General features: G+C 36.8%; 4 protein-coding genes, 1 long non-coding RNA gene, 1 other non-coding gene and 1 pseudogene across 9 annotated transcripts; 4 read left to right on the top strand and 3 right to left on the bottom strand.

The window, feature by feature from the left end:
- Positions 1-5,407: 5,407 nt before the first annotated feature.
- LOC146935854 (adenylate isopentenyltransferase 5, chloroplastic pseudogene) lies at positions 5,408-6,294 on the bottom strand (annotated as a pseudogene).
- An 11,366-nt stretch (positions 6,295-17,660) lies between these two features.
- LOC146935853 (auxin-binding protein ABP19b-like) lies at positions 17,661-18,479 on the bottom strand. Its single transcript, XM_085757650.1, has one exon. It carries the CDS (start codon positions 18,427-18,429, stop codon positions 17,800-17,802), a length of 630 nt encoding a protein of 209 aa, XP_085613776.1. The 5' UTR covers positions 18,430-18,479; the 3' UTR covers positions 17,661-17,799.
- A 16,718-nt stretch (positions 18,480-35,197) lies between these two features.
- On the bottom strand, positions 35,198-90,299 carry LOC146935851 (uncharacterized). 4 transcript variants are annotated; one of them, XR_015030370.1, is made up of 4 exons: positions 59,803-59,921; positions 37,807-40,224; positions 37,005-37,708; positions 36,758-36,816 (listed from the first exon to the last, which is right to left on the bottom strand). XR_015030370.1 is itself a non-coding variant. In XM_085750930.1 (3 exons), the coding sequence occupies exons 2-3, from the start codon at positions 40,208-40,210 to the stop codon at positions 35,466-35,468; spliced, it is 2,247 nt and encodes a 748-aa protein (XP_085607056.1). In that variant the 5' UTR covers positions 40,211-40,224; positions 59,803-59,921; the 3' UTR covers positions 35,198-35,465. The 4 variants fall into 4 exon arrangements, 1 of the variants encoding a protein (XP_085607056.1); XR_015030371.1 differs by lacking the exons at positions 36,758-36,816; positions 37,005-37,708; positions 37,807-40,224; positions 59,803-59,921 and adding exons at positions 35,198-35,493; positions 35,805-36,004; positions 89,964-90,212; XM_085750930.1 differs by lacking the exons at positions 36,758-36,816; positions 37,005-37,708 and adding an exon at positions 35,198-35,493 and having other exon boundaries at positions 37,992-40,224.
- LOC146935852 (small nucleolar RNA R71) lies at positions 87,213-87,319 on the top strand. Its single transcript, XR_015033687.1, has one exon. It is a non-coding gene; the product is annotated as a small nucleolar RNA R71 (small nucleolar RNA).
- A 2,247-nt stretch (positions 90,300-92,546) lies between the features above and the next one.
- On the top strand, positions 92,547-96,038 carry LOC146935850 (uncharacterized). The gene is made up of 5 exons (XR_015030369.1): positions 92,547-92,860; positions 93,397-93,587; positions 94,188-94,351; positions 94,755-94,876; positions 95,645-96,038. It is a non-coding gene; the product is annotated as an uncharacterized LOC146935850 (long non-coding RNA).
- Positions 96,039-96,649: 611 nt separating this feature from the next.
- LOC146935849 (G-type lectin S-receptor-like serine/threonine-protein kinase At4g27290) lies at positions 96,650-100,589 on the top strand. The gene is made up of 7 exons (XM_085750929.1): positions 96,650-97,962; positions 98,276-98,389; positions 98,536-98,693; positions 98,780-98,990; positions 99,085-99,322; positions 99,695-99,845; positions 100,008-100,589. The coding sequence occupies exons 1-7, from the start codon at positions 96,684-96,686 to the stop codon at positions 100,323-100,325; spliced, it is 2,469 nt and encodes an 822-aa protein (XP_085607055.1). The 5' UTR covers positions 96,650-96,683; the 3' UTR covers positions 100,326-100,589.
- A 9,328-nt stretch (positions 100,590-109,917) lies between these two features.
- Positions 109,918-110,954, top strand: LOC146935848 (autophagy-related protein 16-like). The gene is made up of 3 exons (XM_085757649.1): positions 109,918-110,194; positions 110,290-110,452; positions 110,760-110,954. Exons 1-3 carry the CDS (start codon positions 110,034-110,036, stop codon positions 110,895-110,897), a joined length of 462 nt encoding a protein of 153 aa, XP_085613775.1. The 5' UTR covers positions 109,918-110,033; the 3' UTR covers positions 110,898-110,954.
- The last annotated feature ends 13,535 nt before the right edge of the window (positions 110,955-124,489 follow it).

Raw genomic sequence — 124,489 nt, 5'->3', positions numbered from 1 at the left:
TCATTTGGACTAGTCTTGATTATAAATGGACATAGAATTATTGTTTTCAAAAGAGGCATTTGTATATTATTCAAAGTGCACTATTGTTCTGCTAGCTAACATTCGTTTTCTAGAGGTGCTGAAGCATTTGCACTTGCATCCTTTGTTTCATATGACTTTATTCTTCATTATATAGGCATACGTTATTCTGGTCCTATTTTTTTTCCCCTTTGCATTATATTAGTTTTCATTTTTCAAGTCTATGCATATAGTGAATGATCATAAAAATAAAACTCGGTTGATTAGTATATTTGGATTAATTAATCACCTTTATTCTTAAAAATCTGATGGACATTTTATTTCAGATTGGATCAGGCATAGATAGTATGCTATCTAAGAAGCTAGTTTATTTAACATTGTCATTGATAAATGAATGATCTTTTATTGTAGCACAAAGAAATGAATGATCTTTTATTGTAGCACATAGAAATGATTGAAATTAAGGTAAGAAACAAATCCATCAAAAGATAGTAAAATTATAGAAGGTAGAAGTTATGAATTTTTTTCATTCAATATGTAGTTAACTTTTTCGCTTTTTCTACTTTTATGCTGGAAAATCATGTCAATTATGGTGTTAATATTGAAAATATTTATGTGATCAAGATTAACTTGTGATTTCCACTCCATTTCACAATTTTTCTTTGCATCTCAGTTAGAGTGATGGAGAAGGCATGAATAAAATTATTTTTATGGCATACAATTTTGAACTCTGAGTAGAATAACTAATTTAGAAATTCACAATCTTGCTACAATCCCAAGTCTATGTTCTGATTATAAATGAGCCTCACTATCCAACCAGGTTCTATTGATTATGTCCCCCCCCGGGCGTCTTTGGCTTTACGAGATAATCCAGAACCTCAACAACATGTCTCAAATCTCATAAATACATCTACAACAGAGTTCTCAGCATAATCCAAAAGTAAATAAAAATAAAAACTCCCGACACGTCCTAATCAGAGCATAATTCTAGACTCCACGCAATAAGGAAAACCAGGAAGCGCCAAGCTAAAGTTTGGGTACTCACGTTGTCTCGAGCGTCCTGATCCTACAAGTCTACGCCATTTTTCAATGGCGAGGCGTTCAACCAGGCAACCACTTGGGGGGGGGGGGGGGGGGGGGTTAAGATAACATCCACAAAAATAGATACAAGCACAAATATATCGTTCTAGGATTTCAAGGGTTAAGATAATTGAATGATTCGGATTTATTTTACCAAATTATTCCCCACCATATGTATCCCACCACTTACACAACTTGACTATATAATTTACGTAATATTATCAAATTATTTTACCAAATTATTCACAACACATCATTATATAATTTACACCATTATATAATATATCCCCTCATTAACCCACCATTTGCATCATCAAGTAATTACATTCATACATCAACAATTCATCATCATCAAACAATCATCATCTTCAAGTATCCCGCCACTTACACAACATGACTATGAATGCATGAACTTCAAGTAAAGACTTGACAATGAATAGTTCACAACTCATCATCAAGTAATTACATCCATACATCAACAATTCATCATCATCAAACAATCATCTTCACCAAATTCATTATCAAGCATTTATCACATCAAGAAGCAACAATCGTTCGTTTAGCACAATTTGCAATTAAAGACGATTAAGCACTTTCACCTAGCAAATATACATTTCAAGAATACTTTTCATAACCAAGCTAACCATCATTCATCTTCACAACAATAGTACATAATCATTCTTAAGTTATCATGGCATAATTCATTAGTTCTAAAGTCCGTCTATTTCTTAAAATGTCCAAGTTCGTCTATTTTCACAATTTTACACCACACAATTCAATTCCAATCTAAAACATGTTAAATCAAGTTTAGGTACTTAATTATACATCATTTAACTAGGATTAGGTGTTCGGGATCCAATGGTATGCTTAAAACATCCAAAAACGACAAAAAATCGGACTTCACGTCCACAGAACAGACCACACTGTCGTGCCACAGGGGCGCACGGTCGTGCTGGCTAATGACGAATGCTCCCCCAGGCGCATGGTCCGTTCAACCAGGCAACCACTTGGGGGGGGGGGGGGGGGGGGGGTTAAGATAACATCCACAAAAATAGATACAAGCACAAATATATCGTTCTAGGATTTCAAGGGTTAAGATAATTGAATGATTCGGATTTATTTTACCAAATTATTCCCCACCATATGTATCCCACCACTTACACAACTTGACTATATAATTTACGTAATATTATCAAATTATTTTACCAAATTATTCACAACACATCATTATATAATTTACACCATTATATAATATATCCCCTCATTAACCCACCATTTGCATCATCAAGTAATTACATTCATACATCAACAATTCATCATCATCAAACAATCATCATCTTCAAGTATCCCGCCACTTACACAACATGACTATGAATGCATGAACTTCAAGTAAAGACTTGACAATGAATAGTTCACAACTCATCATCAAGTAATTACATCCATACATCAACAATTCATCATCATCAAACAATCATCTTCACCAAATTCATTATCAAGCATTTATCACATCAAGAAGCAACAATCGTTCGTTTAGCACAATTTGCAATTAAAGACGATTAAGCACTTTCACCTAGCAAATATACATTTCAAGAATACTTTTCATAACCAAGCTAACCATCATTCATCTTCACAACAATAGTACATAATCATTCTTAAGTTATCATGGCATAATTCATTAGTTCTAAAGTCCGTCTATTTCTTAAAATGTCCAAGTTCGTCTATTTTCACAATTTTACACCACACAATTCAATTCCAATCTAAAACATGTTAAATCAAGTTTAGGTACTTAATTATACATCATTTAACTAGGATTAGGTGTTCGGGATCCAATGGTATGCTTAAAACATCCAAAAACGACAAAAAATCGGACTTCACGTCCACAGAACAGACCACACTGTCGTGCCACAGGGGCGCACGGTCGTGCTGGCTAATGACGAATGCTCCCCCAGGCGCATGGTCCGTTCAACCAGGCAACCACTTGGGGGGGGGGGGGGGGGGGGTTAAGATAACATCCACAAAAATAGATACAAGCACAAATATATCGTTCTAGGATTTCAAGGGTTAAGATAATTGAATGATTCGGATTTATTTTACCAAATTATTCCCCACCATATGTATCCCACCACTTACACAACTTGACTATATAATTTACGTAATATTATCAAATTATTTTACCAAATTATTCACAACACATCATTATATAATTTACACCATTATATAATATATCCCCTCATTAACCCACCATTTGCATCATCAAGTAATTACATTCATACATCAACAATTCATCATCATCAAACAATCATCATCTTCAAGTATCCCGCCACTTACACAACATGACTATGAATGCATGAACTTCAAGTAAAGACTTGACAATGAATAGTTCACAACTCATCATCAAGTAATTACATCCATACATCAACAATTCATCATCATCAAACAATCATCTTCACCAAATTCATTATCAAGCATTTATCACATCAAGAAGCAACAATCGTTCGTTTAGCACAATTTGCAATTAAAGACGATTAAGCACTTTCACCTAGCAAATATACATTTCAAGAATACTTTTCATAACCAAGCTAACCATCATTCATCTTCACAACAATAGTACATAATCATTCTTAAGTTATCATGGCATAATTCATTAGTTCTAAAGTCCGTCTATTTCTTAAAATGTCCAAGTTCGTCTATTTTCACAATTTTACACCACACAATTCAATTCCAATCTAAAACATGTTAAATCAAGTTTAGGTACTTAATTATACATCATTTAACTAGGATTAGGTGTTCGGGATCCAATGGTATGCTTAAAACATCCAAAAACGACAAAAAATCGGACTTCACGTCCACAGAACAGACCACACTGTCGTGCCACAGGGGCGCACGGTCGTGCTGGCTAATGACGAATGCTCCCCCAGGCGCATGGTCCGTGCTCCCTTGACAACACAGAATTTCTGCATTTTTCCTTTTTTTTCTACACGCGCGACTCTGTTTTCAAAACCATTTTCAACCTCGATCGCGTTAAAACAATCTCAATCACTTAAACCATTTAAACCCTACTATGTAACCTCATTTTTACTTGAAAGCATTTCAATTCAACTTATTTTATATTTTGTAACTTTCATTGTAATAAAATACTTTATATTATAAAAAAGTTATTTTTATCATAGAATTTAATGATATTTTTGTCATTTTATTAATACACATTTCTTTTCTGTTACTAATATATTCTTTACACTTTCTGTTATTGCCTTTGTCTTACTTTTATCAACCAAACCTAGAATAACAAAGATTAACTTGCCTAGATTTATTTATCTAAAGAACTAAAGATTGCTTTTAGTTTTTTGGTATCTAAATTTCATTAAAATAAATTGGCCATTTTTTTTTTATTTTATCATGAGATATACAGTTTAATAAATAAACATGTGCATTGTGGGGTTGGGTAGACTATGTGTAGTTTTTTTTTTTTTTTTTACACTTAAAAGTTACTACATATTAATCTTTTTTTTTTTGTTAGAAAAATATATTATTTTTTTAATGTAAAATGTAGCAAGTTTTGTTTTTTTTGTCAAGTATTTAGAAATTCACCTTCTTGAGGCCCCGGCCTCTACATGTATTTTACAATGTCCCTGCCGTTTGAACTAAGCTCATAGACGTATTCAGATTTTACGTCTTGATGTTTGAATTAATTGATGCTAGTTCAATTTTATAATATTATTATTCAAAAACTACTAAGTAAAAAAGAAAAAAGAAAAAAAAAGAATTCACACTTAGCTTGCCCAAAAATCAGAAATAAATCTAGGCAAGTTTAATGTCTTAATGATAATGGACCAGATAATATACTAAACAATCAGAAATTGATGCCTTGGAAATAAATTGTTTAATGTCCTTCACACCTCCACCTCCATCTGAAATTCACTCTCCGGCTCTTGTTCTAGTTAGTGAAGTTTCTCACATGGACGGGCATTAAGCTTTTAAGTCTTACTGTTTAAATTAATTGACGCAAGTTCAATTTTATAATATTATTATTCAAAAAACTACAGTTAATTAGAAGACGAAAAATTACATACGCAAGTATAATTTGATTCTTGCCAACAACTCTTAATTTTGTGTCAAAAAACAAGATACTAATTTTGCATAATTTTTTTGGTTAATTTTATGCATTACTTATTACAAAGATGACGAAATCCGAAAAACTCACCCACCTGGAATTTATTCCCAGAGAAAAATAAGACAACAAAGATCATGAATTTCTTATACCCAAATTAAAATAACTAAGGGAAAAAAATGTAACTTTTGTCCCAATGTTTCAAACACCATTCGGTGTGTGTTTCCCATTTCCATTTGAATATTTTGCATTTCTGAATCCATGGCTTGGCCCCTCTAGGAATCTCTTCACTATTTTCATGCTTGGCTTAATCACAATCTCTTGATGCAAATGTTGATAATCTTCACCCCTTAAAATGGCTTCAAAGACTTCTGTAGAATCAAATTTGTTTATCATCGATCCAAGCTTATCAGCCATATTTTGGATCTTTGACAATTGATTTTGAGCCAATATGCAGGTGTTTTGTTTGGTTTTTCTAATCGATTCCTTTAATATCTTTTCCTTTTGAGCATCATCTACACCTTTTTTCTAATTCCTCTTGTGTTATCTGCTCCAGGTACAAAAAAGTCTCTTATCTCATCTACCATCCCTGCCGCAACCATTTCATCAACTCTTTTGTCCAAATATGGAAACAGAATAGGCAAAGACACATCTACCCAAATAAAACAGCAATCATATTTTGAATGAAATGCAATAGTTGGGTCCTCGAGTAATTTTTTAAGGTAAGAATTTGACCCTCCTACAATAATAGGCAGGTGTCCATTTTGAGTTATGAGATCTAAAGCTTCAAGCGCTTGCTTGCAAAAATCATCCATAGTGAAATCATATTCAGGATCATCAATGATGCCTAATATATGATGGGGAATTGAACAACGTTCAGATTCCTGTACCTTATTGGTGACAATGTCAAGGCCTTTGTAGACTTGAATTTTGTCTGAATTAATGATCTCAGATGGGAATTGAGTTCCTAAGTTGATGGAAAGTTTAGTCTTCCCAGTTCCTGTTGCACCCAATATAAACAAAACCTTCTTCTTTTCTGTTAAGGATAAGGTAGACAAAGCCATGAGATTTTTTAGATGTAAAATAAGAAAAAACAACACATAAAACGTAATTAAAATCAGTAAATTTAAAATAAACTTAAACTATTGAATCATAATGCATTATTTCTATGAATCTACTTAGTAAGGAAGTGAGTTATACCAAGAAGAGGTTTGATATATAATATGTGAGAAAAATTGCTCTCAGTATTTTTTGTTGTTGTGATGAATGAAGTGAACTCAACTATGCTATATAATGCTCCTGAGGAATAACTATTATTTAATAAAAATTATAAGATAGGAAAAATTTTAAGGAAATATTTGTTATATAGTAACAATTAAATATTAATTGATATTGCAGTCAAAAGGATTCAAAAATAATATTATTATTTTGGTCTGGAAGAAATAACATTATTTACCTGCTATAAATGTGATTATAAGCTTATATTTAATTAGGTATACCACCTTTATATATATAATTTGATATCCTTCCTTTAAAAAAAAAAATTTGTGTTAAATTCAGTCAATGGTCCTACAAAAACAATAAAATGTTGTCTATTTTGCGATGCATGATATCTTTTTTTAAGATGTTTGAATGTTTTTATCAAATGTTACATAAAAAAATTCCTCTTTCTACGAGTAAAAAAAAATAATTTTATATATGAGTAAAAAACAAAGTCATTTTTAATTAAGGAAGACCAATTGTAGCCGAAAATTTTATTGTCAATCGAATACATATATTTCATAATTTAATATATTAAATAAATTATGAAAAACGGAAATATCATTATGTTAATTTATTTAAGGAAAACAAGTTTTGACTTGACCTATGTAATATATGTATATACAGGACAGGTCCTTTGAATTTGAATGGTTGGGGTAAATCCAGAGAATTGTTCCCCTAAAAAGATGACAATGCTTTTAAAATAATTTTAATGTAATCCTTTTTCCATTTTTATTATTAATAATTTATTCTTAATCGAAGGTTTATTAAAATAATTCAATTGAAATCAAAACAAGGCTATATAATTTCACAACAACAAAATATGTTGTTTTTGTTGGTTAAAAAGATGTTTTACGACAATTCTAACAATCGCGATTGGGCATTTGCCACGGTTCGGTAATCTTCGAGGATATACGTGTCGCTGAATCAATATCATCGTTACAACTATCATTAAAGACATTGTGACTGTTTGTAACGGTCACGAAGTGTGATTTTTGTTTTTGTTTGAAGGGATCTTATAAGCATTTGCGACGGTTAATTCAAACTGGCTCAAACATATGTTAAATTATATAAGGAAAACAAGTTTTGACTTGACCTATCTAATATATGTATATGCTTGAGGGGTCCCTTGAATTTGGATGTTTGGGGTAAATCCAGAGAATTGTGCCCCCTAAAAAAATGACAATGCGTTTAAATTATTTTAATATATTCCTTTTTGCATTAATAGAAGTTTTTTTTTAAAAAAATTCAATTGAAATCAAAACAAGGCAATATAATTTCACAACAACAAAATATGTTGTTTGTGCCGGTTCAAAAGATGTTTTTTGACAATTCTAACGCTCGTGATTGGGCATTTGCGGCGGTTAGGTAAACTTCGAGGATATACGTGCCGCTAAGTCATTTTATGACGGTTCGAGTAACCATCGCTATCATAAAAAATATTGTGATTGTTTGTACCTGTCACGAAGTGTTTATTGTTTTTGGTTGAAAGGATCTTATAAGCATTTGCAACGGTTCAAACTATCTCAAATATCTGTTTTTGATTTGGTTTTTTTTACATTTATAACTAAATTAAATTTGATAGTTTATTAAATAACTATCAATATTAAATTTAAATAACTATCAATCTTAAATTTAAATGAAAAATATTGATAAATACTTAAAAAGCAAAAAATACAAAATAATACAAAACTAAAATTTATAAAAACTATAGGTTAACAGTTAGAGAATGTAACATCCCAAACTGCTTTCTTAGAGAATGTAACATCCCAGACTGCTTTCAGGATTGCCGACTAACCCCACAAACCAACACGAGTCTTTTCAGCATGCTTTGTCCTCACTCACATGCTTACCGGGAAACTTCCCGATAGGTCACCCATCCTAGTACTACTCCAAGCCAAGCACGCTTAACTGTGGAGTTTTATGGAATGGACTACCGAAAAGAAGATGCATCTTGTTGATATGGGTAGTACCTAACAATTCTTATAAGCCTTCCTTCAACCATGTAGTCCCATACCTACACGGCCTCCGGATCCCTCTCATTTCGATGTGATTCGGTTCCTCTTATTAACGTGGGGTCATCCTTACGGATAGTGCCCGTTCCAACTGGCGGGAACCTTTCGTATCCAACTGGAGGGATATCGAAAGCCACGTTGTGGGTGTTACATGCCCACCAGCTTCCGCTTGGTTCGTCCCCGAACCACACCGTACTGGGAGAGGTCTGCTCTGATACCATTTGTAACATCCCAGACTGCTTTCAGGATTGCCGACTAACCCCACAAACCAACACGGGTCTTTTCAGCATGCTTTGTCCTCACTCACATGCTTACCGGGAAACTTCCCGGTAGGTCACCCATCCTAGTACTACTCCAAGCCAAGCACGCTTAACTGTGGAGTTCTTATGGAATGGGCTACCGAAAAGAAGATGCATCTTGTTGATATGGGTAGTACCTAACAATTCTTATAAGTCTTCCTTCAACCATGTAGTCCCATACCTACACGGCCTCCGGATCCCTCTCATTCCGATGTGATTCGGTTCCTCTTATTAACGTGGGGTCATCCTTATGGATAGTGCCCATTCCAACTGGCGGGAACCTTTCGTATCAAACTGGCAAGATATCGAGAGCCACGTTATGGGTGTTACAGAGAATGAATGTTTGTCTCTTCGTTTATGAGTCATCTTTGGGCTCTAAAATGGTTTCTGCATCTGTGTGGTTCTTCAAGTACCAAATGCCCCTTCAAGAAGCTGCACCAACATTAACATGACTAAAACAATTGTAGGGAGCATATGATGAGATTTTCATTTTTTGGGTCTTAATCATATAGTTTTCGGTAGAAAGGAATCCTGGTAATCTAGAGTACCATGTTTTACGTTTGTTATGCAATCATCAAATTCAAATGCGACGCTCGCTCATATGAAAGAGAAATTTTCTAAATTCAATTTTGTATCAATTTTATAATATTCCAGTATTCGTGGTGAGGATGAATTTCTCATTGCGCATTGTACCCATAGCTTAGAGTGGAACTAGTCGAAAAAATTTCATAATCTCCGTACGGATATAGGATCCAAAATAAGCAGCAAGAAACCTCCTCATGGACAGTGGGACAATTTCTATTGTTGGCGGTCACACACTCAAGATGATAATTTTACTCTCAAATATGCTTATCATTTACTTTCTCATCATTTGATGAATCGTAGCTCTCAACGTGACCTTCTCTTTTCTGCTTTGTTCAAGTGCCATGATCTACAAAATTTAGGGAATTCCTTTGGAAGGCTTTCCCGGGTAAGCTCGTGTCAACAAGCAAGAGGCATTACAGGAAGCTCGTGTCAACAAGCAAGAGGCGTTACAAAAAGATGACTTCTAACGCTAATTGCACCTGTAGCAACCAACAAGATGAACTCATGATGAATGTTATTCCTGGCTTTGACTTAATTAGAGGTTATTGGGATGATCTCATTGTACCTAACCATGGAAGTAATTTATTGGAGCATTACTACCAATGATGTTGGTATTTCCAGCTCTCCTTGGCATGATAGATAAGATTTTGAAGTTTCTAGTCATTTGGACTAGTCTTGATCATGAATGGACATTGATTTATTGTTTGCACAAGAGGAATTTTTATAATACTAGACCATCGACCGGTGCTCCGCACGGGTCCTACCAACTAAATCATACGCAAATAAGTTACACATTGTATACTGTTAATATAAATAAATCAATTTGTTACACTTTAATAACAATGTACTTGATGGTTCATATGATGTGAAATACTTTATATTAATCGCATCATGGTTACTTTAGGTACATCATTAGTTGCTATTAGTTACAATACATCAATATAAAAGTGTTGATCATATATTTAACACAAACTATACGACATTACGAAATACTTCTCTATATACCACATTAGAAGTCACGTCGGTGTCTTCTTAATCTTCATCGGTAATAAGTATCTTCAACCCATTTTTGAAAGTAACTCTCGAAATTGCAACATAAAGCTGACCATGTGAAAACACAACACTTGGCAAATTAAAAGGAGAGATATCCCACCTAGAAAAAAATCCTTTGAGGATTCAATCTAGATCACCGACCCGTGCACATACGTGAACAAGTTACGTAGTATCTACTATGTTTTATATGAATAAGTCAATTGATTAGATTGAATCAATGTAGGTCATAGTTCATATGATGAGAAATATGATAAATTAGTCGCAACATCGTGACATTATGCCATCATTAAAACTCAGTACATTACAATTATATATCCTACAAAGCATATATCTAACACAAACTATTCTACGTTACGAAATACTTCTCTATATACGACATTTGAAGTCACATTGGTATCTTGACCATCTTCATTTGTTATAAACATCTTCAATCCATCTTTATAAGTAACTCTTGAAAGCCACATCTAATTAACTATGTGAAAACACAACACTTGACAAATATATCCCAATATTGTTTAAAGACTGTTCGTTGAAAGTTGAAAGGAATCATGACGTCATAAGTTTTAATAAATAATCTCGAAGAATGGCCTGAGTACCACCCTGCTCAATTGGAAGACCAATATGAAAACGAAGACAAGTCGGAGCGGGAATAAATGGTTAAGATATCTAAAGCTCATCTGGAAGGAATTGTAGGCAATATAGAAGCAGCTAATGCTCTAACTAAACAAAGAAATTGCAAAGCAAATGAGTATACGGATGAAAAAGAGAGTTTGGACTCTCAGAACATCATCACAAATGCTATGGAGCTTAGAAGTAAAGTAGTTCCCACGTTAGTGAGTTCTAAAAGCACAAAGAAGAAGGTGTTTGAAGTAGTTGAAATAGAAGTATTTGAGGAGGAAGTCAAAAGTGAGTGTAGAGTTGAGAAAAAAGAGGAGAAACCAAGAGTCTACCATATCCATCTTCGACAGCGAAGGACAGAAAAATAAATTAAGAATGTGATGAAAAAGGGATTCATCTCACAAAAATAAAAGGGCAAAATACGCAAATGAAAAAAATCTGAAAAGGCTTCGCCTTCTACCGAACATCCATTCCCATCTAAAGGTAAAAGAAAGCGCGTATGTCCTGGCCAAAATATAACTCACTCCGCAAATTGTATGATAATTAGGGGACCCTTTTTACACAAAGTTCATAGAAGAATTTCTCAAAAAGAAATTCAAACTGCAAGGATATGAGGTTGTTATGCCTAACACAAGTTGCAGGGTTGTTCAAAAGCTTCCACAAAAGAAAGAAACTCTTGGAAGCACCTACACCGAAAGTGAAGTTGAAAAGGGAAACAAGGAAGGTCCAAAGGAAGTAGATAAGGAGAGTAATACGAGGTTTGAAGCACTCGTTGACATGAGTTCCATTCATAGGAACCCAAATGTCCACTCTTACCAGGAAGTGCAAAGCCTCGAGTCATTCCCATCCATGTCAATCTACCATACACCTATCTCAAAAGGAAAAAGGAGAAGAAAACAATTAGGAAAATGAAGGTGGTGCAAACGTCTATGACAACATTTAAAGCACCTCAAAAGAAAAATAAGCTCAATTCTGATTACAAGTAGAAATATCCAACTTGAATTGGATGGTGGTAGGTCAAGCTCGAGACGCTAAACAAGCGCTGAACGGAAGGCAACCCGTACATTTATTTTCAGTAATTTTCAATTAAGTCATTTTACATAGCATTCCATCTAACAATTTCTTTCTTTTACTGTTTTCTAACTCGCGACTAGGTGTGTTGTTTTTACATGAATTTCATAGCATTTCCTTTTCCAAAAATCTCAACAAAAAAAATTGTCTCAGAGAATTTTTCCAACCATTAAAAACATAGGGCTAGCTTACTTCTGAAGTTCAAGAGCACAATAACTTTTGGGGCTTTCTGCATAAGATACTCTTAAATATTCACCGTTACAATTCTGTATAGCATAATCGTTGAGATTTTAAACCAAATATATATTGCACTCTTCCTAATCAAATTCTTTCTATATGTGTGCTCCATGTGGATTGTTATTTTTGCTCAAAATTGCGGTTGTTATTTACGGAGAATTGGTTGTATTATTATACACATGAGACACTTGTTTTGGTACCTTGAGCCTTTCAAGCCACCCATTCTTATTATTGTTTTATCCTTTGTGCAACCATTTTGACCCTCCATGCAAATTTTCTTTCTTTCTTTAATACATTTGTTTGATTTGTTTTGGAGTTACATAGATTAAAATATTTGTCATGGTTTGAAATTAAGTTTGGGGTTGCTCTTTGAAATTAGCAACATCTTAAGTTTGGGGTGGTGTACTAGTAGAACTTGGTTATCAAAAGAAAAATGCAGATAAAATATAAAATAATAGATGGTCTACACAAAATAAAAGTAGAAAATCAAGAGCTAACAAAGGTTTGGGCTCTTCAAAAAAAAAAAAATTCTACTTGTACCCATTTTTCTTGAAATAAAAACTAATACCTCATGAACATTGGTTGTGATAGAGTTTGAATCAAAAGTTACAGGATAGATGAAAATTATTTCAAATAAGGAATCCTTAGAAAACAAACTTCAAAAGATTTACTCCCTCCGGTCCTATTTATAAGAGAAAGTTAGGTCAACAAAAGTGAATGTATTTGAACTTAATTTTTAACTAGATACATCAACTTTTGTTGACCCAAGTTTCTCTTATAAATAGGACCGGAGGGAGTATTAGCCAACTTTCCCAATTATAGCTCACCTTTAACCTAAGCCACGTTATAACCTTGAAAAGACCTCTATTTGTGTGTGTGTGTTAATAAATTCCATGAATGTATGTTTAGAATTGCTTCAATCTAATAGCAAGGTACAAATACATGACGACTGAAATGTGACAAATTCATTGATTATGCCCACTGACTTTAGGAGGTACATATGTGTATCATGGAATTGTAAGTTGTTGAATGTAGGAGTAAATTCATTAAACCTGTCCCATTTGCCTGAAAGTGGTAAGTTAGTAAAGTCAAGTCAGGAAGTTGGAAGAATGACAATCTAAGCACAATATCAAAAAAGGTATGTTACATCATCAAATTAATGTAAATTCTAACTTCTTGCCATTTTGTTGCTTAGGGACAACCAACGGTTTAAGTTTGGGGTTGTGATGATGGAATAACATATGATGTTTTTAACTTTGTTTTTAGTGTATTTCTTTGCACTTAGGAAATTTTTGTGTTATTTTCATTCGATTCGTTGTAGTTCACTTTTATATTGAATCATGCAACTACATAAATATTTTGAGTGTTTGGTAGTGAGAAATCATGTAAATAGACAAACCAAGACATCACGTGAAGAATTGATGATATAAAGATTGAATACAATGGTTCTTATTATAAGGTATTTGAAGACAATACAAAGTGAGGAAAATTCATTTCAAAGTCCAAGGCATTGCAAGATAGAAGAACGGGAAAAAATGGTCAAAACTATTGAATTTGTATAGATGGGGGCATACTCATGCGCCCCTTTCCGCCAAACCATGTTCCCCGCGCATGGACATGGCCAGAAAGTGTTGTTTTCGTGTTTTAAGTCATTTTTGGGGGAAAAGACCCTTTTTTTTTTCATTCAGAGCTTAGAATATAGTGGTATAAGGCAAAGGGTTAAAGCATCAGGAGCTTCAAGTCAGCAGATCTGCATCCTTCTCTTTTCTCTCCAGGTTATGTTTTCTATTGTTTTGTAATAATGTCGGTTTCCATGAGAAACTAAAATTCTTTGATTAGGGTTCCACGATAAACTCTTTCTTATTTGTTGGATTCCATTAATAAAGTTTTTTTATTTAGTTTATAATCTAAAGTCTGATTTAATTTGTATATGTCTGCTTTTATTAAAATCATAGATGGAGCAAAATTTGGATTAACATCCCTCCCATCCATTCAAATAAGACTCTAATGAATTTCTTAGTTTCTAATATAATTGAATCGAAGTAAGAATTTAGGGCTATAAATCATCTTTAGGAACCCTCGTAATTTGAGAGGGGGAATTGCAGCGATTAAAATAAAACGTATGCTGGTTCATCATGAGGTTATGTTATACTTTTTTAATCCAACATAAGACAAGTTATAATTGAATTATTTCTTACTTTAATTTCCAACAAAAACGAAGGGGGATTCAAGGATTCCCAAATCGCCTCTAAACATCTGAATCAACCAAACCTACTTTCGCACTGGGAAGGACAATTAAAGCCCTGCAACCACTTTAAATCTTCTATCTTTTATTTACTTTTCTAAATAGATTCCACTACTTACTGATTTTAACAACAATCTTTTGGGGATGATTAAGTTACTACTTCATTACTTGGTACGATTTGGTACACTTGCCTATTTCACGTAAATCACCATCGCGAACACACTCAAAAGGTCATGAAGGGCCACCAACAACTACCTGGAAATAAGGAACCACACCGAAAGAACAGCTTGCAAGTAACAAAAAGATGAGTCTCAATCTCAACAACTAGACGATAGAAAGCACAAAAAGTGGAGTTAAGACACACAACCATCCGACTTCTACACCGATTCTGACTAAAGGTGATTCAATCCCAAAGGAGTTTCCAAGATAAACTTACAGTTCCCTGTAGTCCAAATACACACATAAGAGAAGATTGTGTGCGAAATTGACTAAATACACACCAGGGGGGTCATTTTCTAGGACCAAGAATTTGGCTTCTCGAAGAGTGTCACTTAATTAATTAAACTTAAAAGACTAGATGAAGGTTATATGCTCCCCAATTAACAAAACCCCTTTCCACCAAAGGTCCCACACACACACATTTTCAACCAAGATCCCCATTTTACACCCTCTAATGAGACATCGAAGAGATCCTCGGCAAACGGATATGAAGGATAATCTTCCATGCAAGGGCTCCTCGTAAAAGGAAGAAAATAGACCATTACAAATAACCTTAGAGATGACATTTCAGAAACAATTAAAAAGCAAATTCGATTGTGCTCCCTAAACGCGAAACATCCTTCCACCTCCGGGACTCTCACCTAATTCTCTTAGTGCAACCTCCGTAATGAGACAGGGGCTCTAGTACTATATCCAACACTAAGGATATTCTTCCACAAACCACTACCCAAGATTATCATCCCACCACAAAATAATATTTAACAAGTCTCTCACCATGAGATCTCCTTCCTCTTTGGGCTTACACACACACTCCAAACTCACACACGAGATTTTCTTATCCTCTTTTGACACACGCCATATGAAATACCGTTAGTGACTTACAATCCTTTTCTAGAGGTTTAACCCAAAATTTCATGAAAGACGAAAATTAAATGGGGTTGGAATGGAGAACATAGTTGAGGAGAATCACCCACCCACCAAAACTAAAAAACTTATGGCAACAACACCCTAGACTATTGCAAATAAGATCGATGAAATGTTTCCAAGTTTGTTGCAGACAAGGTTTGCACCCATATAACAATACTCTTTGAGATATTGACCTTAAGACTAGATACGAGCTCAACATTTTAAAATAGACGTCTTCAGAGTCAAAGGTTTAGAACCAAGGAATCTCCAATAAATAGGGTATTATCATCATATTAAAAGTGGCATACTGATAAACTAAAAGCCCCAACCTTAAACCGTGAGAATTCATGAATTGCCTCCGCCTTCCTAATCAACCCACTAAGACCCTCCAACCAGATGAAAGAGGAAACGTCTTATAAGGTTTCCTTGCTTGATCCCTCTCTAGGTGTTGGTATCTTCGGTGACATTATGTCATATCATGGTTTTAGTGACCTTTAGGAGTTACTTTGTAATTGTTCTTGAAAATATTCATATGTTTTAGTTAATCTCTATAATAAATCAAAGGAAGGATTAATTATGGAGTATTGGCACATTCTTTATAGCATTGTATTTTTACATTTCGAGTAGGTGACAAAATGGATGGATTGAATGGATATGGATTTGGACCATAATATGGATAATATTGTATCTATCCGATCCATCTAATAAAATACGTTACTTTTTTTATATGTTTTACATAATTATTTTGTTAATAAGTTAGTGCAAAAAGTAAAAATATACAACCCACTATCTATTTATGTCTAATACACATTTTTTTAATCCAAATGCTTAATTTTTGTCTAGGCCCAAAACAAACTTTTTTATGAAGCCCAAAATAGTTTTAAATACTAAATAATTAAATATACATAAAATTAAATATGTATATTAATAGGTGGTGGTGCACCACCGTTGACCGTCGGCCTCCACCGTTGACCATGGCGGTGATTCGACGAGTCACGGCACCGCTCAGTCGAAAATTAGGCGAGATTCATGACGGCATACAGTGGCATACAACGGAGTTCCGACATTGACCGGTGGTGATCCAACGTTTACACCCTCAATATTAAAATAATATCAAATATTAATAATATATTAAATTTGTCCCATAACTTATTTGGACCAAATCGAAAACAACAAATAAGTTAAGGGACCATTTAAGTAATTAAGCCTTAAATTTATAATATTATAATATTAAAAAATAATTTTTTTTTGCTTTTTTCTCTCAGGCCTTTTTGTTCAGTTCTTTCAATTTTTTTTATAAAATTATTTTTGTATAAAATTATTTTTATTTTATCAAACTAATGTGTTTTTATTATTTAAAGTGATCGAATGAATTTATTTTTCTAAAGAGATGATCAATTGGATTTTAAAATAAGGTCGATGGATCCAAACCAATCCATCAACAATTTTTTTGTTTAGAAGATGGATTGGGTGAATTTTAAGTGGATTGAGATGCATTTGATGGATCAAGTTGCCACCTCTAATAAAGATATTGAGAACGACTTCTAATATATTTTTTATAACTAGGCTTCCTGTAGGAAAAATGCAGAGAGAGACCAAAATAAACAGAATACAAAACGCCCTGCACATAGACAAGGCACACCAAAAGCTTACATAGCAACAAAACTAAGAACAATCAAACCCCCACGGAAGCATAACATCAACAGTGTCCCATTGTGACAGCTACAACACCAAAAAAACCCTTGCTCACGTGTAAAATGACCTGCTACGTGTATTTTTCATTTTTTGCAAAGTAAATGTTTATTATAAAGGAGAGAGATATAGAGGTCTTGCTCATTTGACCACCAATTTAATTTTAATGCAGAGGTCTTCCTCATTATTCATTACAAGAAAAATAAAACTAAAAGTGGAAAAGGAGAGAGATAAGAAAGCAAGAAATGTATGAATCAAATTATTATTATTATTATTATTATTATTATTATCTTTTGAGAGAGTATGACTCAAATTATTATTTGATTCCTAATTCATGGAACCCTATAGTATCTTAAAATAAGGATAAAAATATAAAAATATATTCTTATATTCCTACCCACTTCCACCAAAACGAGCCTTTAACTTCTTCACTTGATCAAGATCAAGAAGGGTAGTTTTTGCAACTAAATCAGAAGGAAGCTTATTGGCAAACAAAAGAGAATCAAGTGTATGAATTGTAGGATTTTCACTGCTAAAACTAACATAACCAATAGCTTTTCCCTTGCCAGAATTAATTGCAAAATGTAACATCCCTTTTGGAACAACAAAAACATCACCCGGTTTCAACACCTTGGAATAAAATGAAGTAGGTGTCAAAAATCCAGCAGTAAATTCACCTTGAACCACAATCCCTAATTCGGTAGCATCGGGATGAGTGTGCATTGGAGACAATCCTCCTTCGTCCATGTCTACACGCATCGCAGATATTCCAAGTCCATTAAGGGCAGGAAAATTGGTGACAGTTGCTGAGGTGACTCCAATTTTGAACGAGTTGCTGGTATTTGCAGCTACAAGGCCATGAAAGACGAAATCGTCTGATGTGATGCTCGCCACAGGTTTGCAAGGATAGCCTGAATTGGTGTTTGGAGCCTTTAAATCTGCAACACAGAAATCGTTTACAGAAGCATAGGAAGTTATGAATGAGAAAAATGCAAAAAGGAAAAGTATTTGAAAAATCTTCATCTTAGGTTGCTTAATAATATTATTTGATTTGGTATGAGGTAATGTTGGTATTGGCCAACTATTTATAGGGAGGTGGGAAGGTGTGAAAACAAGCAAGATGGAACTTTGTCATCATTCAAATTTATTCTAATTTCAATATTTCGTATTCCTTATTTCCTTACATGGTTCTCCTCATATTGACCAACATTTTTCCATTTTTAAATACACAATAACCCCAATTAAAGCATATTTTCAAAGTTTTTTCAACTGTTCTTTTGTAAAAAAAAGAAAAACTTTTGATATTGATTGATTTATAATAAAACCAAAGACCAATTTACTTATATAATAATACTTTTGCCAAGTGTAGATTATATCGGTCCAATTATTTTATTTGATTAAAGTTTTTTTTTTCTTTTTTACTTTTTTTTACAGATATTCTTTTGACTTTTTTCAAAAAAAAATAATATTCTTTTGACTAAAGATTATCAGCACTGTTGTACAATAAATATATAGATTTTATTTTGCTGATATAATATACTTTTATGATTTGTATGAGACAAAATATATATAAATCCATAGATTACATAAAAAGCAGAGTATAAACGTGAGCTTAACTTACTTGGTAAAGGATAATGCATATTGTATGCAGAGATCCGAGTTTGAACCTCAAACATTCCATTTATTCATCTTTAAAGTGAATTTTTATAGACGTTAAGCTACTTGAAAAAAAAAAAAAACCAATATATAGAACAAACATGTGTAGAAAGAGAATTTTCTCCGGTACCCACATTTAATACCTAATATACCTCTAATGAGTTTACCTCCGGAAAAGAAAATCAATAAAAGATAAAACGATATAGAGTAAACTAGTATCGACACCCGTGTCATGTACATGATAGAATTGTCACAACGTATCGTATATTTTGTATAAGAATATTGTATTTTATATAATATAATTGAACCAAATTTCTCTTGTTTGTTTGGGTTGAAGATGCAATCCGGTTCCCGTGTCAATTCTTGTCTAACATACTACACCGTAAAAGATATATATTGACCATAATTCAAACTTTAATTCAAACTCAGTGAAACAATAAGACATTACACTAAGCAGCCACATAAGCCGGAAGTTTTTTGAATCGGCAAATATTATTAAACGTCATTCTCGCAAGACGCAAGGTATGGATGAAACAAGATACAAATGGTGCCGCATATCAACGGTACACCATAACCACAAATTAAAACCAAAATAAAAACCTCCTCAAAACACCGAAAACCTAAGGCAGTAGCTAATAAACATCACCACCTAAAACAGATTCCTTCACTAAACAACCACTGAAAAACGATATCCATAACCAGCATCGCCACTACTCCTCCTGAAAAACCCCTCTAAATGAAACACCTTGTCCTCATCACCAAAGCTAAGCCACTATTCTAAAGATCAATCAGCCTCCACCACCTCTAAACCTCCGGTCCACCGAAAGAACACCAAAAAAGCCCAAAACCAAAACTTGAACCAAAGAACTGACTCCCAATCTCGAATCAAAAGCGATCGGCCCACCAGACTACAGGACCAAATCAGAAAGGCACCCCAAACCCTCGGTCAACCAGATAAAAACCATTGCCAGCCAAACAAGATTGTAGCTAGACGCCAACTCCCGATCTCGAATCAAAAGTAACTGGCCCAACAGAATCCAAAACACAAAATTGAGACAGAAGACATGTTTTGCGATGGTGTAAAAATCAATAAAAAAAGGAACAAAATATCAGCTCAAAGGACACACACCTTAATTAACAACCCAAACTCAAACGATAGCTAGCGACAACAAAAATGGACCCGAAAGACAGAAATTGCCTCCCAAAGAAATCTCCCACAACAACCACATCAATTGATACACCACCACGACCACACAACAACAACAACACCATCACCACCACCACCACAATTGAAACACCAACACCACCACCAGCAATGCATTACGACTAGTGAGAACAAGAGCAAGACAACAAAGGTGGAAGACTCCAAAGAAAGCAGCATCATCATTGAGGCATTCCGAAGAAGCAGCCACATTGAATATACCCACAAACCAGCGATAGAGATAGAACAATGCCGCATAACCGCCTCACCATGAAAACAGGCAGCAACACAAACACAGATCTAGTGGAAGACGAAACCCAACAAAAGAACACGGGCAACGACGCAGGTGTGAAGCGGAAAACAAAACCTAGATCGTAAATATGCGGCCACCGGTGACAAGGAGAAGACGTCTGTCGCCAGAGTAAAAAACAACCAAGCCAAAAAGAAAGAAGAACCCACCAGCACGAAGATTTAGATTCAGACCCTTTCGGGTTTCAAGAACCAAAAAGGCACACACCCTTTCAGGTTTTTTGAAACAAAACCACAACAAAACAGGGATATATACAAAACCACCAAAACACAACAGACAATAACACAAAAGTGAAGATGATGTTGCTTTAGTTATAGGTTTGTGTTTTGATGATGTCTAAATAGCTAGGTTTATTTGATGATGTTTTTATGTTGATTAGCTTTAGCACCTAAAAAACCATGTTTCATTGTGTCATGTTATTCCTTGATATCTTGTGTGTTGTCATGTATATGAAAATCCTTCCGCAAATTGCTCGATTCAATTCATGATTCATTGATTCATATCAAGCATTCCTTCTGTCCATTTTCCTTGTGTCACTCATTTTTGATCGAGTCAAATTTTCATGAATAGCATCATAGTAAATCTATTCACAGTTTTACTGAATAGCATCACAGTGAATCTATTCACAGTTTTCCTGAATAGTATCATAGTGAATCGTCCATTCAGAAAAACTGTGAATCGATTCAAATGTTGGCAACATCAGTTTTTCCTTCTTCCCTTCTTGAATGGATTCAAATTTCAGTGAATTGTATCATAAAACTCTCTAACTTCGATTGAATCGATTCATAAGAGTTTGAATCGTATCAATCTTCATCCTGGGATATTTGAATCGATTCAAAAAGTATCTGATGCGTATCAATCTTCATAGTTCATCTGGCTTGTCATTTAGTTGTCTGAATCGATTCACACATTAAGTGAATCGATTCACTCTGTTGTTTTTTGCCAAAATTTTGCACTTGCCACCCTTTTCTATATATACACACTTCCTCATAACACTCAAATCATTGAATCTTTTGCAACTATTCTCTCTAGGTCTCAAAAACTCATTGCACATAAATTCTTCAAGATTAAACACTTTTTCTTAGAATCACTTTGTACATTTAGTCACATTGATTTTCTAGGGTGCTAATAGGGATTGTAAGTTGGTTCTTTCAAGGAAATTGATTGGGCTTAATCAAGGTTCTAAAGTGATGTGAATAATCTCATTCCACCTCCAAAGGACACGGGAGTCCTTCTAACCGTTCTTGAAGTCGAAGGGGATTCGCTTATCGGATGTAGGCTCGAGTGAAGAGTTTAAAGGGGTGCACGGGTAATCAAGGATTCGAATATTCAAGGAGCACCAAATTCAAAGGTTATTTGAAGTTTGGGGGAGTGTTTGCATAGGGGTCAAAAAATTAGGTTTAATTTCAAGGAACTCTTGTAAACACATTGTATTCAGCATTTTTTAGTTCGTGGATGATCTTGGTGAAGGCGTACTTCATCAAGAAGAGTAGAAGTAGCTTTAGCGAGGATGAGAAAGAGCGAACTACTATAAAAATATAAGTGTTATCTCTCTTCCCTATCCTCTTTACTTTTTACTATTGCATGTGATTAATTGAATAATTGTTAGGATAATTGCTAGTGTTGATCTAAGTAGTTTTCATCAAAAGGTAATCTAATTCATTGAATTAGGTTTCAAATAATTTGCTTAGATCAATTGATTGCAAAATCTATTCAATTCTTCAATTTCATATGCATTGTGTTTTCAATTGGTAGTTTGATATTATTGTTCATATATGTTTGGTTTGAAATTGTCTAGAGTTTTGTAAATTGTTCATGGCACATTAAAGTTTGATTCTACATTGAATCTTATTGCACATAGGTTTATCTTTTTGCTTAATGTTGTGATTGTTTGTGCATGATTCCAATAGTCAATTTCCTTAAAATCAATTTTTATTAAACTCCAGAAAAACTTTGCAAAAAGCTATTCACCCCTAGCTTGCAATCTTATAGGCCATATAGACCAACAAAAAGCACAGAAACACAAAAAACCAGAGTCTCACAAAACACAATGAAACATGCAGCCATGAACAGAACCGGCGGCAACTGAGGAAAGAAACCGACGGCACAAACACCCTACAAAAGGGAAAGAACAACAAACAACAACACAAAATAAAAAAAGAGAAGAGTAGGCAAAACAAAACCAGACATTACAAAGACTCAAACTGACTACAAAAGAGAAAACAAAAAACTCAACAACAACAAAAATAGAAAATCAATGGAGACCAGTAACAAAAAAACACCCAAGCAGCAGAGTTCCAGCCTCGAAAGGGGAAATGGCACCACACACCAACACCAGTAGAAACAGAATGACATCGGACCAGAACGAAACATATCAGAGAAACAAAATCGAAACCTCAACGATGACGAGAAAAAGCAGCAGAAACAGAACGGTAATGATACGAGATCGTTGAGATCTAGAGACGAGGCCGCCACTAGTCGAGATCAGGAGATGAGACCGTCAACGACTACAGAGAAATGACAACGGAGAAGTAAAAGTGCGGTGGCGCGCCGGATGTCGGAAGTAGAACCACCAACTTTAACGGGAAGGAAAGATGGTGAGGAGGAAGGAGCTCCTCGTCGCACCACCCTGCTTGCTGACTACATCTTGGGAGGGATAGGATTTGGATAAGAAGGGAAGGAAACTGCAATGTCTAGAGAGAAGGCAGAGAGAAGAGTTTTAGAGAGACACACAAGCCGGTAGTTAAATTCTAACATACGAATATATTTTTTCCTGTTATGAATCTAGCATTTGAAATGCTATAAGATATAAACATCACAATATTTAGTTGAGCCTCAACTTAGTACTGAATACATTATAATTACAACATAAATTCCTTGTTGGAATAGATACATCATAATCAAGTCTCGTATAATAATAAAATAAATATTGAATGACGAGTACATCCATATAATCATGATTGAATACATCAACACTAACTAATGAGTATGCAGTACATAAATGAGAAATACAACATCATATACGAGATAAGTGAATGTAAATCATCATGCTTCCTTCTGATTACTCTTCTCTCGAGCAAAATGTGTATTTGAAATAAAATAAATGGATTGAGATGAGACATAAGGTCTCGGAGAGTTCCACCTATCCTAAAGTAACGGTATATGGGGATACTAATATCACAGTCGGTATGCTATATCATAATTCATATCACATTTCATGCTTAATAATGTTAGCGTGTATCACACAATATTATCCTAGTTGATTTTATGGGAGGGTCGGGCGGAGTAGTCTCGACACATCCCTCTAAATATCCGACTTAATTACCTATAAAACACACTAAAGTTTTGGTACTCCTATTGTCGCCATGCCGGATTTCCATTCTGACAAATACTTTTCCAATACTGATGCGGAACCACGAAGTCCAGTACTCACGCGAAACTTCGACTGACACGACTTAATTACATATAAATAATTTTGAATTCATAATCGATTTGTATTGTTAATAGTTCCTGATATATGCATTTAGTTGCATAACCCATACCTAAATATCCTAACCAGTTTTTAATTTAATCTCTCATGTCAACGTAATACTCATTAGGATCGCTTTTGTATGGAAAATTGTTAGGTTTGTAGACTGTAATTGGCCGTATTTTGTTAAAACAAGTGTTCTAGCAAGATGTCGGACAAGATGTCTTGACATGTTGGTACGACATCACAACATGCCTTGTTTCGCTTTCTTGGAAGATGGTCGGACAAGATGTCCTGAACCAGCAAGCTCTTCAGGAGGACCTCCACAAAAGAAAAGAGCACCGGCTAAGAATCATGGCATCGTCTTCAAGGATAACAACCAAAAGGAAAGATATAAAGCTCTTATCTCTAAACCTTTGCATCCTTGTAGGTACCCTGACTCTCATACTTTGAATGTCTTAGAGCTTAGGGACAATGCTTTTGAACTGTTGAATAGATTAGGATGGGGTGAGATGCTTAGACCTATGAGGGGGTATGAAAATTTCACTTATGAGTTTTTAAGTTCCATACAATTCAAGAAAGATAAGTTGAATTTAGATGACCCCGATCATAGAGTCTCCTTCTGGCTTTTGAATATTGATTACGAGATGTCTCTTGAAAATTTTTGCAATGAAATGGGCTTCGCAAATGCGGGGTTCATCCATGACTCTTGGAATCAAGCTCTAAAGCTGGAAGACTATGACCCTGCTAGCTTTTGGAAACGCATCACCGGTTTAAATCAATATGTTTCACGTTCCAACAAGGCTAGTAACATTCATAACCCAGTGCTTAGGTACCTCCAAAGAGTGATGGCTTGTACCATTTGGGGTAGGAAAGAAGTAGAAACTTGTAGGACGGATGAACTCTTCATGCTTTGGGCTATGCTTAATAATAATCCCGTCAATACTTGTTTTTACATGCTTGATTACCTTGCCTCCATAGGAACTAAACCTAATTATGTAGCTGATATAGTGGTGGGTGGTGTTATAACATTCATTGCTAGGAAGTTTGGAGTGAGTGAGGAGGAGGGGATAAATCAAATTGAGGGCAACAATAGGCTTAACATAGACACACTAATCTCTATGAAATTCATTAAGCATCGTCCACCTTTGCAATATGCCCTTAAACTCAATGTAGCTATTCTATTTTTGCTTCCTAACCCATCTCGGACTAACACCGAGGTGGAAGAAAATTTGTTGTATGTTGATACTAAACAGGTATATGAGCACCATGATGAAGGAGAAGGTGCTAACTTGCACCATGAGGGAGAGCACCATGACCAAGAAGCCGAAGAGCTCCATAACAATGAAAGATGGGCATGGATGTGAACCGAGGTTGAGAGGATAAACACCGAGCAACAAAGGCAAGGTGTTGAACTAACGGGGCTAAGAAATGATGTCCAAAGGGGCAACTGCTTGTTGGAAGAAAATAATGAGATGCTCCGGAGGATGATGCACCACTTCCATCTCCAAGGTCCTCCCTATGGACCTCAATGAACAATTGTGAGCTTTCCTCTTCCTCTCTTCCCTTATCCCTTCTCTCCTTCTTTCTCTTTCTCATACTCTTTCTTCTACTCCTTCTTCTTCTTCTTCTTCTTCTTCTTCTTCTTCTTCTTCTTCTTCTTCTTCTTCTTCTTCTTCTTCTTCTTCTTCTTCTTCTTCTTCTTCTTCTTCTTTTAATTTCGCTTTTCTTTTGAATCATTGAGGACAATGCTTCCCCTAATTGTGGGGGGGGGGGGGGGGGTGGCTAATAAAGTGTCTAGAGTCGTAGTGTTTCCAAACTCCCTTGAACTTCATTCTTTTGTTTTGTTTTCATAGCGAAAGGCATGATTAAGTACCTTGTTTTTAATGGAAATTGTGGCATAAAATTTATTGTTTGTCTTCTCTTAAAAGGTTGTTTCTTGTACATGAAAGTGATTTCTGGTGTTTTTAGTGTTCTTGCTATACCCACATCTTGTTTTATTGTGAAAAATTCTCCAATGAGAAAAGCACTCAGTTGCAATCTTTGAGTAAATGTATAAGTAGGTATTTTGAGGAACACGTTCTAGCTTTAATGTTAACATAGACCCTTAAAAGTCTTTAAAAGTAAAAGTAGTATAAGTTTGTTTGGGAAATAAAGTGCTTTATTGTTAAATTTATAATGTGTTGAACTAAAATGGGGTGGGAGGATGGCACCAACATGTTGAGGAAAACACCCTCTCTCTGACTTCCTAAATATGGTGGTGACTCCCTAATTGAGCTTAAATTCCAAATCCCTCAAATGAGGAAATAAATTCATCAAAGCTAGGGGGAAAGGACACCCTCTCCAAAAAGACTTCCTACGCGGAGATGAATAAAAATTTTGCATCACTACTTAGGGTTATTTTGAATCTAGGGGGAAACTCCAAAAAGACTTCACACAACAATTTCAGCACTATTTCGTCACTGTTCATCATCACTACTGGCAATTTTCGGACTCATTCTCTACCACAAAGACAAGGCCGATTTCGGCCATAGCAAGGAGGAGGGCAGCCGCGTTTTTTTCCGGATTTCTGTAGATCCAAGTCATTTTCTCAACACTTTGAGGTAATATTCCATGTTTGTCTTTGTATTTGTGCTTAGATCTAAAATTTTGTGAGGTTTTTGTTTCAAAAATTTTCAAAACTTTAAAGCTAGATCTACACTTCATCTCTCATCTCTTATGAGGATAGATAGCCCCTAAGCAATCTGCAGCCCCTTGTGCTTAGATTGTTAATTAATTCTAAATAATTTTCCATCTCTCTTATATGAAATGAAGAAAAGACTTTTCTCGGTTACATTAGCATTAATGATAGAACCTGTTCCTCATAATATCTGTCTTATACAAGAGCAAGAAAAGGGTTAGACTGCACACACACACACTTACTTAAGACTTGTTGTTGGGTTGAATAGGTTCACAAGGAATACTTGAGATTGTGATTAGTGTACTTTGAAATAAAACCTTAAGAGATACATTGGTTTTCAATTGTGTTGCCATATGATATATCTTTTTTGTTGCTACTTTGTCTATTGCCTTTTGCTTGAGGACAAGCAAGGAATCAAGTGTGGGGGAGTTTGATGAGTCTTTATTTAGTCTATTTTTATATATTATTTAGTATCGTTTTATTTAGATTTAGTTTTATTTTATTTTAATTTTATTTCCTTTTTGAATCTTTTTACTTCAAATTGCATATTTTATATTTCAGGAACGAATATATGATGGGAGGATCCTTGGAGCAAATTCGGAGCAAAAATACGAAGATACGGAGACAAAAATATGTCTCCCACAAGTCAGAAGCTTGGCACGGCCCGTGCCAACATGTGGCAAGGTCGTGCCACCCTCCAGGATGCCTTTTGCTGCTTTTTCTTCAGGCCCAAGCTACGATGTTTTAGTTTTACCGAAAATCCCTTGTAATTGCTTAGATTTTAAGTCGATTGTAAGCTATAAATAGAGTAGCCTCCCATCACAAAATATTCATCTTTATTTCTGGGAATTCAATAGTGACAATTGTTTTTCTTAATAAAGTTCACCTTTTTATTTCTTCTTTACTTTCTTGTTATTTATTTTATGCTTTCTCTCTTCTTCCCCATGTCTACGATGAACATGAGTGAGTAGACTTCTTTGTCTTGGGATTGTTGGATAAGTCTAATGACGTAATCCGGATCAAGCCAAGCCTTAAACCTTAATTTTATGTAACCCTAATTTCTAATCTAAATTCACCGCTTTAACATGAATTAACCATTATCAAACTGTGGAAGCGAACGTGGAGAGTTTGATAATTGTTAATTCATTATCTCAAATATCAATTCATAAAGCGAACGCGGAGCTTTGATATTCGAACAAGTGAATTTAGACAAGGATTGCGAAACATGAGAATAGTCTAGCAAACCTTGAGACATATAAAGTTTCGATCTTCAAGGGTTCGAAAGACAATCACCCATGAGAATAGGTGTGGTTGTTGGAGGAATACACTCACTGACTTCGAGAGAAGCTTTGATACGCTTAAGAGAAACTTGTCTTTAGAAATTAGGACTAACGTAAGGTTATAAGTTTAAGGGTCTGTTAGTAAAGGATTCGTCGTTATGATGAACCAATAATCCCAAGGCTTCTTTTTATTATTGTTATTTACTTTCAACCAACTGAACCTCCTCTTTTATAAACTCTCTTCTCCTCTAATCATTCTTTTAAAAGTTAGTTAAATTGAACAACTCCCTAGCGGAACGATACTCTCTTTTACTACTATTACTTCGATAGACCGTGCACTTGTGGTTTGGCTCTATCAAAGGACTTGGCTTATATACCCATAATAGAAAACCAATAACCCTCATTTAGCTTGTAATTCCACAATTGTCAATTTATTCTCAAATCGTCAAGTAAATAGCACTGCATTCTGCCATTTTAAGAAAATTTCGTTCTCAAAATTTAGAATTCAAATAAGAAGGATTTAAGATAGCTCTTCATCACTTCCGACTCTAGTACCCAAATAGTTTCGCCATTAAATTGTCCTTTCATTCAATCCTGACTATTGGGATTCCCTGTCTGACATATTACTCACTGGAACTCCATGTATCTTAAAAATATTTGAAATGAATAGTTCCACATACTGTGACACATTATAATTGGATTTAACTAATAGGAATGAGGGGATTTGGTTAAATGTTCCATAATCATCTAATTCGAACCATGTCCTTCATGATTACGAGGTTAACCACCTACAAGGTCCATGCATATTTTCTCCCACTTCCACTATGGAATTTTCTAAAGGTTCAAGTAACCCTGCCGGTCTCTGGTGCTCAATCTTAATTTGCTTACATATAATGCATCTCGCAATGAACTCTACAATTTTTGTTTTCACACTAGGCCACCAATTGTCTTTTTTTCAAATCTTGGTATACCTTGGTCACACTGAGATGCATAAAAAAACTATTCTTATGAGCTTTCTAGAATTAATATCTTCAATCCTGCATTATTTGGAACGCATATCCTACGCTCATAACATAGTTCCATCTGGTGCGTGGTAAAGTAAACTCGGGTTGTCCCATTCTCCTTTTAAGGTCCATATCCATATCTTGAGCATGTGGAATTTAGTTCGTAAGTCAAAGGTGATTTCTAACTTGTGCAGCAAAGATCCACTTTCCACCTCTGTGACATCAAGGTTAAGGTTAATTACACGTATGGATCCGTTTAGCATTACAAAGCTTGTCTTATGACTATGAGATTCTTACAAGAATATGGTATGGATTATGAAGAACCATTTGTTCATGTGATAAATATGACTACTATTTGTATTATTATTATTATTGTTGTTTCATCTGTTCGTCCACGAAATATTACTCAAATGGATGTTAAAAATACTTTTCTAAATGGTGACCTTCAAGAAAAGGAGTTTCAAAGTCTAAGGAAAAATTAACTTTTTAAAAAGGTTTTTATCCAATTCGACTGAAAAATAGAAAGCATGATCACCTATGGGGAGTGAAGAAACGTTAGGCTTCTGACTAGATTAATCAAGCTTTATCTAATCCTTCAGTTCTTACACCGTCAGTACCATGTAATTATTTAAGATATATATTGCTACAAAAGATGAATCAATCAGGAGCTTATTAGAACAGGATACCAATGACGGAATAGAAAATATAGTATTATTTATTACAAGGTTCTGGTTATATGTAAGATTGACGTAGTTACATATTTTCTCAATAAGCATGTATTGCATGGTTGGATGATGAAACAAGAAATCAAACTTAACGTCATTCCGCAAAAGTATGTGCCGTTCCAAAAAATTAAGGCTTTGTTTGGGAGTTTGGAGGGGAGGGGAGGGGAGGGTTTTGGAAAAAAGGAAGGAGCAAGTGGAAGAAATAGAAGACATTGGAAGGAGAGGGCTTTGGAGGTTAATTTTTTACTCATAATAAAAAATCCCCCTCATTTGGGGGAACTCAAAAATTGTATTGGGGGAGGGTTTTGGGGGGTTATGGAGGGTTTATATGAATTTTTCAAATTCAATATATGTTGTTATAATATTCTTAAAATTAAAAGTATATTAATCATAAATATTAGTTTATCGTCATTCTATAAAAAACTGTTCTTTCAAAAAATATGAATTTTTTGTCCATTTTTCTATATATTTCCAACCCCCCAAAGCCCTCCCCTCCCTTCCCCTCTGAACTCCCAAACAAAGCCTAAGGGTCTTGCTCTGGCATACTTTTTAGCAAAACATCGATGTTTGGAAGTTCAAAACTAATTAGTCAAGCCAAAAGTGGAGGTTAACGTTAAACCCTAGGTTTTCATGGTTCTGATGAACCTGTGACCAAAAAGGAAACTGGAGCGGGAGTGATCATCATTAATCCTTAGGGAAGGGTTTGGAAATTCAAATGTCACCTAGATCTAAGTTATTTAACACCCAATTCAAATATGAAGCGATAATTAGGAGATTTAAGATACTTGTAATTATGGTTTATGAGTATGATCATATCCAAGTCATGGCAGACTCCCAACTCACGGTTAAACAAATCATTGACGATTACATATGGGGTAATATAAAGGGCATTTGCCTTTTAGATGATTGAGAGGAGCGTCAACAAAGTCAAGCACATCCCCACCATAACAGAATATTCCTCAAGTGTCCAAATTTGTGAGGCACTGCAAAACTGCAAATTGCTTTCTTTCAAATTCAACTTTAAAAAAATTATATAGAAATCATACAATTTTAACAGCCAAACCACATATACCATCAAACACATAATCATGATCACTTGTTAGCAAACTGCAAAATGCTTTCTTTCTTGAAGCAACATATCCACCGTTCTCAATTATGTAACAAACACAGATGGGCTACATATTTGATCGGAAAGATATACATTCCTTCCTCTAAAATACACAAGTTCATTATCGTGACAATCGACTACTTCTCCAAGTAGAACGAGGCTTGTCTATGATAAATGTGGGGATGGATGATATCATTAAATGTATCCTGCACCAAATCATATATAGGTTTGGACTTCCAGAGACCATCAAAACCGACTAGGGAACAATGTTCACTTGAGCAAAGGTGGTTGCCTTCACACAAAAGTACAAAAAAGGCTCCCCCTTACTATTTCCGGGCCAATGAGTTATTTGTGGAAACCAACTAAATCTTCATTGACATAATTACGAAAAATGTCGAGATAAGCTGGGAAGAATAAGTAAAAGGAACACATAATGAGAGACATAGTTTCTTCATCAATGTATGTCATTGGAAAATATAAGATTATAGTTGAGGAAACCAATCGATACCTCGACTGAATTCAAGCTCCATCAAGAACAACTTATAATACATTTAAGTACAATTACTTTTATAAAATTGTTTTATTAATTTAATTTAGTTCTTTGAATAAATTTATGTTTAATAAATATTTTAATTGTTTTATTAATTAATTTTGTTCTGTTGAATAAATTTATGTTTAATCTAGCAAATCTTTTTCTTTTCTATTTTGGTTGTGATGGTATTTATACAAAGTTTCCACCACCATATAGTAGCATTTAATCTCGGCCGGGAACCTGTGAACCATAGAAGGTGAGTTTTCTACTTCCAACCAAACTTTTTCCATACATATGGGTCAGGAATGGAACCTTTGCCCACATGGAATCAAATCCCTTTCCACTTGAACAAATCGATATTAGTTTTGTTTTAGTTTCTATTCTAATCATTTGACCAAATATTTACACATTAAATACAAATATGTCATTCTTATCAAGTATTTTTTACGAGCATTCTTTTCAAGTCTTTAATTATAGTAATGAAACAAAATAATTAACTTGATATAAACTAAAAGATTGATGCTATATCATGCCAAATATATTTTCACGAGATCCCACGATGGTTTACTGTTGTTAAAGAAGACTCAAAGCAATAAAAACTTGTTCCTATTTTATTTCCGATTTTAGAAATAAGAGAAATCTAGGGTTAATATAGTAAAGTCACGCGAAAAAATTAGGTTAAATCTAGGGTTAATACTACGTCTCGGGTTAACATTTAGAAATAAGAGAAAACTAGGGTTAATATAGTAAAGTCACGTGAAAAAATTAGGTTAAATCTAGGGTTAATACTGCGTCACGGGTTAACTTTTAGAAATAAAAATTCTTTTCAAGTCTTTAATTATAGTAATGAAACAAAATAATTAACTTGATATAAACTAAAAGATTGATGCTATATCATGCCAAATATATTTTCACGAGATCCCACGATGGTTTACTGTTGTTAAAGAAGACTCAAAGCAATAAAAACTTGTTCCTATTTTATTTCCCATTTTAGAAATAAGAGAAATCTAGGGTTAATATAGTAAAGTCACGCGAAAAAATTAGGTTAAATCTAGGGTTAATACTACGTCTCGGGTTAACATTTAGAAATAAGAGAAAACTAGGGTTAATATAGTAAAGTCACGTGAAAAATTAGGTTAAATCTAGGGTTAATACTGCGTCACGGGTTAACTTTTAGAAATAAAAATAAATTTAAATCCTTTGTGAATCCTCTGTCTTCTCTCTGGTTCTCCACCGCCACTAATTCCGGCGACGACAACAAAATCGGCCGTACTCCTTTCTCCTCCGCCCTTCTCTCCTCGTTCTGTCTCCCTCATCTTTGTCATCTTTTTTCCACGACCTCTGTTGCCACCACCACCGTCCTCGTATCAGATCTACCCACCAACCTCCATCCACATTCAACATCGTCTCACGCCGTAAACAGATATGCCGGCAGTCAAACCTTCGTCCTCACTGTTATCTCGCTGTCACCACTACCATTCTCGGCCGCCATCTCATTTTCTCACCACCGCGACCTCAGAACCTAAAAATCAGATGAAGAACAGGAAAACGGATCTGAGATAAAGGGGGAGTGAGTGGCCGCCTCGTTCGCCAACGAAGCTTTTGTTGGACGATGGCGATGGCCGTGACCGTCGAAGTTCGGACGGAGAGGAAAAAAAAGACATGGTGAACAGAGAGGAAAAGAGGGGGAAAAAGTAAGGCGTGGAGAGAGAATCTTGTCTATTGATTTTTTTGTTTTTGTTTTTAGGGTAATGATAACCAGTGTCCCCGGAGCACTAGTTAAGGAATCCAAAAGTGAAAATTTTAAGTCAAAAAAAAACACTTTTTAAACTTTTAATGTAGGATACTACTATATTTGACTCCTTAACCAGTGCCCGCGGGGCACCGGTTAACATTTCCCTTGTTTTTATTATTGCTTTTGTTGGACCAATAAAAAATTTGCCAAATCAGAGTGGTGGGGAGGGTGTACAAACAAAAGTGTGTCTACCTATATTTTTCAGCTCTGTCTACAGTGCATGATGTGAATGGGTCATGCATCCGTGAGAGATGTAATGCTAGTTTTTTTTTTTTTTTTAAGCAATGCTAGCTGTTGGATATATTATAAAGTAATGAACGGTTATAAATGAAATCAAGAGTTATCTACTAAACTGGTATTGTTAAGTAAGTCTCCTTGTTTATTACTACCTCCGTTCCTTTTTAATTGTCACATTTTGACATTTTACACATACCAAGACAATAAATAAATGTTACTGCTTTTGATACAATAATTTATACTTTTACCATAATGACCTTATTCATTTAATATCTTCTTTCATATACTTCTCTCTCCACAATAAATAACTAAGGGTAATAATGGTAAAACAACATTTAATGTTGCATTGAACTTTGAAAGTGACAGTTAAATTGGAACAAAATTTTTCTCCAAAAGTGACACTTAAAAAGTGACACTTAAAAAAATCTGACCTTTTTTTAAAATTTCTATCCAGATTTTTAAAAAAATCTGACCTTTTTTTAAAATTTTGAAAATTTACTTTTTTTGTATTTTGAAAATTAAATTCCAGAATTTTTTTAAAAAAAAATATGATTATATTTTCTGATTTTTTAAATTTTTTTCGATTTTTTAAAATTTTTGGAAAAAAACTGAATATTTTTATGATTTTTTGGGGTGCAAAATCAGAAAGGGGGAAAACTATGGGGTGCAAAATCGCTCGTTTGAAACAATGGGGTGCAAAATCGCACAATTGGCAAAATATAGGGTGCAAAATCGCTCGTTTGAAATAATGGGGTGCAAAATCGCACAATTGGCAAAATATAGGGGGCAAAAGTGCAATTAAGCCTACATAATATGTGCTTTATAAAAAGATTTTTTTTTTTTTTGTATTATCATATCACTATTGCAGTTACTGCAACAAAAAAAAAAATTTACCCCCTTAGTAACATTTTAAGTATAAGAATGAATGAATATTTTCTATTAACTAGTAAATCAAATAATTCAGGTGAAATTAATTAAGGTACATATATATAAATAAACAAGGAGAATTACCGAACAATACTACTTTAACAGGTAACTCTTAATTTCAATCATAATCGTTTATTATTTTATAATATATCCAACAGCTAGCATTGTTTCAAAAAAAAAAAAAAAAACCTAGTATTACATCTCTCACGGGTGCATGACCCATTCACATCATGCACCGTAGACGGAGCCATATTTTTCCTAATCTTTATCTTTGTCAATCCCACTACTAGAAACTCTCGATTTTCCTGCGGAATCAAGTGAAAAATCCGCAGGAAACAGGTTTCCTGCCGATTTTGCCAAGGCTTTGCACTCCCAGGTAATACCTTCGTGGGTAATAGTTTCCTGAGGATTTTTGAAACCGCAGGAAATTTTCCTACGGAAATTTCCTCAGGAAAAGCCAATAATATCTGCATGAAATGTTTGGTCAGAGTGGGAGAGATTAATGTTTCCTGCTAATGTTCCGCATGAAATTCCGCAGCAAATTTCTCAGGTAATGCCGCAGCAAAGCTATTTCCGCAGGTAATTCCTCAGGAAACTGAACAAATCCACAGAAAAATCCGCAGGAAATTTAATGGTTCATCAGAAGAATTTATTTCATCGATACAATTTTTTGATTATTTTCTATTAATGAAAGCCAACAGCCATATTAAAAGTCATTTTTAATTATTTGTTTGATAATAGAAGTTTATTTATTTTTTAAGATGATATAGAAGTCATTTTTAATTATTTTCTATTAGAAACTATCTCGAGTCAAATTTGGCACATAGCATATGCGTTTTTTTAAAAACATGTACAGAGGTAAAAAAATGGCAATAAAAACTTGTTCTTTGTAACAAAAACACTAGTCATAAAATACATCAAGTCTCCATCATTATGAAGCTGCAAAATATGCATAATAAACATTTCAACAAACTATAATATGACAAAATTCTCTTGCAAGACCTAAAAACATTTCACTTGTATTAAAACTGCCACAAAAGGGCATTGGAACTACTTGCAATCTTGAAACAGAATCAACACTCATACAATGGCATTGGCAGCACTTGCAATCCTAGGCCAAAGATCAACACACTCCTTACCAATTGGACCTGTGATAGCAGAACCTACAATGGTCAACATGACATATATGTTAAAACCCAAATCAAATACCAGCAATGAATCAATCAGACAAAACAGTCAAAAGGTAAAACAATGTAGCAAACTAACAAAAAGACAGGTGGTATGTCATACTCTACCATTTGAATACTTTTAGAGAGGCTGAGATCTTCTAAAGTTCATGCCTAGAACAATAAGTACAATTCATAACAATACTACTAATAATACACATATTTTCAACAGTGGAGCAAATTACTTCATATGCTATAATATGTGAAAAAAGGCAACTGTACACAAAGAGTCCAATAAAGAAACATACCATAATTTCAGACTCCAAGTTACTAGTTATCAATATGATAACTACTGTTATCTTCATCAACATCTTCAGCAAAATCATGGTCATCTTCATCGACATTGTTGTCCTCTTCATCAACATCTTCAGCAAAATCATGGTTATCTTCATCAACATCTTCAGCAAAATCATTGTTGTCCTCTTTATCAATGTGCTCATTTGATTCACTGTTGGGGTTTGAAACATGGGAAGAATATCCAACAAATCCCAAATGTTTCATAATGGCAGCAAATTTTTTATTAGTTTTGCTCATCTCTTTTTCTTGCCGTTGCATTTGTTGCCTCATCTGCAACTTCTCTTGTTCTTGTCTTTGCAATGATGCATTTAAAGCATGCACTTTTCTCAAAAATTCAACCTCTTCTGAATTAGCATGTGTATTTGTTTGTTGATTTGAAGATGGAATCAAGGTTTTTGAATAAGATCCAAGACCAAATATCCTCCCTTTTTTTCTACCAACAAAATCTACCCATATATCCAAATCAGTTGGCATTTCATACGTTGGTTGACTGTCAACTTCATCCTCTCCTAGACCAAATGTGGTATTCTGAGTAGATAAGTCCATCTTTTTTTGTTCAAATTTGTCCTAAAAGAAAATAAAAGAAGTCCAATGTATAAAAAATAAAAACTGAACAGTTTTACAAAAAACAGAAGAAACAAAAAAGAATGTGGACAAAATAACTTCAATTATCATATGATCTATAGCCAAATCTTCCTTTGAGCCAAATCTTCCTTTGTTGTTCTTCTTGTTTGTCGTTTTGGGTGACAGCACCTTGTTCTTGTTCTTGTTCGTGTTTGTCGTTTTGGGTGACAGGACCTTGTTCTTCTTGTTTGTCGTTTTGGGTGATAGCACCTGGTTCTTGTTCTTGTTCTTGTTCTTGTTTGTCATTTTGGGTGACAGCACCTTGTTCTTGTTCTTGTTCTTTTTGGGTGGCTCCATTGTTAGATGTTATCAAGTTTTCTGAAATCAGAAATGTAAATCCTGAAAAGAATGCAAAACAGGAAAATAAGAAGACATGCAAAAGTACTTTTCAATTAGAAAATGAAGACTTACACATTTGAATTTGAAGCATACAAGGCATATGAAAAGTAATCACAAAAAAGGAAGCACTGTAAACTGAAAAAAACAGAGGCAGAAAATAAACACTGAACTATTATTGGCAAATTAACCTCTCCACCATCATTTTCATCATCTCCCATCATAGGCAAAGTAAACTCTTCATTTTCCTCTTGATTTTCACCATTTTCATCTTCTTCCATTATAGGCAAACTAACCTCTTCACCATCATGTTCATCATCTTGTAGGTGATCAATTGGGTCATCTTCAATTGCTGCTTTAGCTTGTGACTCTTGCTCTTGAAAAGCAACTTCCAGTGTATGTCTATCGTCAACAACCCCTCTTGGCTTTGTCTTCATAACTACCAACCAATCAATCTTATTCTTTTGGCGCCCAGGATAAGGTGAATAATACACTTGAGTCGCAGCCTTTGGGAAAATGAAAGGATCAAACTTACTATATTTTCTCCCTTTTTGTACTTCTACAATTTTGTACTAATTGTGTATCCTCGTGCCATTGCTTGAAGGGTCGAACCAGTCACAATAGAATAAAACTAGTTTTCTGGTTGCTTGACTTGGCCACTCAAATTCTAGAATTTCTGTAATAACACCATACAAATCATTTGAGGTTTCATCATGTCCAATTCCACTTACACATACTCCACTATTATATGTTGTTCTTCTTCACCCCATGAACTTGTATGGAATTTGAATCCATTTGCAAAATATATAGGCCATGATTTTGCTAGTCTCAAAGGTCCCCTTGCCAAGTCATACAAGTCAGAATTTTGTTTCCTAAGTTTATGATTCTTTGTCACCTAGTTACATAAAGAGATTTGTACATCTTAGTTTAAAAGATAATTGGTATATATTTTTACTAACCCAAATACAATTGAGTAATTTAAAGCATACTTACGTATTCTCTAAACCACCGCGAGAAGTCAGCTTCTAATTGTTTATCAATAAAATCATCATTGAGATCTCCATACAAACTTTTCAAACATTGTAGATACATACTACACAATATATTGTTAAATAAAAGTTGGATACGATTGTTGCTAGTGGAATTAACATAGAAAATATTTAATGCTTAATACTTACTCAATGAATGGCTTAACCTCGTTACAATTCAAGAGAATGTATGATTGGGCAGCCGCAAGTTCTTTATCCTCGAGCCACCTTTTATGGTATTTTCCAGCTGTTTGGCCATGTGAATTTTTGAAGATAGACAAAATTGGTTGGATGTGGTCTTGATATATCCTTTTATTTAGGCCAATGGCAGTTGAGTATTGATCAGGAGGAACAGAATAATGGGAATCGCAATACAATATCTCTTGCAACAAATATGCTTCACTAATACACCCTTCCACACTACCTTTGTTTTTGACAGTTTTTTTAATTCTATTCAGAAACCTTTCAAATGGATACATCCAACGATATTGAACTGGTCCACCTAACTTAGCTTCTTCAGGCAAGTGAATCGGTAAGTGCTCCATAGAGTCAAAGAATGCGGGTGGAAATATACGCTCTAACTTACATAATATCAAAGCAATGGCTTGTTCCATTTGTAGCAAGTGATCTTCCCGCAAAACTGTTGAACACAAGTCTCTAAAGAATTGACTGAGCTCGGTTAAAGACTTCCATATTGGTTCAGGAAGAGCACTAAAAGCTATTGGCAGTAGACATTCCATTAAAATATGGCAATCATGGCTGTTCATCCCAACAAGCCTTTTATTTTTTGTATCTACACATCTACCAAGATTGGAAGCATAACCATAAGGCATCTTCAGCCCTTTCACCCTTTCGCACACATCATTCTTTTGTTCATTTGTTAAACAAAATTTGGCCTTGGGTTTTATATAGTTCCCATTAGGATTTTTTTTCAATAACAGCTCCTTTCTGTAACAATACTTTGCCAAATCCAATCGTGCCTTTTCATTGTCCTTACTTTTCTCTTTGTTGTCCATAACAGTATGAAACACATTTTCAAAGACATTCCTCTCAATATGCATAACGTCAAGATTGTGCCTCAATAGGTTGTGTCTCCAATAAGGCAAATCCCAAAATATGCTTCTTTTGGTCCAGTTATGCCGAATTCCACCGCCAGGAACATTGCATTGCCCTGAATGAGTTATCTTGGGAAATCCAAGAACCTTTTCCCACACTTGTTCGCCACTTAACCTTCGAGGAGGTTCATTCATATCAATTGTATTTTTGTAGAAGTTGACCTTGTTTCGTCTAAAAGGATGATCATAAGGTAAAAATTTCCTGCTGCAATCAAACCATGATTGTTTCCCTCCGTTATCCAATCTGAAAGATTCTGTTTGTTCCATGCAAACTGGGCATGCAAATGTTCCTGCTGTACTCCACCCTGACAACATCCCGTAGGCTGGAAAATCATTTATTGTCCACATTAATGAAGCTCTCAATCGAAAATTTTGCCTCTTAGATGCATCATACGTTACTACACCATGTGTCCACAATTGTTGCAATTCATATATCAGCGGCTGCAAATATACATCAATTTTACCTTTTGGACAATCTGGACCAGGAATAATTAAGGACAAGAACATATAAGGAGGCATCATACACAACTCCGGAGGTAGGTTATATGGTGTAACAATCACTGGCCAACAAGAATATGGTCTTGCGGATTGACCGAAAGGGGTGAAGCCATCAGCACACAGACCAAGTCTGACATTTCTAGGTTCTGAGGCAAATTCAGGATATACATTGTCAAAGTGTTTCCACACTTCCCCATCTGAAGGATGACACAACACACCATTCTCCCTTTTATTTTCATAGTGCCAACTCATGTGCTTTGCAGATTTTGGTGATGCGTATAATATCTGAAGGCGAGCGATAAGAGGAAAATAATGCATTCTCTTACGAGGAACATCTTTACCTTGTGTTTTATATCGAGGATCGCTACAGAACTTGCACTCTTTCAAATTTATGTCCTCCTTGTAATACAACATACACCCACTAACACAACAATCTATCTTTAACTTTGATAAATTGAGACCAGCTGCAATTTTCTTCGTTTCTCTAAAGTTAGGCGGAATTACATTTTCAGGATGACTCGACTTTTTCATAAATTCCATAACATCATTGAAACAAGATTGTGACATGTTGTGTTTAGATTTTATTCCCAACATCTTAAGAGAAGCAGATAACTCTGTTGTATTTTTACATCCCGGCCACAATGGTTGTTGAGTTGAAGTCAACATGTTATAAAAGTTTGGCGGGAAGTTGGGAGTTTCCTCTTCATTTTGTATGAAATACCGCTCACGATCAAACCCAGCAGCATTAAAGACCATGTCTTGGTATATATTGTTATACCCTAATTTTGGACCTAAAAATACTAGTCAATTTTTCTTTTCTTGCATTATAAGTCATTTGAACTGTCTCTGATCAATTGCATCTTTCTCTGCATTTTATTTCAATGTTATTTGCAAAATTCACATGCAAGGGTATTTTAGTCATTTCCTATGTCAAAATTTCTTTCAGTCTTTTAAAAAAATTTGTTTGAGTCTTTTCATTTGGTTAGAATAAGTATCTGTTTCATTCTACGTCCAAATCCATTGCAAAAATTGCATTTGAAGTCATTTTGGGTCAGTTTTGCCCCTAGGGGCATTTTAGTCTTTTCACGTGTTAAAACTCTGTTTAAATTCTAAAAAAATTGTCTCTGAGTCTTTTAATTTTGCTTGTATGAGTCTTTGATTCAATTTCTGTTAAAAATCCATTTTTCAGTTGCCTCTGAGTCATTTTTAGTCGTTTTCAGCCCCAGGGGCATTTTGGTCATTTCACACGAAATTTCGGCAGAGAGGTACTTTAAAGTACCTCATTTAGGCCATTGGTTCGTTTTAGTCCGTTTTGTCAATTTTAATCGTTTCACTTTACGTTATTTTCCAATTACCAATTTTAATTCATTTTATTTTTTATTTTTATTTTTAGTCCTAAAATTCCTAAAAAAAATTGCATTTTAGTCCTTTTGTCCAAGTCATCAAGTCTGTACACATGTCAGTTTCTCATTTGTCCATTTGTCCAGGAGTTTGTTACAAAGTTATGCCACATGTCATTTTTCTATTTGTCCAGATTGCACAAGTCATCACTTATAAAAGGCCAACTCATCACAGAAGCAATGATTGGATTCCAACTCATCACAAACAAATTTCCCATTTCTCTCTCTTCCATTCACCAGATCAAAGAACGAAAATCTGTAACAAACTCTCAAGAACAAGATGAAGATTCATCTTCATCTTCATCCGTAAACCAAAACAATTCTCCAGAAAAATCAACAACACAATACCAAACTGTTCCAACTGATACATGGCAATTCTCAGAGATTCGTCATAGAACCTTCATCATCGAATCCATCTCTTCGCAATTCAAGCGCAGGTCCGCCACAAATCGTGACGAGCTCAACACGATCATGAAGCTGCAACTGAGAAGAAGAAGGATCGAAGCTAAAAAGTGACGAATCCAGCAAATCCACAAAGAGCAAGATACGAAAGAGAAGAAGAAGGTGAAACCGATTCATCTCAGATTCCGAATCAAAAACGGTTCAAACTGCAACGTGACAACAATTACAGAAGGAGTGGAAAGGAAGATAGATCGCAGCACAAGAAGAAAACGAAGGTGAAGTTCGATTTCGAAGACGCGTGAAGCTCTTTCCTCTCAGTCCATCGTTTCTATCCATCACTGAGGTACCGCACCTTCCTTTCCTTTTTTCTTCGTTTGTTTTTGATTTCGAAATCAAAAGAAATGTAGATCTAGGTTTCGCCGCTCTTCTTTTTCACAAAACAGAGGCCGGATTCGTCTTTAGGACGATAAAAGCTTTAAAAAGATGTAAAAATCTTTGAGATCGGACGGTTGTGAAACTCGTCGGAATCCACGCTTCTCGCCGGAGAAGATGAAGATTCCGGCGAGAATCTAAACTTTCCGGTGAACAAATCCAGAATCCGGCCACCGTTTTGTTGAAAGAAGAGAGAACTTCTCTCTCTAACTTACCCTAGAGAGAGAAACGAGCATGATTTGTGTTGTTTCCCTCATACATTTTGCTTTTATACCTGCCTCCAATCCCATGCGCGCTCGCCTACGGTATCCTGGTGCTCCTTCGTGTGCTGTAGCCTTTGGATCTTGGATCTGATCCATGTGGATCAATCCAACGATCCTCAGGCATTCTGATGATCCGTTCCCTGTAGTGTGCGGGCTTGGGCCTAATTTTTGTGTTTGAGTTTCATTTTGCTGGATTTTCCTGCTGTTTACACTACTACCTGATGCTGTTTACACCCCTGTTATGCTTAAAATCTTTGTAAAAAAATCTAAAAATAATTCATACATGTTCTTGGTGATTTTGTGATAATTTTGTGATATTTTTGCACGTGAAAATTGACAAAAAATATGCATAGCATTTTTTCTTATTTTTACTAAGAATTAGCAATTTTCTTGTAATTTTTAGCTTAAAAAACCTTTAAAAATTTCCAAAAAAATTCATATAGGTTTCTTGATAGTTTTGTAGCATTTTGTGATAATTTTCACATGTTAAAAATGGTTAAAAAAAATAAGGTGTTAATTTTCTTGCTATTTTTGTCATATTTTGTGCTAAAAATGAGTGGAACTTTGTTTGATTTCAATCCAAATTGCTTGATGAATTTTGGTGACCTATGCCACTTGATTCCATAGAAGTTTAGCCACTGTTTGTGCTTGATATTGATGCATGAGTATGAATCTTGATTGATTACTTAGCTTACAAGTTAGTTGAGTAGTTAATAATGCAAATATGCTTAAAATTTGTTTTAAAATGCCAAGTAAATCATGTTGCCTTAATTCCCATTCCAAGACTTGTTTCTAAACCTCTAAAAATATATTGGAATGTGAGAATTATAGGTCACATGGTTCTTGCATTCTATGAGCAAACTTTAGCCATGTTTGCACTCATTTTCTATCCTTTATGTTCTAGTATTTCTCTTGCTTTATTTCCTTTGATATTATCTTGTGCTACTAACTCCTTTCATTTCATGTTTCATCATTTCATAAGCATCTCCATTTCATCCCATATTCATCTCTATTTCTTCCTTGCAATTTAATTTGTACCAAAGTTAGAATGTAATACTTAGGAGTTTTTTTTGTAATATTTTACTTTCATGCTTTTAATTTCTTGGCAAAGAGGCCATAGAATGTATCTAGGGTATGATGTAAAGGACAATGGACTCTAATGATGTACACCGACACAAGCACTGACACATGCACACACATCACTTTAGGTATATGGCTAGAATATGCATGTTTAGATGTATGCTTAGGATTGTATGTTTAGATGAATGCCTAGGATTTATACTTAGAAAAATCATTTTCCAAAAAATATGAACAAGCATCATTCAAAATATTTTCCTAATAAACCTTGGGATCAAAATCCCATTGTACTTTCCTTTTCTTTTTCTTAATCAAATTTCAATGAACTTTAATCATGTTTAGACCATATTTTGCAAATAACTAATTCAACCTCACTATTTCCTAATCTCATGCCCTTGAGGCCTCTTTCTATTCTTCAAAATCCTATTTTCAAACTTAAAATCAACCAACAAAAACAAAAACATTTTTTGGAAGAGAACTACGGTGGATTTGATCCCTTAATCGGGTACGTAGGCAAGGAACAAAATTCCTTCAATTCAAATAAAATAAAAATTCAAACACATTCTCCTCCCTCCAATTCTTCATCTAGTAAACTTTTAGGTGTAAATAACATTTTCAAGTAGCATTTAAAAATAAAGCGCGCGCGTAAAAATTAAAGACGGTTCCTATAGGTTACTATAGTCGTTATGGGTGCCTAACACCTTCCCGTAGCGAAAACAACTCCCGGACCTCGATTCTCAAGGGTTTTGCTTACTTTTCCCCTTCCCAAGAAAAAATAAGATATCACCGGTTTAAAAGGTTCAAACGTAATCAATGTTTGACACCCGAAAACCAAGATAAAACAGCTGGCGACTTCACTGGGGAGATTCGAGAGTTACGCCTAGTCTTTATTTCCACGCTTGCGCTTGTATTTTTATTTGTTTCTTTTACTTGCTTCCCTATGTGAATAAATGTTTAATTTCTTGCAAACGTGTGGGGTGAGAATATCAAAAGTCCTGCACCCGGGCTGAGTGAACTTAGGATTTAGGAGGGATATAATCGACAATTCATTCCGAGGGTTGCCTCGTGTTTTGGATTATGCGATCAATCCCACATAGCTGAGGCATTTTGGAGGTGATGTTGTCGGCGCGTGTTGTCGCGTTTAGGCACTTTGCTTCTAATTGTTCTATGACGCTATGAACCGTAGATAACCAAACCCATCCATGGCCATTTTCTAGGATGTAGTGCGGAGGCTAAACCGAGTGTTGTCTCGAGTTTTAGTCGTCACGCGATACTACACTCAAGTTAGACCTTCCACGTATAATCATGGAGCGAGTGTTGTCTCGTGACACCGTGATATACGTCGGAGAGGTTGCAACTTGGGAACCTTTTTAGAACCCGGTTACTATTATCCTAAAGCCTTAGATTCACCGGACACCGTGTCCACCCATGACTCCTTGACTTTGAACTTCAACCCACCATATTTTCTCCGAACTTGAACATAATCATGCATTCATGCATCCATGCATACATGCATAAACTTTTTGTCATGCATTGTTATCGAAGGGCTTAGACAAGTTGAATTTGTAAACATTGTAGGGATGAAGATGACTAAGTCCTACAAGTTCAAGGAAGTGGATTTGGCTAGTTTGAGAGATTTGGCACTCGAGATTGAGGATCCGACTGGTTTCCGACGTCGTTACGGGTCTTTACTTCCTATTCTCCATACTAATGTGGATGAGAAGCTTGTGCACACTCTAGTGCAATTCTATGATCCGGGGTATCGGTGCTTCACTTTCCCAGACTTTCAGTTGGTGCCTACTCTAGAGGCTTATTCTTCCTTGATGGGTTTATCTATTGCTAAGGGGATACCTTTCTCAGGACCTGAAAATCCTCCTCCTCCATTGGTTATTGCTAAAGATCTCTGTCTCAAGACCACCGATGTCTCCAAGAATCTTATCACTAAGGCACGCATCCGAGGGTTCACTTCAGAGTATCTTCTTTGGAAAGCCAACCTCAATACTACTTGTCAGGACACTCTCGAGGCTATTCTTGCACTCCTCATCTATGGGCTTATTCTCTTTCCGAATCTTGATGGCTTCGTGGACATGAATGCTATTATGATCTTCCACTCCAAGAATCCGGTTCCTACTTTGCTAGCTGACACATACCATGCTATTCACGATCGTTCCGACAAAGGTCGTGGACACATTCTTTGTTGTGTGCCTCTCCTCTATAGGTGGTTTATTTCGCACCTTCCGAAGTCTTTCCACGACAATCCGAGGAATTGGTCTATTTCACAGAGGATTATGGCTCTCACTCCTAATGAAGTAGTTTGGCTCACTCCCGCTTCAAGAGTTAAGGAAATCATCTTTGGTGGTGGGAAATTTCTTAATGTACCTCTTCTTGGTACCCGGGGTGGAATCAACTACAACCCGGAGCTTGCTTTGCGACAATTTGGTTTCCCGATGAAAGATAAACCCATCAATCTTGCTACAGCTCCTTACTTCTTTCATTACTCCAATGCTCCCACAGGAATTAGAGAGGATTTCATGGAAGCTTGGACTAAGCTTCGGAAGAAAGAGGTGAAACATATGGGTGTAAGGTCCGGTATTGCTCATGAGGCCTATACACAGTGGGTGATAAACCAAGCTGAGGAGATTGGTATGCCTTACCCCTCTATGAGATATGTGTCCGCATCTGTCCCTACCATGCCTTTGCCTCTACTCCCACCTACCCAGGAGATGTACCAGGAGCATCTAGCTATGGAGAGTCGGGAGAAGCATCAGTGGAGGGCTAGATACTATGAGGCTGAGAACTTGATCATGACTCTGGATGGAAAGGGTGAGCAGCAGACTCATGAGGTCTTGACACTGAAGAAAGAGTTAGCTAAGGCTAAGAGAGAGATTGAAGAGAAAGATAGGATGCTTATGAGGGACTCCAAGAGGGCTAGGGGTGCCCGTGACTTCTACGCACGATACTGCAGCTATGAGTCCGACTCTGAGGACGACGCTTCCACTTCCTATGCTTGAGGATTTCCATTTCCTGTTGTTATTTCCATTTGTTTATGTTGAAATTGTCTTGTAAAACTATATGTTGGTTGTTTGTTTCCCGTTTGTGTTAATTGTTGTTTAGTAATGTTTACGAGTTTATAATTTGTCTAAAACCCTTCGATAACCTAAAATGAGTCTTTTTTGCATATGCATTAACACATTTCATGCATCATATGCACTCATCGGTCACAAAAAAAAAAAACTTCTCTCGTGCTCATTGCCTCCTGGTTTTGTCCGCCGCAGTCTGAAAAGTGGCTCGTGTTCGCAAGGTCTACCAACCAGACAGAATTCATCAAACAAGATTTCACAAGAGAAGGATGATGGCTAATTTTGAAGAAGAAAATGCTCAGCTCCGTGCCGAATTGGCTGCTATGAAAGAAGACTTGGCTAAGGCTCATGACGCTATGTCCGCTATGATGGCTTCACAAGAACAGCCAGCCACTTCTATTCCAGTCACTGCTGAGGTGATTCCCTCTATCCCACTATCTACTGGGGCTACTGATACTCGTTTTGTTATGCCCGACGGCCGCCCCTATGGCCTCTCAGCTTACTATTCTCCTAATACTGCTGCTGGTGTCTCTGGTTTTGCTGGTCAAGGACAGATTCCTGTGTCTACTGCTATGCCTCAAGTAACCACTGTTGTTACCGACCCTATTGTGCATACTGTGCAACAGGTGATTGATGTTGATACTCCGCGTGGACAAGATCCCGCAATGGAAGCTATGAAGAGACAGTTAAGGGAGTTGGCTAGAGAACTCCGTGAGGTCAAGGCTAGCCGGGGAAACAATGGTGCTCCTGCTAAAGCTCGTGATCTATGCTTGGTATCCCGATTTGAGGTTCCTAAGAAATTCAAAGAGCCAGAATTTGACAAGTATAATGGGACTTCTTGCCCACATAACCATGTTATCCGGTATGTCCGAAAGATGGCTAACTATGCCGACAATGATGCACTGATGATCCACTGCTTTCAGAGTAGCTTGACAGATGATGCAGCAGATTGGTACACTAGTCTGAGCAAAGATAACATCCATACCTTTGAGGAACTCGCTGCTGCTTTCGAAGGTCAATATGAGTTCAACACCCGTCTGAGGCCAAACAGGGACTCTCTCAAAGCCCTATCTCAGAAATCAGATGAAACATTCCGTGAATACGCTCAGAGGTGGAGAAGGGCAGCTGCCCGTGTTTCTCCTCGACTTGATGAGGAAGAATTAACGCAGACATTCCTGAAGACTCTGAAGAAAGAATATAAGGAGAGAATGATAGTCTCTGCTCCAAACAACTTCTCTGATATGGTTACAATGGGAACTCGTCTAGAGGAGGCTGTCCGAGATGGTATTATTGTTCTTGAGAAAGGTGAATCGTCAAACAGTGCACCGAAGAAGTACGGTAACGGTCATCATAAGAGGAAAGAATCTGATGTAGGGATGGTGCCTGGTAACCCGTCTGCCGCTGCTACACAACTACCTCTGCCCTATCACTACATGCAATACTCTCAACATCCTTTCTTCCCACCATTCTACCAGCAATATCCTCTACCACCGGGTCAACCACCAATGCCCGTCAATGCCATTCCTCAGCAAGTACAACAACAGCCTCCTGCTCAACAGCAACGGCAGCAACAACAGGGTCCCCGACCCAAACCTTCTTTTCCACAAATACCAATGCGGTATGGTGAGCTGCTCCCAACTCTACTTGCTAAGGGACACTGCGTCACCAGGCCAGGCAAGCCTCCGCCTAATCCATTGCCTCCCAGGTTCCGTCAGGACCTAACATGTGAATTCCATCAGGGTGCCCAAGGCCACGATGTTGAAGGTTGCTTTGCTCTGAAATATATTATGAAGGATCTGATAGAAAAGGGATGGTTGACTTTTGAGAATAGTGTTCCTCATGTCCTCGACAATCCGCTGCCAAACCATGCTGCTGTCAATATGATTGAGGCCTTTGAAAGGGTTCCTGTTCCTCAAGAGGATCCCAGGTTGGATGTCCGCAATGTCGTTACTCCCTTGGTGCCATTACATGTCAAACTTTGCTAGGCTTCTCTGTTCAAACATGATCATGATTCTTGTTCAAAATGTCTACAGAATCCTATGGGCTGTTGTGTGGTGCAAAATGATATCCAGAGCCTGATGGATGACAAGTACTTGATTGCCAGTGATGTATGTGTGATTGTGCCAGTGTTCCATGACTCTCCTGTTGAAAGTGTATCTCAGGCAAAGAATGTTGAGCCTTTGGTGATCAGGCTACCTGGTCCGGTATCTTATACCTCTACCAAAGCAATTCCCTACAAATACAATGCAACCATGGTTGAAAACGGGGTGGAGGTGCCTCTGGTATCCCCAGCTACAGTTGACAATGTTGCCGGTGAAATTACAACTCTGAGAAGTGGAAAAGTCCGTCCACCCTTGTTTCAAAAGAAGGTGGTGACACCTATTGCCACGGTAACTCCACCAGTTGCTCCTCCTGTTGACAAGAACACTGGCCCAGCAGGCCAATCTATTGAAGAGTCCAATCTGGACGAAATCCTGAGGCTTATCAAGAAAAGTGACTATAAGATTGTTGACCAGCTGCTACAAACCCCATCAAAGATATCCATCTTGTCTCTACTTATGAGCTCAGAAGCTCACAGGAAGGTGTTAATGAAGATACTGAAGCAAGCTTATGTTGACCACGAAGTCTCTGTGGATCAATTTGATGGGATAGTGAGTAATATTACTTCCTGCAACAACTTGGGGTTCGGTGACGATGAGCTCCCCGAAGCAGGGAAACGCCACAACTTGGCTCTACATATCTTGGTGCACTGTGGGTCTGATATGATATCCAACGTATTGGTGGACACTGGATCGTCTCTGAATGTAATGCCTGAATCCACACTAAGGCAATTGAGCCATCATGGAATTTCCCTGAGGGGTAGCAGCTATCTGGTTAAAGCTTTTGATGGATCCCGCAAGGATGTTCTCGGGGAAGTGGACTTGCCAATTACCGTTGGTCCCGAGACATTTCAGATTACCTTCCAAGTCATGGATATCAATGCCTCTTACAGCTGTCTCCTCGGAAGACCGTGGATCCACGACGCTGGAGCAGTCACTTCCACTTTGCATCAGAAGCTCAAGTTCATGAGGAACGGTAAGATCGTCACTGTGCATGGTGAGGAAGCATATCTAGTTAGCCAAGTATCATCGTTCTCTTGTGTTGAAGCAGGGTCCGCTGAAGGGACGTCGTTTCAAGGCTTGACTGTTGAGGGAGTGGAGCCCCGGAGGGCTGGTGCTAGCATGGCCTCACTGAAAGACGCCCAGAAGGCTGTTCAAGCAGGGCAAGCTGCTGGCTGGGGCAAAGTGATTCAGATTCTGGAAAACAAGCGTAAAGAAGGCCTTGGATTCTCCCCGACATCTGCTGTTTCAACTGGGACGTTCTATAGTGCTGGGTTTATTAATGCTATTACTGAAGATGCTGCTGAAAGTAGTTACGTGCCTACATTTGTTATACCAGGAGGCACCGTGAGAAATTGGGAAGCCATTGATATTCCTTTAGTCATGCATACTCCCATGTAATGTGTCTTGTTGCTCATGTTTTTTGTTTTCAAAATAACAGTCCTTTCGCTCTGCCCAAGGCGAAAGTGATATCATTGTAAGGGCGTGTTTGTTTCGGCATTGCCGTTATCAATAAAAAGTTGTCGTCTTTCTCACGGCTCTTTGTTTTTTGCTTTTTAGTGCCTTTTTCTTGGAAATAATGGTAATGCCAGAAAAAACCAAAATATCTATATTTTTCTTATTAATTTCAAAAATCTGCATAGAAAACATTTTTCTAAAATCATCCCAATCATATTATGCAGATTGAACCATAATAAACCCGTTGAACACAGTGACCCTATGGTTCCTCCAAATTTTGAATTCCCTGTATATGAAGCTGAAGATGAGAATGATGATGATGAAGGGATACCGTATGAGATCACTCGACTGCTTGAGCAAGAAAAAAGAGCCATTCAGCCTCACCAGGAAGAGATTGAACTCATCAACCTGGGTACTGAAGAGAACAAGCGAGAGATCAAGATTGGTGCTGCACTTGAGCCAGAGGTGAAAAAGAAGATCACTCAGCTGCTCCATGATTATCCAGATGTCTTTGCACGGTCCTATGAAGATATGCCGGGTCTAGATCCCAAGATTGTGGAACATCGGATACCGACAAGACCTGAATGTCCTCCTGTCAAACAGAAATTGAGAAGGTCTCGTCCAGACATGGCTCTTAAGATCAAGGCTGAAGTACAGAAGCAAATTGATGCGGGTTTCCTCATGACAGCTGAATATCCCGAGTGGATTGCTAACATTGTACCAGTGCCAAAGAAAGATGGGAAAGTTCGAATGTGTGTTGATTACAGAGATCTGAACAAAGCCAGTCCGAAAGATAACTTCCCATTGCCTCATATTGATGTGCTTGTTGACAGTACTGCTCAATCCAAAGTGTTCTCCTTCATGGATGGTTTCTCTGGTTATAATCAGATACGAATGTCTCCTGAAGATAGAGAAAAGACGTCCTTCATCACTCCGTGGGGAACATTCTGTTATAAAGTGATGCCGTTTGGCTTGATAAATGCTGGTGCTACCTATCAAAGGGGTATGACCACTCTGTTTCATGATATGATTCACAAAGAGATTGAAGTATATGTTGATGATATGATTGTGAAATCAAGTGATGAAGAGCAGCATATTGTGTATTTGAAAAAGATGTTTGAAAGACTGAGAAAGTACAAGCTGCGGTTGAATCCTAACAAATGCACATTCGGTGTACGATCTGGAAAGTTGCTTGGCTTCATTGTCAGTCAAAGAGGCATTGAAGTTGATCCTGACAAAGTCCGAGCCATCAGAGAGATGCCAGCTCCTCAAACTGAAAAGCAAGTCAGAGGTTTCCTCGGACGTCTGAACTATATTTCAAGATTCATATCTCATATGACTACTACCTGCGGACCAATTTTCAAATTACTCAGAAAGAACCAGCCTGTTGTATGGAATGATGAATGTCAGGAAGCTTTTGATAGCATTAAAGAATACCTGTTGGAGCCACCTATCCTCGTCCCGCCAGTGGAAGGAAGGCCTTTGATTATGTATCTGTCAGTGTTAGATGATTCAGTGGGTTGTGTTCTCGGTCAACAAGATGAGACTGGTAAGAAAGAGCATGCTATTTACTACCTGAGCAAGAAGTTCACCGACTGCGAGACTCGGTATACAATGCTTGAAAAGACATGTTGTGCTTTAGCCTGGGCTGCCAAACGCCTGCGTCATTATATGGTGAATCATACAACTTGGTTGATATCCCGAATGGATCCAATCAAGTACATCTTTGAGAAACCTGCTGTTACTGGAAAGATTGCGCGTTGGCAAATGTTGTTGTCTGAATATGATATTGTGTACAAAGCTCAGAAAGCAATCAAAGGAAGGGTCCTTGCTGAGCATCTTGCTTGTCAACCTCTTGATGACTACCAGTCAATTAAGTTTGATTTCCCTGATGAAGAGATTATGTATCTGAAAGCAAAAGACTGTGAAGAGCCACTGATCAATGACGGGCCGGACCCCAATAGCAAATGGGGATTGGTGTTCGATGGTGCTGTTAATGCTTATGGTAAAGGAATTGGAGCCATCATTGTAACTCCGCAGGGGCACCACATTCCTTTCACCGCTCGAATAACTTTTGAATGCACAAACAACATAGCTGAATATGAAGCATGCATATTGGGCATCGAAGAAGCCCTCGATCTGAGAATTAAGCACCTTGACATCTATGGAGATTCTGCACTTATTATTAATCATATAAAGGGTGAATGGGAGACTCATCATGAGAAGCTGATCCCATACCGTGACTATGCAAGACGTCTGTTGACATACTTCACAAAGGTTGAGCTGCACCACATACCTCGGGATGAAAATCAGATGGCTGATGCTCTCGCTACTTTGTCTTCCATGTTTCGTGTCAACCACTGGAATGACGTGCCTGTAATCAAAGTACAACGTCTTGATAGACCCGCTCATGTGTTTACTATTGAAAATATACCAGATCAGGCTGATGAAGATGTGAATGATAAAAAGCCTTGGTATTACAACATCAAGCAATTCTTGCAGAATCGTGAATATCCACCTGGTGCTTCCAACAGGGATAAAAAGACTTTGAGACGATGGGCTAGCAGGTTCCTTCTGGACGGAGAAATCCTATACAAGAGGAACTATGACATGGTCTTGTTGAGATGTGTTGACAAACAAGAAGCTGAGAAATTGATGCATGATGTACATGATGGTACTTTTGGGACCCATGCTTCGGGTCACACTATGTCAAGGAAGCTGTTAAGAGCCGGCTATTATTGGATAACTATGGAGCGTGACTGCAACAAACATGCTAAGAGATGCCACAAGTGTCAAATTTATGCTGACAAGATTCATGTGCCTCCACACGCCCTCAATGTTATATCTTCCCCATGGCCTTTCTCTATGTGGGGCATTGACATGATCGGAAGAATTGAACCAAAGGCTTCCAATGGACATCGTTTCATTCTAGTGGCAATTGACTATTTCACCAAGTGGGTTGAAGCTGCTTCCTATGCAAATGTGACCAAGCAAGTGATTGTCAAGTTTATCAAGAATAACATCATCTGTCGATATGGTGTTCCCAACAAGATTATCACTGACAATGGTTCCAATCTGAACAACAGCATGATGCAAGCCTTATGTGAGGAATTCAAAATTGAACATCACAACTCTTCTCCTTATAGACCTCAGATGAATGGTGCAGTTGAGGCCGCTAACAAGAACATTAAGAAGATTGTTCAGAAGATGGTCACTACTTACAAAGACTGGCATGAGATGCTACCATTTGCCTTGCATGGTTACCGTACTACAGTGCGTAGTTCAACCGGGGCAACTCCTTTCTCTCTTGTATATGGTATGGAAGCAGTTCTCCCTCTGGAAGTGGAGATTCCATCTCTTCGAGTAATCATGGAAGCCAAATTAACTGAGGCTGAATGGTGTCAAAGTCGGTACGATCAATTGAAGCTGATTGAAGAGAAACGTATGGATGCTATGACTCATGGACAGTTGTATCAAGTGCGAATGAAGAATGCTTTTGACAAGAAAGTCCGACCTCGAGAATTCAAGGAAGGCGAACTTGTGTTGAAAAGAAGAATAAATCAGCAACCCGACCCAAGGGGCAAGTGGACACCTAACTATGAAGGTCCTTATGTCGTCAAGAAGGCTTTCTCTGGTGGTGCTTTGATTCTTACACACATGGATGGTGTTGAACTTCCAAATCCTGTTAATGCCGATATAGTCAAGAAATACTTTGTCTAGAAAGAAAAGAACAGCGTGGTAGGTCGAAAACCCGAAAGGGCGGCCTAGGCAAAAATGCGCTTCCCGGTGGATCGAAAACCCGAAAGGGCGATCCAGGCAAAAGTTAGGGACAAAAAAAATGAATATGAAAAAGCTCGCTGAGATTGTACGCAACTCAGGCAAGAATGAGCGCCTCGATGAGCCGAAAACCCGAAAGGGCGGTTCATGCAAAAATGAGGTCAATAAAAGACAAGTAACTATATCTGGCAAATCACCATCACCCCTTGGGACATCTGCAACTGTCAATGATCATCTTCATCAGAGGCTTCTGTACTTGTGAATTCAAAATTTCTATGAAATGTAGCGGTCATCGTGTTCAATGTATCACCAACCAATAAAATTACCATTTTCCAAGCTTTGTAAATCCGTGAAGTCATGCCTTTGGCTGACTATCACTCTTATACATCAGTTTGAGCCTGTGCTATTATTTGAAACCCTATTTTTCTGTCTACTTTCAATGCTATATACAAAACATTTTCTTTCTATTTGATAATGTCAATGTCTGAAACAAACATCTTTGAAAATTGAAAAATCTTTTTCCTGTCTATTTTGAAAGCAAACCTGAGCAATAAGGTACATTTCAACGAAACATGCATGAACAAATGAGTGTCAATGTCTATTTCAATACATGTTACAAGCAGGTTACTCCCCAGGATGATCTGTGGTCAATGGCAAGAATGAAAAAACAGAATGAAAATGAAAAATAAAAAAAAATGAAAATGAAAAGCTCGCTAAGTTGAAAACCCGAAAGGGCGGCTTAGGCAAAATGAGCACCCCGCTGATTGACAACCTATGAAGGCAATTCAGGCAAAAATGGGGCAATGAAAAGAATCTTTACTCCCCGGTGAATCGAAAACCCGAAAGGGCGGTTCAGGCAAAAATGGGGTTTGAAAATGAAAAATGGAAAGAATGAAATATTGAAAAAGCATTGACCACAGATGCGAACATCCAATGTTTACTCAGCGCTGACACGCCTAGCAGCGGCGACCTGTATCTAAGGATCTTTCCAAGGGTCCCTCCTTTACAAGTTTTAATTGCCCTCAGCCATGGTTTTGATACGTCTCTCAAACGACGGACTCTCCAAAGAGGTTTTTCCCCTGTGAATATGTTGCAGCACGAGCCACTACGTGCCCAACCATCCAACGTTTTGTCTGCCTTTGTGAATCTTCTCTGTCAAATTACAAGCCAATCATGCATTTCAAGCATTCATACATGCATAATCATGCATTTTATGTGCCCATACATCCAATAATCTTGCTATACCATACATACATGTTGCATATCCAACTGTCAACTGTCAGATTCAATTTCAATTTCAATTCCAATTCCAATGTCAAATTCAATTCAATTTCAACTGTCAAATTCGATGCAATCTCAACTTTCCAATCTCAATTTCAAACCATGTCAAATGTCAAATTCGAAGCAATCTCAATTTCAATTCAATGTCAAATTCGAAGCAATTTCCAATCTCCAATTTCAATTCCAATTTCAATGTCAATCTCCAATGTCAATCTCCAATGACAATCTCCAATGTCAATATCCAATGTCAATTTCAATGTCAATTTCAATGTCAATGCCAATGTCAATGTCAATTTCAATTTCCAAGTCAAGGTCAATATCCAATACCAATGTCAATGTCAATGTCAATTTTTCGATTCAATTCCAATCCAATGTCAATGTCAATGTCAATTTTCAATTCAATTCCAATGTCAATTGCAACTCTCCAATCCAATGTCTATGTCTATGTCTATGTCTATGTCTCTGTTCAATCTCAACTTTCAATCCCTCTTCCAATGTCAATCTTCAACTCAAATCAATGTCAATTTACTCTCAATTTACTCTTGGGCCAACCAAAATGGTCATGTCTATTCTCAAATCAAGTCAACAACAATTTACCCCCAATGGGTATCCTGTTAAACCAGACTTTCAATTTATATTCCGTTACTGGTCAAGTGCCAGGTTCAATCCAAAAAGAACCACTTGTACCTGCTTATATACCTATGCTTCCGGACAAACGACAAGTTCGATCTGAAAAGAACAGTTTGTACCCAGCTCATGCTTTGTTATCGGTCAGACGGCAAGTTCAATCTGAAGAACAGTTTGTACCCAGCTTATGCTTTGTTATCGGTCAAACGACAAGTTCGATCTAAGAGAACAGTCTGCACCTTCCCACATGACGTGGTGATAATCCAACAAGCAAGTTCGATCCAAAGAAACAGCTTGTATCAACTCTTTTGTCTATGTCTCCAGCCAAACGGCCAATTCAATCCAAAGAACAGTTTGTGTCTGCCTATCTGTTTGTATCTTCAACCAAGTGTCAAGTTCGATCCAAAGAACAGTTCGTATCTGCCTATGTGTCTATGTTTCCGGTCAAGTGCCAAGTTCAATCCCAAGAACAGCTTGCACCTATCTCTTATTTTGTATTCCTTGGTCAAGTGACTAGTTCGACCCAAAGAACAGCTTGTACCTTATTCTCTATCCCTGGTTTGTCTACCCTGTCAATGTCTATCTGAATCCCCAGTGACATGATAGGTTCCATAGACTCCAATTGTTTGTCTTGCATTCATAATCAAAGTATTGCATAACATTCATATCTTTGAAACTCTGAAAGCGTATTTTTATGTCCAAAAGCAGTGCAAATGTTAATATTTAAGTATCTTCGTCCCGTCAACTCTAAGACTTCGTCTCTTGACTCTCCGGACAAAGAAACTTAAATAGGGGCAGCTGTTATACCCTAATTTTGGACCTAAAAATACTAGTCAATTTTTCTTTTCTTGCATTATAAGTCATTTGAACTGTCTCTGATCAATTGCATCTTTCTCTGCATTTTATTTCAATGTTATTTGCAAAATTCACATGCAAGGGTATTTTAGTCATTTCCTATGTCAAAATTTCTTTCAGTCTTTTAAAAAAATTTGTTTGAGTCTTTTCATTTGGTTAGAATAAGTATCTGTTTCATTCTACGTCCAAATCCATTGCAAAAATTGCATTTGAAGTCATTTTGGGTCAGTTTTGCCCCTAGGGGCATTTTAGTCTTTTCACGTGTTAAAACTCTGTTTAAATTCTAAAAAAATTGTCTCTGAGTCTTTTAATTTTGCTTGTATGAGTCTTTGATTCAATTTCTGTTAAAAATCCATTTTTCAGTTGCTTCTGAGTCATTTTTAGTCGTTTTCAGCCCCAGGGGCATTTTGGTCATTTCACACGAAATTTCGGCAGAGAGGTACTTTAAAGTACCTCATTTAGGCCATTGGTTCGTTTTAGTCCGTTTTGTCAATTTTAATCGTTTCACTTTACGTTATTTTCCAATTACCAATTTTAATTCATTTTATTTTTTATTTTTATTTTTAGTCCTAAAATTCCTAAAAAAAATTGCATTTTAGTCCTTTTGTCCAAGTCATCAAGTCTGTACACATGTCAGTTTCTCATTTGTCCATTTGTCCAGGAGTTTGTTACAAAGTTATGCCACATGTCATTTTTCTATTTGTCCAGATTGCACAAGTCATCACTTATAAAAGGCCAACTCATCACAGAAGCAATGATTGGATTCCAACTCATCACAAACAAATTTCCCATTTCTCTCTCTTCCATTCACCAGATCAAAGAACGAAAATCTGTAACAAACTCTCAAGAACAAGATGAAGATTCATCTTCATCTTCATCCGTAAACCAAAACAATTCTCCAGAAAAATCAACAACACAATACCAAACCGTTCCAACTGATACATGGCAATTCTCAGAGATTCGTCATAGAACCTTCATCATCGAATCCATCTCTTCGCAATTCAAGCGCAGGTCCGCCACAAATCGTGACGAGCTCAACACGATCACGAAGCTGCAACTGAGAAGAAGAAGGATCGAAGCTAAAAAGTGACGAATCCAGCAAATCCACAAAGAGCAAGATACGAAAGAGAAGAAGAAGGTGAAACCGATTCATCTCAGATTCCGAATCAAAAACGGTTCAAACTGCAACGTGACAACAATTACAGAAGGAGTGGAAAGGAAGATAGATCGCAGCACAAGAAGAAAACGAAGGTGAAGTTCGATTTCGAAGACGCGTGAAGCTCTTTCCTCTCAGTCCATCGTTTCTATCCATCACTGAGGTACCGCACCTTCCTTTCCTTTTTTCTCCGTTTGTTTTTGATTTCGAAATCAAAAGAAATGTAGATCTAGGTTTCGCCGCTCTTCTTTTTCACAAAACAGAGGCCGGATTCGTCTTTAGGACGATAAAAGCTTTAAAAACATGTAAAAATCTTTGAGATCGGACGGTTGTGAAACTCGTCGGAATCCACGCTTCTCGCCGGAGAAGATGAAGATTCCGGCGAGAATCTAAACTTTCCGGTGAACAAATCCAGAATCCGGCCACCGTTTTGTTGAAAGAAGAGAGAACTTCTCTCTCTAACTTACCCTAGAGAGAGAAACGAGCATGATTTGTGTTGTTTCCCTCATACATTTTGCTTTTATACCTGCCTCCAATCCCATGCGCGCTCGCCTACGGTATCCTGGTGCTCCTTCGTGTGCTGTAGCCTTTGGATCTTGGATCTGATCCATGTGGATCAATCCAACGATCCTCAGGCATTCTGATGATCCGTTCCCTGTAGTGTGCGGGCTTGGGCCTAATTTTTGTGTTTGAGTTTCATTTTGCTGGATTTTCCTGCTGTTTACACTACTACCTGATGCTGTTTACACCCCTGTTATGCTTAAAATCTTTGTAAAAAAATCTAAAAATAATTCATACATGTTCTTGGTGATTTTGTGATAATTTTGTGATATTTTTGCACGTGAAAATTGACAAAAAATATGCATAGCATTTTTTCTTATTTTTACTAAGAATTAGCAATTTTCTTGTAATTTTTAGCTTAAAAAACCTTTAAAAATTTCCAAAAAAATTCATATAGGTTTCTTGATAGTTTTGTAGCATTTTGTGATAATTTTCACATGTTAAAAATGGTTAAAAAAAATAAGGTGTTAATTTTCTTGCTATTTTTGTCATATTTTGTGCTAAAAATGAGTGGAACTTTGTTTGATTTCAATCCAAATTGCTTGATGAATTTTGGTGACCTATGCCACTTGATTCCATAGAAGTTTAGCCACTGTTTGTGCTTGATATTGATGCATGAGTATGAATCTTGATTGATTACTTAGCTTACAAGTTAGTTGAGTAGTTAATAATGCAAATATGCTTAAAATTTGTTTTAAAATGCCAAGTAAATCATGTTGCCTTAATTCCCATTCCAAGACTTGTTTCTAAACCTCTAAAAATATATTGGAATGTGAGAATTATAGGTCACATGGTTCTTGCATTCTATGAGCAAACTTTAGCCATGTTTGCACTCATTTTCTATCCTTTATGTTCTAGTATTTCTCTTGCTTTATTTCCTTTGATATTATCTTGTGCTACTAACTCCTTTCATTTCATGTTTCATCATTTCATAAGCATCTCCATTTCATCCCATATTCATCTCTATTTCTTCCTTGCAATTTAATTTGTACCAAAGTTAGAATGTAATACTTAGGAGTTTTTTTTGTAATATTTTACTTTCATGCTTTTAATTTCTTGGCAAAGAGGCCATAGAATGTATCTAGGGTATGATGTAAAGGACAATGGACTCTAATGATGTACACCGACACAAGCACTGACACATGCACACACATCACTTTAGGTATATGGCTAGAATATGCATGTTTAGATGTATGCTTAGGATTGTATGTTTAGATGAATGCCTAGGATTTATACTTAGAAAAATCATTTTCCAAAAAATATGAACAAGCATCATTCAAAATATTTTCCTAATAAACCTTGGGATCAAAATCCCATTGTACTTTCCTTTTCTTTTTCTTAATCAAATTTCAATGAACTTTAATCATGTTTAGACCATATTTTGCAAATAACTAATTCAACCTCACTATTTCCTAATCTCATGCCCTTGAGGCCTCTTTCTATTCTTCAAAATCCTATTTTCAAACTTAAAATCAACCAACAAAAACAAAAACATTTTTTGGAAGAGAACTACGGTGGATTTGATCCCTTAATCGGGTACGTAGGCAAGGAACAAAATTCCTTCAATTCAAATAAAATAAAAATTCAAACACATTCTCCTCCCTCCAATTCTTCATCTAGTAAACTTTTAGGTGTAAATAACATTTTCAAGTAGCATTTAAAAATAAAGCGCGCGCGTAGAAATCAAAGACGGTTCCTATAGGTTACTATAGTCGTTATGGGTGCCTAACACCTTCCCGTAGCGAAAACAACTCCCGGACCTCGATTCTCAAGGGTTTTGCTTACTTTTCCCCTTCCCAAGAAAAAATAAGATATCACCGGTTTAAAAGGTTCAAACGTAATCAATGTTTGACACCCGAAAACCAAGATAAAACATATATCAACTTGTTCATGACGCTACTGCTGACTATTACTACTACCAGGAGCATCCATATCTATAGCATCTTCGCCGTCATTGATATGGGAGACTCTCTCTCCATGGCATGTCCAAATCCAATATGTTGGAACAAGATGTGTTTAACAATGAACCTCAAAGAGTTTTGATGATAACAAGGTATTAAAAATTGTAAATTGGACTAGCTAATATTTGTTCAAGTGTACAGGACCACAGTTAAAAAGTTACATCATTAATTGGTTCTGAATGAGCAAATATAGAGCAAAAGAAAATGAAGCTTAGACGATTCTGAAGGCAATACGCTCCTGAAAGTGGAAAGCGCTCCTGAAGTCAAGCAGCTCCTGAAGATAGTAAAAGCGCTCCTGAAGAAATAGTGCTCCTGAAGACAAGAGGTCCAGAAGCCACATTATCAGAAGCTGCATCATCAGAAGCTGCAGAAGCTGCATCATCAGAAGCTGCCTCATCAGAAGTCATTTCACCAGAAGCTGAAGATCAACTGGATTTGCAAAAGATTCAGAGATTGAAGAATCTACATTGCAAAAGCTGTCTATTGAATTCGAAATCATAGCAGAAAACTAGTGGAACATTGCAACGGTCACTTCAAAGGTGTTTGAAGGCATGTGCTTGCAATTTTGGACGAAAGCGTTGACATTGTACCTCTGTACGAACTGTACAACCACCTTCTCCACTACTCTGTTTTGTGTCCACGCTACAAGACAAGAAAACAGCTTCAGAATACGGCTTCGCCTGCAAAGATGTTCCTTTGGATAAGGAATGGATTTCAAATTTGTTCTTCATAGGACAACAACCAAATCAGGCAAAATATCATTGGTGAAAGATCAAGCTTCAACAATGACTCTTTGGTGTGCTGGCAATTTCACAACGTCTCTTTCAGACCTCTATATAAAGGAGTGAAGACTTAGAGTTTTGGTAATGCAAGAACGCTGAACGAAAGACTCACAACATTTTTACAAGTGCCAAACCTCTGCTGAAATTGTTCTGCATTCACTTAGAATTTCTGTGTCTCAAAGTCATATCTTAGAAATTCTTAGGTCCATTGAGTCTGTATCTGATTTATATTGTGAGCACCTCTGATTGTATATCAAGTGTTCAACCTTAAACAATTTTCTGTGTAATTTTGTTTAGTTAGGAAGTCTCTTGCAGTTGTGCTTGAGCAGGAAGTCTCTTGATTGTGTTCTTGAGCAAAGGAAGTCTCTAGCTTGTGTGCTTGAGCAAAGGAAGTCCCTTGCTTGTGTGCTTGAGCAATTGTAATCAGATATTACTCTTAGTGAAATCTCCTTGGAAGTGCAAGGGGGACTGGACTACTTCCGGATTGTGGAAGGAACCAGTATAATTGCTTTGTGTCGTTCTTCTTCTCTCTCTCTGTTTTATTCCGCTGCATTTAGATTCTGATCATCACTTCAGAAGCTGTCTCACTTAGCTTCTGATCAGTGTGTTCAGTTTTTAGGAGAAACGAAGAATTTTTCAAAACACAATTCAACCCCCCTTCTTGTGTTTTTCTCACCTTCAATTGGTATCTAGAGCCTTGGTCTGTTGTGAAACACTTAACCGTGCAACAGTCAAAGATCTGAGAAAAACATGTCTACTCCTCCTCCTACTGGTTCTGGTGATACTAGCTATAAAAATGTCTCACATGATTATAGTGATAATAAGAAATCCAGTGTTGGAAAGATTCCAAAATTCAATGGAGATGCTGAAGAATTCTCTTGGTGGAAGACCAACTTTTACAGTTACATCATGAGCCTAGATGAAGAATTATGGGATATTCTGGAAGATGGTGTTGGTGATTTAGTCCTTGATGAAGAAGGAGCTGCTGTGGATAGAAAGAAACATACTCCAGAACTGAGGAAACTCTACAAGAAGCATCATATTATCAGAGGAGCCCTTGTCACTGGCATACCCAAAGCAGAATACATGAAGATGAGTGACAAATCCACTGCTAAAGCTATGTTTGCTTCTCTCTGTTCAAACTATGAAGGGAGCAAGAAGGTCAAAGAAGCAAAGGCTCTCCTGCTTGTACATCAGTATGAGTTATTCAAGATGAAGGATGATGAAACTATTGAGGAGATGTACTCAAGGTTTGAAACCTTAGTTTCTGGGCTACAGATTCTAAAGAAGAGCTATGTTGCTTCTGATCATGTAAGCAAGATACTCAGAAGCTTACCTGCCAGATGGAGACCAAAGGTGACTGCCATTGAGGAAGCTAAAGATTTAAACACTTTAAGTGTCGAAGATCTTGTTAGTTCTCTCAAAGTTCATGAGTTAAGTCTTAATGAACATGAGTCTACTAAGAAGAGTAAATCAATAGCTCTTCCATCCAAAGGCAAGTCATCAAAAGCTCTCAAAGTGGTTGAATCTGAAGAGGAAGAACAGTCAAGTTCATATTCTGAACCAGATGCTGCTGAAATGGCCATGCTCTCAAACAGACTTCAGTATCTGGCCAAGAAGAACAGAAAGTTTCTCGCCAGAAGGGGTAACTCCAGAAGTTCAAGGAAAGAAGATCAGAAGGGATGCTTCAACTGTAAGAAGCCGAGACACTTCATTGCTGAATGCCCTGATCTTCAAAGAGAAAAGTCAAAGGACAAGTCAAAGAGGTCTACATTCAAACCAAGCAAATTCAAGAAGCAGATTAAGCAGAGTTTAATGGCAACCTGGGATGATTTGGGTAGTGAATCTGGATCTGATAAAGAGGAAGCTGATGAAGATGCAAAGGTAGCTGTTGGGTTGGTAGCAACATCAACTTCAGAAGCTGGATCAGATTCAAACTCAGAAGATGAAAACGAGGTATACTCCAAAATTCCCAGAGATGAACTTGTTGAGTCACTTAAAGAACTTCTTACACATTTTGAAGTAAGAACCAATGAGTTGAAGGATTTAAAAGAAAAATATGCTGATTTGGTACAACAGCAAAAATCAACTCTATTGGATCTGAAAGCTTCTAAACAAGGACTTAGGGGCTTTGACTTCATGTGTAAAACATATGAAGATCAGCTCAGGTTCTTATGTCAGAAGCTACAAGAAAAGTGTAATGAAAAACCTTTAAGTAACCATGAAATTGCTCTTGAAGATTTTATTATATCTGGCATTGACAGAAGCAGAGTAGCTTCTATGATTTATAGCATTTACAAGAACAATGGCAGAGGAATTGGTTTTCCAGAAGTCAAACTTGAGAAAACCAACCTAAAATCTTGTTGTGAATGCATCAATGAAGGTCTGAAAACCTTCTTTGTACCAGAAGGGGCTGAGTTGGAAACTGTTGTTCAATCAGAACCTGAAGCTTCTAGTTCTAAGGCTAAGATTACTTCAAAGCCAAAGAACTCTAAGTCAAAGGCTATGATCAAATCTGATTCCAAGACTTCAAAGGTTAGGATCCTGAAAAGATCAGAACCTATTCCTGAAAGTTTGGTGAAACCAAAATCTGAGGCTCTGAAATCTAAGTTTCAGAAGAAGACGGTTACTGCTTCTGAAGTACCAAAACCTAAGGTGATGGTTAATCAGAAGCAACACAACTCACAGCACAAGGTACAAGAAGTGAAGAGTAAAGCCTTAAGTACTAACCTTCCAGGACCCATAGGACAATGGGTACCTAAATCTAAAAATGTCAATGATGCAGGTATGTCTAAGACCAGTGCCAAAGCAAAGATCATGGTACCTAGATAGCGGTTGCTCAAGACACATGACAGGAGACAAGTCCATGTTCCTCAGCCTAACAATGAAAGAGGGAGGAAATGTGAAGTTTGGAGGAAACCAGACAGGCAAGATCATAGGTACAGGAACTATTGGTAATTCCTCTACCTCAATTAATAATGTATGGTTGGTAGATGGTCTTGAACATAACCTTTTGAGCATTAGTCAATTTTGTGATAATGGTTATGATGTGCTTTTTGAAAAACCCAACTGTACAGTAATCAACAAGGAAGACAAATCCATTGTGTTCAAGGGAAAGAGAGTTGACAATGTCTATAAAATCAATTTTTCCGAACTGACTGATCAGAAGGTTATTTGCCTACTATCAGTGAATGATAAGAAATGGATGTGGCACAGAAGGTTCGGACATGCTAACTGGAGGTTAATCTCTAAGCTTAGTAAGTTACAACTTGTGAAAGGTGATGACATGCTGTCATTACGTAATTTTTAGGACTTATTTTGACATTTTGATAGAGTTCTAAGCAACATTAAGTGCCCAGGAGATGATAAAAGCAACAAATTTGGAAGATATGGAAGCTGCCAATCGTATTGCGATTTTCAGCATCGCAATACGATTTCTTGAAGTCAGAGAGCATGTTTTTGAAGGTGCTGGATCGCAATACGATCCAGACAATCGTGATACGATTTCAAGAAGGGCTGAAAAGGAAATTAGGGTTTAAAGTACCAATCGTGGTACGATTTGTGCCATCGTGGTACGATTTTGGGCGATCAGAACTTGCCTATTTAAGCTGAAGTCAGTCTCAAACAAAGGGGATTACGATTTTGGAGAGCTAAAGTGCGATTTTAACACCCAGAAGGCTGCAGCGGAGAGGATTTCATCATCTCTAACCCAGTTTATGTATGTTTAAATTCTTTCATTGATTATGCTATTTGTAAACTCAATTATGAGTAGCTAAATCTCTTAGAGATTAGGTCGGAGATGAACCTATGTAACCCTAATTGATATTATGTTGCTGTGAAACTCTATTGTTTATTAATGAATTTCTAGTATTTATTCAATTCAATTGTTCTTAATGCTTTTTATATCCTGATCAAATATAAACATGATTTTGTGAGATCGAATGACTACTGACCATAGCTTTCGACTTAGACCTAATTGAATTGTTCTGATAAACATGGTTAGTCTAGGAATAGATAATCGTTTGTCAGTGATATTAGGTTAACGTTCATAAAACCTTCAAGGATTATTAGACCACCTAAGGAATTAGGGGCTGTAGTTTAAGAAGAGGGTCCTAACTCAAGGGATTGATTAGGGCTAATTTGTTAACTATCGTGAAACTAGAAAATCATTGGTAATAATAGGTGCAGTAACCAATTAGGGGAAACATAGAGGATTCGAAGACCTGATCTCATCTCTCTCATATTTTCTTAATCAAATCTTATTCTTTTATTTGATTTCATAAAATCAAACCCAATCTACTGCCTAGTGGCAAACAAAAATAAACTTTTATACATCCTATTTTTATAACGCGATTGAATTATTGAAGTTAAAAACAGTCCTCGTGGGAACGATATTTTTACTACTTCGATAGTATTTGGTGCACTTGCCAGAGATCTATCAAGTTTTTGGCGCCGTTGCCGGGGACTGTTGATTTATTTCAACAAGGCAATTACGTTATAATTTAGGTTTTTTTTTGCAATTTAATTTTCTGTTTTTAATTTTTATTTTTCTGTTTTCATATTCACTTTAATTTTTATTTTTCTGTTTTCATATTCACTTGATTACTTTGCGTTGTGCAGTGCTACTAAGGTATTTTGCTGTTTATGCGTGGTAAACAGAGCTCAGACGACTTAGAGTACGATCCAGAAATTGAAAGGACTGCTAGAGCACTTCGAAAGCTGTCCGGTCACAAAGGTTAGCTCAGTCCGTTCCACCGGGTGTTCGAGAACAAATACCGGAACAACTCTCAAGTGAATCTGAAACAGTCTCTTCTCCTAAATCTGCAACTATGGAAGGAGAAGGAGTTGTACCACCGAGACCTAAGCTAGGAGACTACGGGTTAGCCACTCATCGCGGTCAACTGACCCACACTTTTCAACCAGCTAACCCCGTAGCTTTCGACATCAAGACAACTGTCCTCAACGGTTTGAGGGACAAGCAATTCGATGGGACTGAAGCTATGAGTCCTCATGAACACTTGAGCCGTTTTGCTGAAACTTGTGAGTTTTGTGTGCAACCAGCCACCGTGACTGAAGCACAAAAGAAGCTAAGGCTGTTTCCTTTCACTTTGACGGGAAGAGCGAAAGATTGGTTGCTAACAATTCCAAACGGGACTGTCCAAACATGGGAAGAGTTAGAGCTGAAGTTCTTGGAGAAATATTTCCCTATGTCTAAATATTGGGAAAAGAAGATGGAGATCTCTAACTTCAAGCAAGGAGAAGGTGAATCATTGTATGATGCTTGGGAGCGATTTAACTTACTTCTTAAGAGATGCCCGAATCATGAGTTCACCGAGAAGCAATACCTCCAAATCTTCACTGAGGGGGTAACACCAAACACTAGAATGTTCTTAGATGCTTCCGCGGGAGGTAGTCTCAAGAGCAAAACTGACCATGAAGTTCAAGCTCTAATTGAAAACATGGCTGGCAATGAGTATCGTGATCAAGCTAAAAAGAAAGAAAGAGGAGTGTTTGGGGTGAGTGAACAAACTGCTATCCTTGCTAACCAAGCAGCTATGAACAAACAAATTGAAGCTCTAACTAAGGAGTTTCAAGGCTTCACCTTGGCTCATAAGCAACAACAAGTGGCTGCAATCAAGTGTGACTTATGTGGTGAAGAACATCCCAATGGTGAATGTGTTCTGGAAGGATCAAGTGAAGAAGCTAACTTCATAGGAGGTTATCAAAGGCAGAATCAATACTACAATTCAGGCATTAATAAGCATCCAAATCTAAGCTACTCAAACAACAATGCTTTGAACTCTCAGATGCTCACTCCTCCTCAACAACAACAAAGGAAGCCATCAGCTCTTGAGGAAACTATGATGAATTTTATGAAGATGACTCAAGGCAACTTTGAGGAGATGAAGAAAAGTCAATAAGCTGAAAGAAAGAACAATGAAGCTTCTAGGAAGATGCTTGAAACTCAACTGGGGCAATTAGCTAAGCAATTGGCTGAACAAAGTAAAGGCGGATTCTCAGGTAACACTAAAGATAACCCTAAGAATGAGTCTTGTAATGCTATTGAATTGAGGAGCAAAAAGGTTTTGACACCTTTAGTTCCAAAAGCTCCAAAGAAGGTTGATGCAGTAGTTGAGGTAGAGGAGGGCGTAGATGAAAAAGAAAATGATCAGGGAGTAGTTGAAAATGAAAGGAAGAAAAAAATAGAGGGAGAAAAAAGTGAGAAGTTAATTGATGAAGATTCAATCTTGAGGAAGTCGAAGAGTCAAATTTTGAAGGATGGAGACAAACCACAAGTTGTTCCATCATATGTGAAGCTTCCATACCCTCACCTTTCAAAGAAGAAAGAAAAGGATGAAGGGCAGTTCAAGAAGTTCATGCAACTTTTCTCACAACTACAGGTGAACATTCCTTTCGGTGAAGCTCTTGATCAAATGCCGTTGTATGCTAAGTTCATGAAAGACTTGTTAACCAAACGAAGGAAGCCTAAGGATGATGAGAACATAGCACTTTCTGAAAATTGTAGTGCTATTCTTCAAAAGAAGCTGCCACCTAAGTTGAAGGATCCTGGTGCCTTTACTATCCCTTGCTCAATTGGACCGGTAGACATTGGAAGAGCTTTATGTGACTTGGGAGCAAGTATAAATCTGATGCCACTTTCAATGATGAAGAAGCTTAAGTGTGGGGAACCAAAACCAACAAGAATGACCATTACTTTAGCTGATCGGTCAATCTCTTATCCTTTCGGTATACTTGAAGATGTGCTAGTCAAGGTTAATGACTTGGTGTTCCCAGCAGATTTTGTGATCTTAGATATGGCTGAAGATCAAGATATGCCACTCATTCTAGGAAGACCTTTCCTTGCAACTGGCCGTGCTTTGATTGACATTGAGAAAGGAGAGCTAATGTTGAGATTCCATAAGGAGCAAGTAGTGTTTAATATATTTGAGGCCATGAAGCACAAAGATGAAAATCCCAAGTGTTACCGGATTGACATTGTTGAAGAAATAGTTAAAGATGACTCTTGTGAACATCAACCAACACACCCTCTTGAACGAGCAATTGTGAATTCTATAGCAAAAGGTGAAGATGATGAAGATCTTGAAGTAAGTGATTGTGTGAAGCAACTAGCAGCAAGCAAGCAAGAGTTGGGTCCGGTAAAAATAGAAGAATTAATGGGTAAGCACTCTATGGATGCTCATATTTTGAGTGGAGAAGGAGAGAAAAATCCAGAATTAAAAGAACTCCCTTCTCACTTGAAATATGTTTTTCTCACTAAGGATGCCTCTAAACCAGTAATCATCAGCAATACCTTGACACCTTTGGAAGAAGAAAAATTAATGAGGGTGTTAAGAAACAATCAAGGAGCTTTAGGGTGGAACATTTCTGATTTGAAGGGTATTAGTCCAGCGTATTGCATGCATAAAATACACATGGAGGCTGAATACAAACCGGTGGTTCAACCTCAAAGGAGACTTAACCCAACAATGAAGGAAGTGGTAAAGAAAGAGGTACTGAAGTTACTAGATGCAGGTATGATCTACCCTATCTCAGATAGCTCATGGGTAAGTCCAGTTCATGTGGTACCCAAGAAAGGAGGAATGACGGTGGTAGCAAATGGAAAAAATGAATTGATACCTACCCGCACCGTCACTGGTTGGAGAATGTGTATAGACTACCGGAGGTTGAATACTGCAACAAGAAAGGACCACTTTCCATTACCATTCATGGATCAAATGATTGAGAGATTGGCTGGCCAAGCCTTCTATTGCTTCTTGGATGGGTATTCAGGGTATAATCAAATTGCAGTAGCTCCGGAGGATCAAGAAAAGACTGCCTTCACTTGTCCATTTGGAGTGTTTGCTTATCGGAGGATGCCCTTTGGGCTGTGTAATGCGCCGGCAACCTTTCAAAGGTGGATGCTTTCCATCTTCTCTGATATGATAGAGAAGAACATTGAGGTATTTATGGACGACTTTTCTGTTTTTGGTAAGTCTTTTGATCAATGCTTGTTCCATTTAAATGCTGTACTTAAAAGATGCACCGAAACTAACCTTGTTTTGAATTGGGAAAAATGTCATTTTATGGTAACTGAAGGTATAGTTTTGGGACATAAAATAAGTGCTAAAGGCATTGAGGTGGACCAAGCCAAAATAGAGGTTATAGAGAAACTTCCTCCACCTGTTAATGTTAAAGGAGTAAGGAGTTTCTTGGGGCATGCCGGTTTCTATCGGCGGTTCATAAAAGACTTTTCTAAAATTTCCAAACCCCTCTAACCTCTTGGTCAAAGAAAACGAGTTTAATTTTGATTCTGAATGTCTAAATGCTTTTTCTTTGATTAAAAACAAGTTGGTAACTGCACCAATAATCATTGCACCCGATTGGGATTTACCTTTTGAACTTATGTGTGATGCAAGTGATTATGCTGTTGGTGCAGTCCTAGGCCAACGCAAGAACAAATTTTTTCATGCAATTTACTATGCAAGCAAGGTTTTAAATGAAAATCAAGTTAACTATTCCACAACTGAAAAGGAACTGCTTGCGGTAATCTTTGCATTGGAAAAATTTCGTTCTTATCTAATAGGCTCCAAAGTTATTGTTTTTACAGATCATGCAGCTCTCAAATATCTCTTAACTAAAGGGGATTCAAAGCCTCGACTGTTGAGGTGGATCCTATTATTGCAAGAATTTGATCTTGAAATTCGTGACAAGAAGGGAGTCGAGAACGTGGTAGCTGACCACCTCTCAAGGCTGGAAAATGATGAGGTAACAAAGAAGGAGAAGGCCATCAAGGCCGAGTTCCCTGATGAACAGCTGTTTGCTATTGGAGAAAGACCTTGGTTTGCTGACATGGCAAACTTTAAGGCCGGCAACATAGTTCCTGATGATATGACCTATCCTCAGAGGAAAAAGTTCTTCAAAGATGCGAACCACTACTTGTGGGATGACCCATATCTGTTTAAGGTAGGTACTGACGGTTTGATTAGACGTTGTGTTGCAGGTGAGGAAGCACATAGTATCATGTGGCACTGCCATAGCTCAGCTTATGGAGGCCACCACAGTGGAGAAAGAACAGCTGCAAAAATTTTGCAAAGTGGATTCTGGTGGCCCACCCTTTTCAAAGATTGCCACGACTTTGTCACAAGATGTGACAGATGCCAAAGGACAGGTAACATATCAAAGAGGAATGAAATGCCCCTAAAAGGAATCATTGAAGTTGAACCATTTGATTGTTGGGGTATTGATTTTATGGGACCATTCCCTTCCTCTTACTCTTATCTCCATATTCTAGTCTGTGTTGATTATGTCACAAAGTGGGTTGAAGCGATACCATGTGTTGCTAATGATGCCAAAACGGTTGTCAACTTCCTTCAAAAGAATATTTTCACTAGGTTTGGAACCCCTAGAGTATTGATTAGTGATGGGGGGAAGCATTTTTGCAATAATTTTCTTGAAAATGTGCTCAAAAAGTATAACATTAAGCACAAAGTTGCAACTCCCTATCACCCACAAACTAGTGGTCAAGCAGAGGTTTCAAACCGACAGTTGAAACAGATTCTGGAGAAGACAGTTGCGTCAAATAGAAAAGATTGGTCTAGGAAATTAGATGACGCACTGTGGGCATATAGGACAGCCTTTAAGACCCATCTTGGGTTCTCACCCTATCAGTTAGTCTATGGGAAGGCATGTCATCTTCCAGTCGAGCTAGAACATAAAGCTTATTGGGCCATTAAGGCCTTAAATTTTGATCAAATAGCCGCTGGTAAGAAAAGAATTTTGAAACTTAATGAACTTGAGGAGATGAGGCTTAGAGCGTATGAAAATGCGCTCATCTATAAAGCCAGGACAAAAAGGTATCATGACAAAAACTTAGTGTCTAGGGATATTAACTGTGGACAACTAGTTTTGTTGTATAATTCCAGGTTGAAGCTGTTTCCTGGGAAGCTCAAGTCAAAATGGTCTGGACCATTCTTGGTCAAAAGTGTGTCACCATATGGAGCTGTTGAACTAGTGACACCTGAAGGAGATCGAAGTTTCAAAGTGCATGGACAAAGAGTTAAACCATACCTAGGTGGCGACCTACCAAAAGGAAGGGTGGCACTCATTCTGAAGGACCTCTCAGGATCCTTAGCAGTCAAGCTAGTGACGATAAAGAAGGGCTGAGTGGGAGGCAACCCACTAGATTTACTTTGTTTTCAATCTATTTTCTTTATTTTCTTTTTAATGTCGAAGTCCATTGAACTTATTTCCCTATTGTAATTGCTCCTGCACTTGTTTATTATTAACGAATTTGTTTGTTATGTGACCTATTCCAGTTTAGTAACAGTTGTTTGATGAAACGGTATTCTAAAAGTTCTAAAGGAAGGGTGACTTGATTCAAAGGCGAAGTGTACGGCGTTGCTAGGTAGTCACATACTCCCACAAATCTCAGCCATAAGGTTCATTGCCAAATCTTGTTTTTCAATTTACTTATATTTAGATTAGTTTTCCATGCAACTACATTTCTAGAACTTGCATTGTTTCTCTATTATTGATTGGTCTTTGTCAATTACACACTGAGGCAAAAGTGCTTGGTCCTGTGAGCCTTTTTGAAGCCTACCCTGTTTTAATTTGATGAATTTATCCTTTCTTAACCAATTGTGAGCCGGTAGGATTAGAACTTTTTGTTCGGTGACAAACTACATTACAAGCCTAGAGACTTTTAGGACTTGTCCCTTAATGTATTTTCTGAGTTAAGGCATTGTAGAATGTTGCTAAAGATTAAGTTTGGGGTTGCTATTGGAATTTGCAACCAACTAAGTTTGGGGTGGGGGTACTAGAGAATAAGAGAACAAAAATGAAAGAAATATAAAATTGTCATGCAAAATACACACAAAAATGGTGTATCAAAAAAAAAAAAAAAGAAATTGAATGATGAAAAAGGGACAAAACATTGAAAATCCGAGTAACTTCAAACTCGAGTGTCCCTAAATGTTAAAAATGTTCTCTAGTACCTTTGCATTGATTGTATTTCCACAAGGTGAATGAATGAAGGAATGAATTTTGTGCTTTAAACTTCCGTAGGAATGCCTAACTCAAATTTTGTGTAGCCTACTTATCCAAATATATCCCACCTTTCACCTAAGCCCCGTTATAACCCTTAAGACCTCAAAAGTGTGTAATGATATTGACTTTGATTGATATTTAGAAACTTTTCAAGCGTATGGTAATATGTAGACCTGCATGTCGACTGGTAGAACCCTATTTCATATTGATGCGTGGAGTTGTGAATTGGTGGATGCGAACAAGTCAAACTAGCTCATCTTTAGCTAGAAGGAGAATGAACTTTTGGGTACTATCGTTTTGTCAGGTAACTGTTATTTTACTGTCATTTGTCACTGTTGCAAGCAAATTCCTTGAGGACAAGGAATGGTTTAAGTTTGGGGTTGTGATGACATGCTGTCATTACGTAATTTTTAGGACTTATTTTGACATTTTGATAGAGTTCTAAGCAACATTAAGTGCCCAGGAGATGATAAAAGCAACAAATTTGGAAGATCTGGAAGCTGCCAATCGTATTGCGATTTTCAGCATCGCAATACGATTTCTTGAAGTCAGAGAGCATGTTTTTGAAGGTGCTGGATCGCAATACGATCCAGACAATCGTGATACGATTTCAAGAAGGGCTGAAAAGGAAATTAGGGTTTAAAGTACCAATCGTGGTACGATTTGTGCCATCGTGGTACGATTTTGGGCGATCAGAACTTGCCTATTTAAGCTGAAGTCAGTCTCAAACAAAGGGGATTACGATTTTGGAGAGCTAAAGTGCGATTTTAACACCCAGAAGGCTGCAGCGGAGAGGATTTCATCATCTCTAACCCAGTTTATGTATGTTTAAATTCTTTCATTGATTATGCTATTTGTAAATTCAATTATGAGTAGCTAAATCTCTTAGAGATTAGGTCGGAGATGAACCTATGTAACCCTAATTGATATTATGTTGCTGTGAAACTCTATTGTTTATTAATGAATTTCTAGTCTTTATTCAATTCAATTGTTCTTAATGCTTTTTATATCCTGATCAAATATAAACATGATTTTGTGAGATCGAATGACTACTGACCATAGCTTTCGACTTAGACCTAATTGAATTGTTCTGATAAACATGGTTAGTCTAGGAATAGATAATCGTTTGTCAGTGATATTAGGTTAACGTTCATAAAACCTTCAAGGATTATTAGACCACCTAAGGAATTAGGGGCTGTAGTTTAAGAAGAGGGTCCTAACTCAAGGGATTGATTAGGGCTAATTTGTTAACTATCGTGAAACTAGAAAATCATTGGTAATAATAGGTGCAGTAACCAATTAGGGGAAACATAGAGGATTCGAAGACCTGATCTCATCTCTCTCATATTTTCTTAATCAAATCTTATTCTTTTATTTGATTTCATAAAATCAAACCCAATCTACTGCCTAGTGGCAAACAAAAATAAACTTTTATACATCCTATTTTTATAACGCGATTGAATTATTGAAGTTAAAAACAGTCCTCGTGGGAACGATATTTTTACTACTTCGATAGTATTTGGTGCACTTGCCAGAGATCTATCAAAAGGGCTACTAGACATTGACTATCATTCAGATGCACTCTGTGGTGCATGTCAGAGAGGGAAAATTGTGAAATCATCTTTTAAAACCAAAGACATTGTTTCAACCTCAAGACCTTTAGAATTACTCCATATTGATTTATTTGGACCAGTAAGTACTGCATCCATATATGGAAGTAAATATGGATTAGTCATTGTTGATGATTACAGCAGATGGACTTGGGTGAAATTCCTGAAAAGTAAGGATTATGCATATGAGGTATTCAGTAACTTCTGCACACAAATTCAAACTGAAAAAGAGTCAAAAATTTTGAAAATCAGAAGTGATCATGGTGGAGAATTTGAAAATGAGCCATTTGAAGCTTTTTGTGAAAAACATGGAATCATTCATGAATTCTCTTCTCCTAGAACTCCACAACAAAATGGGGTTGTAGAGAGAAAGAATAGAACTTTACAAGAAATGGCCAGAACCATGATCCATGAAAACAATTTGGCTAAACATTTTTGGGCAGAAGCAGTGAATACAGCATGTTATGTTCAAAACAGGATTTATATTAGACCTATTTTGGAGAAAACAGCATATGAACTTTTTAAAGGAAGAAAACCCAATATCTCTTACTTTCATCAATTTGGATGTACATGTTACATTCTGAACAACAAGCTCTACCTAAAGAAATTTGATGCCAAGGCCCAAAGAGGAATCTTCTTAGGTTACTCTGAAAGGTCAAAGGCATACAGAGTGTATAATTCAGAGACACTCTGTGTTGAAGAATCTATGCACGTTAGATTTGATGACAAAGAGCTTGAAGATAAAACTTCAAAGCAAGGTGAAAGTTTTGCAGAGATACAGGTTCCTGAAGTTACTCCAGAACCTGATCAGATAGCTGAATCTGAAAATAGTCCAGAAGCTGAACCCACATCAGAAGCGCAAGATGAAACTGTTTCGGATGAAGCACAAGATGGCTCACATCAAGCAGATCCTCCCAGAAACACATTCAAACACAAGTCTTCACATCCTGAGGAGCTAATCATTGGAAACAAAGATAGTCCAAGAAGAACAAGATCATATTTAAGACAAATAGAGTCAATGATTGGACTAATCTCAATGATTGAACCTACAACAGTTGATGAAGCACTTTCAGATGATGGATGGATCCTAGCTATGCAAGAAGAGTTGAATCAATTCCAAAGAAATGATGTGTGGGATCTGGTACCCAAACCTTAGCACAAGAACATTATTGGAACAAAATGGGTATTCAGAAACAAGCTGAATGAGCAAGGTGAAGTAACAAGAAACAAAGCCAGGCTTGTTGCACAAGGGTATAGTCAACAAGAAGGCATTGATTACACTGAAACGTTTGCTCCAGTTGCAAGATTGGAAGCAATCAGGTTACTTCTTTCCTATGCAGTTAATCATGGCATAATATTATATCAAATGGATGTCAAGAGTGCATTTCTAAATGGTGTCATAGAAGAAGAAGTGTATGTCAAGAAACCTCCTGGATTTGAGGATATTAAATATCCTGACCATGTTTTGAAACTAAAGAAATCACTATATGGCTTGAAACAAGCTCCCAGACCTTGGTATGATAGACTAAGTAATTTCTTAATCAAGAATGATTTTATAAGAGGACAGGTTGATACTACACTCTTCAGAAGGACCCCTTGGGAAAGATATTCTTGTTGTGCAAATATATGTTGATGATATAATATTTGGTTCTACTAATGCATCTCTTTGCAAGGAAGTTTCTGAGTTAATACAGGATGAATTTGAAATGAGCATGATGGGAGAGCTGAAGTTCTTCCTGGGCATTCAAATTAATCAATGCAAAGATGGAGTCTATGTTCATCAGTCTAAGTATACAAAGGAGCTTCTGAAGAAGTTCAAGCTTGAAGATTGTAAAGTGATGAACACTCCAATGCACCCTACGTGCACCTTAAGCAAAGAAGTTGAAGGATCTAAAGTTGACCAGAAGCTGTATAGAGGTATGATTGGTTCTTTGTTATACCTCACTGCATCTAGGCCAGATATTTTATTCAGTGTATGCTTGTGTGCAAGATTCCAATCAGATCCTAGAGAATCTCATATGACTGCTGTCAAGAGAATCTTCAGGTATTTGAAAGGAACAACTAATTGGATTCTGTGATGCTGATTATGCTGGTGATAGGATTGAAAGAAAGTCAACCAGTGGCAATTGTCAATTTCTGGGTGATAATCTTATATCCTGGGCTAGCAAAAGACAAACAACTATTGCTATGTCTACAGCAGAAGCAGAATACATTTCAGCTGCAAGTTGTTGTACACAACTACTTTGGATGAAACATCAGTTGGAAGACTATCAGATAATTGCTAACAGTATTCCCATTTATTGTGATAATACTGCTGCTATTTGTTTGTCTAAAAATCCAATTTTTCATTCAAGAGCCAAGCACATTGAAATCAAACACCATTTTATCAGAGATTATGTTCAAAAAGGAATTTTAGATATAAAATTCATTGATACTGAAAATCAATGGGCTGATATATTTACTAAGCCTTTAACTGTTGAAAGATTTGATTTTATAAAGAAAAATTTGAACATGCAGTACGTGTCTGATTAAAGTTTGCTTGCTCCTGAATAGGATTTTAGGTTCTGAAGTTAGTTCAGAAGCAGGAGTCCATCAGAAGCTCTGTATTGAGGTTCTGAGGAAAACTCGCTTCTGATGATGACGTCAGCATCTGAAGTCCAGAAGCTGGATTTATTGCTTCTGAATAGTTGAATTAGTGGAAACGTTGGGAGTTGCTTTTTAAAAGTAACTTCTGGCCCACTAACTTGGTAGTTACTCTGTGAACTTCTTACGTGGCCTGTATGTATTTGTGTATAACTAAAAGGGCAATGATGATTTAATAGCTTTGAAAGTACTTTTCACGCGCCCCCAATTTGTCATTAATGTTATGTTTGTTTATCTCTTTTGAATTGCAAACAATTTTACTCTTAAACACTTTTTCAATTCACACACTACTCACTCACAACAAACACAATTTGCTCTCAAACCTCTTGCAAAGTAAGGGCAAAAACCTTAGAACCCTATATTCTCTAAATCTTCTTCAATCATCATCAAATGGCATCATCAAGCTCAAAAGTTTCAGAATCTATGTCAAGCAAGCAAGGCGCATCAGGATCTGGGTCAGTCTACAAAGAAAAGACTATGGATATTCCATGGAAATCCGTAATTGTCCAAGTAGAATCGCCAGTGGACTTCGCTTCACTTAAGAAGTACGAGGTGGACATGGAAGGTTATGTAGAAACTCAGAAGCTGTCCGGATACTTCAAGATGCTTAATGGGCCAACTTATGTGAACTTGGTCAAAGATTTCTAGTTGAGAGCTGAAATCGTCAATGGAAAGCCTGTGAAGGTAGCAGGGAAACAAGCTGGGTCGAAGAATAAAAAGATGGAGATAGAGCTGAATCCCACTTCCTTCAGTAGCCTTGAGATAAGGTCTGAAGTGATGGGTATTCCTGTAACCATCACAGAGGAGATTATCGCTAAAGCATGCAGAGTGGATGCAGAAGGAAGATTCCAAGAAATAGTAAAGGCGGAAAATATCCTTCTGAAAAGCTACTGCAACTTGCTCTTGGGTGGGAATTCAAAAGCCAAGACATCAGAGATGGAGATTCACCACAGAATGTTGGTGAATTTCTGCACTGATTGTTTCTTTCAGAGAGGAGGAGGATCTGATCAACCAAATTTCCAACAGAAACTAGCTATCTACTTCATGGCAATTCAGAACAAGATCAACTTCCCAAGATATGTCATGGATCATCTCTGTTGGGCAATCAATGAAGGCACTATCAAAGGAAGAAAGCAAGTACCCTATGGAAGATTATTGTCAGAAATCTTCCACCAAGGAGGAGTACTGAAGGTTCTAAAGAAATCAAGGGATGCATCTGACAAATGCTTCAAGGCCTCTACTGCTGAGAAGATTATCAGTAGCAGGACCATGCATTCCATGCATTATTTTAAGACAGCCCCTAAAGATGAAAAGTGGTTGGAAATGACTACAGCTGAATCTGAGATTATCAGGGACTTTCCTTCCATCATTAAGGAAAGCAATCCTGAGATCTTAGCTAAATCAGCAGCTGAGTATGTCTTGGAGGAAGAGGAAAGTCCTCAGGAGGAGGCTGCTCCTACTAAAGGAAAGAGGGCCAGAACCAGTACTGAGTCAGAAGCTGCTGTTGCTAAAACCAAAAAGCAAAAAGTTGCTAAGTCTGAAGCTGAATCTGTTTCTGCCAAGGATAAAGGAAAGAGGCAGAAGTTTGGTGCTGCTTCTATTCCTCAGAAAAGAAGAAAGGGTAAGGCAGATCTGGTAATCACCGAAGAGCAGCTGGAGGAAGCTCTTGAAGAAATAGAAAAAGAAGAAGCAGAGCCTAAGCTGAAAAGAAAGAAGGCTCCACTTGACAAGAAAAGCTCCATGGTTCAAGTGACTCTAGCCATGAAGAAAATGGCTAAGGAACATTCTGATGACTTTTTAGCAAATAGGCGAGAAGTGAAAGCCATGAAAGAACTTGAAAGAGAACATGAAGGAGAAAGAATACTAATCGTGGATGAAGCTGATGATGAAAATGTAGAGCAAGTTTAGAATCTTGGAACTTCAGAAGCAGTAGATAACTCAGTAATGTTATCTAAGGTACCTCAAGTTTCTCACACATCTTGTACCACATCCTATATTCCTTCTGAAGACACTTCTTTTTTAGATCACCTAGAAAGTCATTATCTAGGTGAACTACCCCAATCTAGCTTTAACTCAACCTCAGAAAAAGCCTCTGAGACAACTCCAGAAGCATCCGCTTCTGATAACGTTGTTTCAGAAGACCCCCCTCAACAAAAACCTTCACCAGAAAAAGCCTTTTCACCCCCTTAATCTGCACCTACAACTTCATCACCCCCACAACAACAACCAATTGTTCCTGAACCATCTGTTCCTGAGCAACCAATTCCGCAAAAGACCGTTCCTGAACATACCGTTCCTGAACAACCAGTTACTAAACCCACTCCTGAACCTGAATCCATACCAGAACCTGCATCTGAAACTGCCGCTCCTGAACACATTGTTCTTGAGCCAACTCATGCTTCCATATCTTCTTCACCAGTACAAGTCATCAAGATCATCCACCATACTGGTGTATGTGATATGGACACAGACTCTGAGGATGATCAAAATGATCATGCCTCCGATATGGTAGTTGACCCCACTCCTGACCAACCATCAACTAGCCAATCCTTAACTACAAATGACCAATCATCATCAAACCTACCCATTGTACACTTAGCCCCTCCAAAACCCTCTAAACAACCTTCACCTCCCACCATTTACCTGGACTCTCAAGTACTACAAGATGTGTGGGAAGATATTGCTTCTGAAGTTCTCAGACTGATAGTGGGAAGAAATGACTTGGGTCATCAAGTTAGCTATCATAAGCTATGGAGAAGGATAAAAGAAAGGGTCGTCAACCTGATTTCAGCTTTGCATGATTCCTGCATTGAGGCTCAAGAGCAAGCCAAGAAGAAGCTGGAAGATTGGTTGAATGGAATAGAAGAGAATACTGGAGATGTTGAAGTTCTTGGTACTTGGGTGAAGAATCCACTCAGTATCAGAGGCAGAGAACCTGATGAATTCCTGCCTAAGGATCTGCATCTGATTATTCCTTCTGAGATCCTGGAGAAGATTGATGCACCTAACCTGGCTCTAGCTCAGGAGAACAAGGTGCTCAAAGAAGAAAATGACAAGCTTGAAACAGAGCTACTAGAGCAGAAGCTGAAGATATCAAAATTGGAAGCTGATATGCAAGAAGCCAAGATCAGAGAAGACAACTACAGAAAAGATATGGACAAGAAGTATGCTGATGTTCAAGAGCTTCTGAAGAAGATTTTAGAGAAATAAGCCAAACCCATAGTTGCACACTTTTAGCTTATTTTTTTTTGTGTCTCTTTAGGCTTTTAATATTCTTTGATCATCTCTGCTTCTGATTTAGTTCTTTTCGCTTCTGATATTATAAGCTTCCGAATTCTTCTTGCTTCTGAAAATCTTTAACTGTTTATACCTTGTGTGTTATTATTTGCTTTGATAATAATGCTTGCTATGCTTGTTTATTTAATCTTTGAAGATGGTTAATATGCTTTAAAATGATTTGAATTATGCTCTGAACCTTTAATCTTATGTTTTTATCATCTCTTCTTTTTGTTTATGTCTTTTTGCTAATGACAAAAGGGGGAGTATATGTGATAGTATTTAAAGGCTCTGAGCCCCATTAATTAATATTTGAAAATTTTGAAAATTTCTATCCTTTTTTGTTTTTAACCTTAAAACGGTGTATCAAAAAGGGGGAGTATCAAATTTCAAATAAAAATTAATTGAACCATTCTTCTTATCTATAAGTCAATTCTTTTAATTTTTTAAGCTCTGATATTATTGTGCGAAAAATGAATTTAATTAACTTGGATAGAACATAGGGGGAGCTTACAAACCTCACCTTAAAGACTATCAGACTCAGGGGGAGTTAGAGCTTACAAACCTCAGACTCTGAGCTTACAAACCTCAGAAACCCCAAAGTCAACTCGTTAATTAGATTAACAACAATTGACCAATTTTAAATACTATTGTTTGTCATCATCAAAAAGGGGGAGATTGTTGGAACAAAATGTGTTTAACAATGAACCTCAAAGAGTTTTGATGATAACAAGGTATTAAAAATTGTAAATTGGACTAGCTAATATTTGTTCAAGTGTACAGGACCACAGTTAAAAAGTTACATCATTAATTGGTTCTGAATGAGCAAATATAGAGCAAAAGAAAATGAAGCTTAGATGATTCTGAAGGCAATACGCTCCTGAAAGTGGAAAGCGCTCCTGAAGTCAAGCTGCTCCTGAAGATAGTAAAAGCGCTCCTGAAGAAATAGTGCTCCTGAAGACAAGAGGTCCAGAAGCCACATTATCAGAAGCTGCATCATCAGAAGCTGCAGAAGCTGCATCATCAGAAGCTGCCTCATCAGAAGTCATTTCACCAGAAGCTGAAGATCAACTGGATTTGCAAAAGATTCAGAGATTGAAGAATCTACATTGCAAAAGCGGTCTATTGGATTCGAAAACATAGCAGAAAACTAGTGGAACATTGCAACGGTCACTTCAAAGGTGTTTGAAGGCATGTGCTTGCAATTTTGGACGAAAGCGTTGACATTGTACCTCTGTACGAACTGTACAACCACCTTCTCCACTACTCTGTTTTGTGTCCACGCTACAAGACAAGAAAACAGCTTCAGAATACGGCTTCGCCTGCAAAGATGTTTCTTTGGATAAGGAATGGATTTCAAATTTGTTCTTCATAGGACAACAACCAAATCAGGCAAAATATCATTGGTGAAAGATCAAGCTTCAACAACGACTCTTTGGTGTGCTGGCAATTTCACAACGTCTCTTTCAGACCTCTATATAAAGGAGTGAAGACTTAGAGTTTTGGTAATACAAGAACGCTGAACGAAAGACTCACAACATTTTTACAAGTGCCAAACCTCTGCTGAAATTGTTCTGCATTCACTTAGAATTTCTGTGTCTCAAAGTCATATCTTAGAAATTCTTAAGTCCATTGAGCCTGTATCTGATTTATATTGTGAGCACCTCTGATTGTATATCAAGTGTTCAACCTTAAACAATTTTCTGTGTAATTTTGTTTAGTTAGGAAGTCTCTTGCAGTTGTGCTTGAGCAGGAAGTCTCTTGATTGTGTTCTTGAGCAAAGGAAGTCTCTAGCTTGTGTGCTTGAGAAAAGGAAGTCTCTTGCTTGTGTGCTTGAGCAATTGTAATCAGATATTACTCTTAGTGAAATCTCCTTGGAAGTGCAAGGGGGACTGGACTACTTCCGGATTGTGGAAGGAACCAGTATAATTGCTTTGTGTCGTTCTTCTTCTCTCTCTCTGTTTTATTCCGCTGCATTTAGATTCTGATCATCACTTCAGAAGCTGTCTCACTTAGCTTCTGATCAGTGTGTTTAGTTTTTAGGAGAAACGAAGAATTTTTCAAAACACAATTCAACCCCCCTTCTTGTGTTTTTCTCACCTTCACAATATCCGGGTGTAAATCCTTGGTGAAGAATGTGACTGTTTGCTTCATCTGGAATGAGGTGCTTTTCATTTTTGCACAGCTTACATGGACATCTTATTACAACCTCATTCAAATATTTTTTCTGCTGACAAGCAAATTCAATAAACTCATTGACGCCGTTTAAAAACTCAGATACATGTCCTTTTCGTCCAGGATGAAGCCTATTATACATCCATGTCCGATGAGGGGGAACTTCCATCTCCATTGTAGCTCCAAGAATATTTTGGTAGTCTATAAAACATTAAATTATGAAAATACATTCAGAAACATGTTAATGTTCAAGGGTGGAGGGTGACAGGAGGTTGTCGACGTAGTGGACGTCGATATTGTTGGTTGTGGTGGCGGAGTAAAGAGGAAAGGATAGGTGGGAACATTGATAGGTTAAATCGCAAGTGCACGATTCTATCGAAGTAATAAGAAGAGTATCGATCCACAGGGAGTTGGTTAAATTCTGACTAACTTCTATGAATGATTAGCTAAAAAGATTAGAGTTTGAAAGAGGGTTTATAATAACATTGATAATAATAATAATAATAATAATAACAATAGTAATAATATAAAACGTACCTTGGGATCGTTGGTTCGTCGAACGGCTAACCCTACAACCTAATCCTAATCCTTGGTTTATGCTAGACCTAATTTCTAAGGACGAATCTCTCTAAAGCCTATCCCCTTCTTCGTTCGATATCCGGGGAGTGTGTCTCTCAAGGTGTTAGACCTATTCTCATGGCTAACTCCTATATTAAGATCCTTGATTGTACGAGATTCTATAAGTCCCAAGGTTCACTAGGCTATTCTCATGCTTCGCAATCCTTGTCTAAATTCACTTGTTCGGTTATTAAGACTTCTTCGTTTGATTCATCACCTTAATAACTAGGGTAACGAATTAACAAGTACTAACCCTCCGCGTTCGCATCCAAAGTTTGGTACTTGTTAATATCGTTATGAAGAACGGTGAATTTAGATAAGAGAATTAGGGTTACATAAACTAGGATTAGAGATTAGGATTGATGGATCAAGCCATAAGACTCACCCAACAATCCTAAGACTAGAAGAAGAACATAGAATATAAACGATAACTTTTATTGAGAAAATAGTATTCTGTCACAATACTAATTCAGAATTAAAGATGATAAAACAAGGAGAACAAGCTCTCTATTTATAGCCTACTAATGACTTAAGCCCTAAGAAATAACTGAAGGAATATTCTCTGAAGATCCATGGGCTTTATCGTCAAAGCAGGCTGCGTAGAAAACCGCTGTTCGGAGCAAAAAGCAGCTAAAAGGGATGCTGGCAATCGCGCACGGCCGCTGTTCGGAGCGAATTCTGATTTCTTCAAGTGCATATTTCGGTCCCAAATCTTGGAAATATCCTATTTTTGTGCTCCAAATCCCTTTTCTTTAGCTCCAAGCCTTGCAAATCATATATTTGATCCTGAAATATAATATTGGATTCTTTGAAGTAAAAAGCTCTTAAATATAAATAAAAACACATAGAATCTAATTAAATCTAAATAGAATTAAACTAAATAACTTAATTAAAATACGTAATAAATCTACTTATCAAACTCCCCCACACTTGAATCTTTGCTTGTCCTCAAGCAAAAGGCAGCAAACATAGCAGCAACAAAAGATTTGATTATGGCAATATTAAGAACAAATGTCTCAAATGAAAGGCTTTGCCTCAAGTACACTAATTACAATTTCAAATACTTCTCATGAACCTATTCTACCCAACATCAAGTCTCAAGTGAGTGTGTGTGTGCAGTCCAACCCTTTTCTTGCTCCTGTATAAGACAGATATTAAGAGGAATAGGTTATATCCTTAGTGCTAAAGTAACCGAGAAAAGTCCTTTCTTCATTTCATATAAGAGTGATGGGAATTTGAGTTAAAATTAAATTAGATTTAACAATTAAGCACAAGGGGCTGCAGATGCTTAGGGGCTATCTATCCTCGTAGGGAGTCTTCTCGGATGTAATTGTCCTTTCCCCCTAGATTCAAAATCACCCTAAGCAGTGCTGCAAAATTAATATTTGTTTCATCTCCGCGTAGGAAGTCTTTTTGGATGTAATTGTCCTTTCCCCCTAGCATTGATGAATTAGTTTCATTTAAGTTCAAATTAAGGAGTCACCACCACAATTAGGAAGTTAGGGATTGTCCTTCCCCCCACATGTTGGTGCCATTCTCCCGCCCCATTTAACATTAACAAATTAAAAAGAATATAACAATTAAGAACAATTTGATTAATTTTCCCACACAAACTTATACTACTTTTACTCTTAAGACTTTAAAGGGTCTAAGTTAACACTAAAGCTAGAACGTGCTCCTTAAAATACCTATTCATACATTTACTCAAAGATTGCAACTGGGTGCTTTTCTCATTGGAGAATTTTCACATTAAAACAAGATATGGGTATAGCAAGAACATAAGAAACATAAGAAACTACTTTCATGTACAAGAAGCAACCTAAAGAAGAGACATAACAAAAAATTTTCATGCCATTTTTACATTAAAAACAAGCTACTTAGTCATGCCTCTTGCTATAAAAACAAAACAAAAGAATAAAGTTCAAGGGAGTTTGGGAACACTACGACTCTTACTACCTAGACACTTTATTGGCTCCCCCCCACACTTGGGAGAAGCATTGTCCTCAATGCATAAAGAAAACAAGAAATTAAAAGGAAGAGAGGAAGAAAAGAGAGGAGAAAGGAAGAGGAAAGCTCACATTTTTAATTGTTGCCCGGAGGGGGACCGTTAAGGCCAAACCTTTGCATCATTTGAGTGACAAGGCGTTGGCTTTCTTCCGCCACTCTATTTCCATGTTGGATGTCAGCTCGCATTCCAATCATCTCATTGTGCATTTGATTTTGCTTTGTATGCACTTTTTGGAATTCGGCTTGCACCCAAGCCCACCGGTCATATTCAAATTGGGGGCCGGCATGCAGCACCGGTTCCTCTTGCTCATGTTGAGCTTCCTCCTCATCACCACCATCATTAACTTGCACCTCGGGTACCTGCAAATCATCATAAAGCAAATTTTCTGCCTCCCATGTGTTAGTTCTAGCCGGGTTAGGCAAAAATAAACCAGTTGTGGCTCCATCAATTTTCCACTGATAGGTACCGTTCTTGAGGTCAACAAAGAAGGTCATAAAAGCTAGTTTTTCAATGTTCAACAAAGGGTTCCCCTCAATCCTATTGGTCCCTAAATCCTCCCCCACACCAAACTTTTCAGCTATGAAGGTAATGATACCTCCAACTATGATCTCACCGGACCTTTTAGTGGTTAAAGAGGCCAAGTGATCAAGCATGTAATAACCTGTGTTAACGGGGCGGTTGTTCAACATTGCCCACAACAAAAATAACTCATCGGTCCTAGCGGAACTAGGCTCTCTCCTTCCAAAGATAGTAAACCCCATTACCCTCTGAATGTACCTAAGCACTGGGTTGTGTATCCTACTAGCCTTGTTAGCTTGTGAGTTACACTCATCGAGCCCGGAGATATTTTTCCAAAAAGTTTGGACATTGTAGTCTTCCGGTTTCAATTGTGTGCACTCATGGATGTATCCCTCGGAGGGAAAACCCATGTCTTCATTAAACTTCTCTAAGGACATGTTATAGTCTTGTCCTAAAAGCCGAAAGGCTACGGTATGCTTGGGGATGTTTTTCTTGGTTTTGTCTTTGGAAAAGACAAGTGACCTAAGAAACTCATAGGTAAAATTCTCATAACCCCATCGGGGTCGCATTAGGTCACTCCATCCTATGGTTTCAAAAAGCCTAACCACATTCTCTCTAATCCCTAAACTAATCATCGTATGATCATTAGCATATTTGCAATTATGAATAGGTTTAGAGATGAGAAGATTATACCTATCTTTTTGGTCGGAGCCTTTGAGGTTAATGCCGTGGTATTTTGATGGCTTCTTTCTTCCTCCCGCGCCTCCGGTGGTGTCAATTTCCTTGCCCTTCCTTTTTCCGGTCATTTTGACTTAGTTTGAAAAAAAAAATTTGACTTTTATGGATTTTAGGTTTGTGGGAAAAAGTGGGTTTTTGATGAAGGTTTTGTGTGGGAAGTGAAGGTTTGGTGTTGGGTATGTGGTGGAAGTGAAGTTTTTGAGTAGTTTGTTGGGTTTGGGTGAAAAATTGGTGGTTTTTGTGTGGGATAATGAAGGAATACGAAAATTGGGTGTTTTGGATTGAGTGGATGAAATTTGGTTTTGTTAGGATGTTTATGTTGGAAATTGGATTTGGAATGGTTTGGGTAAAAGATTGGAGTGGATTGGTTGAGTTTTGATGGAGATATGTGAGGTTGAAGGTTGAAGAAAAATGGAGGTTTAGAGATTGGTTGAAGATGGAGGTTTAGAGAGAGAAGTAGGATGAGAGAGGTTTGTGTGGTTTAAAATGGGGAAGAAGAAGAAATTTTTTTTTTTTTTGTGATATGAGGTATGTGTGTCGCGCACGGCCGTGCGCCTTGGAGGCGTGGGCCGTGCGGACACTTCTGTCCTATGGGTCAATATTTTCAAAAAATTCGCGCACGACCACGCGCAATGAGGCGTGGGCAGTGCGCCTGTTTATGGTTCTCTTGGGTCAAAATTTTTGAAATTTTCTTCACATCTTTGGACATGTACCTACAAAACAACTTAAAGCAAAACAAAACAAAACAAAAACAAAGCGATAAAAATGTGTGGGTTGCCTCCCACGAAGCGCTCTTTTCGTGTCATTAGCTTGACGATAAAGTGGGTTCTCTATCCTATACCCAATCTCTCAAAAAGGGACAAAGACATCAAACTAACACTATCCCCTAGGTCACACATGTCTTTCTTGATGGGTTCACTTCCAATCATACAAGGGATGGAAAAACTACAGGGACCTATGAGGTTAGGCTTAGGAAGCCTTTGTGGGTAAGGAAGTTTTGTCTTATGAGGCGATGAAACAATTGGCTTATCTCTCTCTCCTATGGCATTCTCACTTTGTGGTTTGCTACTCAACTTCTTGCTCTTAATAACTTTGGTGGTCACAACGGGGGCTTCTAACTGGTTACCATCCCTAGGAATAATAGCATTTATATGGGTCTTGGGGTTGGTTTCAGGTTGACTAGGAAAAATTCCAGGGGTCTTAGAGAAAGAAGCTATTTGTTGGGCTACCTGGGCTACCTGAAGTTCAAGCATAGTGTTATTAGTAGCAATACCATCCACTTTTATAGTGAGCTTATCAAGAGAGTCTTTTAGAGCTTCAGTTTGTGTTTTAAAATCTATGTTTTGCTGGGTTTGAGTAAGAATGCAATTTTCCAGCATAAGCTCTAAATTAGACTTCAGAAAAGTTCTTTGATTGCTTGTGTAATCAGGTTGTGCTTCTTGTCCCAAGGGATTTTGAGGAGTTTTATTGAAAAAATTTTGAGTGGGCCTCATCCCTTGGTTATATTGAGCGTAATTCAACTGCTCAAGACTTTCAGCACTACCTAATTGACACTCAGCACCAGTATGATCAATTATACCACGAATTTCAGAAGGAGGCATAACAGGAGCGGGTGTGTAAGCACTTACATTAAGTTTATCTATTTTGTGAAAAAGTGCGTCCACCTTAGCAGTTAGATGATTAGAGGAAGAAACTTCGTACATACCTGCCCCCTTTTTGGAGGGTGAAGGAGCGACAGCAGAGATAACTCTCTCACTCGTCCACTGATAGTAGTTTTGAACCATATCCTCGATCAAAGCATATGCGGCTGTGTAAGTTTTATTCATCAAAGCTCCACCTGCAGCTGCATCAACATAAATTCTAGTGGAATACAAGAGACCATTATAAAAAGCGTGGATGATAAACCATTTCTCTAAACCATGATGGGGGCAAAGCCTAAGCATTTCTTTGAAACGCTCCCACGCATGATAAAGGGATTCCCCATCCTTTTGAGTGAATCTTATGATTTGATTCCTTAATTGCACAGTTTTACTATGGGGAAAGAATCGAGAGAGGAAAGTTTGCCTCATTTGGTTCCACGATGTTATAGAACCAACTTCCAATGAATTAAACCAAGCACTAGCTCTATCCCCTAAGGAAAAAGGAAAGAGGTGCAGCCTTACGGCCTCTTGGTTTGCATTTAAGGTTCCACTGAGTCTTAAAAAATTTGACACATGAAGATTCGGATCCTCAGTGGGTGATCCGAAAAATTGATTTTGTTGCACTAAGTAGATAAGTGCAGGTTTTATTTCAAAATTTTCATCAACTAACGGGTACACAATAGCATCGTATGACTCATCCGAAGATTGGATTGTATACTCTTTGAGAGCACGTTCCTTAGCCATGTTATTACTATGTGCGTTTTCAACTTTAAACCCAAAAGTTTACGAAAAAGATGAAAAGAAATTAGAAAGAAGAAGAAAAGAATAGAAAGATTTTTTTTTTCTTTTTTTTTTTTTTTTAGGAAAATATTTTTTTTTGAAAAATATATATATATATATTTTTTTTATTTTTTTTTTATGGAAAAAAAAGATAGAGATATATTTTTTTTTTCTTCAAGCTAATCAATACCAAAAAAAAGTTAATCAAAATTAGGTTAACTTCCCCGGCAACGGCGCCAAAAACTTGATAGGTTAAATCGCAAGTGCACGATTCTATCGAAGTAATAAGAAGAGTATCGATCCACAGGGAGTTGGTTAAATTCTGACTAACTTCTATGAATGATTAGCTAAAAAGATTAGAGTTTGAAAGAGGGTTTATAATAACAATGATAATAAAAATAATAATAATAATAACAATAGTAATAATATAAAACGTACCTTGGGATCGTTGGTTCGTCGAACGGCTAACCCTACAACCTAATCCTAATCCTTGGTTTATGCTAGACCTAATTTCTAAGGACGAATCTCTCTAAAGCCTATCCCCTTCTTCGTTCGATATCCGGGGAGTGTGTCTCTCAAGGTGTTAGACCTATTCTCATGGCTAACTCCTATATTAAGATCCTTGATTGTATGAGATTCTATAAGTCCCAAGGTTCACTAGGCTATTCTCATGCTTCGCAATCCTTGTCTAAATTCACTTGTTCGGTTATTAAGACTTCTTCGTTCGATTCATCACCTTAATAACTAGGGTAACGAATTAACAAGTACTAACCCTCCGCGTTCGCATCCAAAGTTTGGTACTTGTTAATATCGTTATGAAGAACGGTGAATTTAGATAAGAGAATTAGGGTTACATAAACTAGGATTAGAGATTAGGATTGATGGATCAAGCCATAAGACTCACCCAACAATCCTAAGACTAGAAGAAGAACATAGAATATAAACGATAACTTTTATTGAGAAAATAGTATTCTGTCACAATACTAATTCAGAATTAAAGATGATAAAACAAGGAGAACAAGCTCTCTATTTATAGCCTACTAATGACTTAAGCCCTAAGAAATAACTGAAGGAATATTCTCTGAAGATCCATGGGCTTTATCGTCAAAGCAGGCTGCGTAGAAAACCGCTGTTCGGAGCAAAAAGCAGCTAAAAGGGATGCTGGCAATCGCGCACGGCCGTGCGCCTTGCAGGCGTGGGCCGTGCGCCCTTCACGGACTTGGGGGAGCGAATTCTGATTTCTTCAAGTGCATATTTCGGTCCCAAATCTTGGAAATCTCCTATTTTTGTGCTCCAAATCCCTTTTCTTTAGCTCCAAGCCTTGCAAATCATATATTTGATCCTGAAATATAATATTGGATTCTTTGAAGTAAAAAGCTCTTAAATATAAATAAAAACACATAGAATCTAATTAAATCTAAATAGAATTAAACTAAATAACTTAATTAAAATACGTAATAAATCTACTTATCAAACATATATGGTAGTTACATGCACTAATACAAGCTATAGAAATAGCTTATATTAGTGATAAGCACTTACATCATAAGCTGCAATTAAGTTTTCTAAACAGGGGGCATAGTGCAATGTATTAGTCAAACTTATGACAACTTATGATTAATGACGTAAACTGTTTTCATAAGTTCTCTAAAAATAGCCAAACAGGCCCTGAGATAAATAAAATAAGTCAATTATTCAACTACCAAACTTATTCCACTACATAAAGTCAAATAAGTCAATTATTCCAGTAAATAAGTTCAAATAAGTAAACTGAAACAGTCCAAACAGGCCCTGAGATACCAAACTCATAGTAGTTTGTAATGTAAAAGTGATATACACTACCACCAAGTCAAATATACATATCACTATCCTATAAGCCCCAATCATAGCAGACAAAGTAAACAAATTCCTCACAATCATTTCATCGAACACTTTATGTGCCTTCTCTAAAATTCAATTTTCAGTAAGTAATGAATGAAAGTGCTGAAACATAAAGTCAAGTATTCCACTAAATAAGTTCAAATAAGTCCAAACAGAAACAATCCAAACAGTCCCTGAGATAGCAATATCAGATAATTTGAAATGTGATATCAACATAACTAGAAAATCTAATGAATGCATGATACGAAAACAGAATTTGGAATTAATCAAACAAATTTAGCAAAAGTTATGACAATTGAATATAGAATCCTTAGGGTTTGAGAGTATAAACCCTAATCAAGAGTTTTCGAAGTAATCGAAATACCTTATGAGAGAGAAAACGACTACGTTGCAGAGAAGAGAGCTTCAATCGGAGCTTTCGATAAAATTTGTGAAGATGAAACTTGCGAAGTGAAAACGGCTACGTTGCAGAGAAGAGAGCTTCAACGAGCTTCAATGGAGCTTCAACGAGCTTCAATGGAACTTCAATTGCCACTTTCGAGCTTCAACGGAATCCATCGTTCTTCCTTCAGATCAGAAAAATCGTGTTTGGACTTATATGTCTGAAAGGAGATTAAAGTGAATTGCTCTTCTCACACCATTTTTTCTCATTCCCAACACAAAATACTATTTTGTTGAGATTTAATGGGCTTATTTTTTTTGTATAAGTTATAAATATACACTACTCATTTTTAAATATAAAAATACACTATTCTTTTTTAAAAAGAACATACAAAATTATTAATTTACTTTTCAACAAAATTTATTAATTTACTTACAGCAAAAAAATATGTCAAAATAATATTATTTTTCAAAATATATTAACATTGAATATTTATGAAAAAATAATCACAATAGACAAAAATAGTTTGATATTTTATTTGAACTTAAATTTAAAATTATAGCGTCCATGTTCACTATGTAAAGAGAAAAAAATAATATACTCAAAATCTTTCAATGTTTAAAGTTTCATAAAGAAATTCTGTCAAAAATAAAATTCATGAAGAAATTAAAAAAAAAATAAAAAGAAAAATTCCGCAGGAAATTCCGCATGAAATACCGCAGGAAGTTCCCAGGAAGTTCCGCAGGAAAGGTGACCAATAACTTCCGCAGCAAAATCCTCAGCAAAAGTTAGCGTTACCTGCAGAAGTTAATACGGTTACTGGATCCGCAGGAAATGTCCTCATTGAATCGAAAACAGCAGGAAATTCCGCAAGTATTCCTGCGGATTATATTCCGCAGGAAAATCCGCAGGAAAATCGATAAATTCTAGTAGTGGATCCCATCCTTATCATGATCAACTTGGCCTGCATCTTCTCCACGGTTTCATTCCTATACCCGGCATTATAATCTCCATGTCACCCACTGTTGTGTTCACCTCGTCACTCAAAGTCATGTTGTTGGCAAATGTCTTTGTGATATCACCATAATCATCTTGATTGAGAATAAGTAACATTTAGCTTGATATCCAAAACTTATTAACACACCAAATCTCACTACCAAAATTAAACTGAAATAAAATTTGAAATGTAAGAAATAATAATTAAAAGAAAGGAATGAAATATACTACCTACAGACGGTGCATGATAACATCACTCATCAAACAGCTCACGTATCTTATCCACCGTGAGAGACTTGATTCACTCATCTACCCTAGCATGTAGCATCCATCTAAGAATAAACAAAGTCTTCACTGGTCCATCCTTTACTTAAAGTTGAATAAGAATATAACTTGTACATCATTCGCATCTTTTCTGTCTTTGGAATAATCATTGGTATCTGGTTGTTGCTTGGATCTTACTTACATCATTTTCAAAGAAGCAAACGTGGTAGACTATACCTTAATAAAAGTTGAAAGTTGTTGTGGATTATGGCGGCGAGATAAAAATCCGCCTAACACAAACAGTTTATACATCAAATGTGGATGACTTCATGGCCTATGCGGAAGCATGACGGGCAAGTCAAACAAAACACTCAGAGAATAAAGTTTTATCCTGGCAGCACATCACAACCATTCATTCCTGTGACTTTTTTTTTTTTTGACAAATTCATTCCTGTGACTTGTTATTGGAAAAGTGAATTAAATTAAATAATCCAATAACAATTATGATAATGTAACATTTTTTTTTTTTGAAAGAAATGATAATGTGATATTCTAAATTCCAAAATAAATATTACTAGTATAGTAATATTTATAAAACATCAATTAAATATGAATTTTAATGTTTTTGATGCTAAAAGATTCATGCTTTGTTAAAAAATTCTAATTTTTTCCGAAAATATTTTCATAATTTTCTACCTATTTCTGGAAAATTTAATTAAAAAATATGAAGATTAGACATTAGTTGGCTAAAAAGTAGAGACGAAAAGCCTAAAAATTGGGAAACTAAAATCGATTGTCGATGAATTTCGAAGGACCATTTACTTATTTAACCCTAAAAATAATTTTTACATCAGATTTTTACCAAACAACATTAAATCCTTTATTTAAAATAATTTCTTTTACATCGGAGATAATGTTTTACTTATATAGCAACTAGGTGCTGATGCTTAATCGTCAAAACAAAAAAAGTAAATTAAAAAAATAGGAAGACTTGGACTAAGCCGTGTCAACTGAATTGTAATCCTTTATATCTAATCCTAGCAAACATGCTTACCCTAATTTCCAACCCCTAACCCTACTTTTTTGGCTCCAATCAATTTCAGCCGTTGATCTTCAATCAAGATGATGAGCACATATATCACAAGTAGCATTTAAACATCAAGCATATGGCGCCAGTGCTTATTAGCCATAGATCTCCTTAATTGTGTGCTCCAATATTGCATTTAATTAATGGTGTGCGGCTGTATTACCAATGATAGAATTGGAATGGCACCAAACCTCTTTAACTCTATTCAGTGTGAATTCACTTAACCCTATACTCTGTCACGCACAACTCACAAGAATAATTTGAATTTCAAATTACCCCATTTCAACTCATCTCTTCTTCACCCTAATCTATTCTCTCTATTGACAGAGCTCATCCCCATCTCTCTCTCTCTCTCTCTCTCTCTCTCTCTCTCTCTCTCAATATTGATTCTTCAATCATCTTCATGTTCTCTCCACTCTTTCTCTCTCTGTCTCTCGGATCTCTCTCCTAAGAAGGAGGTTAGTGGTGCTGCTTCTGTTTGGGTTTTCCACGTTTCTAATATTTTGCAACTGCTGAAGAAAGAATGACGAAGGTAAACTACAAGAGTGGTAACAATTCTGTTTTCCCCCAAAAAATTTCATACTGGGTCTGACCAATTCTGATTTTGTAGTTTTCTGCATAGAGGTTCAATCAATCATAAATTTTGTTTGATTACAGTTTCATTGCATAGAAGCAGTTTTTCGTTTATGGTTTAGGAAAACAATATCCATATTGATGTGTGTAGATCTGTTTTGCTTTCAATTGATTTTTATCTCTTTTTTTTTTTACATGATTTAGTGATTTTTGCATTTGGTTGTTTTTTCTTTACATTGATGTGTGTAGATATATTGTTTCAAATGTGGCTGCTAAGGTGATTACTGAAACTTGAAAAACAATGTTATGTAAATTTGTTTTAACTCTTATTTAAATCTTAAGAGAATAACACATTTCAAATATATCTCAAATGCATTTTATTTTAAAGGTTTTAATGTTCTTTTTTAGTTTGTTTCGATTAAATACTCAGTTATGGTAGCGTAAGATCTGTAGACTAAGTATAACTTTCTCAATCATTTCTTTTTTATTTTTCAGAAGTTAGTTCCTCAAATTTTCAGAGAAGCCTAATGAAAAGTTTAAGTAGAGCACAAGTCTTTGTACCCTTCTTTGATTATTGTTGCTCCTACAACAACCACCCACAAAATGTGATATACTGAGAGGTTCAAGCGACAGTTGTGGTAAAGGGGCATTCAGTTGCAGTTGTAAGATAATGTCTTCTCACCAAGGTACTTTGCTAATGCAATCAATTGTCCTATGTATATCAATTTTGGATTGCATTGGAGCAACACAAGTGTGTCTGTATCGGTTATTGGAATTGAAAATTATAAAAATCAAAGCTTCATTTTCTGGTCAAATCTTGATCTCCTTCATCAATGAGATCTTATAAGGTGGTATTTATTTTGAAATTCTTCTAAAATTATTAATTAAAAGTGTATTGTGGACTGCGTTCCCATAAGGTGATATTAATTATGGTGTTTAGGCTTTTTTGTAACCATGTTGTACACTACTATCCATAGGGCGTGTGTGTTTGTCTCTAAGTTTGTGTCTTTATTTGAGGTTTTCTTTTTTATTTTCAATGAAAAAAGTTTAATTGTCGATTGAATTTTTATATGAATTGGTTGGGTTTAGTTAGTACAATCAATACATTCAACCTCTATCATTTGATTATATTATTCATGGATAGCTTCTCTTTTACTACTTTCAGGGTTGGCCCTAAGAATCTTTTATTAGTAGTTATTCTACCATTTGTATGAGTTGTTGCATATTCCCTGCGATGGCTGGCATAGCTGCTCTGTTGATTTTTCTATGTTAATATGTTTTCACAGCTGATAATGAAGAATCTGTGTTGGTCTTTCAACGAGATGAAAACAGCGCATTACGACTCAAACACAAAAATAGAGGTCAGAAGCAAGTGATTGAGAGAGAGATAAGAGGTTCTCTTGAAGAGGAAACACAATTTGATCATAAAGTTTTTCTTATAGGTGAACAAGTATGTTATCAAAATTCCATATATTATATGGGTGAATTATTTTATATTGGAAATTTGAAGTGTCAGTATGAGGATTTAATTTTTTATTTTATTTTACAAAAGGATTTGAAAATATTGTAATTGTCAATGGAAATAAGCACTATTATGTTTTATGGCTAGCAGTTTCTGTTTCTTAAATGTGCGACTTTTTCAAAAGTCACAATAGCAGTTTCTAAACTATTTCGATTTTTGAACAGCAAAGGTTCTGTCATTGTGTCTATTTTACAGGTTTTACAAAGTCATTAAGTCTTTTAACATTTGGTGAACAAGTGTTGAATAAGTTTTAGTTTCTCAGGTTCATACTCCTTGCAATCCAAGTGTTGCAACTTATTACTCTAATTTGTATGTGTTGAATGTTGTTTAGGAGAGGTATTCTTGCTGCCAAATCACATGAATAGGGGATGGAAGGTCAAGTACAAGCTTTAATTGGAACTGCTACATCTTATGCAAGAGGAACAAGCAGCAATGGTTACGTACCTCAGATTTGTAAGTTGCTATTAGACTGCATTCTCTCTGAGCAAACAGTAGTTACATGTCTCTGATTTAAATGTTGTGGCTATTGTTTAATATGGGTTCTATACACTAACTGAAATTTGAAATTAACTTGATAGTTGAAGAGTTTCTTCCTTTGTCTGAAATCTAAGTGGTACTCCATAAATTTTAGTTCTATATTTCTTCTCCTTTCTATTTTGAAGTCTTCTCACAACGATGTGTGTGTATGTGAGAAAAAGATGCATGTGAAAAGTTTTAATCTTGCTTGATTATACTAAGTTTTGGTTCTATATTATTAACATTAGCTTTTGAGTAGTGTTGTTTGACCAAATCTAAAATAATTGTGGTGAAATTCATCTAGGAAAACCAGATTTATGGTTTATGATAAGGCTGATCGTAAATGTTCTTTTATTTTCCATAAGATTTGATTAATATATACCTATAATGTTGTGATTATCTTTGACATTTTGCGTTCAACAAACATAATTGTAGTCTTTTAGGTCATTTGTGTATATTTTGATTGATTTTTTTTTTTTACTAAGAGCAACTTCACTGTTGTATTTCAAGGTTCAATTTATTATGAATGGTTAGATAGCTGAAAAAAAGAATATATACAATTAAATATCATGGTTATTAACATATTGTTAAACCATTCATGATTTCACCAATGAAATTTGTGTGGATAATATTTATTGCCATTTGTATCATATCATATTTAACTCCTTTTACAATCGATGCTTATACTTACTTTTGTGCTGCCAGCAGGACCTTAACCTATAGAAAGTGAAAGACTAGGTAGAAATGAAAAATATCATTCCATGGATCCTATGCTCAGTGTATGATATTTTTATGCAGCACTTTGTGAGGTCATGACATCCACAAAATCAAGCGAGCAAGTTAAAAGGCAAGAAGTTGGATTTAAAATTTAACATGAAGCTCTATGCTTTTGGACTTTTGTACCAGTCAATTTAACATTATCACAACAACAATGTTTTATTGATTTCAATGATAAAGGAGTTTTGATTATGTACCCAAAAAGAGGGAGTTTTGTATATTCTCTAGATTATGTATTTCCTATTTGACCATGACAAGAAAAATGTGGTACTATACTATTTTAAGCATATTTTGTTTTATAATAAACCAAATATGTTTAGAAGATGTTCGTTTTAGATTTGTGACATTTTCTTATAAATAAGACCATTTTTTTTTTCTAAATTTTCTAATAATAAAGACCGGAGGGAGTTTAACTCCAATGGAAATATGTAATATAACTTACATATCTCTATTATAGCCGAGGGAACACTTGGTTTGTTATATTGTGAAACCAATATGTTGTTAATTGAGTAATTACCTGCAATTTGATATACAGACCTGTTATAAATACACTGATGTTTGTGCAATATATATGTTTTTTAATGTTGTCAGGTGAATTGTTGCTGATGCTAGCCGATTTTGCGGTAGATGCTAGCCGATTTCACCTGAATTGTTGTCAGGTGATATTAGTCAATTTGCGTTGAATTGATGTATTTAAATTGAGGGTGGAGTAGCATAGGCCGGATATTGATGGTTATGTATGTCTATTGTATCTACGTATTTTTGAACTTATGACTGTCATTTGTCAAATAATCACATTAAGTCAAAACACATCGTTCTGTCAGACAATATGTATTAATTTCGTCGGACATATGATAATGAATTTCAGTTAATGTTTCTAACCATATATGACCCGTGCGGCAGCACGGGTAGACGATCTAGTTTGATAAAATGATGAAAATGATGAGAACAAACTCACACAAACATAATGGAGAAGCATAATAAAGTGCTAATGCTTATTGTGTGCACTTTCTTATTTTGCTCCAATCCCACTTTATCTAAACAGAACACTCTTACTTCAAATCAATTTATCCAATATAATGAAACCCTTGTTTCTGCAGCTGGAATGTATGAAGCAGGATTTTTCAACTTTGTCGATTCACAGCGCCAGTACTTCGGTATATGGTACAAGAACATATCACCAAGGACTATTGTGTGGGTTGCCAATAGAAATACTCCTGTACGTAACTCAACAGCAATGCTGAAACTCAACGACCAAGGAAGTCTTGTTATTCTTGATGGCTACAAAGGTGTCATATGGAACTCCAATTCATCAAGAACGGCGGCAGTGAAATCAGTTATTGTGCAGCTTTTGGATTCGGGAAACCTTGTGGTGAAAGATGCAGACACCACTCAGAACTTTTTGTGGGAAAGTTTTGATTATCCTGGTAACACTTTCCTAGCTGGAATGAAGCTGAAAAGTAACTTGGTTACTGGTCCATATAGATATCTCACATCTTGGAGAAACCCTCAAGATCCTGCTGAAGGCGAGTTTTCATATAGGATAGATACACATGGTCTTCCTCAACTCGTTACTGCAATGGGAGTAAAATTTCTGTATAGAGGAGGGTCGTGGAATGGATTTCTTTTCACTGGTGTTTCTTGGCAAAGATTGCATAGAATCTTAAATTTCTCGGTAATGTTCACTAACAAAGAAATCTCTTATCAATATGAAACATTGAACAGTTCAATTAAAACTAGATTGGTGCTAGATCCATATGGAACTGCACAACGTATTCAATGGTCAGATAGGACACAGATTTGGGAGGTTATATCTTCACGTCCTGCTGACCAATGTGATGCTTATGACTTGTGTGGTATCAATTCTAACTGCAATGGTGATATCTTTCCGATATGTGAATGCTTGGAAGGTTTTATGCCAAAATTTCAGCCAGAGTGGGAGTCATCAAATTGGTCTGGTGGGTGCATAAGGAAAACACGTTTAAATTGTCTCCATGGAGATGGATTTTTACCGTACACAAACATGAAGTTGCCAGATACGTCAGCATCGTGGTTTGACACGAGCTTGAGCCTTGAGGAATGTAACAAAAGGTGTTTGAAAAACTGTTCGTGCACTGCATATGCAAATTTAGATATCAGAGATGGTGGGAGTGGCTGCGTACTTTGGTTTGATAACATTGTTGACATGAGAAAACATCAAGACCTAGGACAAGACATTTACATACGGCTGGCATCTTCAGAACTTGGTATTTTCATTTCTTATTACATATTATGTCTATTCAGTTAGATATATAGCATAAATTTGCATATTTCACAATTTTTGTTGATATTATTAAGCACTGTTGAAAACTTGAAATTACGCGACACTAGTAAATTCTCTTTTCACTTTTAAGTAAGTATATACCTGAGCTATTTCTAAGAAGAAGAAGTTGTGTTCAACTTCCAAATCATGATGAATCAACTCCCAAATGGAATTTTGTGTTCTCTATAGATGTATTTTTCTTCTTTTTAGTAAGCTTTTATATCTTCTTGTTGACTGACATTAACTTCAACCCCCAGATCATAAAAAGAATAGTTGGAATTTGAAGCTTGCTGGGACTCTTGGAGTTATTGCATTCATTATAGGACTGACTGTTCTCGTATTGATCACATCAGCATATAAAAAGAACCTTGGTAAGCCAAGTAAATCTCAAATATTTATGATTTACTTACTCAAATAGCGCTGCAAACAGAATTAGTTACAAATTACAATGAATTCAAGTTTGATTGATGTGTTCCTTTACTTTCTTAACATTAAACCACTTATATTGTTACTTCAGGGTATATAAAAAAGTTATTTCTCTGGAAGCACAAGAAGGAGAAGGAGGAATGTGGTGACTTGGCAACAATATTTGATTTTTCAACCATCATTAATGCAACAAATAACTTCTCTGTCAGAAACAAGCTGGGGCAAGGTGGTTTTGGACCAGTGTACAAGGTATAGTTTTGGATAGCATGTTAGTTTATCTATCCAATTATTTCACCACGTACTCCAAGTACTAAAATTTCCAAAAATATGACTAGGGCATAATGGTAGACGGCCAAGAGATTGCTGTTAAGAGGCTCTCTAAAACATCGGGACAAGGAACTGAGGAGTTCAAAAATGAAGTAAAGTTGATGGCAACACTTCAACACCGTAATCTTGTAAAACTCCTTGGTTGTTCTATTCAACAAGATGAAAAGTTGTTGATATATGAATTCATGGCCAACAAAAGCTTGGATTACTTTTTTCTTGGTATGAACTTTCACACCACTCAAATTTATTGCTCTCAGTTTTACTATTGCCATATGCAGTTCTCATGCTAACTTAAGAATGTGTCATTTGTTAGATACTACACGAAGTAAATTACTCGATTGGACAAAGCGCTTGAAAATTATTGATGGGATTGCTCGGGGGCTGCTGTATCTGCATCAGGATTCTACACAAAGAATAATACATAGAGATCTCAAAACAAGCAATATTCTTCTTGATGTTGATATGATCCCAAAGATAGCAGATTTTGGATTAGCCAGATCATTTATGGGAGACCAAGCGGAGGCTAGTACAAATAGAGTCATGGGAACATAGTAATTTTCATTTATTCATTTCAATTTAAGGCTTAGATAATTTTTAGTATCTAATTTACATCGTTTTCGGTTTTAATTTCTGTAAAACATTTTTTGTCGGCTTCAAATCCTAAAACATCGGAAAGATTGTTTTTTGTCCTCGTTTGTTTGGTTTTAGTCTTTGTTGATATTTGTCCATGTTGGAATATGTTGACTATATTCATTTTAGTCCTTCTAAATTACAAGGATTGTTTTAATTTCTATGTTTTAGGCATTATTCCTGATAAGAATTTTTTTAGCCACTAAATACTAGAAAATAGTTTTACAGGTACTGAAAAATTATTTAAACTTTCTTTTCTGCTATTTTTCCAACGTCAATGTTCTTTCTTGCAGTGGATATATGTCTCCAGAATATGCGATGCATGGATCTTTCTCAACAAAATCTGATGTATTTAGTTTTGGAGTCATTGTACTTGAGATAATTAGCGGTAGGATGAATCGTGGATTTCATGACCCTCTTCATCGTCAAAACCTTCTTGGTCATGTAAGTTTTGAAGCTTATACGTTTTTCTATCTTATGACACTCTTTATAGTTATCCCTTTTTTGTCTCAATAAATTTTCTGGATGGTAAAAGATAAATCAATCAACCAAAATCCACTTTATAGTGTTGAGCTTACTCCTATTGTAACCTTGATGTCATTTTAGGCATGGAAACTGTGGATTGATGGCATACCGGAGGAGTTAATGGCTGACATATCATTTGATGAGGCAATATGTTCAGAAATAATAAGATTTATTCATGTTGGCCTATTGTGTGTTCAACAGCTACCAGAAGATAGGCCTAACATGTCATCTGTGGTTTTTATGTTGAAGGGCGAAAAATTACTCCCAAAACCAAGTGAACCCGGGTTCTATGCGGGTAGAGAAAATAATAACAATAATAATAATACAACCAGCACAGGATCTTCATCTAAAGAGTGTTCAATAAATGGAGCTTCAATCTCACTGTTAGAGGCCAGATAGAATGCCACTGTTACACATATATGTGCTGACCGTTTGTAGAATCGTTTGGTATTTAAAATCTCATTCTATTTATTCAATAACGGATAATTAGTCAGTATATCAAAATTTGATAACTTATTAACCATTTTGGTTTTGATATCTCAAAAGGCCTAGCGGTGCAGCTTGTTGCCCGCTTACCTTCTATTCATGTGTAAGTAATTCTCGATATATATATTTAGTTATAAAATTCCACTAACCATCAATTAACAATTTTGTATTATTTTTTGTGTTTTCTCTACTTGAAGTAATGCAATTCAAGGCGTATGAGATACGAAATGTGACTACCTCTGTCAGCTAAATTTCAACCTTCGTTTGTTAGGTTGTGACAGTCTAACCTCTTCCATTATACTTAGTCTTCGTTGGTCGCCATCAACTAAAATTTATTAACAATAAACTTAAATATCATCAACTATTATATATTTCAAGTGTTCCAACTATATCTAAATTTGAACATCTAATTTTCATTGTTAATTACATTCAAATTCGTGGTTAATGGTTTAATAGATGTTTAATAAGTTACTTGTGGTTGATGGTTTAATAGATGATTAATAAGTTATAGCATAACGGTAAAACATGAAATTGTAAATTCAGAAGAAATGGACTTGTAAACATTATGGATTATAAATGAATAGAAAATGTTAAAAGAGATAAGAAACACATATGAAAAGGATATGTAAGGTTTTGATTAAATTGGAGAACTAAATGAAAACTGTGTTTGATAAGATTAAATCTTTCTCTTTGATAAGAATAAATTGGATATGTAAGGTTTTGAAAATGGACTTTTAGTTTTGTAATATCCCGCCTGTCAGTATCGCAATATTACCAGTCGATCGTGGCCGATGATTATGATACGAAAAGGAAGTTTGACGGAAATATTTATTATGAGATGTCAGCTTAATACGGATAAAGTATCAGAGCCGTATTAAACATGTTTAAGGCAAGGGCAATTTGGTAATTGCATGTGAAAGGATATTTATTTGGTTTTGGCACCAAAATATCTCATTTTCTATCTTCTTTCTCTCTATAAGTTTGAGGTAAATATTTCTTCTCCTTCTCTTTACTCTTCATCGCCCCTTTTCCCTCTTTCTCTCCACCAATCCTTTCCAAAACTTCTTCCTACGATGGCAAGCTTTAGATTATGTTTCCTCATGAATCTCTTAAGCTAAGGGAACCTTGTACTTTGGTTGATTTCCCTACTTCTCCTCTCAAGAAGTGATTCAAAACCTAGGGTTTGGTTTTGATCAAGAACTAGGGTTTGTTATTTGGTAAAGTGGGAGCTTGAGTTTGTATAGGTTATGGTTTCATCTTGATCAAAGAACTAATATGAAGATTGGAATGGCATGAGCTAAGAATGCAAGTGGATCAAGCTAGGGTTTTGTTTGGGAATCAAGTTCCTTTTCGTATCATAATCATCGGCCACGATCGACTGGTAATATTGCGATACTGACATGCGGGATATTACAAAACTAAAAGTCCATTTTCAAGTGGATCAAGCTTGGGAATCAAGTTCACATCATGATTAGGTGAGTTCCATAGATAGTTTTTCCTACCCTTTGGGATCATGTTTATGTCTTGTATGGAAAATATGGAAACTATGAATTTTAGGATTTATGCTTAGAACTTAGTTACCCCTTTTCTTGTCATGTTTACTAAACATGTCAATACTTGCCATATGAGTGTTTTACAAGTATTCTATGATCAAATATGTTCCAATATACTTAGAGACACATGGTATGAGGTTTTTGGGTCAAAAATATCATTTTTACTAGTTCTGGACTGTCACAACTCGCCACAGCGAGCAGAACGAAGCACAACTCCCACATGATTTTACTCGCCTAGGCGAGCAAGCAGTGTATTCTGGTACTGTTCGCTCGTTTCAGGCAGATTTGGTGTTTTTCGTACCGGATTTTCTTGTGCAGTCTTTTATAAAAGTAAACCCCTCAAACCAAGGTCCTAAATTATACTCTTTGAAAACAAGACTCTTTTGATAATGAAGCAAGTATTAAGCATATTAGTAAGGCATGGCAAACGAGAGAATCATGTCATGAATCGGGTAGCAAGTTATTCATTAAGAAAGGGAAAGATTATAGAGCCTCGACATAGCTTGTCGAGAACTAGAAAGTTAAGCAAGAATCCTATGTAGGATAAGACGCAAAGTATATTCTCTTCGCATATGATCAAGAATGATATAGAAAGCATGTTAAGTCGTGGATTTATTAGTTAATCTCTCCACTATGTTTAAGAATGTACAAGAATGAACAAGTATGAGTTTACCGCTAATCGGATCGACCAAGGTTTCGAGGTAAACAAGCAAGCATGAATAGGTTTAACCTTCATGAACGACAAGACCATGACTATTATAATGCAGGTGGCATGTCTCTTGCTATCCACGCCAGGGGGATACAAGGGGTTCTTATGATGGGAAAGGTTCAAGCCACAAGGGACCCGCATGTCACTGAGTAATCAAGATGTAGGTGTTCGTGTCTCTTGTTATCCACGTCAGGGGGATAGGAGAGGTTCTCCAAGGAGAACGATTCAAGCCGTAAGGGACCCGCACGACACCGAGGGAGTCCGATGTGCCTTAGCTAGGTTTCCATCGGTCATGTTTGGATTGTACTCGGGGTTACTCCACCCGGGGCTCTCCGTAAAATGAATCAAGATAATGATTGTTTGATCAACGCTAACATAATGAATGAATGAACTTACATGCGATTATTTATGATATGACTATGATTATGATCACGAATGAACTCATGTACGATTATGTCAAGAACAAGAGCATGAGATGCTATTAGACAAGTGCAAGTTATCTATAGAACAAGTAAAGAATGTAATACCGATAACGATCTTAGGTTTCCCCTAATCGTCCGGTTTAGAATCGTGTCATGATTATGTTATGCTTAGGCCTCGATACGTAGAGCGTATTCTTGGCAATGTGGTTTTAGATTCCCCTTGACCGCCATGACACGTATGAGAAGTGAAGCCTATAACAAGTTAAGATGAGCCTACGACGGATCTAGTATGCACGACCGTCTAGGAAAGCATGACCACACACGTATAATCAACCGTCAGGTTGTATTGTAGACACGTGTTAACCGTAGGTTTCGCATGAGGTTGCCTATAGCCTAGGATTTAGGGGAACTCACTGAGACATTATGTCTCATCCCAATCCTTATTTGTTTCAGATAAGCAGGATGGATGGCAAAGCTAGTAGACGAATGGATGTTTCAACAAGTGATCGTTCGTACCCGCAGCAGGATCTTATGGATATTCAAGGACGTATTTATTATACTTTAGAAAAGATGAGTTGTATTATCATTGTACGAACACATGTTGTTTATAAAATATTCATTCGAAGTTTTATTGTTGTAAATTTTAATGTATCCAATACTAAAAATAACGCACGTGCTAAACTTTCTAGATACGTTTAGTATGAGTCTTAAAAGTTTGCTGGCTTGTGGTGGTTCCCCTATGTTTGTTTGGGTGTTGGTTAGTTGTATTGTTTTGTTTCTTTTTTATCAGTGCCATATTCTTTAATAGGTGCTGGTTAATTGTTTTATGTATTTGAACTCTTTGTTTCTTCTCGGAACACCTTGTGCTGAGGAGTTGGCTTTTCGTGGTGTTTAATATATTTCATATTCCCTTGTTATAAAAAAAAAAAAAAGGAAAAAAATGTTAACTCTAATTAGATTAGATTAGATATGAATGGTACCCTTCCTCCCCGAAGTCATCTTTTCGTAGAATGATGAAGTGAGGACTTTAAGTGTCATTTTATTTTAGGGATCCATTTGTGATCGTTCTAATCATTACGCAGGGTATACATTAGAAACATTCACGTCCAAGAGTAGTTTATTCTAAACATGTGTCCGAAGATATTGTTCAAAATATATATATAGAATATCAGTATAGTTTTTTTATTTGACTAAAGTTTTTATTTTAACAGATATTTTTTTGACTACAGATTATCATTTCTTTTTGGAAGAAATTAAAGAAGAAAGAACTGTACAATGTATGTCTGTATGTGTGTGTATATATATATATATATGTGTATATATATATGTGTATATATATATATATATATATATATATATATATATTTATATATATATATTTTTGAGTGTCGGGATTTGAACCCTTGATCTTGTATATATTATGTATTGTCCTTGTCAACTGAGATAAACTATATGTGGGATAGGATCAAATGACACTAAGGTGTCGAATTAGATTTTGACACCAAATCTCATCCCATTATTTTATTTCATCTAAAGATTTATAATTAGTCACCTGATCCTCACATGACATAAAAATCTCATCTTAGCTTCTACGAATAAAAAAATATTAACTTGCCTATTTCATTCCCTAATTTCTCGGCTCTCGTGGGTTCATCTCAAACCTTTGCCTCTCATAATTTGATAAGAAATACTTTATTTTAGGAGAAATATAAGTCCTCAATGACTATCTATATAAACAAATAATTCCATATAACAACGATATATAATACAATTTTACAATAAAGTCCATTACAAAAGTATTTAGTTTTGTCACTGTGTGAGAAAATTCATATTATTTCAGTCCCACGTGAGACCATCCACAATGGTGGGTGTTTCACCTATTTAGCACCACATTAAATAGACATCTCCATTGTGGAGTATAACAATACATGGGTGGCTATGGAGAAGGGTGGTTATGGAAGCACCCTCTCTTCATTTTTCACGGGTCCCATTTAATAATTCTTAATAAAATAAATAAATCTATTTAATAATTTCTTTTAAGGTGTTGGGTTGGAGAAAATTGGTGCTTATTAAGTATTATAGTAAAATAAGTGATGTGGACATATGAATTCAATTTAAGCACCCAATTTAGGGTGTTCTGTTGTGGATGGTCTGAGTAAATATGTATTTGTATCATGTGGGCTTATAAATTATTGTTCCAAAAAGTAGTTTTAGTGTGTGGAATCATGCTTTGGTGTGTTAATATCAAACAAGATAACTAGAAATTGGATCTGATAGTTTTGATATTTTGCAAAGAAAAGATGGGAAACAAGTTCATTCCACAGATGGTGCAACTATTTAGAACAAATAGAAGAATTTATCTGAAGAGGATAAAGATACTCATAGTGGTGGCAGTGTATCAAGGGAACTAAGTGTTCCGACAGTTGATGGTCGTGCTCTGAGGATGTGATGGTCAAAAACCCGCTGAAGAGAAGGGAGTGTTGTATCTGCTGGTGCTCCGACACACAAGTCAGTGTATGAGCAATAGTGGGGTGAAGCATAGAGAGGTACATACCTTGTGAGCTTGTCAAGAGCCCATTATATAGGGTCGAGGAGACACTTATGTAGTAATGGTGGGAGGCCGTTATGAATGGCCTCATGAATGTCCTCCATGATAGTCATTATGAGTCGTCCGGTCATTATGTGACTTCTTTGAGATGGAGAGGATATGATGCACGAGGATAGATTTTACTTATTGGGCCTCTGAGTAATTGGGCCATAATTTGTGACGGGTCCAAAACAGAAACATAAAAAAGTTGACCGAGGACAAATTAGTAAAATTGTTGGGCATTATTTATTTATTGTTATTTTTTAGACATTGATTTTTACTACTACAACTACTATAAAAATATCTTGCTGCAAATCATAATTATTCTCGGTTAAACTAATAATCTTCTTAACTTGATTGCTTTAATCGTTATTTTGCCAAATAAAAACTAATTTAATCATTTTTTTTTAAATTTAATTTTTTTAGCTTTTCACTACCAAGCATAACTAATTCCTTATATTTAGAAAAAAAATAAAAAATTATCCATATGATGATGAGTACGGGGGAGTTTGTTTCCAAATTGACTAGTTTTTTTTTTCCTTTATCACTTTAGTCTAACTAATTTCCTCTATTAAAAAAAACCAATCTATAATACTATATCAAAAAATTCATTCTTCCTCTCTTATTCCTATCCAGTAATATAGTTATTTCTCCTCTCTTATGCCATATTTATATAGGAAAACATTTATTCATAACTCTTTGAAAAAATATTTTCAATAGAAACATTATATTAAAGTCAAAATTTGAAAATAATTATTAGTTTTCAAACTTTTAGCATATCATCTTTCTCCTATCGATACATAAAAATTCGTCTGCACATATAATGAATATAAAATATTTAACAGTACTTTGCATTTAAAATAAGAAAATATTTAATAGAAATATGACATTAATGTTATATTTAAAAAATAATCATGAGTTTTAAAAAATTTATCATACCGATTTTCACATATCAATACATAAAAATTTATTTCATAAGATATAAAGCAATAAAATCCACAATAATATCGAATAAAAAAATTACAGTAATGCTGATAACTTTTTTGAAGAATAATGTTGATAATTTTTATTTATTATATTTAAGTATTTCACAATATATGCATGTATAAGGTTCTGGTGAAGCTCCTCGCTAACAGATCACGGGCCGTGATGGGAAGTGTGGTCTCGGATTCGCTGTCGGCTTTTGTAAAAGGGAAACAAATTATTGATGGCATTCTTATTGCTAAGGAAATGTTATTATTTAAGGTTGACTTCGAAAAAGATTATGACTTGGTGGACTTACATTATTTGGATGCAGTTATGGTGAAAATGAATTTCCCTACTTTGTGGAGGAAATGGATATCTGAATGTGTCAGTCCAGCTATGACTTCCGTGTTAATAAATGGTTGCCTGCAGAATAGTTTCCTATGGAGAGGGGGCTTCGACAAGAGGATCCTCTCTCTCCGTTCTTGTTCCCATTAGTCGCAGAAGGCTTTCATGTCTTGATGAAGTCGGCTGTGGATGAGGGACTTTATCGAGGTTATCAGGTCGGACAACGGGAAGGGGTCCTTCTTTCTCACATTCAATTTGCAAACGACACACTGATACTTGGTGAAAAGAGTTGGGCCAATGTCCGCTCGATGAGGGCTATTTTGTTTTTATTTGAACTGTTATCTGGCCTGAAAGTTAATTATCACAAGAGCATGCTAACTGGTGTTAACGTTTCGGAGTCGTGGTTGCCGGAGGCTTCACGTGTGATGAATTATCAGAAGGGCACTATACCATTTTTGTACTTGGGGTTGCCTATTGGGGGGATCCTAGACGACTGAGCTTTTGGAAACCTGTGATTGACCGTATTACTTCTCGATTGTCGGATTGGAGAAGCAAATTTCTTTCCTTCGGGGGGCTCATGACTCTGTTGAAATCTGTCTTGTCTTCTCTTTCGGTTTACTTCATTTCTTTCTTCAAGGCACCCATAGGTATTATTTCTTCTCTTGAATCTTTATTTAAAAGTTTTTTTTGGGGGGGGGGGGGGGGAGTGAGGACTTTATAAAAATTGTTTGGGTCGATTGAGACTCTGTTTGTTTACCGCAGGAGGAAGGAGGGTTAGGTGTCAGGAGGTTGCGTGAGTTTAATTTGTCTTTCGTAGGGAAGTGGTGTTGGAGGATGCTTACGGAGAAGGAGGGTCTATAGTATCAAGTCTTAAAGGCTTGGTATTGTGAGGAGGGTGGTCGGTTGAAGGAGGGAGAGGATGACTGTTTGGTGTGGTGGAGGATGGTGTCGGGTATCTATAGTGGTGTGGGGTCGGGAGAGGGGAGTTGGTTTGAAGAAAATGTCTGCCGAGTAGTGGGAAGTGATGGAAATACTTTTTTTTTGGACGGACAATTGGGTGGGAGGAGTTCCGTTGTGGGATAGAATCTCCCGCCTCTTTGATTTGGCCGCGAATAGGGGGGATTACGGTGGAGGAGATGTCGAGGAGAGGGTGGGAAGATGGGGGGGGGGGGGTGCGTGGGTGTGGAGGAGACGCCTTTTTGCGTGGAAGGAGGAGACTGTTAGGGAATGTTCTGCTTTGCTGCATAATATTGTTTTGCAGGAAAATACTGTTAACAGGTGGAGATGGCTTATCGATCCTATTAACGGTTATTTTGTTAATGGGACATATCACTTTCTCACAATGGCGGAGTCTTCACTTGACAGGGTATTGTATGCCGATATTTGGTATAAGCATGTTCCATTAAAAGGTTAATGTGTTTGCTTGGCATCTTATCCGTAACAGACTTCCTACCAAAGATAATCTTGTACGGCTGCGTACGTGTTCTTCTAATCGAGGACAATGTTTGTGTCGGAGGATGTGGTTCTTTGGAGACTATGGAACATCTTTTCCTAGGTTGCGATATCTTTATCAATATGTGGTCCTTGCTCTTGCAGTGGCTGCACATATCCTTCGTTGCACCAGCTACAGTCCCGATCTTTTTCTTCAGTTTGGTCATCTGGCGGGGTTCCCGAGATCTTCACATTTATTCTTCCGCATAATTTGGCTAGCATATGTCTGGGTTATTTGGAAGGAGCGGAACAACCGGGTATTTAATCAAAAGGCACTAGATTCACAGGCTATTTCAGACAAGGTTAAGTTGCTCTCTTTCACATGGATAAAGGTTAACTTGTCTTCTTTTATTTTTGCCAACCAGGACTGGTGGTGCCACCCTTTATCATGTATGAGTGTTTTGATGTAATCTTCATATTTTCATCATTTGCATATATATGGTTTTCATCCTGCTCTATATTTAAGCACAAATGACTTGACATTGTAATCTCGAGAGAGGCTCGTTTTTGCACACCTTGTGCGTGATGAATCATTCTGATGTTTAATATTATATTCCATTTTGGATTGCTAAAAAAAAAAAAAATATAACCAATATAGTTATATTTTATATTTATGCGCATGTCTTTTATTAGTTAATATATTATATTATTTAATTAGTTGATATGGGCCTAATGACTCTCACCCTATATAATGCTACAGTCGCCTCATCTCAAGAAGAGTATTTTACGTGTAACACAAACAAACAAACAAACATATCATCCCTTCTCCCTACGATTATTTGACACGCATCAATGAGAAGAGTTGAATCAGCCGCTGCTTTGCCAAACAGCCCTATCATGGATATAGGTATTCCTAATATCTAATTTCAAATATTGCTTCATTTGATTACACTGTAATGTTATGTATATATGCACGTAACAGTGGTTTGACAAATTTCAAGCAAACAAGTCCATGTAATTTTGTACTGTTATGGCCTTTTTGTTTTATTTAAATATTTTTTATCGATTATACATAAACGTGATATACGCACAATCCAGCAATTATATTTTTATTTTTTTTGACTTCAAGCAAACAAGTCCATGTAATTTTGTACTGTTATGGCCTTTTTGTTTTATTTAAATATTTTTTATCGATTATACATAAACGTGATATACGCACAATCCAGCAATTATATTTTTATTTTTTTTGACAAAAGCAATTATTTTTTTTCTTTTATTTTGACCGTAAACTGAATTAGGGTTTCCTTTATTTAATTTTGAAGTCATTATTGCCATAGAAATAAAACCTTCCTTTGAGTTGAATTTTAGATTTGATCTAACTTACAGGTTTGTTATATAGATGTGATTTTTGATTTGGGTGATATATGATTTGTTTTGAAATTTAGAAGATTCAAAATCAATTTTATTTGGATTTGGCATAATTTTCAATTATTCTTGTAATATCATATAGTTTCGGAAATAAGGCATATAGTTTATAAATATTCGTATAGTTTGCAAGATCAATTCTGAATTCTTGTGTTCATTAATATTCATCCAAATACAATAACAATGGCAGAATCTTGGAAATCGGAAGAAGAAGTTGCGACTGAAGCAATCAATCATGTTTATAAAGCTCAAGCTCAGTTGGCCGAGTCTAGAGACTCAAAAGTTTTGCTTGAACAGGAAGAAAGTGCAATTGCTGATATGCAGAAAGAGTTGACAGAATTGAGGTTGATTGATATTTCTTGTGTGTTGGAACAGTCACTACTATTTATTTACTTTGTTATACATGATTGTGATTTTAAATTAATGTTGCAAATTGCAGGGACAAGTGTTCTCAATTACAGAGAATTGAGAGCGAGAATTCAGAATTGAAAGAAAAACTGGAGCAGATGACTATTAAAGCCAATAAATATGATAATGGAATTAAGTTGTTGATTAACCGTTTCATGCTGGAAAAAGTGAAGCATGCTGACCACCTAGAGGAGGTATAATACAATCATTGTTAGTAGTTTTTCTATTCAAAACATATAGTGCACTAAGATGCACGGATACAAACATCATATACGACACAGACACTCGTATGCCGACAAATATTAATATTTTAGAAAATCACATAATTCATGTGTCGGCATCGTGTTGGTGTCAAACGCAACACGTGTCCGACACTGGGACATACCTAATCCGAGGAATGTTCGTGCTTTATATTAATGCATAATATATTTGAATCATTGGATATTTACATTAGTAGTTTATATTTCTTACATGATTGTGATGTGAATCCTATCTATTTAGGCAAAAGCACTATATGAAGACATGGTTCAGCGGCTAAGGGCTAGTGATCTTGGACAACTTGCAAGGGAACAGGTGGATGAAATTATTCGTCGAACTGAAGAAGGTGCTGAAATCTTTTCAGGGTCAAAAACAATATAGTTGTAACTTCCCTTCCCGTTTTCCTTTCTTTCATGAAATAGAGGCTTTTTTTTTTTTGAAGTTTTATTCACTACAATAAGCCCTTTGGTAGTGTTTCATTTAATTCATCAATAAAAGAATAATAATATTAATTCAGTTTTACCAGTTCTAACAACTTATTGTTAAGTCTGTGTGCATCTCCATCAGACCAGCCAAGAAATATGGGGCTTTATAGAGGGTCTAATAAAGGGAGCTTTTCAATTTGAGGCTTTTCTGACACAGCTCTAATTATAACGATGGAAAACATTTAAACAATGCGTAAGGAAGAGAGCATTTAAGCCATATCTAAATTTTTGGGTTCAAGTATGAGTTAAGTCTTATATCACCTACAAAAGAGCAAAATTTTATATATATAAAAGATGTGATCCACATTCAATATATCCAGTGTTAGAGATGTGACGTCTCTCTCTAACAGTCTTAGAGCATGTTACTCAAGACGTTTCATGCCATAAATCTAGCCCTAAAATTTTATTCACATTAGCTAATAGATTCCTGAATGATTTCTTGTATATAAATTATTAGTTGATGAATTGTAAATGTTTTGTATTTGTTAGATAAAATAGAACAATAAAAAAGAACAAAAGGGGACACATGGGAGAGAATGGATTTGTACCCACGAACATAATGTTTTTATAATAAATAAATACCTTACATAGCGTTGATTCGCGGTGCGCTGATGTGGAGGAGATTGGAGTTCCATGGTGGAGGAGAATGGTACTAATTTTAGACACGTTAGCACTATAACGCTCAAGTTAGTATCTAAAAGAGGTGGCTATATGGGAGAAAATGAGTGAATTAAAGTGGATCTTGAGGGTGACACTGAGTCACACATATAGAGTAAATGATCACTTCACTTTGGTCCCTGACTTTACACCTCGTTGTCACAAAGGTCTCTGACTCAGGATTAAATACAAAATAGTCCATGGATGTGCAATGTGATGCGACATTGAGTCACACATAGATATAGACGCAGAGAGTTCTAACTGTCCCAATGAGATGCGACACGATCCATAGAGGCAGTTAGAGATGAGATGGACGACGAAGATTGGTTTAAGGCACACTCTTGTGCAGTGATCCGCACAGGGCTATGTGTTCACCCGCGTCGTACGTATTTAGCCTTGTGCACTAGCTTAGGCTTTGGCTTGTTGGGCTGCTTATCTTTGCGCTTTTTCCGGTCAATAGTTGCCGCCAAGTTATTAGTGTCTTTACAACGTAATAGACTTGTCCTAGCGCCTGTTCTTGTTGACGGCACCACTTGTAGTTATTTCATAGTATTGTGGATTTCCTGCTGACGCATGCCATTCACAAGAAGTCGGCACCCTTGTGGTTCACCGCTATCCATTGTCATGCTCAATGGGTTTGTTCACAACTTCTAGATGCTTGATGGGTAATGTACTCTATTTCATGACCTGTTGAAGATGGATGAGGATGAGTTATCTCAAGACGTTTTCAAATGTTATTAGCATAATTTGTCTATGGGAAATGTTAACTTGTGCCCTTAAGGCACAAGTTTAGAAGCCTAATGTGGAAATAATGTATTGGAATGCGTGCATTAAATTGAATCTTTAATGTTTTAATGAATTGAATGCACAAAGTTTAAGAGAATATTTATTTTTTTGGATATCTTAACATGTGCCCTAAGGGCACAAGTTAACACTACCCTTTGTCTATTGATCGTCGTGCATATCTTTCTTATGTTTGAAACGTTAGAAATTTCTGTGAGAGAAACACAACGATATTTCAGTGCAAATACACAAACACATAAATGAACAACATGTGTAATTTTGACATTTCTGTGAGAGATGAAGATTGTAAAAAAAAATGTAACCGTAGTATTTGATTTGAGAATATTAAATTTAATATGCTCAAGCCCAATGAGAGTTTTTTTTTTCTTTTTTTTTTTCATTCAGAATTGATTCTTGCTTTCACCAACGAAATATCTTAATCGAGAGATAGATAATATTTTTTAAGGTTGAAAAGTAATAAGAGTATTTTGGTTTTTATCTTTGTAATTCGTATTCTAAATAAAAAGTTGTCACATGATTTAGTCATGAACAGTTCTTATTTTTGTTCAGTCTTTTGTTAACTATTTTATCGAATCTCATGACAAGTTTTTAAAAACAAACAAGGTACAAAGAAATTGTCAACTCCGGTCCCATGTTTTTTTTCAAGGACAGTCCCATCTTTTCTAACAAATAAAACACAAACATAAAATCATAGGAGAATATTATTTCCATTCACCTTAAAAAAAAATTGTTTCTATGAACTATTGTTTAATTTCCAGAACTTTTTATTCCACGTCACTTATTTGATAGCTAAAATTAATGTTTAATCCACATTGAGTTGGATAATTTATAATCAAGCCAATAATACAATGTCGTGGTATAAATCTCTATCGATTCAATTTATTGTTGTTCATCTTTCTGTTTTAGTTGTATTTTTAGAGCATTCTTCTTTTTTCATTGTCACTACGGATGAAGGCAACAATGACGGTGCAGTGCTTCAACACGGTGGTGTGGTCTTCATGGTGGAACGAAGGATGTTTGCAACACTCCAACACCCAAGTTAGTGTAGGAAATGAGATTGGATGTGTAAAAGTGCATGGGAAATGAATCATATCTTGAGGGCGGCGCAGAGTCACCCTTATATATAAGAAGGAGGCGCCAACGGTCTTCGTGAGATGCAGCGTTTCATCAGGTGATAAGTGCCAGAAAATAGTTTATTACACAGTATATTTGAGGCACAATTGTTACTTGTTTTACAAGTTATCTAAGGAAAAGCAAAGAAAATATGAATAATTACCCTATTATGCTTTCTATACCTTACTCTATCCATTTGTGCAGGAATTGAATATCAAGACACTAAGCATGAAAGAAAAACAAAGAAAATGTTCAAAGGTTAACGCGGCATGGCAAGCCCATGGCGAGTTGAAGCCGAGAGCACCAGACCAACTCCCCGGCATGGGTGCCATTTTGATGTAGTATTTTTCTATAAATCAAAAGTAAGTATTTGTAATTGTCTCCTTAGGGACTAGTGCGATATCATAAACCGTTCAACATCGATTATCATTTTAAGTTAGGGTTTAATTGATTGTTTGTTTAAAACTACTAGAACTAAATTGCGAAGATAAAAATGGATAGTAATAAGGCGTAAAAGCGTTGGGATTAGAGTTCGTTAATTAAACGTCAAATATAATCTAATGATCACAATTGAAAAAGGCGTCGAGATAATGATGTAAAACTAGCGCTTGTTGGGAGGCACCCCAATTTTGTAAGTAAATTTATTGTTTTTATGCATATTAGGAGTAGAGGTCACATTGCATACCAAACATCCAAAAACAGAAGCCAAAAAATTAGAGTCTGAACCTGTCATAACTCGCCAGGCGTGTATATTTCTCCATGGCGAGCCTTACATGTCCTTTTGACCTGCGTTGACCTCCAAAGTACTCGCCATTGCGAGTAAACGCTCGTGAGGCAAGTTGCAGCAGGTCTAGCAGTTACAGATTCCTAGGTCACTAACCCACATTATCTATCCCCAACCACCCATTAATCACCCATTACCCTCATAATTTCGGTTACTTTCTCTTTCTTTTCAAAACAACTCTCATCTTTCTCTCTTCCAAACCCTAACACATCAAAAATTTCCAAACTATCCCAAATCAAGTCAACATCAAGTCAAGCCAAGCATTCATCTGCATTACTGGACATATAATCAGGTTTGAAGTTCTTTAAATTCGAAATTTACATGCATATTATCATGTAAGAACATCAGGGTAGTGGATTATACTTTAGGGTTTAGTGTTTGAGAATATGTTATGTGAAGTTAATGTCATTTTCTTACAATTCCTAGATGATAGAGAGGAACCAGAGTCAAAAACAACTTTTTGTGTTGAAGATTTCAACTTTTGAAAAATAACCCATTTTGTAAAATTTCAAATAAATATGGCTTTACACAAGTTTTTGATTTAGGGTCATCTCTATGACATCTTTCTGGTCGAAAAAAAAGGCTAAATTAGGGTTTAAACATAGTTAGGTTGAGAAATAATGCAAAAACTGATGAAAAAGTGTTAATTTTTGAATTTCTGGGTAACTCGTCGTGGCCAAGTTCAAACTCGCCATGGCGAGTATTCATCTGAAAACCCAGAAATTTCAACATCAACTCGCCGTGGTGACATTAAGCTCGCCAGGCGAGTTGTCTCAGTCTCAGAATTTTTTTTGTCTGATCTTGTGATCTTCCATATTGTTATCTAATTGTTGTACTCTTTTGTCGTATGGATTTCCTGGTTGTTTTGCAGGAATGGCACCTAAAAATTCGAAAACCACAGGAAAACGCAAGAACACCAATGCCTCCTCATCTCAAACATCCCGAGAGAGACCCTATGATGAGATGAAATTCAAATCTGCATACCACCAAGATAGGTACATGGAACTGGTTAAGGACAGCCTATGGCCCGAGAAAGTTTTTAACCTATCCCCTCAAGGACCTTACAAGGAAATAGCCAAACTTTTTATGAAACAATAATGGGGAACCCTACTCCAACCACCCACCATGATCAATTCTGAGCTTGTGCGTGAATTCTACGCCAACACTCTTCCTGACAACCTCACCGACCAATTCCCATTTGAAACTTTTGTTCGTGGTCGGCCCATTCAATTTGATAGATAGGCCATAAACAAATACCTTGGAAAACCTTACCCATTGGCCGATGAAGAGGAGTTGTGCGAGTTAAATTACACCTTAAGACACAGGAACTTTGACCATGAAGAGATCCAAAGGACTATCCTCGAAGAGGGCAGAACTTATGACATTAGTGTAGCCTGGAGAGCACACCGAGCCAAATACTCCTATATGACACTCCCCGCCAAAGTTACCCTCAAGCTTATCCTCCACAACATTCAACCCAATAGCCATCTCTTTGACAAAACTTTGGAAGTAACCCCACTGATTCATTAAATTTTCAAAGGCATGAAGGTTGACATCTCTCGTATCATTGCTAATGAGCTGAAAATTGTGGCACTCCAAGGAAAGGCCACCGCCAAATGTCGCATGTCTTTTCCCGGCCTAATGATGGGTTTAATCAAGGACACTAGGATGAGGATACCAACTTCAGTCCATGAGGAAAACAAGAATCTCGTTGATGACACATTCATTGCCCGCCACATAGAAAAGATAAAGAAGAGTGATAGGGGCAGCAATCGTGCATCATCCTCTCAAGCACCTCAACCGCACCCTGAACCAGAACATGGACCACTCCCAATCCCAAACACTGTTGCTGTTGATTTTCCAAGCTATGTTCAATGGCAACACCAATGCCACACTTACACATGGGATCATAATGAAGCACTCAACCGGAGCAATAATGCACTTCACCAGTCAATCTACAATGCTCAGATGCATCTTGGCGATGCTAACTATCTGATGATGACTCCAGAAGAGTTTCATGTTATTGTTAATTGGCCTGGGGTCATGCCACATCTCTATGGATGGGGTGGAGCATATGCTGGTACTGAAGAGAGAAATGAGGATGAAGAAGAAGCCCAAGGTGATAATGATGATGATTCTGATGGTGATGGAGGAGTAGATCTGGACGATCCGGATAGAGTTCATAGTGCCAATACAACAAACAGTGGATCAGATGATGATTTTTTGATTACATGCAGGATTGAGAAGGAATAGAAAATACTTGAAAGCGCTAGTTTTACGTCATTATCTCAACGCCTTTTTCAATTGTGATCATTAGATTATATTTTTGACGTTTAATTAACGAACTCTAATCCCAACGCTTTTACGCCTTATTACTCCGTTTTTATCTTTGCAATTTAGTTCTAGTAGTTTTAAATAAACAATCAATTAAACCCAAACTTATTTAGTTCTAGTAGTTGTAAACAAACAATCAATTAAACCCAAACTTAAAATGATAATCGATGTTGAACGGTTAATGATATCGCACTAGTCCCTGAGGAGACGATTACAAATACTTACTTTTTACTTATAGAAAAATAATACATCATCAGGCAGCCCTTAGAGGCCACGTGTACGGTGCAGGAAGGACGGTGTTAGCAAGCAGGGAGATTACAAGACTAAACCTTCAAGGGATAGCAAATCACCTCTTTGGTTAAAAGATTATTACCGTCATTGAGAAAGAGGGGTGCCTTTAGTTATCAGTTTTGAGAATAATTGTTGTCTTTTACATTCATAAGCCCAGGGCCCAATTGTTGTGGCAACCCTAGCTATATATACTGTCAGACTTCTTTGACAGAGGCATGAATAAATTGAAACAGTTTTTATGTTTAAGTTTTTCTGTGCAGCTAGATCTAGTGTTAATTTTAGTGCAATCTATCATTGGTGCTTTCATTGTTGTGAGCCCCAATGCCTCCCAAACCACCCATACCTACTCCAAAAGACTTGGATGATGCCATCCAAGCCACAAACGAACACCTAGCCACTGCAATTCGCGACACACACCTTCATATTGATGAAAGGTTTCAAGCATCGAACCAAAACCTGGAAACTCAACTTCATATGATGCAAACCCGTTTGGACAACCGAGACCAACTTCAGGGTACCCGTCACGAATCCCTCAAAACCTATATGGAAGAACTTATCAAACAAACTCACCCTCTGGTCACCACCACCGCTGCCGCAGCCGGACCATCCTCAATTCTGTCATCCACTCACCACCACCGACCGCTAACCTCCACTGTAAGTACTCTCAGCACCATCCCAACCTCGCCTTTACACACCCTCTCCAACCCCTTATCTTCACCAACCCTTTCCCACAATAACCCTTTGTTCCCGAGCTCCCCCCTCTTTACTTCATCCCACATGCCTATATTCACCCAGGCCACAAGACTCACCACACAACCACCACACACGTCCCAACCGCCGTTTCCATATTTTCCACTATCGGATCAACCACAAACTTCTCCATCCATATACTACCCACACAACCCACAGATTCCATCCCTACCCCCTTTTCCCTCACATTTTTCACCCATTTCGCCTCACAACCCGACCCCTACCCAACCACCATACCGTACACCCAAACTTGAATTGTCCATGTTTGATGGCAATGACCCCCTTGAATGCCTCTTTCAGGCGGAGCAATTTTTTACGTTTTACCAAATCCCAATGGAGAGTCGTTTATCCATGTCTTCTTTCTACTTGAAGGGAGATGCTTTGAGTTGGTTCAAATGGATGTATCAAAACAACCAACTTTTTGATTGGCACTCTTTCACTAAGGCCTTGGAATTACGGTTTGGCCCCTCCACCTATGCTAACCACCAAGTCGAGCTCTTCAAATTCCGTCAAATGGGTAGTGTGTCCGATTACCAAGCTCAATTTGAGAAACTTGGCAACCGGGTCCTTGGTTTACCGGCCGAAGCTCTTCTCAATGGTTTTATTTCCGGCCTAAACCCCGACATTCGAAACGAAATGGCCATCCAACGACCCACCACAATAACCCAAGATATTGGTCTAGCCAAACTAATTGAGACCAAAATTAAAGACTCCAAAACCCAATCCCGCTTTTCTAAACCGTACACTTCATCCTCATCCTACTCTGCCTCTCGACCTCAAACCACACCTAACTCTCCTCACATCACCAACACTACACAATCACTCCCACATACCTCTTAAAACCCTCTATCCGCTTTATCCAAAATTCCAACACCTACGTCCACAAAACTTCCCATTAAACGTTTGAACCAAACCCAACTTCAAGAACGCCGTGCACTTGGCCTTTGCTACAATTGTGATGAAAAGTTTATTCCGGGGCATAAATGCACAACTGGCCGCTTCCTTCTACTATTCATGGAGGAGGAGGAAGATACAAGTGACATTCCCGAGGAAACCGAAATCGAGGAAGAGACCCCTAACCAAGAAACACCAAATACCTATTTCCAATTATCACCCCAAGCTGTCACCGGTCATTTTTCACCACGCACCCTTAAATTCCAAGCATCAATACATGGTCTTCCCGTAATGGTTCTCATTGATACGGGAAGTACACACAACATACTTCAACCTCGCATAGCATCACACCTCCACCTCACTCCCTCCCCTATACCTCCTTTTTCCGTTATGGTTGGCAACGGATCATACCTTCAATGCGAGGGCATCTGTCATAATGTCCCTATTACTTTACAAAACAAAGACTTTCCCGTTCCATTCTACTTATTCCCCATTGAAGGAGCTGATGTTGTCTTGGGCATGGAATGGCTAGAAACCTTAGGCCCTATAAATGCCGATTTCAAGATTTCATCCATGACCTTTCAACATAACAATGAGCCCATCACTCTGAAGGGCAACCCCAAGCCATTTCCCACTCAATCCACCTTTCATCAAATTTGCCACATGGTCCACACCAATGCCGTAGCCTCATTCCACCTTTTATCCTTTGAACCAATCTCCACCCCCCCTAAATTACCTCAACTACCAGCCCCTTCACACATACCAGAAATTGAATCACTCTTATCACAATTCCCAACGGTGTTTAACACTCCCCATGGACTACCACCATCTCGCGCTCATGATCATCACATACCCCTTTTCCCAAACACTCCTCCCGTCAATGTTAAGCCATACCGCTACCCTCACTCTCAAAAAGACGCCATGACCACCATTATACAAGACATGCTTAAGGAGGGCACTATCATCCCAAGTACGAGCCCATTTTCATCCCCCGTCCTCCTTGTTCGAAAAAAAAGATGGCACTTGGCGTTTTTGTGTGGACTATCGAGCCTTAAACGCAGTTACGGTTAAAGACCGATTCCCAATACCCACCATTGATGAGCTCCTCGATGAATTAGGAGCAGCCACTGTTTTCACTAAGATAGATTTGCACTCAGGTTACCACCAGATTCGAGTTGCACCGGAAGACACTCATAAAACTGCTTTCAGGACATTCGATGGGCACTACGAATTTTCGGTAATGCCTTTCGGTCTCTCTAATGTCCCTTCCACTTTCCAATCCGCCATGAATTATTTTTTACGACCTTATTTGCGCCGTTTTGTTTTAGTTTTTTTTGATGACATACTAATTTATAGTAAAAATATGACTGACCATTTGCTTCATTTACGCGTCATTTTAGAATTATTAGCAACACATCAGTTTGTTGCGAAAATGTCTAAATGTGTTTTTGCAGTGGATAAAGTTCATTATTTGGGTCATGTCATATCGGCGCAAGGGGTTGAACCAGATCCTGAAGAGATAACGGCAATCACAGACTGGCCCACTCCCTGCTCTATCACCGACATGTGCGGATTCTTAGGACTTACCGAGTTTTACCGTCGGTTTGTTCGCGGTTATGCCACTCTTGCCTCACCCCTCACTGATCTGTTACGTGGTACAAAATTCAAATGGAATACAGAAGCTGAAAAAGCCTTTACAAATTTGAAAATACAAATGACTACAATGACAGTCCTTCATCTACCGAACTTCTCAAAGGTCTTTGTCGTTGAGACCGATCCCTCAGCAGTTGCCATCGGAGCGGTATTGTCACAGGAAGGCCACCCTTTAGCTTTCTTCAGCAAGAAGATGAATCCCAAGATGCAAGCAGCCTCGGTGTATGTGCGTGAAATGTATGCTGTAACAGAAGCAGTGAAGAAATGGCGTCAGTACCTCATTGGTCAACAGTTTCACATATTCACAGACCAAAAGAGTTTAAAGAATTTGTTGCTTCAAAAGATACAGACACCAGAACAGCAAAAATGGGCATCAAAACTTCAGGGATTTAATTTCGAAATATACTACAAACCTGGAAAAACAAATCAGGCAGCAGACGCATTGAGCAGAAAATTTGCATCTGATGAAGAACTCCTCTTGGTCATTACCTCGCCAACACCACACATTGTTGCTGAACTTAAGCAGTATTATGCCACTCAGGGAAAGATAGTTTTACAGAACCTGCTAAACTTGATAATGAGGCTCAATTATTCAAAAATTCCAACGGCTTGCTGTATTACAAAGAGCGACTGTATGTACCTGATGCTCATGAATGGCGCACCAAGTTGCTCCAGGAATATCACGCCACCCCTCAAGCGGGTCATTCCGGCGTACAGCCCACTGTTGCTCGTTTGACTGCTTCCTTCCACTGGCCAGGCTTATACACAGATGTGAAAGACTTCATCAAACATTGCATCACCTGCCAAAAGAACAAGTATCAGACACAAAAGAAAATGGGGCTTTTACAATCCTTACCAGTCCCCAATCAAGTGTGGGAAGAACTTACCATGGATTTCATCACCCATCTACCAAATTCGTTTGGTCACACCGTCATATGGGTGATTTGTGACCGCCTCACCAAGTATGTCCATTTCCTAGCCCTTCCAACCAAGATCACCGCAGAGGACTTAGCCACTCGTTTCTCAACCGAAACCTGTCGTTTGCATGGTATTCCCAAATCCATAATCTCCGACCGTGACCCCTTATTTCTCAGTAAGTTTTGGCGAGAACTCTTCAAGGCCCAGGGAACACAGCTGAAATATAGCACAGCTTACCATCCGGAAACAGACGGCCAAACCGAAGTTGTTAACCGTACTCTTGAACAATATCTCCGGTGCTTTGTCAGCGACTACCCAAAGAGATGGTACAAATTCCTCCACTTGGCAGAGTTCTGGCACAACTCTTCCATACATTCAGCAACTAAGATGGCCCCCTTTCAGGCACTCTATGGACGGCAACCCCCCACCATTCCAGATTACATCTCGGGCAGTACCAACATCAACACCCTGGATGACTCTTTGAAACAAAGACAGGAGGTTATCAAAAACCTTCAAAAGAACCTGAACAGATCTAGAAAACAAATGGAATTTCAAGCAAATAAGAAGCGGAGGGACTATACCTTTCAAGCTGGCGATCTAGCCCTCCTCCGTCTCCAGCCCTACCGGCAGACATCTGTCAACCGTCGCACATCCCAGAAGCTATCTCACCGTTTTTTTGGGCCATTCAAGATATTGGAGAAGATTGGGGCCGTCGCCTACCGTTTGGAACTTCCAGAGGACTCTCACATCCATCCTGTGGTACACATATCTATGCTCAGGCCCTTTTTTGCGGCGCACCCTTACTAACACCGGCTTCAAAGGAGGCAGACAGCTCTGAACAGCAAAACCAGCTGACGGAACAAGAGGAGGCACAAGTACCAGATCTAGTCGCAACCTGGAAGGGAGAAAAGAAAGAAAACTCTTCTGTGGGAGAGAGAAACCAAAAAGTCCAAACTAAACTTAACTCTGATGTTTCCCACCTTATATCAAAACCAAATCTAACTTCCCTTGCTTCTGCACCGTTAGATGCACCTAACCCACAACCATCAAGTCCATCTGGAGCGTCCATTCAAACTACAAACCAGCTGTTGTCCACTCCTCCAGCTCTCCCTTCTCACGCGCTGCTCACTACCAAAGATCAGTCCCCTACTATACGCGCGTCACACCCCACACACGTGTCCCCATCCAAACCAAACACACCCAACCATCCTTCCATTGAACCGATCAGTTTAAACCGGTCTTCTCCACCCAATCAGGAATCGCCACATGGCTGGTCGAACCTTGAGGACAAGGTTCTCTTAGAACCAGAGAGTATTGTTAGCTGTTGCGCTAAAAACACACTTAGAGCAAGTGTACTCTATCGCAGAAGTAGTATAAAAGATTATCGTATCCACAGGGATTAATTAACAAGTACCAAACTAATTGAGATTATTTATTATTTAGACAAACAAGTGGCAAAATGATTTCGGTAAATAAATAAAAATGCAATGACAAGGATAAAAACACAGAGTTGTAAATCAATAGAGAGAGGTCTAGGGTCGTGGTTTCACTTGCAAGTTTCGATTCCCTTATGTTCAGTTCTAATTAAATTCCTTTATTTTTATTCAATCACCAATCCCTTTACTAGAACTACTAATCCGTTTGGTCATTCGCGATTAATATTCTTTTTCCTAAATTAACACTTTGTTTGGTCATTCAAAGAGTTGAAACCAAGAAAAGCATAAAGCGCAAAAAGGTTGAATGATTGGAAGACTAAAATTAAGGTTTGATCATGCAATAATTCTAGTCTCAATTGTCCTATAGGTCCACCAATTAACTGCAGTACGATCGCTGATCAATTAACTGATTGTTAACATGCAAAGGTTTGATCATTCCTAATCATGTGATAGCATCAATAGAACAAACTTGATTGAAATAAAAACTGAAATTCAAATTAATAAACTAGAACATTACAAAGTATCTAAACTTGCAAGATCCACCTAAACCCTAGAAAATATTTAGCTATTCATAATTAAGAAGAACACTAAAATGGAAATAGAATTCATGAAATTAAGAGTAAGAAATAACCCTAAAGGAAGGAAAATTCTTGCACCAAGACTTCAATCTTGAATCCCCACTCCAAAGCTCTTCATCTCCTCATTCCAATTCTGCTCTCTCTGTGTATATATTAAGTGAAGTGGGTGAAGTCTATTGATTTGGGATGTCACCTATTTATAGCCGTTGTGCTTGTGCCGCCTCTTAAGCTCTTTTTCTTCAAGTTGCAGTTCCCACATATCCCTTGTTGCCGCCTCTGTTCCCCATTCCATTCAGCCGCCTCATATGTTTTCTACTTGTGCAGCCACTTGTGTTTTCTTTGTCTCTTCTAGCCGTAAAGATCTTTTTATCTCATGTGTACAGTACAACCATTTGTTGGTAGATGAAAAATTCCTTTTGTCTTCCTTTTAATTTCCTGCGCTAGCTTCTGTTCATTTTTCATGATTGTGTGCAGGGCCACTTGTTTTTGGAAGATACAAAATCTATAGCTTTCCTTGTTTAATTGATCGCCCTTTGACCATTTGTATACCATTCTACCTCTTTATCTTATGTTGTGCAATATGCCAAAGTTGTCAACCATTCATGTTAGATAATCACGTGACATTGTGCCCCTGTAGTTGTTTTGATAAAAAGAAAGTACATATACACATACTAGTACACATATACATATAAGTATAGATATATATGGATTGTAATCTAAATAATATAACATCTTTCTTTCTTTTTTGTAGTTCTCATTTCTAATTTCTCATATATATAAATAAGGGAAAATAGATAACTATCTAATTAATAATGACACAAAATGAAATAAACTATACCCAAAAGTTAATATAAATTATATAATTAAGTGGTTTATCATTAGCAAGCAGGGAGATTACAAGACTAAACCTTCAAGGGATAGCAAATCACCTCTTTGGTTAAAAAATTATTACCGTCATTGAGAAAGAGGGGTGTCTTTAGTTATCAGTTTTGAGAATAATTGTTGTCTTTTACATTCATAAGCCCAGGGCCCAATTGTTGTGGCAACCCTAGCTATATATACTGTCAGACTTCTTTGACAGAGGCATGAATAAATTGAAACAGTTTTTATGTTTAAGTTTTTCTGTGCAGCTAGATCTAGTGTTAATTTTAGTGCAATCTATCACACGGGGGCGTTTCCAGTTAGGTGGTGTCCACCCGAATTAGCGTGCTCACCCAGTGCATTGTGTTTCGGTCTGGAGGTTTTTGTCCACGTATTGTTATGGGATTGGTGCTTG

This window comes from Medicago sativa, chromosome 3 (assembly GCF_051527215.1).
Source record: "Medicago sativa cultivar Bolivia chromosome 3, Bolivia_mono, whole genome shotgun sequence".
NCBI lineage: Eukaryota > Viridiplantae > Streptophyta > Magnoliopsida > Fabales > Fabaceae > Medicago > Medicago sativa.
The sequence above is the reverse complement of the archived record's forward strand: the minus strand, read 5'-3'. Positions and strand labels throughout refer to the sequence as shown.

Coding starts and splice junctions, on each gene's coding strand:
- LOC146935853 (XM_085757650.1), bottom strand. CDS start 18,429: ATGAAGATTTTTCAAATACTTTTCCTTTTTGCATTTTTCTCATTCATA.
- LOC146935851 (XM_085750930.1), bottom strand. CDS start 40,210: ATGGTCTTTAATGCTGCTGGGTTTGATCGTGAGCGGTATTTCATACAA. Junction 35,494..37,991: donor GAGGTTAAGCCATTCATTGA/GTAAGTATTAAG, acceptor TGACCATTGTAG/GTTCTGCTATCACAGGTCCA.
- LOC146935849 (XM_085750929.1), top strand. CDS start 96,684: ATGGAGAAGCATAATAAAGTGCTAATGCTTATTGTGTGCACTTTCTTA. Junction 98,991..99,084: donor CTTGGATTACTTTTTTCTTG/GTATGAACTTTC, acceptor GTCATTTGTTAG/ATACTACACGAAGTAAATTA. Junction 99,846..100,007: donor GTCAAAACCTTCTTGGTCAT/GTAAGTTTTGAA, acceptor ATGTCATTTTAG/GCATGGAAACTGTGGATTGA.
- LOC146935848 (XM_085757649.1), top strand. CDS start 110,034: ATGGCAGAATCTTGGAAATCGGAAGAAGAAGTTGCGACTGAAGCAATC. Junction 110,195..110,289: donor AAAGAGTTGACAGAATTGAG/GTTGATTGATAT, acceptor TGCAAATTGCAG/GGACAAGTGTTCTCAATTAC. Junction 110,453..110,759: donor ATGCTGACCACCTAGAGGAG/GTATAATACAAT, acceptor CTATCTATTTAG/GCAAAAGCACTATATGAAGA.